The 143,354-nt window shown below is 46.3% G+C and overlaps 6 protein-coding genes across 9 annotated transcripts in view; 3 read left to right on the top strand and 3 right to left on the bottom strand.

The window, feature by feature from the left end:
• Window positions 1-13,299, bottom strand: part of LOC125719051 (catenin beta-1-like) — a 14,105-nt gene extending 806 nt beyond the window's left edge. The window contains exons 1-15 of the mRNA XM_048993487.1: window positions 13,071-13,299; window positions 5,607-5,657; window positions 5,293-5,514; window positions 4,894-5,147; window positions 4,571-4,809; window positions 3,963-4,164; window positions 3,711-3,855; window positions 3,390-3,493; window positions 2,879-3,217; window positions 2,629-2,787; window positions 1,245-1,364; window positions 1,020-1,170; window positions 812-933; window positions 654-714; window positions 159-382 (exon numbers count right to left, since the gene is read on the bottom strand). Of these exons, the coding sequence (XP_048849444.1) occupies window positions 177-382; window positions 654-714; window positions 812-933; window positions 1,020-1,170; window positions 1,245-1,364; window positions 2,629-2,787; window positions 2,879-3,217; window positions 3,390-3,493; window positions 3,711-3,855; window positions 3,963-4,164; window positions 4,571-4,809; window positions 4,894-5,147; window positions 5,293-5,514; window positions 5,607-5,619 (2,337 nt within the window). The 5' untranslated portion in view covers window positions 5,620-5,657; window positions 13,071-13,299 and the 3' untranslated portion in view covers window positions 159-176. The remainder of the gene's footprint in view (window positions 1-158; window positions 383-653; window positions 715-811; window positions 934-1,019; window positions 1,171-1,244; window positions 1,365-2,628; window positions 2,788-2,878; window positions 3,218-3,389; window positions 3,494-3,710; window positions 3,856-3,962; window positions 4,165-4,570; window positions 4,810-4,893; window positions 5,148-5,292; window positions 5,515-5,606; window positions 5,658-13,070) is intronic.
• Window positions 13,300-57,355: 44,056 nt separating this feature from the next.
• cmtm7 (CKLF-like MARVEL transmembrane domain containing 7) lies at window positions 57,356-75,872 on the top strand. Of its 2 annotated transcripts, XM_048993491.1 has the most exons (6): window positions 57,356-57,802; window positions 60,332-60,505; window positions 63,085-63,261; window positions 69,998-70,096; window positions 71,821-71,902; window positions 74,126-75,872. In XM_048993491.1, exons 1-6 carry the CDS (start codon window positions 57,668-57,670, stop codon window positions 74,137-74,139), a joined length of 681 nt encoding a protein of 226 aa, XP_048849448.1. In that variant the 5' UTR covers window positions 57,356-57,667; the 3' UTR covers window positions 74,140-75,872. The 2 variants fall into 2 exon arrangements, with proteins under 2 accessions (XP_048849448.1, XP_048849447.1); XM_048993490.1 differs by lacking the exons at window positions 57,356-57,802; window positions 60,332-60,505 and adding an exon at window positions 62,225-62,486.
• LOC125719054 (CKLF-like MARVEL transmembrane domain-containing protein 6) lies at window positions 75,708-85,576 on the bottom strand. Its single transcript, XM_048993492.1, has 4 exons — window positions 85,235-85,576; window positions 79,039-79,215; window positions 77,644-77,742; window positions 75,708-77,525 (listed from the first exon to the last, which is right to left on the bottom strand). Exons 1-4 carry the CDS (start codon window positions 85,271-85,273, stop codon window positions 77,409-77,411), a joined length of 432 nt encoding a protein of 143 aa, XP_048849449.1. The 5' UTR covers window positions 85,274-85,576; the 3' UTR covers window positions 75,708-77,408.
• Window positions 85,577-86,579: 1,003 nt separating this feature from the next.
• Window positions 86,580-94,431, bottom strand: dync1li1 (dynein, cytoplasmic 1, light intermediate chain 1). The gene is made up of 13 exons (XM_048993489.1): window positions 94,295-94,431; window positions 94,027-94,100; window positions 93,757-93,873; window positions 93,144-93,374; window positions 91,871-92,031; window positions 90,937-91,030; window positions 90,454-90,589; window positions 90,040-90,151; window positions 89,729-89,788; window positions 88,824-88,868; window positions 88,220-88,310; window positions 87,838-87,969; window positions 86,580-87,482 (listed from the first exon to the last, which is right to left on the bottom strand). The coding sequence occupies exons 1-13, from the start codon at window positions 94,396-94,398 to the stop codon at window positions 87,364-87,366; spliced, it is 1,476 nt and encodes a 491-aa protein (XP_048849446.1). The 5' UTR covers window positions 94,399-94,431; the 3' UTR covers window positions 86,580-87,363.
• A 1,192-nt stretch (window positions 94,432-95,623) lies between these two features.
• On the top strand, window positions 95,624-123,411 carry cpne4b (copine IVb). Of its 3 annotated transcripts, XM_048994402.1 has the most exons (16): window positions 95,624-95,815; window positions 100,289-100,478; window positions 106,594-106,773; window positions 107,280-107,351; window positions 107,591-107,665; window positions 108,514-108,597; window positions 108,953-109,042; window positions 113,298-113,396; window positions 113,963-114,049; window positions 115,208-115,267; window positions 116,565-116,698; window positions 117,288-117,342; window positions 117,564-117,615; window positions 119,474-119,607; window positions 120,717-120,953; window positions 122,879-123,410. In XM_048994402.1, the coding sequence occupies exons 2-16, from the start codon at window positions 100,308-100,310 to the stop codon at window positions 123,008-123,010; spliced, it is 1,662 nt and encodes a 553-aa protein (XP_048850359.1). In that variant the 5' UTR covers window positions 95,624-95,815; window positions 100,289-100,307; the 3' UTR covers window positions 123,011-123,410. The 3 variants fall into 3 exon arrangements, with proteins under 3 accessions (XP_048850359.1, XP_048850360.1, XP_048850361.1); XM_048994403.1 differs by lacking the exon at window positions 108,514-108,597 and having other exon boundaries at window positions 122,879-123,411; XM_048994404.1 differs by lacking the exon at window positions 95,624-95,815 and having other exon boundaries at window positions 122,879-123,411.
• A 1,550-nt stretch (window positions 123,412-124,961) lies between these two features.
• mrpl3 (mitochondrial ribosomal protein L3) lies at window positions 124,962-132,353 on the top strand. Its single transcript, XM_048994154.1, has 10 exons — window positions 124,962-125,196; window positions 125,643-125,821; window positions 126,910-127,001; window positions 127,156-127,254; window positions 128,256-128,355; window positions 128,849-128,909; window positions 130,111-130,222; window positions 130,457-130,534; window positions 131,249-131,326; window positions 131,908-132,353. Exons 1-10 carry the CDS (start codon window positions 125,105-125,107, stop codon window positions 132,055-132,057), a joined length of 1,041 nt encoding a protein of 346 aa, XP_048850111.1. The 5' UTR covers window positions 124,962-125,104; the 3' UTR covers window positions 132,058-132,353.
• The last annotated feature ends 11,001 nt before the right edge of the window (window positions 132,354-143,354 follow it).

The raw sequence follows: 143,354 nt of genomic DNA, 5'->3' as shown, positions 1-143,354 counted from the left end.
ACATGCAGGCTGCAGAAAGCAGGTGATCAGCTGTGACATTCTTGAACAGAGGTTACCACTAAAACAAACCCAAATGTAAAGCTTGATAACTAACATCCAGTAATAAAGCCAGTTTCAAAGTACCCAACATGAGCACTTAAGGATGCTTCAACACTTACCTAAAAAGGAGTAGTTATTTACAGGTCAGTATCAAACCAGGCCAGCTGATTGCTGTCGTTTGGGGGCAGGCCATCGATCAGGTCCTGGGCGTGCCCCAGGTCGGGCAACCCGTCAACTGGGTACTCCGGCCCAGGGTGGTGGCTGCCCATGTCGTGGTCCATCATGGGGTCCATGCCCATGGTATCCTGACCGTAGCCAGAGTGGAAAGAGCGGTAGCTGGGATCTAGGGGCAAGAGAGGCGGCTCACGTCAGCACAAGGATGTGGCAAAAGCTGCAGAAACTCAGAGCAAAAATAGGAAAGCAAAAATATTCCTGCCGGCCAGTTAATTCGGTAGATAACTAGGTTTCCAGGGAAGAAGAGACAATACCCTGTTTGCATAATGCAAAAATCATATAGCAGAGTGTGAATTCTGCTTTAACAAGGCGCTGCATACAGTAGACCAGCGGGGACGATGATGCAGGTAGTAACCATAGTAACTGGACAGAGCACATACCATCCTGGCGATAGCCGAGCGGCTCTCCTTGCGCGCTGATGTCCAAGCCGAGATCCCCAGTCTGATGAAGGGAGACAGGTGATGCCATGTGATCCCTGGAAATGTTCACTTGTGGCATACAAGCTAAACAGTACGAGCACAGCAATGGAGGATCATACCTCATTCCAGGTCATGGGCTCTGTCCTGAAGAGGGAGCTGGTGAGCTCCACTGACAGACGCTTCTTGTAATCCTGGGGTTTATCCTCAGACATGCGGAACAGCACAGCGGCTGCATAAGTGGCTGTGGGCGGCGCAGAGGGCATTTAAGTTCATCGGCATTTAGTCCGAATTAAACAGAAGACGGCGCTAAAGGCTGGTGGCACCTACCTACACCCTCGTTCCTGGAGTGGAGCAGCTCCGTTAGGGGGGCGGTGGCACCCTCTGCCTCGATGGCCTCTGCCGCCTCCTTGTCCTGGGCCAGCTCACACAGCACACCGGCTGCTACCCTCTGGATGTTCTCAATGGGCGAGTACAGCAGCTGGAAGGGAGAGGGGACGTGCGCTCACACCTAACACCATAGCCACAAAGAATTAAGACCAGGTGCTCCCTTACCTGGACAAAGAGTGGAATGGTATTGAGGCCTCGGATAACAATCCGATTGTGGACATCACGGGCTAGGATGTGCAGGGCACCAGTGCAGCCCTCAACAATCTCCTCCATCCGCACACCCTCCTGTAGGGGGCAGCATTCATCAGCAACAATCTACTAGATTGCCATATCAAATCTAACTGGCCAAAAATAGATACCAGTATGACATACCAGAAGCTTAGAAAACATGTTAGATTCAGAGCAAAACTAGTAATTATGACCCTAACAACTGGAAGATTGACACTAATTCCTAATCTAGACAGGAAATGTTCAGACAAAGTACGTTTACATGCATGGCTAAGGCGGCGCTACAGGTATAGCTCAACTACGCCATTTAAATCTGACTGCTGTCCTTGTCCCAGTATACATGCATGAGGGGGGAATCGATTTATTGACCAAACTATGCCTGACTCCACTACAATAGGGGGTGATATGGCTCCTATCAGCTTGTTAGTATTGGGCTTTTTCGGTCAAGCTATTCATGTCTGAGGCATAACAACATTAATAGTAATGGATGCGTGGACAGACGAAGTGACAAGCTTTAGGTACAATCGGGTCGGAAGAACAGATACAAGGTCAGGATAGCATGAAGGATTTTGTATAATATACCATGACGGCAGAGCATTGGAATTCTCAAATACTAATGTGATTTTGTTGCGACAGATATTGGGGTATTTATGAAGTAAAAAGGACTCAAATTCCATGAACCCCTCTAGGAGTGATTTAAAGAGCCAGGACGAATATCATCATGATCGTCTGAAAACACATGTAGTGCAAATGCAAACATGCGCGACGCGCCTAGACCAGCTTGGGTCCAATTGAATGCATACATGCAGGAGTTAATTGACTCCCATTCGCATTATCTGGGTATATAGTACGATTTCACTCTAACGCAATTCGATTTTCTTAGTGTGCCGGTAAATGTGCTGAGTGACAATAGAGGGGCTGCACACCACAGAGTGTGAACATCACGGCCATGTTCAGGGTTCTCCAACCTTTAAAAAGTATTGGACACTGGTTAACTGCACTGGAGTTCTTAGCCACGCAAAGATTTAAAGTCCTCGCGCTGAAAGACTTTACAGATGCCAAAAAGGTCAAATTTGTTTGGCCGCAATATCTGGACAAGTAGCCTCCCAAGTCTAGAAATTTACATTGGCAGATTGGGATAGTCCAGTTACCGAAGTCCATTTGGCTTGAAAACACACAATGCGTTTGATCTTTGCCAGTGTGGCGACATGGTTCAGAAACACTCGCCATACTTGCATTTTAAAAAAATCGACAGGGGCGGCGTGACGAAGAGCTAGTAAGAACCTGGCATGTTAAGTGAGGAGCAAATAGGAAGCCTCACCACAAACTGCTGCTGCGTTCCACCCATGGAGGTACGTCTCTGCGTGTCCTGGTGCGCCCTCACGAGCAGCTGCACTAGGCGGGGGATTGCGCCCTGCTCCCGGAGGGGCGCGTGGTTGGCCGGGCACAGCGCCAGGTTACGGATCAGCCCCACAGTTGCCTGTGAAACACCATTGTTGAATGAACTGATCCTGAGGGCTTGACTTCCCATTCCCCCCCATGCCCCCCCCACACACAATCACAAGCTTCACCTTAATGAGCGGCCAATGGGAGGGTGGGTGAAGCAGCTTCACCACCACAGGCAGACCATAGTGCAGCCGCACTGCATTCTGGGCCATCTCTGCATCCTGGTGGCGGCTGGTGAGGTGGCGCAGGGCACAGACGGCAGGCTCCGTGATGTCCTCCCGGTCTCCGGCACGGAGCACGGTGCGCACCAGTGCCTCGATGCCCCCCACTTGACACACCATCATCTTGTTCTTGTAATTGTTGCAAGTGAGGTTGGAGAGGATGCCAGCCGCACACGTCACCACATTGATGTCGTCAGAACCCAGGAGCTGGACCAGCGTCCCCAGCAAACCCTCCATGCCCTCCTGCACCATGAAAGGGAAAGCATCCATTAAACCTGCACTGTAGTTTACTAGGGAAGGTGTTCAAACCACTTAAAGTGGAGGTTTGGCATATCGGGTGAGCTGGAGGGGAACGATGCTTAAAATTGCCTCATATTCACACGAACGGCCTGTCAGCATACTGGGGACTGCGTACCTGCTTGGTTGCAGCGTCGGACAGGTTTCTGAGGGTCCACAGGCAGTTCTGGACCAGACGCTGGCTGGGATCTGTGAGGTGCAGGCCAAGAGCCTGCATGCCACCTGTAAGAGATTGTGTCATCGTCCAGACAGGAGAACAGTGACAATGGGAGTAAGCGTAAAATAGTTCAGGAGCAGTCCAGATACTAGTTTACACTTCAGCAGACAAGCTGGACAGTGCACACTAAGCTGTTTTGTAATGTTTGTAATGTCAACAACCACATAAGCAGAACTGCCCAAGTAGGTTTAAAAATCCCAGGATCTTTAGTTTCAGACCTACCAGCCTCGACGATGGCTGGCTTGTTGCTGGAACAGACTGAAAGCACTTTGAGCACTCTGCTGGTGGTCCACAGCAGTTTCTCATAGGTGTAGGTTCGCATGATGTTGACAAGGGCCTGAGGGCCACCGCTGGCCAGGATGATGAGCTAGAGGACGACAGCACGAAGATCACCCATAAACCACACCGTTTGATGCATTACGCGTTAAGCTGACAGCACTCTGCTCTCCACGGGTGCTCTGGCGAGTCCTCTACCTTACTCTCCTGGTTCCCATATGCCAGGATCTGGAGGCAGTCGGTGGTGATGGCGAGGAACTTGACATTCGTCTTGTTGAGCAGTGCCACCATCTTCTGCAGGCCCCCAGCCAAGCGCACTGCCATTTTTGCTCCCTCTTGATGCAGCAGGAGGTTGTGAAGCGTTGTGATGGCATAGAACAGGACAGAGTCCACAGGGGACCTGAAACATACAGCATCGCTCAATGTGAGAAGCCAGCGGCTGTGGCAAGCACCGACAGCCACATACTCCATTAGAGGGTCTGAAGCGCTGCCACCTAACAGACCTAAGTGGGGGAAACTGCTAGAACTTTCTGGACAAACTATGCATCACATCCCCAGAAATCCACTTAACAATATAATCGCCCCATTTTACACCAACCTGAGAGATATGTGGCTGTCCCATCATGCCTGCAGCAAGCAATTCGCCCAAATAATTATGCTACTTTGAGGAGGTGGGCAGTCACTTTGCTTGCCTGCACAACGGAAAAGGCCGCTCCTCACACTGCAGGCTCTGATTAAAGCCGACCACCCAAGGTACTACTCCATCTACCCATGACCTTGCCACTGGCAAATGCAAAACGACTCACCCCAGCATCTTGACGAGGGCCGGGATGCCCCCAGACTTAAAGATGGCGAGCAGGCCCTCCCTGTGGTGCGACAGGTTGTGCAGGGTGCCGGCGGTGCAGCGTGCCGTCTCTACGTCTCCTGTGTTCTGCATGGTGCGCACGATGGCCGACACCATCTGGGGCGAGCGCATGATGGCGTGCCGGGAGGCCTCCTTCTTTGAGAGCTGGTGCACCATCACCGCCGCCTTGTTCACCACCACCTGTGGGCAGATTGTCATGTCAGGCAAGGAAGGCTGAGGGTACGTTTACTAGGTGGGTTTAAGGAGGTTCAATGCCGAATCTACCTGGTCCTCGTCATTCAGCAGCTTGGTGAGCTCTGGGATGGCACGGGTGGCCAGCTCGGCATCGTCCTGGTAGTTGATCAGGTTGACCACGGCATGCTTGAGCATCTGCGAGGGCTCGGCCAGCCGCTGTACGTTGGTGGGGTGAGCGCTGTCGAACTGTGTGGATGGGATTTGCATGCCCTCATCCAGGGTCTCGGGAAACATGGCCGCACGGACCCTCTGAGCCCGCGTCATGGCATACTGCCCGTCAAGGTCTAGGGAGAATAACAGCAGAGGTTCATTTTACTCACAAATCGGACAACTGAAGGATCTGCTCCTTTGCCTATACAGCAAGCCTTCATGTTAACCAAAAGCCTCCCTGGATAGTCACAGTGCCTGAAAGGCAGCAAAGGCACTCACCAGTCACCTGGTCCGGCTGGAAAGGCTGGGAGAAACCTTCCTCCCACCCATACAAAACCTGGTTGTCCACATCATCCTCCTCTGGGTTTCCCTTGCCACTCAGAGAAGGTGCTGTAGTGGTGGCCCCAGAGTGGATTCCGGAGTCCAGGTACGACTGCTGCCAGTGGTTGACAGCTGCTTTGCGGTCTGGCTCCATGGCCATGTCTAGTTCCATCAGGTCAGCTGTGGAGGCACATCAGGATGCATTAAATAACCAATACAAGTTGAGGGACTTAAAAACTGCTGTGCAGGTAAGAATTAGACTAGAATCTTACCCTGGGTGGCCATGTTGCTTTCTGAACCCTCCACCTGCACCACTGCCTAGTCTGCAAATACAGAAAATTCATTCACACACCTGCTGCATTTGCACTGTTCACTTCTACAGGTATGGGTCATTCCAGGTAATTCCTGGTTCAAAAATTCACTGCCTCGGAGCTTCTTGCCACACCAAAGGACCTGACGGTCCCTCTTGCAGTCCATTACTCCACCAATAGGCAGGTGGTTTTTTAATAAAAGTCCTGGAACCTGGTTCCGGTTTAGAAGTGCCTGTGCTGTCTCGGTCGGGAACTATTGCAGCTTCTGGCCACTTTCACGCCACAACAGGAGCTGGAACCTTTATGCTAAATAAGCACTGGAAACTCAAAAGGCTTGCAGATTAAAGTTCAAAATAATTCAAACCTACACCGCCAACAAAAAACAATTGAGGATCAATAAGTCATTTTGTTATTTGTCAGTCACTGGGAGAATCGATTGCGATCAAACAGGTCATGGCCTTTTATTTTAATGACCTGCAACATGTCGAGGATTCTTATTAAATCTGATCAGCAGGTTGATCTTTTGTTTTCCACAGAATAAAAAGAATTTAAAAAAGTAAGTGCTGGTACGTTTCACCTCCGGTAGACAAAAGTATATTGGTTAGCGATCTAATCCTCCAATGCAAAAATATAGGGACACAAGCAAACTTTTCCTTTTCTGCATAACTTCTAAGTTAGACCTAGCTGATTGGTCCTAAAAAGGGTCCTAGAACTGCCTCAGAGGAACAATTGGGAGTGGCTGTGGAGTGAAGATGACAAGCCCCTGGATCCAGAAAAGTTTCGATGGCGTGAAAGTGCCTCAGTCACATTAACCCACCCCCCCCACAACCATCAAGGCCTAATGAGCCTATTATTCAGAACAAACAGGTCTAACTTTATGCAAGACACTGCTGGCTTGTTTCAGACCAATATCCAAATGCACACTGAAGAACTGGTGTGACTGCAAAACAAAGAACAGGGTTCAGAACAAACAGAACCCCTTACATGCTAGCTTCAGAAAGCATGCTTTATGGGGATTCAGTATTTCCTTACAAGAGAATTCTGACCGCTGTCAGATAAGCTGGCACTGAGTACAGCCCAAGGTGCATAGCTACAGAAGTACGTTTCCCATATCACCTGACTGCTCCAAACATCTACTGCTAAGGGAGACGGACCACTGTGCCAAACCAAGGGTATTTGGCCTGCCAAAGTGTACTGAAGGGGAACGAGCAGCTAATTTCCCATGAGTGCTACTGGGAGTTATGGTTTTCATGATCAAAAATGACTTTGGGGTGGGAAGTTAAGCAGTTACTTCTTAAGCAACCCCCTGGGAGGTGGGAAGATTTGGCAAGGATGCCATAGAAGTGAGGCCAACCAAAGAAATTGACAAGCAGCAAGAGTAAAAATTCAAGATTCCACACACTGAAAATATGAAAATTTTAAATCTTTTGGTTTCAACTCTTTCCAATTACATACAAGCTTAAAACACGTGCAGTATTCCAGTTAAACAGCCTCCAACTCCAATGGTTGCCTGTTCAAATCCCCAAGGGCAACCTGCTGAAATACAAGGTCAACTTAGCATCTATGTGAATTACAATGAGGAAGTAGACATTTTTGACCATGCCTAAAGCTTAGTTCCATGAAGTTTATTAAAGTAAGCCATGCCACAAAAGGAAGAGGCTTGAATTCCATCAACATTTGGGTTAAAAAGCCAAAATCTACATCTTCTGCATTTTGGTATTAGATGCATTTCAACTGAAGCTACCAGTTCAGAGCAGCCCGACTCAGCCAGGCTGTGCTTTGTGGAAGGTCGTGGAGCTGCCAGACATTCCGGGGTACAATGTTATAAATGGAACGCCATCTAGGTGTTTGTAAACCCTGCTGTGAAAAGCAGTACTCAGGAACCGAACTACAGCATTTTGACTGAGACCACTGCTGTTCTGACAGATTATCCTTAGTTTCGAGAACTTGAAAGACCCTTGAAATCAGCAATAGCTGCAGCATGCTGGAGGAACAGAAAAACACGCAGCTGCTGACGATCACGATAAATAGTGGAACTTAAGCTGCTAGAAAGATGAAAGGACTGGCGATACGCAAAGTACTACAGTAAAGCTGACCCAGAAAGCTACATCTGGTGCTGGGGTACAGCAGCCAGCAATTTCAAACCTCAGCACACTGTAAAAGAGGAGGAAGGGTGGGGCTGTTTAAACCACACCCATAGCACTCAGATTCCACAACGGTGAAGATAGAGTACAAATGAAACCAGGAAAAGGCTATTGAAACACCACCTGTTTAGGCAGCAAAGACTGACAGCTGGTTTTGGTTGCATGGTTATTAACTGTTGCAGGAATCACTCCCTGGTACTCTGGATATATATAAAAAAAAAAAAAGAAACTGCCCAGAGCTTATTTTAGTCCAACCACAACTTGAGCACAACCCATTCATACAGATTCAGCTGAGGGCCAGAAAAATCTTGCCAATCTTGGCCACAGAGCAGGGTTATTATTGTTAACTGAAACTATAAAAAAAAATATTTTTGTAAACTGAAGACAAAAATAAAACTTAATGCCAATGATGCACCGATTGGCTGACAAAAAATATTTGGGTTTTGGCTTAATCAATGCTGACAAGTAATTGCCCATTCTAAATATGGCTAATCTTATGAGCCAATCTTTTGTCCAAAGCCAGGCAAGACAAATAGCACATTACAAACATGTCAATAGGTATAAATGCAGCTACGCTGAGCATGGAAAGTCCTCCCAGTTTACAAGTGCACTACTTATTAGTGTTTGCCGGTTTGTTGTCATAAGAAGCCTGCTACAGTACAACAAAAAGAGCAACGTGAAACAATTTCAGCCTGCATAACATTCGTTGCATTGCCAATACATCTCCCTTTGTCAATTACCCATCTCAGCTGCATGTAATTTGCTGGCTAGTTCTTGGGCTACACTTAAACCTGGGTTTTCACCAAGTGAGCTACCTATCTTCATATACCCTTCATATAGACTGCTAAAAATATTGTACTCATGTTACACAGTACGCACACAATCCATAGACGGGTCGGCTATGCTACCAAGTAGTAAGTGCAACATGGCCGATGCACTGGTACCAAAAAGATCCTATTTTGACTGCGGAAATGGTTTGTATCTGCGAAATGGACTGCTGGCATACCAAACACAGAATATCAGTCGCAGCATCTCCCACACATTCTGAAGTAAACAAAAGCAAATATTTTAGACACAAAATGAATTAAGATTTAGAATTTATCCATTACTTCGGCATGCATTATAAACTTTCAGTTCTAAAGTGTGCAGTAATTGACCAATGTGATAAATGTTCACTTACAGAAAACTTATGAAACTTTAGCACTTTCCATTACCGTTTAATAGCACATAGCTAGCATAATGATTTGCTTTTCTTTACCATTAATAAGTGGAATACATTTCACCTCTTCAGTTGGAAGCATAGTTGTCCAAAATGCCTTGACATGCATATAAAGATTTTTGCAATTCTATGGGTGTCAACTTTGAAGAGTTTGGGGAAGGGCCTTTATACACACACACACACACAGATTAAAGACTGGCTTTCAAATGAAAATGGACACCAGGAAACACTGGGTCCAGGACACCTTCTCACTGACCCTTTTCTGATCCCAAGCTTCTCACTTATACATCGCTTTTATATGTTTATCAGGTTAATAATCACATCAAAAGCAACCATAGTGCAGACATTACCAGGGACGTGTCACTAATGAGTCCAGGTCCAACCCAGTCTGCTCCCCAGCAAATTATAATAGTTCATCCTCACCTTTACTATGGCACAATCACAGTGACAAAATTAAGCTTCAGCTAAGGTCACAGCTGGGAAAGCTTAGTTTAAGAGAAATACCTTACACCACAGTAAGAATGCACGCTCAGTCAGTAAAGATGCCTGGAAAAGGCTGAGGACAAAACAGCTCGTGTTCATTTCAGATGTAAAATTTTAGCGCTGTGGCAATGCTTTCTTACAGCGTTCAACATTTACAGTACTTAGTCGCGAGTCGGGCCCCGCCTTACACTCATCTAGCAAAAAAACAGGTATGTATTATATGGATAATGCTGCAGTCCCAACTAGTTACTGGGTACAAAAGCTTTGGGAAGTCATCTCCCCATCAACAGAGACCAAATACCAGCGATCATAACTTTGTTTAAACTGTAAACATGTCCTTTATATTACCCTGACTTGGATGGATGTTAAGGAATGAGTAAGGCTGCCAGTAAATGAACTGCAGCTGGGGCTCCCAAGTCTCTAAGATGGGATCACAAGTCTCTAAAATGCACATTTGCTAAACAGAACAGTCAGTCATTGTCTTAACAAAACAGAATAAAAATTTGGAAGATTCGAAGTTAAATAAGACATATGCAAATCAATTTTAAAAATTCAATTTTAAACAAGCTCAATTACCAGTTTAAGTACTGTATTTAAGTGAACATGGCAATTAAGAAAATGTACACGTTTCATTCCCAGAAGCACGGGTCATACTGTTCACAGTATGAATCAGATCATGTAAACATTTAGAACACACCAGTGCATTCATAAGCTTAGAGCATGACAGCATCCAAAAAGCAGCATAACACTTAAGAGCTCAAACAGTGCAAGTTAGCAGTTGAGGTGGAACCACAGGTACATGTGACTAATAATTAAATATCTCTGCAAGTAGTTTAATATCAGATTTTACTGCTCAAAACCCTGCACATCCATGACAGCAGGCATGCAACATCCCTAAGAAAGCATAGGAGAGGGCTATTCAAATCACGGTCCAAGCATTACTGATTTTTCCAACCTTCCTTTATCCATGAGCTGGGTGCGAAGCCTCTGTGCCCATCAGAAATCAGTAATTAAACTGCCTAGGAGAACTGAAAACAAGGCCTGTGCTGTACAAGAAATGAGCCCAGAGCGGGGTGTCCAGCATAAATCCACAACATGTAGTTTATTACAACAGTTATAATGCCTCTAACCTAACATGACAATGGCATGCATTATAAAACGGAAAAAAGAAAAAAGCTTTGATACCAGGAATTAAACAGCATTATACTAAGCACAGCTAGAGAAAAGTACAGAGCGATCAAAACATCTGAGAACCAAACCATCTCAACCACAGTAGACTTGACACATATCCATGGCATGCAAAACAGATTAAGGAATTCATACTTCCACCATCTTGAGTTTAGCATGTACAAGCCATGTCAGAACAGCAAATTCTGTTCTCACCGAGTTCAAAAACAGTCTGCACATAACCTTTACTACCTTGGATTAAAACTTAAAGCCAAAACCACTGCTGAAAAGCAGCCAAATAGTCACTGTAGACTCTTTGTGAAGCACCTCCGCACTAAAATGGACGCAACACTGCACACGCATACTACCTTCCCCGGGCTGGGAAAATGAATGCCAAAAACATTAAGTCATACTGTTGTACAATTTACACACCACACCACATTTCATGATCAGAAAAATGACAGATTCCCTGAACTAGCTCCCTCTCACCTGCTGTCCTTATAGTAAATCTATACTAAAACTACACAAGCCATTAAGCCCCTAGTTTTAGGAATCAACCAAATATAGTTCCCATAACCAGTACTATTACCTCAGGCAGAGTCGTAAAACCACAATGCAGCAAAAGTGGCTATCAGAGCCACGGTTCTAAAAAAACCACCGCGGGCAGGGACTGGATCAGTCACAGTAGGCTATACATTTCCAGACACCCGGCTGCACCTCCCTCTTACACATGGAAGTAATCTGGTAAGTGGAGCTTCAAAGGAAGACTAACCCCCTCCACAAACCACTAAAAATCGCACACAGAGCTCTTGAGTGCGTCCACTATGCGAGCACACAATCAGCACATTGATAGAAAAATCACTGCAGCATATAAGTATTTGCATCAGGCGAAGGACAGATTAACGGGGAGGCAAATTAGTGAAATGAACAGGCCATTCCCAAAAATTCAACCCCCTGAAGATTTGCAGGCCAAAGCCTCATGGCTGAATTCCACTTAAAAGTGGACTTAAAAGTGAAAAACACCTTTTGAAAAAGTACCTATTTTAACTAAAGTAAGATACACCAAGACATTCCAGTGGCCATTTAAAAAAAACTGATGACCAGTATTGCCACAAACACAACTTTTGCCCCTTCTACAGGGGAAATCCACAGCAATTACAGCTGGCTCTCTTGTTGTGTCTGTGGAATTAAAGGGGCAAAAAATTTCAGCAGGTCACACCTACACATTACTGAATACGCCCAGCACCGGCGACGCTGAAGGGCAGGATACTCCCAAGATGCGTATCCTAGGGTCACTGAAATGCCCAGCCACGCCACAAACGTATAACGCTGCGTTATAAACACTGAAACCATGTTTCGGCCAAATTTTCTATTCTGGCAATTAAGCATCGTGTCAAGCATTAAGATACAGTCAGGTTGTCGAAATAAACCTATTCGTTAAAGTTTCACCCCTGACTGGCCCACAGTAGAAGAAAAAACATTGTGGGGAGGGTATTTCCAGAGCAGACCAACTAACACCCCACTCACTCCCCAGAAAAACTAACCAGGGCTTCAGCTGAGATCAAAGCCGTCCCCACCCCCACAGCCCCAGCCCGATCCCGCAGTTTCAGCTTTCAAAGCACAGATCCACCAAAAGCGCCGCAAACACTCGTATTTCAGTCCGGGCTCCTCCTCGCCTTCTTTCCCAAACACACACCGGCCCCGAGGCCCGTCTTTGTTTGGGGCGAAACCGACGGTGAGCTCGCTTAGCTCGGGACAACCAAAACGTCGTCTGAACACACCGTCCGGGAGGGGACAGACTGGGTCGCAGTGTAATAGCTCGACCCGATCCAACAAGTTTGGCGAAGTGCACAAATACACAAGTTAACTCGCTGTGTGTGTGTGTGTGTGTGTGTGTGTGTGTGTGTGTGTGTGTGTGTGTGTGTGTGTGATGGGGGGGGGGGGGGGGGAGCAGCACGGAAACCCGAACACTAACTGAACACCGAAAGCACATTTAGTTTGCGGTAAATGTCCGGCCATTACCGGAGTATTAACCAGACATTTCAGCTCTTACGCCAGTCCCCGGGACTAAAGGTGAAGTAACCAAAAAACTTCACCTCGACGATGCCACAGAAGACTAGTTAGTGGAACGTCCTCAAAGTCAAAGTAAGCCTGGTCGGGGAAAGGCGGGCGGCTCCGCGTGTTTAGATCGACGAACTCCTTAATAGATCACTCTCAGCACGGATATACTCATTTTATTCACAAAAGACAACACCTATGCAAAAAGTTAAGGCGAAAACTAGCACAATTTTCAAGAAAATTAGTCCCCGCGGCAGGCAAGCTCGCGAGTTGCTACGCCAAAAATACCGGAGGTAATTTCAAGCAGTTAACTTTAAGCAAAAACGGTACAACGGAGCGGCTATCGGAGCCTACCTGACCGTTAAATCGGCGTATCCGTCCTCTTCCCTTTGGTGGCCTACAAGCGGCGGTCAGTGATCACGACAGAGTCTCGGGAAGCGCCGCGTAAGACGCTAAGCTAGGCTAAGCTAACGGAAGAAGCGTCCCCGAAAGGCACGAACGGAGCCGCAGCAGCTCGCTCGTGCACACGAGTATTCGACAGCTCCGCCACACAGGAAACGGGCTCTCAAAATGGCGCCGGCGAGAGAGAGCTCTTATACCAAGTATGCGGGAGCGTATCCTTCCGCGGCCGACGAAAAGGGGAGGAGTGGGAGGGGGCAAATGTTGACTGAGATTATGAGAGGAAAAAATATATCATGTTTTTATTAAAATGACTACAAACAATCGTAAGGTGCAGTACGAACGTTCATTCGTGTATGGTGCATAAATGGCAAAGGCGGGGAAAAGGGATCATGGTGCAGCAGTTAAAGTGCATTGTACGCGCAGGGATATGCTGAGACATTGGGGGTGGCCTTCCTTTGGTCAGAAACGTACAGTGTGTGAGACGGATGCTGGGTCCGTGGATAGCGCTCGGAGTTGGGGGATATTTCACTGTATCCCAAAACCGGAATCATGAAATATTGCACAAATGAGCACTTACTAGAAAACTTTGGCATCTGATTTTGAAAATGATTTCAATGGTTTCACCAATCAAATAGTGAAGTTTCACGTGCTGCCTGCCTCGTTGCATTCTTAGTCGTTTAACCTTCAAGAGTCTTGACATTTTGAACTTTATTTTATTATCATATACTGAAAAATTCATGTAGGTAGGACAATGCTTATTTTAAAATTAGTATTACATTGGGAGTTTTTCTATAACCATTATTGGGATTTCACGAATATGATTTAATTTGATATGATTTGAGAAAATTCCATATGCATTCAAAATTTTATTTAAATGAGTTATAGAAGCTAAATAATTCATTACGAATTAGGGTGACCTTTGGAAAGAGACACTGTCGACATAATCTAATTTCCAATTTTAAAAATTACCTGCCGAACGAATGCTTGTTGTAAACAGTGACGTGTCCACGAAATCCCTACAGCCACTGAAGAAAAATACCTGTGTGTGTATGCATGTATACATAATTTTAAGAAGTATATCCCCACTCCACTCTAAACGTTAACTTGGAATATAAATTAGTATCTTTATGTCCACAATAAATCTGAAATCTCTGTATGATAATGGTTGAGAATTTGCCACGGTTTCTGTTGTCTGATTAACCCACATATAACTGATAATGAAATATTTTTCTTTACAGCGTTAACTTTGAGTACCAATAATAATAATAATAATAATAATAATAATAATAATAATAATAATAATAATAATAATGGCACCAAATGCAAAGCAGTCTGTCTGAATTAATAGCATTAGAATATAAAGTTTAGGCAAAAATAGTCTGTGAAATATCATCCCTTTTATGAATTACATGCTAAACAACGTTTTTAGCAGGTACATTTTGCTATTTAAAACATCTTTACTGATATGATATATATATATATATATATATATATATATATATATATATATATATATACACACACACACACACACACACACCTTTACTCAATATAATCAAAATAATACAATTTATTTAGCCAAAAAAGTAATTCATATTTCATTATTATTTTCTTTTATTCCATTAGTCTTGGTTCTGTCTGCATTTTAGAGGATGTCCAAAGTGAAAGTCTTTGCTTAAATCTTATTTGGGTATATTATAAATGCAGCTCATTTCCCTTAAAAGGCTATAATATTTTAATAACAATTGCAGTTCTATTTCATTTTCATTCTATTTATCTGAACTATACTAAAATACTGTCCTTGACACTCATATAAGTTCTCCAAACTCCAGAAAAAAAAAAAGATTTTAAAAAAGAACTAAATAATAAAAAACAGGTGCTATTGAGTTAATTGATATTGTTTGCTACATGTTTCACAAAGCTAACAAATGGATCATTAACATATGTATGGGCTGGGGGGGGACATTGAAGATGTGGGCTACCCCTAGAGTGCTGCAGTTACCTAAGGCGATGGAGAAATGCTGGAGGGCTGTCTACCACCATGTTCTCCCAGGGAATAGAGGAGCCAGGCATCTTCTCCTTTTCGACATGAATGGCTCTTCCCGAGCAGTGTCCCCACACCTCTCTCCCATCAGAATGGTCACTAACTTATCCGACATCCGAATGTATGTTAGTGCCCCTTCACGTGTGCAAAACCCAAGGTGAGCCAGTAGGATCAGGGTTCGGATTAAAATTGGAGTAGATGCTGCCTACTGGACCTTGAATGAAGTTAATTTAAAGATTTTCACACAGTGCTAATTACTTGTCATCCACCCCTACACATGCACTAGAACTACCACGACCGCCCGTAAATATCTCACTCACTTTTTTTGCGTGCGCTTATACGTGTGACCGTTTTTACAACGGTCCCTAACAGTGCCCATCATCGTTCCCAGTCTCCTCGTTAGCTGCCAAAATAGGAAAAGTCATAGTACTTTCTCGTGGGTTTCTGACTTGCAGAGGCTGAAGATGTTTGCTTAAAACTCTCTGAGGATTTTGCTTTATTTTATTTTTAGGTACAGAATTTATTCATTATATTGTCTTGATTGTTTAGCACTACACCGAAAGTATACTTCTTGCATGTAAAAGTACTTGGTGATAATTAAATGATTCAGATTCTGGTGATTTAAGGACAGCCCATGAATTCAGAAAGATTAAAATCAGACAGTGGGATCTGAAGGAATGTGTCACATGAGGCCAAGGTAGCAACGTCTCAAGAAGGTCTTCTGCGTGCTTATTCAGAAATAGCAGATATTACGGTTCCAATTCCTCACTGATTTTTGTCACCTGTTCCCATAAGGATCTGTTCATCCAGAACATTTTCAATAATGGAAACCGTATATTTTGGAAAAAGAGCAACATGCTATTTAACTTGACGTCCAAAACCTCATATTTCTTTATGGGAGATCACAGCGTTTTTGGGATGCTCATCCCTACCTGAGAAGCAGACGAGGGAATGAGGGGACGTCCGGCTCAATGCAAATATGCACGCTGCTGCAGCGCTATGTCGCGCGGCGGCAAATTGGCTGGCAGCATGAAGGGGGTCTTTTGAGCGAGGTTCATTCGCGAGACAGGAAGTGCTGCCTCTCAGCCTCAAGAACAAATACCCCATTGTCTACGCGGCAGATGTCGACCCGCGAGTCCGCATTCAGGAGCCGTGTACCGGCACCGGAGCCTCTGGCAGGGGGGTGGACATCTACACAGCTACCATCGAAAACGGCGGCGACAGCAATCCGCCGCGTTAATCTGGATTGCTGCGGATACGGATGCGGGTTTTTCCGGCTGTTGCCACGGAGAATGTTATGTGTGAGCCGGGAGATGTAACTGGGTGATGAAGGATAACGGCTGAGAGTTTTATAATTCATGAACCCCCCCCCCCCCCCAAAAAAAAAAAAAAACAAATAATAATAATAAAACCACCCCCGACCACCACCACCATTTTCTGAGTTAATTCAAACACAGATGTAAATGGAAACTTCCCTTTCATCAAGAGGAACTAGGATATGAAAGGTTGGCCTTAGAACCAGGCGGGAGGACTGGACCAGGGTTCCCTTAACGGGACCGCGACCCTGCTGGATTTAGCTGAATGAGGCCGGGCTGATGAGGGGTATATATTTCCCTTTCTTTGCTTTAAAAAAGAAGGGCACCATCAGTTGCACTTGTGTGCTTGTGTTCCCTGACCTCGCTGGGTCAAAGGTCACAACAGCACATCCTGGTGATGTCAGAAGCCGGTGACCGCAACCTGGCCTCCAAAGGGAATCCCACCAAAATGGGGATTCCGCTTTCTTCCGCGCCCCGGACGCAAGCGGGGCGGCAGGGACCATCAGTGAGGGAAGCGGAACAGATTCTCCACCACCACCACAGTGAGATCTGACCCAGCTCCATCTTAAAATGATGCAATATTCACCAAATGTAAGCACAACAAAAGAACAAGACTAAAAGATCGAATAAAACTCTTTAAACGCATATAACGGAAATATGTAACACCTTTGACAGAAATTCAGTTGTTACTAGAAAAAAAATCATTGTATAATAAATGCAAAAAAGACCTAAGTATCAATCAGAACATACCGAACAACAGTGAAAGGCCTATAAAACTGCATCATTTACTCATTTCATTTATCTGGCAAAATAAAGTTATTTTAGCAAAAATGACAGACCGATGATATCTTTATGATCATCGACAAAGCTAAGCTTACGGGTCTTTATTTCTCAATAATGTTAGGCAATGTAGAAAATCTCAGGTAATTTTGGAAAAAAGAAATAACGATACTAAATTAATGCGATGTCCTGTAAAAAAACGATGCGATTTGCTTCGTTTATTAGATTTTCTCGTGATGATCGTCATCAGTGTAACAGGCTTATGCTTTTGTATTTTTTTCAGCCCTGTGCAGTAGCCTGTTTCTTTGTCAAAGTGCTGCGAAATTTAAAACGTACAGCAAAATTAAACGGACGCTTTAAATGGTAATAACGAATTTATTAGTTTACTATTAATGTTAATTTTATTGCGCAACTCAGTAAGCTGAACAAAACATCATCTATATATTTACATTGATTTCGGTGATTGGTATCTCCAATTCCAAGTCGACGTCTGTTATGCATTGAGCGTTTTCACAGGTTTTGTTGCTTCTTTCTATCCGCGGTGTCTGAAAGTAAGTGTAAAAAGAGAAGGGAAATCATAGTAATGTTCTGTTTATGACAACTAGCGGGGAAGTACAGGTTTCATCGCGGAGTCGTTTTGGGGCTCGACGGAACTGGCAGGAGAATAGAGGGATGCTCGGGATGACGCTGAGTAATGAGAATTTGCCCGGCCATGCTGACAGACTCACACTGCGAGTGCGGCTGGGCGGCTCTGCCGTGAAAAGGTGCCGTGCTGGTTTGATAATCTGCGCTGACACGGCGCCGCTTGAGCCGCCCGCCGCCTTTAACCCGACGGAGGCGCCTCCGCCGCGCCTAGAACTGCCCTCTGCCGCACCCCATTAGGGCACCACTTTGCACTGTCAAAAAATCGCACGCAGCTCACTTATTCATTTCTAGAAAAATGTTTATTTAGTCGGGTCTGAATTTAGTATTTTATTTTTACAATGCACATGAAATATGACAAGTAGAGAAGATGACATCGCTATTACTGATACTTCAGTTTCTATCCTAAGAAAATTTGTTTTATGTGAAGGCAATGCTCAAACTTAGAACAATGTTTATTTTAAACATTTAAACATTTTGGTGTGATATATAATTTTTTTAAACCCGTTTCTTTGCAGCAGACGGGATTATTTTATTTTACAAAAGTGTATAAATGCAGATTGATAACAAAATAAAATTTTAACGGTGTGATAAATAAATTGTCAGATTATGAATGTACGAATCCTAGATTTCAGAAGTTGCGAAATTATATAACGTTGTTAGAAATTGCCTGAAATTTATACAGGTATTAGCAAACACAGAACGTAAGCAAATATATCACACCGGGCGTACAGAAGAGCGATAACATTTTTTAATTACATAACTATATTATGTTTCAGATTAGAGAAATGCACTAATTTATGACAATTTGATTCAAAGCTGCTAAAAGAGTGAAAATATGTCCACCTGACGCTTCATAAATAAGAAGTTTGGAAATAAAGCACAGGGTCAGAAATACTGTTCAGCCGGCATCGAGTCGGATAACTGCGCCGGTGTCGAACATCACGACAACCGGACACGTTTAATTACAATAATTCGATTTCAACCATGCTATTTTAATCTCGAAAATTATGGAATGATATTAATTAGTTTAGATGAGACGAATAAAGACATCTATTTAAGGTTTGCAATGCGTGACTATAATAAATCAAAATACAATGATTATTATTATTATTATTATTATTATTATATCAGATATCGGTTTCATTATAAGTTGTTGGTTCTCTATTGGGGGGTACGTCAGTTATTTGAGGACTTAATTAAAAAAATCTATTTAAAAACAAATGTTAAATATCCAAAAGAGGTATATGTATTGTGTCACAGTAATGTAAATTACAGAATCTTGAATGTAAAGTAAATGAAATTGTTGCGACTGACGTCAGCAATATCGCTTAAATGCGTACCTGCTGCAGTTTCATGCGTGATTCTTACATATGATGAATGCAGGTACAGCAATCAAGGAGAGGCCATGTTTACATTAGGTGGAATTACAGGATCAGGTAAAATTATCCAAATTCTCTAAAAGCCACGTAAAGCGTAGAACAATTAAAACAATCAAATCAAAGCAGAGGTATAATTACAGTAGACATCGGTGCTGTTTATACATTTTTTTGTATCAAAACATTTGTATAAAAATGGAGCTTATTATTTAAAATTGATCTCTATGCTATTCATTAAAATATGATTTAGGAATCAATACCTAAAGAAACATCCTTTAATTAAAAAAAAAATTGCCACAGAAGTATGTGGAGTAAATATTTAAAAACTGATTCTAGAATGAGCCAATATGTGTTTCATTATTTTCATGGTAATAGTATCGTGCGAATACAGCCCTGTGTCCACATAGGGAAATGTTTAAGCTTTGGAAGTTATTCCGGGTTTTTATTTCACAAACAAGCAAATGTATATAGTAAATTGTGTATGAAATGAAATTGTTAGCTTTTAATTATAACATTTAAGGTACTAATATTATGTCGGAAAACAGGTTTATTAGTATATATTTTTTATTTTTGCTCAAATAATAATAATAATAAAGGGACAAGCCATTTAAACAAACATGTTTTTGAATCTTTCATTTTGTGTGGCCAGTTGTCGTAATCCGTTTAACAGACAGAGAGGGACGTTTTCCTGATATATGTGACACTCTGTCCAAAGCCTTGTTAGTCATTCATGCGGTGTAATCACCTACTAATTATACAAAGTCTGTTTTTATTAAACACACGGCATTACTATACTGAACATACATAATTACTAAACTAATGTAAAATAACTTAAATTAATTAAAAGGTAAATTCGATATTTAATCAATATGTAACAAATTTTAGCTAATATTGTCACAAGATATGAAATAATAATAATTACAATAATAATAACAATAATAATCTAATTACGTGATACAAAGAAAAAAGTTTAGTTACCTGCTAAATTATTATCAAAACAATTAAGAGCAAAACCACAATCTTATTAAAAATAATTTTCATGTGAGTAATGTTTTGGACGCCTTTGTAGTAGGCTATGACAAAGAGTAGAACAAGGTGATTATCACGATGACAGGATTGGCTGCTTTCCATCACATATTCAGTGAATATTTCCCCGGATCGGTTAAAGGTGTAATTCTATTGGAGCAGGATTTGGTTCCAGAGGATTGTGGGACTGCAGATGGGGACTGCGGCAGAATGCTTCCCATGAACACAATGAAGATTCACACTCATTTATAACCGGGGTGTTTGAAGCGTGCTGCCACTCTGTTTTAAATCAGGAACCTGCTCAAAGCATTCTCCTGCAGGATTTAACCCCCACGCATTTCCTTTCCTTCGCTGAAAAAATGTTGAAAATTTAAAAGTATGTCTATTGATTGAGTCATTTGAGCAGACCGAGGGAGACAGACCCTTGAAATGACACATTTGTGATATTTTCTGGGAAGTCCAGGCCTTGAGGCGGCTCTAAGCAGGACAGGAACAACCAGGTCCTGCCTGACAGACGACACATAGGTTTTCCAGCTTCTGCATTAGCCGGCAACCGCAGGGAAACATGGGAATGGGACGAGGGTACGTCTCTGTGCCAACGTGCTCTAAAGCAAAGGTCCAATCCCCCCCCCCCACAAACAGCGTTTAAAAATATCAGGTCTAGAATGAGATTTAGAGAAATTCTGTTTAAAAATATCACGTCTGGAGAGGGATTTATGGGGGGAAAAGTGCCAAAAAAAGGCAGGATAAAAACAGTAAATGAGAAGTTTTATGCTTTTAGACAGAGTAAAATGCGAGTTATAAAGCACGGCCAGGGAGAATATAATCACATCATGCAAGGTCCACTGTACCCATTTAGGCGAGATGCGAGAGACGAGCTCTTTCAGACATCCCCGCTGAGCCGAGTGAAAACCATGAACAAATGAAAGACAGAACTCATCTGTGTTTATATTTTTCACACAATGGAAAACCAACTCTTTGTGTGCCTTTTCCTTTTATTATGGCACCCCCCCACCCCCCCATACAGCCCCCTCCCACTCCTCAGTACTCTCCCCTCGTCAGCACAGCTACAAATAATTCATGTGTTCTGGGTGGCGACTGTGGTTTTCAGGAATCCTAGAAACTCCTGTTCTTCGGTGTGCTTCTCTCCTGTTTATACGCAGCATGGGAAAGTCACCGTTTCCTGTTTGCTCCTGACTTCCTGGCCTGGGGGGAGGCGCCACGACTGTGTAGGCACCTGCACAACCTAATGAATGACCTGGTGCCTCAAGCCTCCTGCCAGTGTCCCTCCCAAAGGAGGGTGACTATATGGACAGACCCAGAGCCCACAGCAATATGACCTTTCAACTTCAAAGGTGAACTTTTGTTTGTGTCTGCTGTCTGAGCCCTGACCAGGAGGGGGTGCTCTGACAGATACCGTTCCAAGGGGCCAACAACAGAAATGACAAATCTGGAGGGGGGGGGGGGGTTTCGGTGGCCTTGGTGGGGAAAAGGAGCTTCTCATGTGCCATCAATATATATGGGGTGCCACCCCCATTGTCAATGAGCAGCATTGCCTCCCTGTTCACCTCACATTTCGCCTTGGATGCACTGGGTGACGCACCTCGTGTTCACATTCGTCGCAAGAAAAAAATAACAATAAAGAAATCAGTGTCTTGCAGGACATGCGCCTCTCCCCATAATCTCAAAAAAATAATAAAGAATCAGTGTGTTGCATGAAATGCGTCTCTCCCCATAATACACAAAATAGTAAAGAATCAGTGTGTTGCAGGAAATGCATATCTTCCCATAATCTCAAAAAAAAAAAAAGAATCAGTGTGTTGCAGGAAATGCGTCTCTCCCCATAATCTCATTGCATGCCTGCCAGTGTTTCCCCTTTGTGTTCACGGGTTCAATGCAGTACCCCCCCACCACCCCCCTGTACCCCAAAGTCTCTTCACAAACATCTCTAAACAATGCTGATACCTGGGGCCAGGCCCTCAAATCCTGTTATTCCATACAGAATACTCTGGAAGATTCCACGTTTGAGCCGTATGCATGCACGAGTGTCCGAGCTGCGTGTTTTGTGTCCGGTTCTGGTGCAGACCGCCACAGGCAGACCACAAACCATGCTCCATGCCGCACAGATCCACCTCGCCTGCGTGTTTCCTTCTAAAGCTTTCAGGGTGTTGCAGAACAAATCTGCCAAGCAGCACGTCTCACAGGCGCAGAGCATCTGTCTCCGTACACCTGCCCTGAGCAGGGGGTCTGACTACTATCACATAATATAAACACATCGGTGTCGCTTATTCCCCGTAAGAGAAACCTTACCAGAAGGAGCAGCTTGCCCTACATACACACACCTGAACTATATAACCAGTTCTAGCAAGAAACCCCAATTCACCTACAAGTATGAGATGTTTTTAAGCTCTAAGAACACCATCGAAGCTGGGTTTCTGTCACAATGACCAAGCAATGTCCTCGAATATTCCACAATTAATTTCTAAATAGTCACTTAACCACACAGAAGCTGTACACTTTCATATTCACCTGCAGGAGTTTTGAGTACAAACCTCACAATACAATTTTCAAATGATCAATTTCAACTTTAAGGTCTTTTTAGTGGTTAAATAGCCTACATATATACATGTTTTCTGTTTAATAATGACATTTTATCATAGTAATTCCCAAAGAGAGGTCAATCAATGAGCAACAACAAATTGTAAAAGAAATACATGGTCGCTTTGCACTTTTCAACTATAAGAGGTAGCATATCTTCTTGCGGTCTTTAATCAATTTTTCACTTGATTCGTTTGGTATTTTACCGTAACATACAAATTATTTAACACTATTTGACGACACGACAGGTACGGCGAGAGACGAAAACAGCCATTAGGACGGAAAGGACGCGCTTATAAACCAAGGGAGCTGCTCTCACCTCTCTGCGGAGGGGGTCCAGGCGAGGAGGCGGCCGGCCAGCCGGGGGGCGTGACGCGTCTGAGCGTCGCTCCGGCATCGCGACTTGCCGGCGGGTCTGCGGGGAAAGTCTGCCGGAGACCGAAGCAAGACGGGACGGTATGGGTAGGGGGATAGCAGGGGCAGATGCGTCCCTGTGCGTTTCGGGGGCTGCGCCCCGATACTTTAAGCCGCCGCTTTCTTCGCCTTTATTAGGCGACAATCTGCTGGGGCCGCAGGACGCGGCGAGCTGGACATCAGTCTCAGCAGGACCCATTAGACATGCTTTGGTGGCCAGGATGAAAAGAGTTCAAGGGCTCCAAATAAAACTGGGGGGGATAAAGAAAACAAAACCCGGCCCTTTTCTTCACAGTCCAACCCCCCCCGGTCCAGGATTATCCATTTCATAATCTGCGTTTTTAAAACTTCTCCGCACGTTTTATTTTCTGACGACGGTTTGCAGTGAAAAGCGCAGTGGGTCTCAATCTATGTTTGGGGGAACCGGGGAAAACCTCTACAAGCCCCCCCCCACCTCCCCCCCAAAAGCGAAAAAAAAAACTTTGAAATTCTTTTTAAACACCAGAATCTCTTGAGACCCAGGATAAGGACTTTGTTATTAATTTTACAGGTGCAGTCAAATGTGGCCTCCCTGAGGACTGACCGCGTGCCATAGACTGGACATAAACATGGTCAAATGTGGCCTCCCTGAGGACTGACCGCGTGCCATAGACTGGACATAAACATGGTCAAATGTGGCCTCCCTGAGGACTGACCGCGTGCCATAGACTGGACATAAACATGGTCAAATGTGGCCTCCCTGAGGACTGACCACGTGCCATAGACTGAACATAAACATGGTCAAATGTGGCTTCCGTGAAGACTGACCACGTACCATAGACTGAACATAAACATGGTCAAATGTGGCCTCCCTGAGGACTGACCGCGTGCCATAGACTGGACATAAACATGGTCAAATGTGGCGACCGTGAGGACTGACCGTGTGCCATAGACTGGACATAAACATGGTCAAATGTGGCCTCCCGGAGGACTGACCGCGTGCCATAGACTGGACATAAACATGGTCAAATGTGGTGACCGTGAGGACTGACCGCGTGCCATAGACTGGACATAAACATGGTCAAATGTGGCTTCCGTGAAGACTGACCACGTGCCATAGACTGAACATAAACATGGTCAAATGTGGCCTCCTTGAGGACTGACCACGTGCCATAGACTGGACATAAACATGGTCAAATGTGGCGACCGTGAGGACTGACCGCGTGCCATAGACTGGACATAAACATGGTCAAATGTGGCCTCCCTGAGGACTGACCGCGTGCCATAGACTGGACATAAACATGGTCAAATGTGGCCTCCCGGAGGACTGACCGCGTGCCATAGACTGGACATAAACATGGTCAAATGTGGCCTCCTGGAGGACTGACCGCGTGCCATAGACTGGACATAAACATGGTCAAATGTGGCCTCCCGGAGGACTGACCGCGTGCCATAGACTGGACATAAACATGGTCAAATGTGGTGACCGTGAGGACTGACCGCGTGCCATAGACTGGACATAAACATGGTCAAATGTGGCCTCCCTGAGGACTGACCGTGTGCCATAGACTGGACATAAACATGGTCAAATGTGGCCTCCCTGAGGTCTGACCGTGTGCCATAGACTGGACATAGACATGGTCAAATGTGGCCTCCCTGAGGACTGACCGTGTGCCATAGACTGAACATAAACATGGTCAAATGTGGCCTCCCTGAGGACTGACCGTGTGCCATAGACTAGACATAAACATGGTCAAATGTGGCCTCCCTGAGGACTGACCGTGTGCCATAGACTGGACATAAACATGGTCAAATGTGGCCTCCCTGAGGACTGACCGTGTGCCATAGACTGGACATAAACATGGTCAAATGTGGCCTCCCTGAGGACTGACCGTGTGCCATAGACTGGACATAGACATGGTCAAATGTGGCCTCCCTGAGGACTGACCGTGTGCCATAGACTGGACATAGACATGGTCAAATATGGCCTCCCTGAGGTCTGACCGTGTGCCATAGACTGGACATAGACATGGTCAAATGTGGCCTCCCTGAGGTCTGACCGTGTGCCATAGACTGGACATAGACATGGTCAAATGTGGCCTCCCTGAGGACTGACCGTGTGCCATAGACTGGACATAGACATGGTCAAATGTGGCCTCCCTGAGGACTGACCGTGTGCCATAGACTGGACATAGACATGGTCAAATGTGGCCTCCCTGAGGACTGACCGTGTGCCATAGACTGGACATAGACATGGTCAAATGTGGCCTCCCTGAGGACTGACCGCGTGCCATAGACTGGACATAGACATGGTCAAATGTGGCCTCCCTGAGGACTGACCGCGTGCCATAGACTGGACATAAACATGGTCAAATGTGGCCTCCCTGAGGACTGACCGCGTGCCATAGACTGGACATAAACATGGTCAAATGTGGCCTCCCTGAGGACTGACCGCGTGCCATAGACTGAACATAAACATGCTCAAATGTGGCCTCCCGGAGGACTGACCGCGTGCCATAGACTGAACATAGACATGGTCAAATGTGGCCTCCCTGAGGACTGAACGCGTGCCATAGACTGAACATAGACATGGTCAAATGTGGCCTCCCTGAGGACTGAACGCGTGCTGTGGGCTGGTCCTGAAGAGTCCCTGAGCTCAAATATTATTCTCATTAACAGGCATTTAAGCAGGACTGGATTACTTATGTTATTACTAATGATAATAATATTATTATTTATAGTCATTTTCTCTTCAACTGAACTGAATGCTAATCACCTGCAGGACAGAATCGCCACGTACTTCCATGCTACTTATAATCGTTCCTGGCAGCTTTGCCAGCCGTGAAGGCCAGAGTAAATGAAATTTCTTTAATCTCGAATGAGAACACGTCTGGCAGAAGCATCCGAAAACACGGTCGGCCTCTTCAGGATTTTCATTTTTGACGGCTGCCTGCCGTCTGCACTCAGTGAGAATCAGCCATATTCCCACATATGAACTCAGAGGCCACCATGTTTGTTTGGGGAAGCTATGTGGGTTAGCGGAGCCGTAGAAGGTCCATGTGTGTTTAAGTGTTTGACAGTCCAGCCTCTGTATGTTCAGATCCTCCAAAACGCAGAGTATGCAGTGACCCGCAGGTCAGCTGTGGTTTGACCTGAAACACACGCTGGAGCAAACGATCATACACTGACTAACCTAAGAGGCAGGAGTTCAATCCACAATTCTCCACTATCTTCAAAATGGCTGCCGGATTGTTCTTGTACATTTTCCCCGAAACCCCTTTTGTTGAGTCTAATGAATTTTAACGAAGGCATGTTTTAATCCTTCAATGTGCCACTTTTTCAGCTTCTGGAATCCTCCGTGAGGATCGTCGGCTGTTCTGAAGCCCCTTGGACAGACGTGACCAGGCGTGGGTGCTAATTAAAGTAACTCGCCGAGCTTTAATTGGCTGGAAGATGCATGAGATGCGACTGCGGGTCGTACCGAATGCTATCGCATCTATAACTCTGCCATGGTGCCACCGTTGCCTTGCCGCCGTCACCCGTCCTCCCGCGTTCCGTGCCATTGATCCCGTCTCCGATACCAGCAGGAAAACAAACTCAGAGGCCAGATAAAGCGGAGTGCCCCCCATCCTTTCATCTCCTGCAAATTAAAGTTGGGATTTGGCCCTTATCTTCTCGCCTTGGCGTTTTGTCTCCCCGCCCTCGTCAAGGCCTTGGGCCGGCTGTGGGAGGGTGGGGGGGGGGGGGGGGGGGGCAGGGCTGGTGACATTTCGCTGAAGGTCTGTGCTGGGGCATCCTGCTGTGAGAACCGTGAGCACAAAGCCGGGCCGCTGAGCAAGACCTTCAGGAGTGGGGATAAGATAACAGCCCCCCCCCCCCCACCCAAAACCCCACCCCCACCCAGAAACACACACCCAGGGACAGGAACAGGCGCATATAAAACAAGCAGAGGCTCAAATACAGCATAAATTCACACACATACATACAATACCAGAGGCACACACAGGTCTTCCCTCCAGTTCTATACTTGACTACGCACAATAAACACACAGTAAACATAGTCTGTTCTTCCTCCTCCTCCTCCTCCTCCTCCCACTTCCCCTCCTGCGTCTCCTCGAGGCTTCTGCGTGCCTTTCTTATCCACCTCTCGCCTTTGCTGTTGCGGCCCTTTCTGAGAGCGGCCTCAATTTTCCTCAGCCGCCTTCAGAGGCCGGCGCCCATTATTCTTGTCTGCACTCGCCCGCCCGCCGAGCACCTCCTTCCTGAGCGCGCACGCTTCCCCGCCGCCACCCCGCTGGAGCAGACTCCCACCGACCGCGCCGCTGCCGTCGGGGGGTAACTCGCCAAGCTCGCAGCGTGCTGCGGGTTTGCAGGAGAGAAGAGGCAGCACGGCGGGAAAATTCAGCCCGTCCGTCTGCCCGCCGCAAGAGTTGCAGCCTCGGGAGCATCGGCTCGCATGCTGCGTGTTCTCCCACTTTTACTCGCTGGGGGAGAGATGAGATTCTCAGGAAATGTCAGAGAACGTTTACGGGAACAGAAGCCTAAACAGTAAACAGGCCAAAAATAGTGTATATTTGTGACAAAACACAGAGCTAATGAACATGCGACAGAAACTGATTTCATTAGTCTAGCTGATTAGAGGAAGCAAACACTGAGATTATTCAGAGACTCTATAGAAGCAACCTATAGGGGGGTGTTTTGCTGGAAAATGAAAGGGTGTCGTCACGGGTAACGGGGCAGCATGGCCTGGCTGGGAGCCGCAGGTCAGTGCGTCACAGGCAGGACCGGTGCCCGGTGCGGAGGCGGTTCGAGGGGATATCATGTCACGCCGAAGCCGGCAGCATGCGGCCATATTAAGCAGCAGCACGGGTGCTTTTCGGGGATTATGCTATTTCCAGGAAGGCTCTCCGGGACTGCAGGCGGCAACCCATCCTGCAGCTTGCTGGAGGCAGGGAAGGAGCCCCAGCGATGTAAACAAACCAATTAACCGAATCCTCTCTCGCCCCGGACGGGAAAATGAGCCGAAATGAAAACGCTCTCTGTCTTCTGCAAGGCTGTCAAAGTGCCTAAAAGCAGATAATTGAGAGCATTGGGGAAAACAGGAGAGGGAGACAGCTAAGTGGAAAGCGCTCGGCTTGGCAGGCACACCGGTGACGCGTAGGGGACAGGAGGGCCCCTCGTCTAGGGGCCACAGTGCACTTCTTAAAAACAGCAGCAGTAATGAAGACATCGATTCTTATCTCTCGGACGTATTTTGTGCAAATCAGTAAAATGAGCTCGTGAGTCCTGTACTTTTGCTGACAAGTAGTTCTGCCGAATTTCATTTTTCCTCGGTATGTGTTGAGGTTATACTCCAATTCGGGACTGAAATAAATGATTCATTCAACCATGTCTTGGAGTAACCAAGGAACATGAGCCAAGAATTCAAGGAAACAGCCAGAAGGTCCTTTCTGATAGTCTTAGGGCTTGATAAGCATACACAGCCCTATTCTTCTGTCAACAAAGTAAAAATTCTGTAACGGAAAAAAACAGAGCATATTAGAAATAAGTTAATGTTCAATATATAAATGTCAGCTAGTCAGGGTCTGCGCAGACAGGCAAGTGAAGCAATCACAAAGGCCTGCGTCACCAACTGCTTTAATCAATACCGATATACCGCTGACTTAATCAATAACGCTCTAAATCTGCTTTATAGCTCACACAGCATTCTGGGATTGCGGTGGCCGGCCCACAGGGGGGGTAAGAAATTCAAGGTTACGGGTGGTGAGGCCGCTGGATCGCGTTACGCTTCTGCCACGTCTCCAAAATGGCTCTTTTAGCCGCGTTACAGGAAGTGACACGATCCTCTGTTCTTCGGAGGCCCTTGCCTCTTAATTTACGCTGTTGTCAGTAAATGGTAATTAGGAGCCTTTTCAAAATGCCTTAATTAAAGGTAAGTGGCAGGGTTACCGGTCATATAGCACATGTCCATGGCTAGGAACGGAGGATGTGGGGTGTGTGTGTGTGAGCGGGTATACCTATACTTATGGGAACACAATGTCCCCATAACGTGATAAATATCTGTTTTTTTTCCTTTATGGGGACTGGTTTCCTGGTCCCCATAAGGGAAAACTCTATTTTATAAAAATCAGTGACTGCTATGAAAAAACTAAAAATGCAAAAACTCTTGTATTTTGCTTGGTTACTTATAGTTATGGTTAGGGCAGGGTGGGGGTTAAGGTTGTCACAGTTAGCGTTAGCATTTTTCCCATAGAAGTGAATGAGCGGGCCCCATAAGGATAGGTATACCCTACATGTGTGTGTGTGTGTGTGTGAGAACCTGCATAATAAAGTCTCAATTATTTTGTTTAAATAAAACAGTTCATTAAATTATGTATATGTGTACATATACTGGATAAGGGATTATGGATGGATATATAATATCATATATCTAGATATAAAAAGAATTAAAAATAAATGATGCCATTATAAAGGCCCATAGTTATAAGCAATTAAAAGAAATTCATACTTAACTAGCGGTACCAGTTATTAACATGTTTTTCCGCTTGCTGATCTGTGACCCCAAGCAGTATTAAAATCTCATTCTTTGTTTTTATGAATATTTAATTCTGCATTAGCATTGTTAAAGTCACTACCAGTCCCGCTTTGCTGATTTGTTTATTTTCAAACTTATTATAAAACATACTCATAAAGCCTTGGCTCAAACAAAGGGGATTACAGTCAGTCTTGTAATTCTTTCCTTATTCCTTCTTATTTTGATTCCACAAATACCTAATGTAGTGTTAGGCCCTGCTAAGCCTGGAGACCAGGTAGCCCATCTCTCCTAATCTCGTCTTGCTAGTGCCGCTGATCATGCTTCCAACAGAATTAACCTCCTGTGTTTGTCTCACATTTTCTTGTACCTTTTACTTTAATGGAGAACATCTATGGATCGTCCCGCATTTAACATTTAACCGTAATGTGTGGTTATGCGTCTGTGATTCGAACCCTTCCTGAGATTCAGCAGTGGTGCTGAAATACAGAAAGCAGACAGCAGAGTGACGTGGCACCCAAAGCCAGCCAGAGGCTATGATCACGTGCCAACAGACGGCGTTCCGATGATCTCTCCGATTCACCATCTTTCTTAATTTCACTAATTAAACTGACAGTACTGAACCCAGCCTGCTGCTCCAGGTGCAGACCGACTTTGTGTTGAAAAATAACCCAAAACTCCACACAGAGTGCGAGCATCGATAAATCAGGAACGCCAACACATGCTAAAAGTTCCTAATATCCAGCATCCTCTGCCTTGGCCCTGGTTCCCAGAGAAACAATCGCACTCCAAACCACCTGAGCCGGTTCTGTCACCTGGGTAGTGGTCGCCACATGGACAATGAATTCTCCAGCTCAGCTTCATGAATCCAATTAATCAATTAGCCGGTAATTGCATGAGCGTCATTAAATACTGTATGCTGGCATGTAACAGGAGGTCATTTAAAGAAGCGGCGAGCAAACATTACATCATAATTTCTGCGCTTGTGAGAAAAAACATCTTAAAATCACACATAAAACAGTGAGTGAATTTACAACAGCATGTGAAATGCTGGAATTTTTTTTTCAATTTTTACTGTTCAATTCTTCCAAATTTTTCTTTCTGGAATCAGGAAAAGGATGTAAGGAATAAAGAAATTTCCTTAAAATTTCTTTCCCTTTTTTTATTTAATTTTTTTTAAAGTATGCTCATTTTTAAATGCATGATTAACACATTTAAATTTAAACATACAGCATTGTATAATTTTGATATTTTTATTAATTTAGTCTTGCAGAATGATTTCCATTTTTTTTCCATAATATTGCAACACCCACTATTATAACATACGAAACAAGGCTAAATATTATTTGATAATCGTTATGTTTTAAAGTGGGAAACAATGATATAAGTATATATTTGTACACAAATTATTTAGTTCCCATTGTGTGACTATCATTGCTAAACATGTTAAAGATTTTAAGGCACTGTAATACAAAATATAATATCAAAAGTAAGCAAAATATCACAGGGATGATATCATATTGTTATATATTTTCTAAAAAAATGAGGAAAAATTGCTCAAAATATATGACCAGAGACCCCATTGTTGTCACTGTTGAATTATTAACAATGTAACATAAAAATACGATGAAGCTTTACAGCAATTCAGGTCTTATTACAAAATGATACTTATTCCACATGTAACATTTTAAAAAATATCATAAGATAATAAACTCCTTGGCTGTATTTAGTTACGTATGTAATTATGATTTGATGTTTATTTATTTATATTTGATTTTACATTATTCGGTATTGATTAGTCTAGTTTAAATGTGGCGTGATAAAGTTAATGAATACAGTCATAATAATAAAAGAAATCACTGGAGTATAATTTTTAAAAGCAATGCTTTGCGAAATAAAATCTTGCATCCTTTGGTAGTGATAATTTGAAAATTCTACTAGAGGAAAATATATATATTTTAAAGACCCTTAAACAGACAAAGACAAAGAGCTACAAAAATATTCAAGTGTATGCACACACACACACACACACACACACACACACACACACACACACACACACACACACACACACACACAGAGCTTTGTAATTATATCATCGTGGGGACTCACCTTTCGTTTCTTTGGGAAAAACTCTAATCTAAAATGACAACCATAAGTAATCAAACTAAATATGAGTCTTTTTGCAGTTTTAGTGTTTTTGACTGCATTCACAGATTTTTCTGCGGACCTGAAAAATGGTCCCCACAACGTCAAATAAGAGGTTTTTGTTACATTGTGGGGGACATTTGGTCCCTACAATGTAATATAAACATAATACACACACACACATTTGTTTACTCATCACTGTGGGTGTTTTCTAGTAGCTCTCAATTTATTAGAGCAAAACTCAAAAACATGCATGATAAATATCACAAACAAATCCTTTCTGTACTCTCACTGTCAGGCCCAAACATATATGGTCTTCATATATATATATGAATTAAGTGCTTATTAAAGCATGAAGAAATATTGTGGTCGTTATACTATCGATTGTGTTAATTTTAAAAGTGACTCGTACTGGCGTTTGGAGAGTCAGCCGTGGGCAATGTGTGAATGATCGCCATGCTGTGAGGCTTACGGCTGGGCAGCATTGCGCCTGTGCTTCCCCAGGAGGTCTGTGAGTCTGCTTACCCCCACGGAAGGAGACAGCGTCCTACCAGGTGGACGGGTTTCACCGTCACAGGCCCTCATCTGTTTCATCCATCTTTCGATAAAACTGGATATTGGTCTCAATCAGATCTTTTTTTGGTTGTGATTCATCAGCCCATCGAGTTTCCATCATCTCGCACATTTCACAGTCAGTGAGAAGAACACGGAGTTACTTTTGGGGGAAGATGGGGGGCTTTACCCCACCCTAACATTATTATGCCTTATAACAATATTATGTTCGGTGGTAAAACCGTTGTGACCGCATCACAGTTGTGCGACGGCTCACATTTCACGTTCAGAGAGGGGAGTGTGGACCCCGTAAGGTAACGGTCCCCGCCCACGCACCGCATCGAAATCCGGCGCGCGCTCATCGCTCTCGACGGCGACACGCTGCGGAATGCAACGGCGCCTTCTCTCGTTAATCTGATCATGGCACCGAGGCTGACAGATTTTTGACCTTTACACTCAAAATGCAAAGCAAATCAGGCAAAATCAACATACCGAGGCATGCTAGCCAGCCGCTTTTAATGATGTCATTTTAGAATTATGACATTATAATGATGAATCCTGGTTGCTATTGGCGACACAAAGCTGGACGATCAGTGCCATGGGGGCGTAAACAGCCACGCTTCCGTGGTAAACACCTGCCTGTTCTGTTTCCGGTTCGCTCTGGAAGCTTCCTCCAAGTGCCTTTCCCGCTCAGACGCTGCGCCGATCCCATGCCGAGGTCTGGACCGCAAACACGGCAACCACGAGAACCCAAGAAGGTAGAGGCTATGGGTTGCAGGTCCACAAGTTCCAGGTTTCGCAGATAGCAGGCTGTGAGATCCGGTCTAAGGACAAATTGTATTCTGCAGTCAGTCACCCGGCTGAGGAAGGTTCTCCATTTTCCCCTTGTCGGAACCCAGGACGGGACATGGGGCTTTGGGCACGGACCTTCAGGGGTTCTGTTCAACTGCCTCGGATATCTGTGATATCTGTGAGGGCAAAACGCTAAAGAAGCCTCTTTTCTTTCAGAAAGCGTGCAGACTCGGAGCCCCCCGACTGCTCACAGTATGTGGTGGGAACAGGGGATGAGACTCACCGGTTTTGGAAATAGAGGGAAGAAGCACAAAAGCCATAAATCCGTGAGAATGAAGCTCACGCTCATCCAGCATCGTTCCTATTAAAGTGCAGACGGACAAATTAATTCAAATAATTATTTGACAGCTGTGTAACGCATTTTTATACATATTTGTACAGAGGTATATTAGTGTGTACAACACCAACATACGCTCAAAATGTCAGTGTCTTAAATATAAAGAGTTTCAGTACATTTTCTTTTCATTTTAAAGAACAATGCATCAATTTATAAATACAGTTAATGGAATTTTGAAATTATTCATTGCAATTATATCACATTTCCATACATCATTATTATTATCTTATTATTACTATTATTATCATTATGAGAATAATTGTGAGAATAATAATGTAATTATTTATGTGAAATACACAATTATTATTATTATTATTATTATTCAGCCATGTAACATTTTTGTTGACATTATGCATTTTGAAAATAATAAATACAAACGACTCACTGAACGAATACATACTTTGTGCAAACATACTAGTAGTTTGTACCTTGATGTATTTACATAAATCAGAAGATTGGTCTAGATGTGTGTCTTTTTAAAACGAACATGTTTATGAGCATTTGTAAGGGCACAGCTTGCGTCTGAGACCAGTAAATAGCGTGAGATTGGGTGGTGGCTGCCAGGGCAGCGGCTGGGGGGGCGCCGGCTGGGGGGGGCGACGGCGGGCCCCGGAGAGCGCTGCATCCCTCCAGCTTCGAATTGCACCGCCTCGTGATTACCATGTCGTAAAAGACAAAAACCAACAAGCGGGCCTGACATTTGGGCGTCGACAAAGCCGTGCGCGGTGCAGAGCGGCCGTAAACCAATAAGCCCATAATGCAGTTTGTGTCGGCAGCGTAATGTTATGCAAATGACACTTTGCGGCACAGGGCGGCTCCATTACCAGGGGGATTAGGCAAATGCTGCTGTTCGGGGGCTCCTTGAAAACCAGCCCTCAGCCCGCAGCCTTAATCCGGTGATCAGTTTTTGTCTGCCAGAGAGTTCTTTCTCCTGTCAGTCCGTGTCACAGGGCTGCGAGGTTCAGTCGCTATACTCGCAGGCCTGAAAGCAGCGGGCCGCTCTCCCGCCATTCTCTCCTGCTCCCCGCTCCCCCCACCCCCTTTCTGTTCCACGGTGTGCCCAGATTACTGCGCTAACCTGCTATGTACCTCCCTCTTTGTTTACCCCGTTGTACCTTTACAGAAAGCCTGCGTTCATACACTTTTGGAATCGATTTGCGAGGCTTTCGGAAAGAGCGTTAATCTTTGATCTGTTTTGCACCCATAATCAGCTATCACCCCCCCATCCCCCCCGTGTCGCCCCATTCTGCGAACATCTGTTCTTCCATGTTGGCTGCTTTTATCGTTCCCTGTTTTCGCCGGGCACATCGAGCACACGCAAAGCCGAGATTATTTATCGCAGTCAACCCGTGAGGATGGCTGGTTCGTCTCCGATGTGACCCAATGATCTGAATCTGAAACAAAAAACAAATAAATGAAGACCTTCTTCAAGTGTCTCAAACTGTTGCAGGGTATTAAACCCAGGTGGAGAGGCTACTACGGATATACTGAACGTGGAATGTGAAAATGGAGGCTGCGTGGAGGAACCTTCCACAAACACGTTCACAGGCATGAATGTCTCGTCTGTGTAAGACTCTCTAAATACAGCTCGTGGCACCTGTGACCCCCCATGAAAATTTGCGTGTGGCCGGATTATTATTAATTTCTCAAACTTCACAGACTCCAAAAGATTTTATATTATCGCTCTGATTGATGCACTTGCCTGGCCTGTATCTTTTTCCAAAAAGGCGCAGAATTTTATCAGAAGCAAACTGAATAAGCCATCCGTGTTTCTGCCCCACGTGACGCGCCCCCCCCCAGCTGCAGACTGACTCGTCACCTAATCTGCCCCGGTTTATCCCCCGTCCCGGTGTTACGCCACACCCCCGCCGCCCTCCTGCGGTTAGGATTATACCGGCCCGCCCAGACCTCCCGCCGAAACCCCCGGCAGCTGACGAATCGGAAGCCGCCGCTGTCGCCGCCCGCGATCCTCGCGGCTGACATCTTGCGGCTGCATTTTTAAACCCGGCCGACATCTGCTTCCCGGCCTACTCCTTATTATTTAATCGTCCCGTCGCGATGCTGCCTTCTGATTCCGGAACCCTAATTATATATGCAAATTAAAGACGGCTGAAGAAAATGTAGCGCGGAATGAAATGGCAGCGGTACATATGGCAGGGGGACGAGCAGCCGAGCACAGAGAATCTGTGCAGCAATGGCGCCGGTGGGCTGCCCCGCTTCTACCCTCAAGCTGCCGGCGATCGCAGGGTGACCAGTCAGGGGAAGCGGCACTGGCAGAGAAAACAGGTTTATTTCCTCATGTCAGTGGCAAGAGTCCTGCTATGGTGTCAGGAAACGACACATTTAGTCAGCAGGCTGTCGAGACATGTTTTCCTGTGGGCTGGAAAAATACGCAGTGAGAAAAATAAATTGAAACACCCCCCCGCCCCCCATGTGTTTTCATTTCTTACATCCTTTTTTTTTACCGGTATCTGGCAGGTACAAATGCAGCTGGTAACTAACCTGTCGTCCCCCCCCCCCCCCCCCCCCCCCTCCCTAACTGACCCACGGCACTGATGCCACGGGGGAACCTCAGGTCCAGGCGTTTCTGCTAAACCCCAACGTTCTCAGGCGCCCGGTGCATCTTCCCTTTTGGAGCCAGAACGGAGGGGCGAATGCCCCATGTGCTGACCCCCCCCCGCCCCCCCCCCATACCCTGTGCACCACCACTGCATCACCGCTCACACCCCACACTGGGGCAGGCAGGGGGCCACAAAACGACACTGCATAGGGGGGGGCTGAGAAGGATAATTATGAGTGTGAATTAGAAATGTGCCTTAAGCAGGTTACTTGAGTCCAATTGGCTTTGCGACACGAAGAAACCGCTTTGGAATGTTCACCCCCCCTTACCTGCAAAGTTGTCGCTGTCAGAGGCGAGCTGAGCGAACAAAGACCGGGAAATAAATAAAGGCGGAAAGACGGTGTGACTTTTTATGAGCGGTATTGAATTTGCCCATCGTCACAGCTGCCTCTTTTGCCCATGCTGAATTAGTCTGTACCTGGGAGTAATTGACTGCCCCCCCCCCCCCCAGGATGGAGATGGAGCTCATCTTTTGATGGTGGGGGGCGCTCTGGGGAGGGGGGGGGACATCCTCGCAGGTGAAATAAAAGCTTACAGGAAGCTGGGAAGAAATGCCCTTGGATGGAGGCATCTCAGGGGAGGCTGGTGAGTAGCCTTCGGGGTCCCTCAGGCTTACCGTGGACACAGAAGATCGGGTGATTGCTCCATTGGCGGAGGGGGGTGGGGGGCTGTAGTGAAGTAAACAAGGACAGGCTGTGGCAGGGAGTGTGTGTGGACGGAGATTTTCTGAAAAATCAGCACTATATCCATCCAACTGGACGCGGCTTGTTCAGTGAGTTGTTTGGCAATAAATATCTGCCTGTCAGCTGCTCTTAAGGCCAGAAGGCTGGGTGGGAAATCGTGGGTGGGGGGGAGGCGGAACCTTGTGGTTATTGACAAGGCCTCTCGCTTTCAGCCACTGAGCAACAGTGAAAAGCATCGCCTCGGCTTGTTCCTTAATGTCACTATTAAATTTTTACATCCCCGTGAGTGAGCGAATCACAGAGAGAGATAGAGGACAAGGACACGTGGAAAAAGAGAGGGAGGGAGAAGGGGGTGGGGGGGGTACGGTAGGGGTCTATATCGACCCTGATGGCTGCTCACCGAATGAGGGGTCACCCGTGCATTGGTTCCAGGAACATCCACAGCAACCCGGAGAATGGCTCACCTCCTCCGTGAGGGATAAACGGGGAAGGACTAGATCCCGCTGGGGGGCTGGAAGGGCTGTGAAGCATGTGACTGTGAGCGAGGACAGCAAGCAGAGCTGATGTAAGCTCTCTGTAAGGGACCCAAACCGAAATCCTGCAGTGTGACAGAGCCCCCTGCACCGTGTGACACTCCATCAGCCGTGAGCTGTTAGGACCTCAGTCCCTTCCCCAGCTTGGTCGCTATGCTTTTTTTTCCCTCAACTAATTGAAACCTGGAGAAATGATTGTTGACTTCCGTTGTGATTCAATCAAGACTGTGTGTGACGTCGTGTGTACTCAGATTACGAGGATTTCGAGGTATTCCGAGAATTATCCGTCGCAGAGCAGGAGACATGTCTACAGCATGGGGAAATCCTCTCTGATCTGAGCTGCAAGTTACGGGATTATGATATTTATTCACTGCTGTGCACGCAGACTGGATACAGGTAAACTATGCTGCCCCGAAAAGGCGAATCACAATCGCGAGCTTAAAATCTCATGTTGGTTTTTTTTTTTTTTTGGAGGGAACCTTTCAAAGACTGGAGACCCTTCACATTTCAAAGGAAACGTGAACATCTGAAGAGTCCTGGCAGGAGCCACCTGCCAAAGGGGACTGACACCCCACCCTGTCGTTTCAGTGGGATCAATCCAGTGAGGGGGAGGTGATGCTACGCTGGGGGGGCCAGGGACCCCGTGTACTGGGGGGGGGGCAGTGCAATGAGGCATGTGGGGGGTAGATGATTCAGAGCAAACAGCAATCACAGCCCCCACCGATGCAGCACGCATGGTATTCTCATTGTTTAGGACAGGGTTTCCCAGCCCAGTCCCCAGGGACCCACACACGCATTTTTGCTTCCAAAAATGTAGACTGTCTGACAGGGAGCCTGGATGGAACAAAAACTTATAAAGTACAATGAACAAATTCAGTTTCAATTTATATAGCGCCTTTCACAACAGAGTTGGCCTAAGGTGCTTGACAAGAGTGTGCGGCAATCCACTGCTACATTATTTATACAGAAATGCTCACATATGAAACACCAGGATCTCCATTCAGTACTGGCTATACAGCTACACAACTCATTTGGTCAACTAGTGACAAAGACAAACACAGGGTCCTCCATGAAGCACCAACCATGACTCTAGTAGAAGATCCAACACAGTGAGGCTTCAGATCTTGTCAGGAGTATATCCATCTGTGCATCCGTCCATCCATCTGTGCATCCATCTGTGCATCCATCCATCCATCCATCTGTGTATCCATCCATCCATACATCCATCCGTGTATCCATCCATCTGTGTATCCATCCATCCATCCATCCATCCATACATCCATCCATTCATCCATGTATCCATCCATCCATCTGTGTATCCATCCATCCATCCATCCATCCATACATACATCCATCCATCCATGTATCCATCCATCCATCCATTTTCTGAAACCGATTGTCGTACTCAGGATACTCCTGGAGGAGTATGTATGATTTTCAAATTAAATTGTAATCCGTAGATTGAGGTTTAATCCCTTCTATAACAGGAAACATGTCCTGCCAGTTAGTTCCAATTCACTAGGCATCAAATTGAGCAGTAACACATACAGCAGTTACACACCCCAAGAAGTCCCAACTAGGACCAAACGAAGTAACAAACTCCTGCGACTCATGACGCTTAATGTGTGGCTTTTTGTGAGGGCATGGGGTGGACGGTGAACGTGCTGTTGATGTAACGCGCCAGCCGGACGTTGCTTCGAGGCTCCGCTTTCTGGAACATTATGCTGTTGGCTCAGCTGATTAAAAGGAAGGCGGGAGGGATGAAGCGAAGATTGTAACGCAAGCGTGTCAGAGGGCCGATGGCGAGTGGCGTGACCTCGGAGCAGGACATGTGATCTGGAGGGAGTGAGTCACCTCAGAAGGTCCTGCTGTGCCAATGTGACGTTCACCTGAGGCGAGGCAGAGAAGCGGCTCCGCCGGGGGGGTCGGGAGGAGTAAGAGGCCCCCTGGCAGTGGTGGTATCTCCCCGCTCCTCCTCACAGTTCTGCAGGAAAATATTTTCAGTCTCCAAGACTAACAGTTTTCTTTGGGGGGGGGGGGGGGGGTTTCACCATAACGCTTCATGTGTGCTGAAGTCTGACTCACACATAAACACACGCATATGAACTTTGTTACATTCCTGCATCGAGCAAGCAGAAGGATTTAGCAGTCTCTTAACTTAAAGTTGTAAAATCTGTAATTTTTTTACGCTGTTCTGAGTTAAAATGATTTCCTGTTTGGGATTGAAGAAATATCTATATATTAATAAATTTACTAAATGGAATGTGGTTACCTATAGTTGGTATATGCATGGTCAAAAAAGGCATTTACCAGGAGAAAATTAACTACAAAACTACTATTAGCATTTTTCTCATTATGTAAGATTTTATATTGTCATCTGGACGGTACATGATTTTTTTTCAGTCCAGGACTAATTAAACACTGTGAGAGTTTAATGACCACAGCGCAAACAATTATTGCTCCAAGACAGGAAAAGAAAAAAGAAAACACTGGCTGAAAATAACCGACTTCAAAGGAACGGATGAATTTATAAAGCAGGCATGTTGGGGACCTTCACACCAATCCCATAATGCACTGCATGACATGCCTGCGATGTCATGCTGTGGACCGTCAGGTTACACCAGTGCGGTGACGTGCAGGCGTAGCTGGACCGGTGTGCAGCCCCAGTGAAGCTGATGGACACCTCTCCCACACCGTGAGACCGAGATCTGGCCTCGTCTGCTCCGGAGGGGATCCTGCTGCCGGAAGAACACCCGTCTGATCCAGCCGAGCGACAACTTAGCGGGAATGAGGTTCGCTGTATCCTCTGTGCTCATTCCCGTGTTCGCATGCCTGTAACACGCAGTGGGCGGCGCACACGTGTGTGTCTGCGTGTCTCCTTGCTGGCCTGTGTTTACACTGCCCACTGATTTCTAAAATCTCCCCGGCCTTCTGATCCAAACTCTCTAATTGTGATTTGGCTCTGCTCTGACCTTTAACTGTCTTCCTATTACGATTCGCTCTCGCTATCCCCAAGTGCCAGTCGTTAAACCCACTAGTTCTGCTCTTGGGACTCAGACCTCTTTCGTTGCATGTTTTGTGATCAGTCACAAAGATAATAACAAAAAAAAAAGGCACCCAATTACCGGGAAGTTCTTGAGATGAGCTGTTGTGGGAATGAGCTTAACGGCAGCCAGCCACAGACTTCAGAGCTAAGTCAGAGAGAGTCAAAATAATTTTTTGCCATCATGTAAACTCTGCTAATTAGATGCCACCGCTTACCGCGCGTTCGCATGTTCCCCGCATGCGCATGTGAGCCACGGGTCTCGTGTCCCATCGGTCACCTGATGAGACACAGCGGGGGCAATGTGTGTGCGGAGCAGACGGCTCTCCTCTGATTGGCTGCTTGCCCGTGGCGTCATCATGCAGGTGAATCAGAAATGAGTGCTTTGTGATTGGCTGGGTTGCTCTGAAACCGACGCCGTTAAGTAAGATCCAATGAGACCATTCATTACCTCATGGTCCCATCTCTGTCTGTGTGTGTATGAGTGTGTGTGTGTGAGCATGTATGTCTATGTATGTATTTGTGTGTGTGTGTGTGTGTGGGCGTTTATGTGTGTGTGTGTGTATGTGTGTGCGTGTCTGTGAGTGTATATTTGTGTCTGTATATGTATTTGTGTGTGTCTGTGTGTGTGTGTGTGTGTCTGTGAGTGTATATTTGTGTCTGTCTGTGTGTGTGTGTGTGAGTGTATATTTGTGTCTGTATATGTATTTGTGTGTGTCTGTGTGTGTGTGTGTCTGTGAGTGTATATTTGTGTCTGTGTGTGTGTTTGTGTGTGTCTGTCTGTCTCTGTGTGTGTGTGCAGCTTCACTCATACCCCGATCTTCTGGCCTGCTGTGCGTTCAGGACCCGATTTGGTTCCTCTAAACGGTTCCCCGCTGTCCCCCGACAAAGCACGACCCCCCCGCCTCCCTCGCTCGCCTGCTGTGCAGCTGGCTCGCCGGCCTACCCAGATGCAGCTCATCGATTGGCTGGCCCGGCTTGCCCCCCCCCCCCCGCCCCCCAACTCACCATCCGCGCACAGCGGGAGAGAAGATCGCGAACACACACTTTCCTCCAACCCCTCGACTGAAACCCCCCCAGCCACTACAAACACCCAGATACAAACACATCCCTAACAACCGCATGCTCCCGCCCCCTTACCAAAATCCCCCACACCCCTCAGATCCCCCACACCCCTCAGATCCCCCGCACCCTGCAGCATCCCAGAATAACTCCTCTCCCACGTCCGCTCTCCCTGGTCACTCCACCGAAATCTGCCATTTCTCATCTTTCCATAGAAACCTCTACACCATCCGGCCCTCCCCTCGTCATAATCCCTCCATGCCCCCATCCAACCCCCCCCCCCCCCCCACTCCCCAAGAACAATCACCATCGAACCTTAAAAATAATGGGCCGGTGTATTTATGGCAGATGGCGGGAGAAATGGGGGCCCGCACAAGAATAGACCAACCGCCTCAGTTACGGTTTCATTCCCGGACAAATTACACGGTGTTTGATCAACCTTCCTGAAACTGGGAAATCGATCACCCCCCCCCCCCGCCGGTCGATCCCCCCCGCCCCGATGTGCGCTGCGGTCAACATCAGCAAGGCCGTGCCCCATAGCTGGCGAGCCTCATGCACGTCCGCCTCAAAGCGTCGCTTTTGCGTTTTGCTTTGCGTGTTTTTTACCGAGTTGTGCCGCGGGGTCCTGCGCCATGCGTGCATCACAACACGCACAAAGGCTCTGCGTCACGCTTACACACACGCGTGCCGTTAAGATCCACCGGCGTTCGGTTTCACCGAAAAACCGGATATTTACACGCTGCCGTGGCGTGCCGTTACAATTCGCCGATAAAATGGCGAATCCGCGTGTCTCTGTCTCATTGCGACGCAGACGGAGGAGTCCCCACTGCCGCCGCTGCTGCTCTTTACGCAGCCCGGCCTGATATTTTCCTCTCCCACTCAGGATATATTCTCTCCGTGCATCGGGGCAAAAAAAAAAAATCATTAGCATTTTTTTCCAGGCGTATCAAAGGGAGGCTCCTGCTGGCCGCTGAATTGGAGGATCCCAACAGTGGCATGAATTTTTCAGGAGCTTACTCGCTCTCTCACTCGCTCGCCCGCACGCTACCCTCGCTCCCCCTCCCTCTCTCCCCCCTCCCTCTTTCCATGTCAGGTTGATTCAGACATGGAGCCTCTGCTGAATGTCTTCCAGCGACCGACGGGTCCTCTGTCCTCTTCCCACTCCAGCTACCGGCACCCCCCCCCCCAAACATCATACACCTCAACAAGATACCGACCAAAAGGTCCATCACACAAAACCACCCAGGGCCGGATCGGCAGACCGGGATCCTATACAATCCAGGAACATCCTTCTGACCATGGGGGGGGGGGGGTATCGATATGAGGCCGTGTGCTATGAGGGGGGAACACGCCTTTGTTCAGACAATGAGCATCATTTCGCCCATACGGGACGATCTACGTGACTCTAAGTACGGTGTGGTGTGGACAGACCTCACTCAGCCTGCGGTCTGTGCTACAACAATGTCACATGAACTGCTAACGAGGTTCACAATTATTATAATACAGCTATGATGTCAGTACAGTACAGGGTGACATAACGGCACTTATGTATCACAGCAACTACGACTACATAGCTATCACAAGGAGGGCAATTTTACCAACAGCAGAGTAATAATAAAGAAAGAAATGATTTCTGGGTTTTGGTACCGTCCCAGAGAAGTGGATTTAACGTGATTATCTGCACGGGAAGAAGGGAGACAAAGCGCGGGAAAGGAATTCATTAATTTTGTCACCGGGGGGCGAGAAAAGTAAAAGTGCTTTTAATTTGCATAATGAATCCCGTTCCTGTCGTGGCGGAGAAGTAGCGGAGGGAGGGGGATCTTATCCGGACCGCCGGCCCGTCACCAGCGCGGTTGGAATCGGGAAGCTGCTCTGATCCAAACCTTTCATTCCCCTCGTTATCTCATGTCGCAGTAAATGCGCCTGAGCTGTTACAAAATGATTCACCCTGATCTGGAACAGAAGGGAAAACGTGCTGGAAATAAGGGCATATGAATATACATACTATTATTTAGATATTAAATGTAATATTATGTGCAATAGAGTGCTCTGCTCGTTCTGACCCAAAGGACACAATTAGCCCCCGTGTTAGCGACCTGCCGCTAACTCCAACCAGCAGAGAAAAAACCCCCCCAAGACCAAAGCGTGACCCTAACATTCTCCGCAGTCCAAACTTTTTTTGTTTGAAACACCCTTCCCCTCCCTGTCTTTCACCAATTATTATGCCATTATTCTGTTTTGTTCTGGCCATTCTCAAAAAAAGAGCAAACGGACCCTTTCCTTGAACAGTGCCACCTGCCAGTAAGATGGCAGAGGCGAGTCACATGATCAAAGTGGCTGTCAAATAGGTCTCGACACGCCGAGTCTCAGCCCAGGATCGGCAGCCATTGTTATTGTGGGGCAGGCATGGAGCGGTCTGTAGCCCATGGCAACAGATAGCTCCCTCCTACACGTCTGCTCTGTTAGATCTGGCTACTTCATGCTCTCTGTCATCCACTTGCTTCTTGCTTGTGTGCCTGAAAAGTCATGTGATCAGCGGGAAGAAGAGCCTTCAGTCACGTGATCAGCAGCTGGGAGAGCCTCCAATCTAGTGATCAGCAGCTAGGAGAGCCTCCAATCATGTGATCAGCAGCTAGGAGAGGCTCTAATTATGTGACCAGCAGTTAGGAGAACCTCCATCATGTGATCAGCAGCTGGGAGAGCCTCCAAGCAAGTGATCAGCAGTTAGGAGAGCCTCCAATCGTGTGATCAGGAGCTGGGAGAGCCTCCAATCAAGTGATCAGCTGCTGGGAGAGCCTCCAATCAAGTGATCAACTGCTGGGAGAGCCTCCAGTCATGTGATCAGCTGCTGGGAGAGCCTCCAATCATGTCACATAACCAGTGATGCCTGTTGAGCTCTGACACTCATGGACGAGGCCACAAATGAGTTAAATCAGCTCTGCAAGCATTCCCTATATACAATCAGACACCAAGGTCAAAATGAGAGGAGGCTAATTGATGAACATTGGGGCCATGTTTGTGGAACTCACCGGAATCACCTTGTGGCCATAATCCTCACAGTAGGTGTACACGGTGCCGGGAATGATAAACGGATAAAAGCTGGTGGCAGGGAAAATTACTGAGGTTGGATTTGGCTGTGGATCACACCAGAGTAGGAGTGGAGGAGACTGTTCACATCAGAAGTTAGGGTTAGGTTGGGGGCCGCTGTGGAAGGTTCTGAAGGCAACTGCCTGCTGACCACTCTATGAACTGACTGCTCCAACCCCATGACTCCGTCTGGACTAACGACATTAAGGACATGCACTCTGTCTCAGTGGATAACGCGTGGCTTCATGTTCTTTATAACATTTGATGGGGTACTGCTTGCTTGGGATTGGTTAGCACACAGGCTGGGCCTATGGGATTGGTCTGCACACAGGCTGGGTTTATGGGATTGGTCAGCAAACAGACTGGGTCTATGGGATTGGTCAGCACACAAGACGAACGTCACAACGATCCTAAGGGAAGGTATAATTGGCAGCTTACACACAGTTTTTTAACAGTAAATCAATTTGTCAGTAAATAAATGATAACCCTTTATACAGCTGGACATGTTGCTGAATAATTTATAAGAATAATGCTGTTGCAAAACTTAAGTGTTATTTTTCCGCATGCTGACGTGTCCCTGCTTAAAAGATATTCAATATATTTATCTAGCTTTTAAAATACTGTTTTATCAATTGATAATAGATAATGGCAGGCTATTATTTAAGTGGGAGTCAGAGCAGGGTCAAAGGGTCGAAAGGTCAAACAGCCAAGGTGAGACAGAGAATGACCGCAGTGAAAGATAAAGCCTTGGCGTGCATGAGTGATCGTAGAGTCACACGAATCATTATCTGTCCTTAATAATAAGAGACACCCAGGTATTTCACACACAAACTCTGGGTGTTTTGTAAACAAAAAAACTGGCTAGATGGCATCTTCCCATGACAGGGTGGAAGGAACGGGCATGTTTTAGGACTGTTTCTTTACCGATTCATCTGGAAAAGACCCGAAATATCCGTTAGGGGTGTCTTGTTTTTAATCCAGCACTAAGCCCCTGCAGGCCTGCCGGCAAATACATCCAGATTCATAATGGTGGCCAACCTCCATTAATCTCAAAGCCAGATTAGGGCCGAATCAGGCTTGTTAATTGGAACATACCTCTTTAATCAGAAAGATGACATGCACGGCACAATCATACCGAGGAAGACGGACGGGATCAGAGAATACCTGATATTGTATTTTACACGTGTGAATGCAGAGGTGTCCGAAGCATTTTGAATGCGGAGGGGACACACTGGCATTAAACTAATATTTTATGTTAAATGTGGGGGTGTGCAAACGAATAATTATGAAATTTGAGATGGGCATGTCCCCCTCAAATTCATGCGTGAATGAAGGCAGTACTGCGTACACACACACAATCACACACATACACACACAATCACACACATACACAATCACACACATACACACACACCAACACACACAATCACACACATACACACACCAACACACACAATCACACATGCACACAGACACGCACAGGTGTGTGTGCGTTTGTTTATATCTATGTATATGTGCTGCATATGTGTGTATATGCTGAGTGTGTGTGTGTGTTTCAAGTGTATGTGACAATAACACTTGAAAATATGTGTATAGAGATAATTGCCGGGAGTGATTCAGACTATGCTCTTCTTCACCTACCATCCTTTTATAACACCCTGTGTGATGCTGGTTATGACTTGGTGAGACTCCTGGACCCCTGAACCCCTATTACGAGTCATGGTGAGATCCGTGGGGGGGGGGCATGGACTCCATCCTCAGTATGGTGTGACATGGCCAGTCAGATTTCATCAAGATGAAACGTAAACCAATAGTCACATGGTAATCATCAAACCGCAAACCAATCTTAGCCTCAGCTTAGGAGCAGATCTCTCCCCCCCCCACCCCCCCCCCGGTGTGTACCCACGTCACCAAATGTGTCTGGTCTGTCACTTCAGATTACAGGAGGGATCAAAGGCTGGAATATATTCCAGGCCGACTCCGTATCGATTAAATAATTTCACAAATGATGGGATTCATTGTTCTTGTGCAGTTGCGAGTTTTCCATCAACGGCTGGACATCAGCACAAATGCAGGCGGTGGGGAGGGGGGGGGGGCATGAGTGTCTTTCATTAATTCTGCAGTAAATAGATTTGGAGGGTCGTACGTGCCGTGCCAAGCTTCTGTCCGTTCGGTGGGGAGACGTCTGAATTTGCTCCACGTCCTGCATCTTCTTCCCTGACGTTAACTAGTCTTGGTGGCCCTTTGTCGCGTACAAACAGTATATGAGGCGCGTTTCGGTTTAGCCTGTGTGGACGGACACTTGTGTTTTCACATATTTTATGTTTTATGTTGCCTTTTTTATTGTGAACCCATTTGGCAAAATCGTAGAAACACCTGCAATACATCTGCACAATTTTCCAGCCCAGCTCAGATGTTCAAAGGTATAACATCTGGATCCTTCCTTCCGGGTGCTTACACCTTGACCTGCATCGCCCACAAGTCAATTAATTTTAAACAGGAGTGCTATTTAAATAGAGAATGTGAAACACCACCACACACCAGCGGGCAAAATTGTGGGCCAATTTTTAAAAACTGCAGAACTTTATTCCAGTTCCTTATTTAATCTCCCAGTGCATGATATTAACATTCTTTGATTGTATATAAACATTACCGCCAATACTCACGTAGTCATTTTTAACACATAATGCCAAAAATGCTAGATGCTTCCATGGTTTTGGCCTCTGAAACATTTTATTTTAAATAGACAATGTCACTTGTAAAGTGGGGGTATCTTCTGTCATTGCAGTTTTATAGGGGATGCACATACTCACATGGCATAAATGTTCACAACGCAAATTATTTAAACTAATGCTAATTCCAAATGAAGTGAAAAATAAAACTTTAAAAGTTATCTGCCAATTACCTTCATTGCAGATCTTTGGAGCACAAGAGGAGACCAAAGGACACCCATGCAACATGGACAGAACATGCAAACCCACCCCACACAGAGCACAGGTGGGATTCAAACCCCCAGTCCTGAAGGTGCGAGTTATCACTGCTACTCAACACGACACCTAGTGGTCAGATTCATTTAAATGTTGCTGCAACAGTTATTTGCATTCACAGCTCAGATTGCTGAAGGCTCGAGTATGGATCACAGATCTACCTATTTATTACATAATAAAATGAATCTGATGCATCGCAGTCCACAGGTACACCGCAGGGCATTCTGGGAGCTGTGGGAGGCCGTAACGCACAGTTGGGGGAGGTTTGCAAGCTTTAATTGGAAATGTTTCTGTGGTATCTCCTCGGTGCTCCACCTGAACCTCTGCGTGTTGGGACCAGCATACCAAACACTGGGGGAGTTTTTCTCCTAAACGCAGTGAGCTGCAGATAAGCGGTGGGGGGAGTTAAGGTCTCCGTGGTCGCGTTATCGTCGTTTCCTGCAGCCCAGTGCTGGCCATCTCAACGTGGAACTGCCCCCCCCCCCACCACCACCACCACCACACAGAGTGTCACAGAACGTGACCAGGGGGAACTGAGCATTAACATTTAATCCCCAGCATTTGAGTTCCGTTAAAGAGTTTGCCCTTTATCAGCCCCAAGCCTCGTCTCCATCGCAAGAGTCCGTCTGGCACTCCTAGCCGCCCCCCCCCCCCCCCGGTGTCTTTCTCTGTGTGATGGCGACCCACAGCCGCCTCCCGGACTCTGTTGATTGGCTCTGATAAGGCAGTGTTCAGCAAGACCAGGAGAAAAAGCCCATCGCGATGGAAACAGAGGCGAAATTCGGAGCGCAATTTGCAAACTAATTCCCAGGCCGTAGCGTAATTTCTGCCGCCACTCGCCGACTAAATGTCATTCTAATAGACGGACCGAATCCATCAGACCTTGATTGCTTCTGCTGCTCTTCTTTCCTGAGAGAGAAATGTCAAGTGAAAGTGCCTGCGAATATTAGCCAGGAAATGAGAGCTCATCCGCCTCCTCCCCCCGCACTGGGAATCACATAATGCTTTATCGACCAGGGGGACGGGTGCCAGCCCCGAAGTGAGGGAGAGAGACACCTGTCCCGGTCCATCTAGTCCCGCTGGCTCAGATTCAATCTCGGCACTGTTTGTATTTGGGGAGCGATACTGCGCCGTGGGAAAGTACCTGGGCGCTCACTATCGATCTCAACAGAACATCGGTTTCTAGCTTCAGCTGTGTGGGTAGCTCATCTTCTCCATGCCCAGAGTAACAGTTTCCACCTGGCGAGGATGGCCGCCTTATTTAAAGTACCCACCTCCCCCGGCTGCGACGAGCCCCACTGCGGTTCATGTCCTTGGTATTCCTTCATCATCATGTGGTTTCTCACAAACGCCTATCAGGTTCGCGAGTCTTGTTGTAAAAGTTTGCTGCCTGTGTAGTGAGGACGGAATTCACGCTTGGGATGTCTTGTACACTGTTCCTGGAGTCTGAACTGTTAATGGCATCAAATACCATCTAGAGAGCATATTCCCTCAGGACTGCAGGTGGCGTTGTGCAAAACCCTGAAGCACACAGCCAAGAAGGGATTCTTATATTCTTCTTATTATTATTATTATTATTATTATCATTAACTGGCTGCTACTTTACATCAGCCTTTCATACGGTTGTGTTTCAGCATCAGTCACTCGTTTGCACTCGGCTGCCTGGTTTTGCCGTAATTCCACCGGAGAGTGATGGCGGCACGGGTGTGAACAGGTCACTGCCGTGCAGAGCACATAAGATCAGAGTCACTGAGACTCCAGACAGACCATGCATCCCCTCCCCCCATTTGCATAATCCACAGCTTTGGGGGGGGGGGAGATTCATTGGAGCTCCCACCATGAACCTGTGCTTAGGAAAATCTCGTCCATCCCCCAAACGCAACTCCTTCAGCCGCCATTCTGCTTGCTCTACATTCATCCACAGACAATTTAATGTGCTTAGAGGTGGTTTTTGCCAGTCTTGACCGCTGCAGATTTTCATAACTTAGGACTGTTTAAAATTACTCCCATTTTGAAAAAGCAGTCTACTGTCGATCATCTGTCATTAGCTGTATAAATCTGTCTTCCAACCTCTTATCCAGTACTGGGTCATGATGAGTCTGCAACCTATTCCAGGAAGCCAAGGGTAGGGCACACCCTGGGGGGGGGGGGTTTCCAGTTCCTCACAGGGGATGTGCACACAGTCACCACAATTGTGGGAAGAAATCAGAGACCAGGAGGAAACTCATATAGCACGAGGAGAACTATTATTTCTCATTTATGCTTCCTTTACGTACGAAAATAAATACGTCCGTTTCAAATGACGTAACTGTCACTGCCCACACACTTCCACGTGTCCTGTAGTTTGGCATGGACGTTAAGCAACACATCCACTAGAAGGCAGGACAGTCAGTAGTTTCCTAGAGCAACTAAAATTGCACGGTGGAGGAGGATGCAAAAATGTACTTGCTAAGAAAGAAGCTAAAGTAGAGAGAGTGTTGGAGACAGCTGATCATGGACTTGCAGGCTCATATCGGTGTTTTAGATTTCGCACCAAATTGTACAGAACCCACAAAGTCCTGAAAAATTATCTTTTTTAAGAGGATATTTTTTGCACACCATGTATCACCTTCAGCAAACAATAACTCATCTTTCATGCAAAATATAATTTTGTTGAGGGCAGTGTGCAGCCTCCAATATGCACTACATGGACAAAACTACTGGGACACACCTCGTAGTCATTGAATTCAGGCGTTTCATTCAGACCAATCGCCACAAGTGAACGAAATCAAGCACCCGACCATGCAGTCAGGTTTACAAACATTTGTGAAAGAATGGGTCATTCTGACCAGCTCAGTGAATTCAAGTGTGGTGCAGTCATACGATGATGCAGACATCACTCTTATAAGTCAGTTCGTAAAATTTCTTCTCTGCTAGATATTCCATGGGCATCTGTAAGTGGTATGAATGCAAAGTGGGAGTGTTTAGGAACAATATGAACTCAGTCACGAAATGACTGACCGCAGAGAGTAACGCACATACTTGAAATGCATGTGTCTTATTTAGTTTTAGAGCTATTAGCCTATTGATTGCGTGGAAATACATAGCAGCAATCTGAAAACCCCGGGGATGTGCAATGTCCCCCACAGTCCACTGCTTAAAGTACTAGATCTCTCTGTCTTATGTTGTTTTAGAATGATAAGAGCAGTTATCACACCCATTGTGCTATGAATGGACACTCAAGGAACCTGAGTGCAAGTGAATGTGCTCATGTGATTAAATACCATCTGGCTTGCTTTTTTAAAAAATTACAGCCGGAAAACTTAATATCGAATACGAGGCAATCTTTATCACAGTGTAACAAGAATGTCTTTGTAACATTCCGTTATTGAAGTATAGCGCTCGATCCCTTGAGTATGTAGTGAGCGCGATACAATTTCTCGTGCTCATAATAATATATGGTGCACACAGCATAATTATCTTGATAAACACTTAAAGTGTTTCACTTGAACTACTGGCCACGCTGCCCCATGATTTCTGGTGGTACTGATTTCTGGTGGTACTGGTCCACTTTGTCTGTACAAGTAAGCTTTCAGAAAACATGCACAGATAGGGACTAAATGAAGGCAGAATATGGATGGAAGGTTCCGTTTGTATCCATATTTAACACTGAGCATAAGTGAGACCTTAAGGCCACATGCTGGCAGGATTCAGACGTACAACCCTGAAGGGGTGAAGCCACACTGCGCCTCCACCTCTCTGGATCTTCACCACCTTCAATGTCTGGCTTTGGAGGACACCTTCTCACCCTCTCAGCTCCAGACCCACACTTTAGGACAGGGGTCTGTCACTCACGGTCGCTGGTACTCACAGGTCCCTTTAGTGAGGCCCCTCACCTGAGATCCTACAGCGAAATATCCATCTTCATCAACAGGGGAGGTTATAAGTCAACGCGTCTGTTTGACCCATCTCTCTTTATTTCCACTGTAAGGTCAAATTCCCCATCCATCCATCTCCAAACCGCTCACATCAGGCAGAGTCCAGGTAATTCAGGTCCAAAGAGTAAAAGTCCAGACCGGGATTTTGTTTCAACCAACCAAAGAATCACAGTCGCAGAGTATTCAACTGTTTGGTTGAAACAGAATCCCGATCTGGACTTTTACTCTCTGGACCTGAATTAGCAAACTCTGCATTGGGCCTGGTCCTGTCCTTTCTCCATGGCCCACCTTCTGCTGAAAATCTGTAGAGTTACTAGCTGGGCCGAACCGACCAGGTCGTAGCCGTGACACAAATGAGCCAGGACCAGTCAGCACATTCCACATCCCTAATGAGCACTTTTTGCACGGGCCACATCCCCTTCATCATGGATCACATCCCTATATTGTGAGGCACCGAAATCTGAGGCTTTAGGGAGGACTAAGAGCAGAGTTTCAAACATTTGTGTTCAGTAAATGGGCCGAGATCACAGAAGGTGTCGGGAAACGCTGCCAGGAAACGCTGCTATGATTTTACCGGGTCTCATCCAGCAGTCATTACAGTCACTGTTAACCAGGTTTAGGTGATGGGTTAGTTAGTGCCATTTAGTGTCAAACAGCTTGCTGCAAGCCTTTAATAGCTGACAGCTACAATTTCCAGCAGCGGAGGTTGGGAGTATATCTTTCGCCTCACAATTTCACACTGACTTAGCGCGTCTATTTTTCAAACAAATCTCGACACACAGACAATTCATCATGAGGTGAATTTAGCTGATTCACCTCGAGAGCCGTTTAAAGGGTTTTCCTCTCCTACGTGCGTCTGGGATCCTCCGTGTCTGTGCGTGAGAGAGTGTTGCATGCATGAAGCTGACATAGCACTCAGGAGAAGTTTGTATCTGGCCAACAAGCAGGGTGAGGAATGGGGGAGGACATACTTCTGGGGGGCACTGTTACTACACCTGCCGACATCTGTCCTTTTACCTGAATGGGTTTAGCACCCCAGGCTGTTCTACAGAGTTCCTCCTCAAACCTCCAGGGAAACATGTGCCAGGTCTGTTTTTCCGACAATGGATAGACAAGTGATGCTCCACGTTCACATTCGCAGGGTACATTAAAGACTGTAACCAGCTGAAAAGCAAGGAACAGAATTCACTGTCATCCCATTTACTGTCCACACTGGGAATCACATTCAATCTTTTCACAAGCTTGGCTTTTGTGTTTCTCTGGCACATCGATTCCTTGTGGAAACATTACAGTAAATCACGGTAAACCTGGGTATAGAACCAAGCCAGTCCATTAATGGGGGCGGGGGGGGGGGGGGGCAGGGGGTGGATCACCAGCTCAGCTCACCACCTCACCCCATATCACCAGCGTCCAAATTTCTTATGACCCCCCCCCCTACCCCCCGCCCATAATTGAACCAATGCTGGGGATTTACATCTGAAAGAAGCCATTGCATTTTGATTTGACCGCTTGCCCGAGACACAATGAGGTCATTCAGTGTTTCCATAGCTGATTTGAAAACACTGGTCTCCATCTTACTGAATAAATCATCCGGACTTGGGTTGTTTTTAAACTCAATGTGCAAAAAATTGTATTCTTCAGATGATAAGGGATCAGACTTTAGTCTTTGTGCTCTGGAACTGAGCGAATCTTTTGAAATGTCATCTTAAAATGCCATTTAAAGCAGGTGAACATAGATTTAATCGTTTTTGAGAGAATGTGTGTAACTTGCGTATACAGCCTTTCAGTCAGTGGTGTCAATGTTTAAACCCTTCAGAAAAACCCGGCTTTTCTGATGGCAAGGTGACCCACAGGAGTCAGCACCTGTGGGGGGGGGGGGGGGGGGGGGGATGCAGAAAGTTTGACACCCTCGGGAACTAAGGACTCAGAAAACAAGCTTCGCTGTCTAGTGTAAATGAGCTGATGTGAGAGGCTAGGAGAGCCAGGGAGGGTGAGGATGAGGAAGAGGCTGGCGAGAGGAAGAGCTTCACCTCAGGGCTTCGGCCTGCTGCTTGCCGTGGCCATCACCGAAGCAAACTGGCATCTCCTTCTTGCCGGACACCGCTCCAGTTCCGATGATCCGAATGCCAGTGTGAGAGAGCAGCTCCCTTCACGTGGCAAAGAACGCAGACTTACTTGGCTTCCGGGTCATTCCGCCACAGCTTATCCTGTCTGTGCCCCGCTCTGTTCCGCCGGGCAGATGGCGTACGAGCAGCGGGAGCGACGCCACACACTGCGAGGAGGCGAGGTGGACCAGCGGGGGGACCCGGGAGCACAGGGACACACAGGGGTGATGGTGGGGACAGAGGCACATCTGCGGCTGAGCATTATGGAGGCGGGAATGAAAACAGGAATGCAAACATGCACACACAGACACACTCATACGCAGGTGCACCCAGCTCTGAAAGGAAGGGAAAAAAATACCACACACACTGCAGATTGGGACACCCAAGGACACAGTGCGGGAATGAGCACAAACACACACACCTGTGATTAAATGGGATGACACACACACTGCACCTGTGGCCGGGTAGCAGGCCCAGAACACCCCACCTGTGACGCCCCCCAAACACACACATACACACACAGAACCAGTGACCCTGCCCCCTCCTTCCCAGAAAGAGACACACACAAAACCTACGAGCACGAGTATAGAAACGGAACGTGCGCTTTACATTTCCCATCTTACTCTCCTTAAGACATACACAAAAATAAAAAAACGGAGAATGAATCTGGGAATCTGAGTGCAAGACCAGCCATCCATCAGAATTTTTCAGGGGATTGGAGACCTTGCTCAAGGGCCTAACACAGATGCGCCAAGCATGGGATTCAAGCCAACAACCTTCCGCTCACGGGCACAGAGGTCTAACCCACAGAGCCACACACCTCCATTAAACAGCCCCCACACACCTGTCCCTGGCAACTAAATTTCCATGCGGCTGCCTTAGGCAGGCGGCGTAACCCTCAATCCGTAACAGAAACAAGAGACTCGGGCTTGGATGTGAAAGCGGAACATGCGTTTTAACCATCGTTAAACCATTAATCACCTCGCGACCCCGCCTGCAATTAACTGTAAATCACTTTGATACAGTCTGCCTGCCCAGTCAGGCCCTTAATCAGGGTGTAAAATCGCAGATGAAAATTTACTCTCTATAAGCCAGTCTAAACAAAAAGAATGAAAGATTTGCGGCTCAGTGGACGCTAATTATGGTGTTTCTGTCGCTGTAATTAATTGTCGCCTCTTTGTAAACTCTCGGCACTTCACGCGTGCACTTAATGGCCTGAAAAGTGGGATTCGGAATGTGATTAATCCACAGATTTCCTTAGGTAAGAGCAATATCTGCGCAGATTTTCCAGATCTGCGCAGGATGATTTTAGAGGTTTGAGAGAAAAGGTTTATTGAAAGCGGAGTGCTTCAGTGTCGGAGCATAGGATGGACCAGCATCTCATCCAGGATGGACCAGCATCTCATCCAGGATGGACCAGCATCTCATCCAGGATGCACCCCAGCCTGGTGCCTCATTTTTTGGCCATGGCTCAGTGATGGAGGATTTCAGATCTTAATCCATACAGAGTCTCTCACATCAGCTAACGCATCATCTGGACACAGTTATCGATTCAGCTGCCATTCCTTCATCTTCGTGATCATTATTTAGCTTTTAGTAAGTAAAAGGCACCAGTCATTACCCCACACTGCATTTCACGCTGAGGTGTTCAGGACGACACTTTGCTATAGTCTTTTAGTATTTGCCATTTTTAAATGAAACGTCAAACCTGTTTCATTCACCCGATTTATGTTTTATTTTTAAGTTGCACATCATTTTAGGAATTCAACCGTTGGACATTATTTAATTACTGAAATAGAAACATCAGTAATCACCCTGAAGTTTTCAGGCAGTGGCCCGGATGTCCACGTCAGTGCTGGCCGGGATCGATGTACAGCTTCAGTCCACTGTTGAGTGGCAGTGGATGGATAACGCAGGGCAGCCGTCAGACAGTAAACCGTAGCGAAGCTGATTCCTAGATTTCGTTCATAAATAAACACAGCAGGGTTGGAAACGCGAAGTGACAAAGTGAAGGAGAGAGAAAAAGGCCCCCACAGAAGTTTCATAAGGATCCTACTTAGTCTGAGGCTAAGGGTACAGATCCTGCTTCAAATCCCAAGAGGGCTCTGCGGTTGGACCAATGAGTGGGGTACTGAACCGTTCCAGTAAAACACCCAGCCATACGTTCATAACTGTGACTTGGTAAACGAAGATAAAAGAGTCATATTGTCAGTCATTCCAATGGGATACGCCTGCATCTCCCACACCGTGTCCAGGCCCCCGAGTCTCAGGTTCTCAGTGTGTGGTCACCTGCAGTTGTATATGGGACAATTATGGGTCACACTGGAACATCAGCGAGCAGGCGACCCAACCAAACTATGTCTGCAAACTGGTTAAGTCTGGCTAACCACAGTACAAACCACATCCTACCCAGCCCACTTTCGTTCACAGTGACTTTTTGGCACGCTTTAGGTCACTAGGTGACCCACATTACTGCCACCTAGTAGCTCATGGGTAAATCCCTTCACACCATTTCCTGTCTGTCAATTACTTTCACTTTCATAACAAAATCCAGTAGTCTCAACTATCACCGATGGCGATATTCTGTGTGCACGCACACAGTTGTGCACAGTTTAAAATGCAGCCTTTTGCTTGAGTTTCCACTACCAGAGTCCTCAGACTTGACAGACGTGTGTCTCTACTGCCCCCTAATGGTACTTGACAGACGTGTGTCTCTACTGCCCCCTAATGGTAACTTTTTGAATAACAGATATGGTACAGGTACGGCATCTGCACTGTTACATCTTATTACCGCGCTCAATAAAAAGCGGTAATAGAAAAAAATACAGAATAATAATTACTTAAATGCTGGAGGGGTGGAACTCGCATAACGCCAGTTTTTTCCGTTTGTCTTGATGAGGAAGTAAAGTAATGACTCTGTCGCCTTCTGTCACAAGTGGAAAGTTTCCTTTGAACAAATGTATCCGTCCTCGAGAATAAACGTGTTATGATTCGTATCTGGATCTTGAAGGGAATGTAAAGTATTTCTGAAGATAAACCTCAAAAATCTAAAATTTCAACGTATCAAATTTAACACGTCAAAATCCCCAATAAAATGAAAAGAGGAGCCTGCTAATTCTGCAGTATCTAACTCTGGCACCATCTAATCAGTTAATCAAGATACACATACAGTACAACGTACCGTGAAATGCTTGGCTGTCCAGCTTCTACACTGTGAAACAGGAGGCATAAATTCATCAAACATTAAGCAATCGACAGTAAACGGCAACCACAAATATCCATAAACAGTGTGCAATTTGCCTTAAAGTGACAACGCAGTGCAAAAGTCAAATCAATAAATAAGGCAGTATGTGCATACGTAAGCGGTACCGTGGGAGTACATCTTTAATATGTGACACAACGGCTCGGAAGGTGCTAAGTAAAGCTGCAGTCAAACAATAAAATCCCTCCCCTTTTGCCTTGCTAACACATTACCGCCTAGGTCAACTGTCTCTTGTTTAAAATGGCACAGTACAAATACAAGAAACTATGAAACTGAAAACTGACCCCCCCCCCCCGTCCCCCTGTCCCATTCTCCTGTCTGTGTGTTTTCCCAGAATAAAGAATGCATATCCTACATCTGCCCCCTTAATTTCCCACTGGTCAGCGGATGACCGTTTTCAGTTTGGGAGTCTTAAGGAGGATTGCGTACCAAAACCCAGCATAGGATTAAAAACAAAACCGAGTGCGTAATTTTGAGAGAAATTGTTAGAAAGACGGAAAGAAGAATAGCATACAATAGAATGTTTACGAATGACTGTTTCTGCTCTTTAAAACGTGGATATTTTTTGCTCAGTGACTGAGGGGCGAATTACTCGGATCAGAAATCGGGATCGCCTGTTACAGCGTTTCTTTTAATTGTTGAAGGGGCGTCATGAGCGACAGCACCAGGTCCAGCCGTGTCATGAGCCCCCCGAGCCCGGAGCCCGGAAACGTGCGGGGCTCAGCGCAGCTCTACGACTGGCGCTTCACCCGCACCGCGCCGGGGCGCCTCACTGTCGCCGAAATTGTAAGTCCGACTTTCCACTGAACTTTCAGTTACTTTTCATTGCTTGCGGTGTCACGTATTTAAGTTCATTAAAATTTGTGTTTTGCGAATGTATTCGATATTGCCTATAACGGGAATTCCTGGATTGTGGTACTGTAAACTTGTCAGTATGGTAGGAGTATTGGAAATAAAACGGATTTGGATATTTCAACAATAAGATAAGGCAGACCTGGGATGTGATTATTTCTTATTACAGCAGATGGAAACTGAAAATGGACAGTGGTTAGGACTGCGTTGGTAATCAATTCCCGGGAAGGAATTTGATTTTGAAATATGCATGGGCGGAGATCTGAACGTGGACGGCAGAGACATGTACCTACCAATATTGCGGGAGCAGAGAAATACCTATATATTTTAGATCTCCCTAACAAAATGTCGCCCTGGGTACCCCCACCCCTGACATTATATAACTTTATAATTTTATTCAAGGACCCCTGTAAAGTGTTGGGCCCCCTTAATCGGTCCAACCATACCCTTCTGACGCGTCTGTGTGGGAGTATCTTGTGTGTTTAAGGTGGGGGGGAGCTGATTTGGGCCCGACCGATTCTGAAACTAGGTTTCAGGTTCTAAGGTTGGTTAGTAATAAGCATCAACCATTAGCCACCATTATGTTCTCCCTGGCTGTTAGGGTGCCAAATATTTATCCGATTATTTAGTTGCTCTGAAAATCATAATTGTGGGAAGATCATCTCCACAATATTTTTAAATATATGGCAGTCAGCAATATATATAAACCAAAGTGCGTGACTCATGTAAGGAGCAATGAGCTCAGAACCCAGGTGCTTCTGCAGTAATGGGCCTTAGCAGTTCCTGTTGGCTACACGCTACTTAGCTACAGAGTTAATCATGTTTTGTTACCTTCAACGTAGCTATAAGCCTCAGAGATAACCAGCTCGCAAATACATACTTATGGAACTACATCATCCAGCAGTAACTGGCATCCATATTCTGAAGGTTACATTATCTTCTACGGGTTCCATCTTCACACTATTGTCCTAAGGATTCATTCTCTGTATGATATGTGATTTCATATTCAATGTAATATTCCGTAATATAAATTCCTCTGCTATAAAACAAACTAATAATTGAAAAGGTGTCCCAATGTAAAGTTAAAGTGCTGGCTGCTGTGATCACTTCGGTTTTGGCACAAGCCTAACAGAAACCACCTCACATATCTTCGCCCTGAGGCTCAGCAGGTTTCCTCTGACTCACGTTACAGGACGGAGATTCACAGTTCATCTTCCTGTTTCCTTGTTGGGCCGACAGAAATAGGAGAAGGAAACTGATGTTTTGCATTTAAAAAAAAAAATGTGTTTCCAGGACAAGATACCATCAAGCGCAATAACGCACCAACGTTATTTTTACACATGGGAGTTGCTTGTAGTCTTCAGTGCTGTACCACCTTCATTCAGGTGTAACTTCCCTCCGCCTAGGTATTCTCAGGTTGATAGTGTGAATTGTTTGCTTTTTTTATTAGTAAAAGAGATCTTTCACCCAACGGGAGACCAGACCAACTTTGCGCTTTGCAAAAACAGATCAAGAAGTAAACGTTTCCTGTGAGACCAGCAGCCGGGAATCGAAGTCTGCCAGAGGTGGCAATTTCAGGTCCAGAAAGTAAAAACCTCTTTAAGGGAAAGTCAGCAATTGGCCTTTACGTCACACCAGTGTCATACGGAGGGGTGTCATACGGAGGGGTGTCATACGGAGGGGTGTCATACGGAGGGGTGTCTTACACTTTTCCACTTTCACGGTAAAATAGCCAGTAAACTGTAGCCATTAGATTAGCCCATCCATCCATCCATTCTCTGCTCTGCTCATCCGGGTCCGGGTCATGAGGGTGGCAGTCTGAGCATGCCCAGGTCTGCCCTGGGGAGGGGTCATCTCCTCCTGGTTGGACAAGCAGATAAGCTAGCACTGCAAACTTCCCCTGCAGTGCCATGCATGATTGCAGTTCAAGACTCTCAAACACTCAGAGACAGACTTGAATCTGCAGAGGCGTAGCTCACAGGAAGCCAAAGCTCTCAGACATCCTGCCAGTTACACCCAGTGGCCTCACGCAGAGGTTCCCCTCCTCCATTTTCTGGCACCATCTGTGATTTGTAAACGTTGCACATTGTTAGATGATAAAGATGTTTCTTAATGTCATGCCCTTCTCTCTCAAGCTTGGAGACATAGAGTGGACCACAAGATGTTTTGAAGGGGCTGGGGGGTGTTTGTGACTTTAAAAAGTCCACGTTAAAAGTAAAAACAGCTTGCTTGGGGTGGCCCAGGCCCAGCCCCTAAGATCTGAGACAAGGAAAGTCTCACTAGGAAGATGCGAACTTGGCACGGCAGCCGAAAATGGGAATGCTACCACTCGGCAGAGCACAGCAATCCCACCCACTCTGAATTTTGAACCCTCACCATTTTGCAGTTGCAGACAAGATCTGACTGCAGCTGCACGAATGTAAACTGGGGTGTCTGTATGCTGTGCTCCTTCACTTTCACCAGGTTTTTGGCCTTCTGGTGTGGATGCTGATCGCGGGCACGGATTACTCCAGTGTCCCAGCACTTGGCTGGCTGATGTTTATAGCGGTGGTCTGCTGGCTGCTGACCGTATTCTTCTTTATCGTGTACCTGACCTCGGCCTACTCCAGGATCCCTCTGCTGCCCTGGAGGACTGTGGTATGTAGAAGGTTCCCTTGTCTTCGGCCAGGTACAAAGTGGTTTTAAAGATCGATTTGCTAGGGAGAAAAATATCCACGGTCTTCAACAAAAGTTCCTCTCAGATGAATGAATGAGAGGTCAGGATGTTTAGTGCCTTCATGTCTGTCTGCTCCTCTCTCCTTCTCACAGGCACTGTTGTTTAACGGCAGTTGCGCCGTACTCTACTTGGTGGCCAGCATCCTGGACGCAACATCGCTCCATCGGGCCACCAGAGGGCAGCACACCTTCCACTGCTGGGCAGCCTCCACTGTAATGTACCCTGAAAAACAGGGATTTCCGGATTTCGGGGCTTGTGTATCGAGGGACAGCAACAGAAGTAACATGAGGCTTTGAGAAGCTTGTGGTGACTGAGATTCAAATCCCTGTCTAATTTAACCCATCCAGGGATCCAGTGAAATACCCAGTGCAAAGTGGGCTGAACCAGTCAGCTAAGATGAATGTTGTACCTACCAGGCACTAATTAACATGGATGCTATAGATTATTAATCCCTGCAGGGAAATTAAGGGGTAAACACCAAGCCTGGCAATTGCAAAAAACACACAGTGCACTTGCCGGATGAAAGTCGCACAGATTTAGGAGGGATTAAGGGAGATCCCAGAACACCTGACTCGTGCAATTAGGGGCCCTAAATACTTTACAGGTGTGTTGGGAACTGGGATAACACAAATATGTGGATCCGTCCAGTATGCCCTGAGGACTGGTCTAGGAACGCTGGAGTAAGGTGGTTAAAGTGTAGATATAAGAGGTCATTACCAGGTTATGCCGCAGAGTGTTATGTGGATGATAGATATTATGCTGATATTGGTGTGGATTTATGGTTGTAAAACTGCTGGATTTTCTACTGTCTTGGGGAGAATCGCAGTACAAAGACTGAGGCTCACATCACCAGTCTATGTGTCTCCACTCCCAGACCAGGTCACCTCTGATCAAACTATCTCCACCTTTTAATGATGTGCCTAAAAAACATGGTCAGACGAAATACCGCTTCCTAAATGTGGCCTCCACTGACTCTTCTTCTCAGGGGTTTGCGGTCTTGGTGACTGTCTGCTATGCTACTCATGCACTCATCAGCTTTAGCGCGTGGAAATCAGGAAATCACGAACGTGAGCAAGCCTGAAGGTCTCGGGACGCCTGACCTCCCTGCACCCGAAGTTACACTTGGACAGTGCTGTGGCTGAGGAGCAAACAGTCAATCACAGCCAACAGCCATTAGTGCTTCAGACAGCTAAGCATCTATGCAAAGCGTTAGACTTTCTTGCAAGATGTTTGCAAGTATGTTACAATGGAATTACAACTAAGTGAAGACATCTGAAAGATTTTGTTTATTGTGTGCTGAGAATAATAAACATTACAAAGAAATGAAAATTATAATAAAGCATTTTTTAAACAAGATAATAGATATTGAGTTTTATGTTAAATGTTGTTTTGTAATCATCATGTTAGTTATTTAACATTTAATTCAAATAGAAATTCAGATGAAACACTGATACATCCAAATATTTTGCACATGGGCAAATCTGATATATATTTCTGGACTTGGTGGTCTGGTTCAGAGAGATAATTTCATACATTAGTTGTTGATGTCTCGGTTAAAAAGTTGCCAGTCTGGCTCACGAAGGAGTCCCGCTATTGGTACTTAAGTTAAATCCTCTGCAATGCAAATGCGGTAAGTGATGTGCAACTTTGCGGTGTTTTGCAGCGGCCAGTCAGCTATTTCCTGACATTTTCGTCGAAAGACAGCCACGCCTCATCCTCTTCTCCAGAGTCCATTTTCCGTGTGCTTTTGCGACCCATCGCTGTGTTTTATTTTAATGCGGCATGTCTCACACCGTAATCAAGACCACCACCACTACTACTACGACGAGTACTTACGCCGGAATGAATGTAAATACAGGCTACACTAGATCCTACAGGGGAATGCTGGAGATCGGCCAAGTGGTAAGAGGAACTGTTTCCAGCGGCCGTCTTTTTCAGCACGATACTTTACGGTGCCAGAAATCCACTCTTATTTAAATCTCCATTCGAAGTCATTAGCTTAACAAAGCATTGAAATAAACGCCTTCCAGTGCCACATGCTTCTTTTTCAGTACAAACCGAAAGTTTCCACTCCCACAGATTAGGAAACAGTACGTGCATTGAAATAGCGGATCACCACGCGATCCACCTTAGCCTCCGAGATGCGATCACACACCTTTGGGTGCGTGTCATATCAGTTCTACGATTTAACGTTGCTAATAGTGTAAGAAATGCTAATAAACGTTTAATAAAGATGGGATTACCCCCACGGTAGCTCCTTCAGAGGAGTCCCACTGGGCTCTTCCATCTAGACGAATTAAACTTGGCAAACTTTAGTAAAAGCTGCATTTTTGCTATCCTCCTTTTAAATTTGTTAGGAACTGAAGTTGTAGTGTTTAGTGTGTGTGTGTGTGTGTGTGTGTGGTGGGGGTGAGGTACCTTAACTCTTCCCATGCCGGACAGAACAGCAGCCGTAGCTGTTGCACGCACACTGATCACCCCTTTCTCTCCACCTCTGCAGCTATCCCTGCTCATCGCCTTCCTCTGTGTCTACTGTGAGTTACGGTGGTATGGTCCCTCGGGCTTCCTGTACTTTCAAGTCGTCACATTGTGGTTCCACATCGCCTTTCTTATCTTCCTGATCATGCACGTCTTCGACCTTCAAACTAAAATGCCGTGCATTAATTGGACGATCACGGTACGTGGATAACCGGTCTGTTTCATCTGTTGTCTTATCGCTTTTTTTTGTATGGGAGGCCAGACCATTAATAATCTTACCCAAACAAAACACCACACGTTGCACACCAGTGCAGTGCTGGCCAGTGCAGTGCTGTCCAGTTGAAAAATGGAAGTAGCGTGGGGGACCTTGTGTAATGTTCCCTTTACACGAAATGCAGCCTATTCCAAAAATAATATAGTATTATACTAATACTTAGGTATTAATTGACCACAAACTAAGTCTTAGTTACATACTGATCTCATGTTATTTCATCGTTAATGAATCATGACGCATGTTTTATCAGTTGCTATGTTTGTTACTATATCTGCTAATTTTGTAAACGGTTGTGAAATACTGAAGGAACTACTAAGGAACAAATAATGAATAACACAAGTTAATGAATTGTGTCGCATCTTATATCTGAAGTAGGAACTTTATTTGTTGATGATTTTATTGTGATTTATACTTCAGCAGTAACTAGCCTATTACTATTTGTGCCCTGTCAAGTGAAGTTTTACCAATAATTCTGCCAATAACCCTAGCCCCTATAATGCACAGGGTGCCACACCATCTGTAAGCAAAATTGGGCTGATAAAGATATTTTAATGAACACGCGACAGGATGTACCACAAAAATAGAACTTTAATGGATTCTGCATGGCCGGAGCCCACGTCAAACTCGTATAAGTACCTCAATCACTGATAGTTAATGTTCACCAATCTGATTCCTCCCCAGTGAATATAGGGTCATACCGAACCCGCCACTTCTCCTTTAGCCAACTCTGCAGGTACCCCCATTCCCGCTATCTCTGAAGTCCCCAGAGATTGTCTGAAAACGTGGGGAGGACTGCCCTGTAACAATACCCCTGGACACCCCGAGTCCTCCAACCGTTTATTTATTGTTTATTGTTTAGTTATTTCTGGTTTCCTCTTCGTAAATTCTTTCCTGTAACAGGACTGTGCCATTGGACAGCACACGTGACCTGACTTGATCACTCAGTGTGCAATTGGGTAACGCTCCACCCGACTCAATGGCACAACTTTGTTTTTCGCTACACCTTAAGGCGGGTTCATACTACACTTTTCTGATCGCGGTTTCATGTGCTTGTGGGCTGCGGACGGCCGTGCTTGTGTTCGTACATCTTACTGTGGATGCGGATGGTCGCGGTCACTGCATGCTTACAGCAGTAGTATTCCACTTCACCAGCAGAGGGCAGATGTACTGCGACAAACACAAATACAAGCAGTGTAGTGAAACGGGTAAACCTTTTATGAACAGTTTTAAAGTAAATAGTCTAGGCTTGGCCGCTACTATGGTAATATGGCATATTGAAGTACAGACGCTCCTCTACTTGCGTACGAGTTACGTTCCGAATGGCCGTTCGGAACTTGAAATGTTCATAAGTCGTTATTCAACGTCATTTTATCGGTATACGCAAGTACTAAGAACTAGGATGCTGGGAGTACGCACGCTACGCTGCTGCGTGGCGGGAATAGCGGAACTGGACGCAGAAAAAAGTGATGTTGTGGACAGGAAACGGGAGCCCAACGAACACAATTTGGACTTACGAACTTTCAGACATACGAATGAAGAGGACTGTAAGTTGAAAGTTCATAGATCGTCTGTAGTAGTGGAGCACCTGTATACTGAAATCCTTATGACAAAATTAGGCCCCCCACTCCCCGCTCAGCAAAGTTTATCACACAAGATTTAAAAATGCTATAATAGTGATGCTTTTCAAAATACCATATAACAAACCCCATCGTAATGTCTGGAAGGTGTGAAAAATGCTTCTGTGAATCGCCATCTTATCGTGCTGGAGGGGCTTGTGTGCCTCCATCATCCTAGGAGCTGTGTTGTCAGGGGCATTTGCTCCTGGTGGGGTCTCCCAAGGCAAATTGGTCCTGGGTGAGAGACCAGACTAAGTACGATTTGAAAACGAGCATGAGAAATGAAATATGTTACCCTGCCCGGACTGGGGAGACCAGGACCTCACTGGGGCCAGGCCTGGGGCAGGAGCCCGAAGAAGTAACATGGGTCCCCCCTCCTGTGGACCGACCGCCTGCAGGGGGAGCCATGGGGGTCAAGTGCAATGGAGATCGGGGGGCAGTTGAAAGCAGGAGCCTCAGCGGACCGATTGCCGGCTACCAAAAGTGGCGTTAGGTACATGGAATGTAACCTCTGGTGGGAAGGGAGCCTGGGCTGGTGTAGAGAGATACCGACTAGATATAGTCGGGCTCTCCTCGACGCACGGGTCGGACTCTGGACCCAAACTCCTGGAGAGGGGCTGGACTCTGTTCCACTCTGAAGTTGCCCGTGGTGAGAGGCAGGGGTGGGGCTACTTGTAGCCTCCCAGTTCGGTGCCTGTTATTGGAGTTTACCCCGGTGGATGAGAGGGTCGCCTCCCTTTGACTTTGTGTCGGGGGACGGACTCTGATGGTTGTCTGTGCGTATGTGACGAAATCCAGCTCAGAGTATTGACCTTCTTGGAGACTTTGGAGGGGGGGCTGGAAGGTGCCCTGTCTGGGGACTCCATTTTTCTGCTGGGGGACTTTAATGCTCATGTGGGTAATGACAATGTAACCTGGAAGGGTGTGATTGGGAGGAATGGCCTGGCCAATCGGAATCCGAGCGGTGATCTTCTGTTGGTTTTCTGTGCTAATCACAGTTTGGCTCTAACAATCGGCAAGTTTGAGCATGAGGGTGTTCATAAGTGCACCTGGCACTAGAGGGCGCAGTTCGATGATCGATTTTGTAATCGTCCATATGTTTTGGACACTCGGGTGAAGAGAGGAGCTGAGCTGTCATCCGATCACCATCGGATGACCTGGGAATGCCGTGGTATTCCCCCGGAGAAGCTGGAGGGGGTGGCTGGTGAGAGGGAGGTCTGGACATTCCTAGTCACTGACGTGCAAGGTTTCTGCCAGATATAAATATCTTAACTGTCTGCAGCTAAATCCATCTAAGGCTGCATTTAAAGACCGAATGCGCTACAAGGCTGTCCCATTTTGAAGGCTCCTTCAAATGCGGCTTAGAAATGCATCCTTTTGCCGCTCTGTGAAGAATGCACCCGAAGGTAAAGTGGGCGTGTTCCGGCTAGGCCATGGGGGCAGCGCTTCATGATGCAAGGGTGAGGGCGGGAACAGCTGGTCACACAAATAGGAAGTTATCTGTCGACCAAACGATCCCATTTGACAACACTTCTTCTACCTTTGAAGCATTCTGCTCCTGAATTTGGATACAGCCAAGGTGTTTCTCAAGATGCGTACTTGACTGTTCTCCTGTTCCCATGTATCCATTTTGTGTCATCTTCCATTGCCGAAGACTAGTTCCAGTACTCAAGAACAGAATGACAGAGGTCAGCAAAAATCTCTGAATGTCGGTCTTGCATCATCCCGAATATCACGGATGCATCCAATGAAATGTATTTTCTAGGCATGAGAGGCAAGTCTCCGGCTATTGGCCAATGGGTGACGAACGTGACATCATCTTGAAGAAGTCGCTCCGTCCATTATTTGTATGGAAAACAATATATGTGATTTAATCATTGGACATTAGTTTAGAAAAATAACCAAAATTAGGGCCCATACTGATATAAAAGTATAGGATGCTTTAAAAAAAAAAAAAAAAAAATACATGATGCCACGATGTCTGTCGGCCCTCTGTATTCATTTTGAATACTAAATTTGTTAGCATTTGCATGTCGTAGATTAGGTCAATATACTAACACGATGTCACGGTGGAGTTTGTCATGACAGCCGTCCTGTTTGAAAGGGCATTTTATACACTTTTAGAAAAGTGTAAAAATAAGAACAAGTAAAAGTTCTTATTTGGTGGCATAAACATGACAACAGGTATTTCCACAATAGCCTGAACACAGACTGATATCTTTAATCCCTTCAAATTAAAATCCTGAATGCTACTGCAACTTCCCAAACACAAACGGTATAAAGTTAATAATAATGTTTGACCGGTTCAGGAAATAAATAAAACAATAAAACATCACGTGTTCAGCAGCCCAAAGTTGGGTATATTGTGGCTAATCCATGATCTCTTCGATATAAAATTCTGCATGTCACTACAACTTCCCAAACACAAACAATGAAAAATACTAGTACTGTGTTGCACGCGAGATACCCAGCACTTGACTCATCATGGTTAACTGCCCATTTCAAATATTTTTATTACATTATACAAACACGATCACAGCTGTCGTTATATGGCGGTATATTAAAGACAAATCATTCAGTGGTCGTACCACCCAGTGTTATTACGGAGAGTGCAAAATGTATGTTTGCAAGTGTCTATCACACGATTGTCTACAAAGATATACAATGATCAATAAACACCAGCTGTTGGAAGATTATATCACTGGAGTATAAAGATTGCTTCAACTTCTCAGATATAGCGATAAAATTGTTGCACCTGGAGTCGAATGATAGCATTTGGCCACGCCAAATGAGATCAATCCCATAATTCACTGCGCCCCAAGTTTGTACTTTGGAGTTAGTAAGACCAGTCTTTCCAATACCACAAGCATGACCTGTATGTGCTTGGTATTGTACTGTACTGCTGTTTTTTTCCATGACAGTGTCACGCATGTAAAGGCAGTGTCTCGTAACGCAGTGTGGCTTTGCGTGGTAGCCTGTGGTGGCACTGAAATGTCACAGAAGATGTACTTGTTCAAAACAAGCCAACATTCAGTCACTGAAATGTCACGCTCACTTACCGATTTTGGTCAGACTTACATAAATTATACATAAGCATTGTTTTGAATTGTACATCAATACAGCAATATGATCAAATGCACATTATTATGCTATGTGTTCATGGGGGTTCTGTTCTTAATTATGCTACTAATTCCACCTTTAATTAATAACAAAATGATTAAAAAGTTATGCCAAAGGATTACTATTCCCCAACAAAAAAAAGTGTCTGGCCCAGATCTTGGCTGAATGTACCATGTTCTCTGGTCCGGATCCGGCAAAGGGATCCAGATCGTTGTTTTTTGCACAACAGGCCAAATGGCATGGATTCCCTTTCCAGCTCCGACCCAGCTGTGTGTCAGAACTGGGCCAGATTTAGCACATGATGTCACCTCTGGTTTAACTCCCTGGCTGGATCCGATACCTTTCCGTGTAACGTCCAGTTTGATACGAATTGTACTTTACCGACACTCAAGTCAAGTCATGTTTGTTTACGGAGCACTTTTTCACAACAGGAGTTGAACTCAAAGTGCTGTACAGACGATAAGCCAATAAAAACAACTGCAAAAGACAAAACAATGTAACAAGGAATTTAAAAGACAAGAAAAGAAACAACTAAAAGTTGAGAAACGATAAGATGCTTAAAAACTGTGGCAATTGGTAATCAAACAAACTCTCAGACTGAATTAGGTGTGTTTCTAGACGGGATTTGAAAACAGGCAGTGAAGGTGCCACTCTAACATTCAGGGGTTTAGCTATTCCACAGTCTAGGGCCCAGGACAGAAGAGGCCCGGTCAGCTCTCCATTTTAACTTAGACTTTCTGGCGATCAGTAAAAATCAGCAGACCTGAGAGATCAAGCTGGGGTATAAGGAGTATTCAGGTCAGTAAGGTGGGAGGGGGGCAAGTCCTCTAATAGCTGTAAAGGTGAACAGGAGATCCTTGTAGTTCATCCCAAACTGTACAGGAAGTGGGGGGTGGGGGATGCGAGTCCAGGGGGGCACAGTACTGTACAGGACTACGATTGTCAGCACAGTCACAGGTTTGTAGTGACTATGCAACATCGTCCTCTCCATCGCGAAGGCGGCTAGATCCTGTTGGTGAATCGCAATGCCAATAACTATACAATGTAACTTTATTCTTTGGGTCAAGTTTCCATTTAATAACGATATTATATATCGTTATTAAATGCATGTTAGGGATAAATCCGTATGATCTCCTTGCCACGTCACCCCTATGCCCCTGACCCCTCATTTTCAGTTATTTTTTCTCCCCTCTTGCACCGTGACCTGTAGCTTACTCAGCCCACACTGCCATCTAGTGCCAACCACCACCACTGTAGCAAAATACCGAATGGCTCCCACAAAGTTCGTCACTCTTAAAAAAAAAATAAATAAATAAAAGGTTCAAAGACGGAAATGATCACTTATCATTATATATTTTCTTAGTTTGAACCTGTTTTTATTATTTATTTTTTTAAGGTTGACATTGGAATTGTTGACTCATAGCCGTGCTGACAATTGTAGTCCTGTCACAGGTGTTTATAATTATACACACAGCGTCTTAGTAAATGCTGTGATCGACGCACCTCTGTGATTAACTGCACATGCAACATATTTTTCACATTTTAATGACCCCTTTAAAATGACCTTTAGACCAAGATGGAAAACTAACCTTTTCAATGTGACTTCCTGAGCTAACATGTATATACCAATAGGGGAAGCGTCTTTGGAAGCCGTTCGGTGGTACTACTTTGGCATAATGTTTTGTTATTATTTAATGGTAGAAATCATGTTCACATTTTCCCACGTTATATTAAGATTGACAGAGCCTGATAAATATGACAAGACAAAGTGATAATTATGAACATCAAGCATCATTGCTGTACTAATATATGTTTTAAACCATGCTTATGTGTAATTTTATGTATGTCTAAGTGAAATCAATGTGAAAGCTTGACGGTAGGTCCAGTACTGAACCATGTTTCCTTATGACGTTTTCTTTTCTTAGGAGTTTCTGCACTACGTGTTGGGCTTCTTCCTCGTCTTCATCGCCTCCATAGTGGTAGGCGTGCAGAGTCACGGGTACTCGTCTTTCGTCGCTGGTTCAGTGAGTCCATTTCCCTCATTTTGTGAATTTTGTTTGCCATGCTAATTTTGACAAGTACGCAAAAGACCGTGTACAGCTCACAGTTCCGGGGGGGGGGTGAATACCGAGAACTAGGAGCCGCGTTGGCCTGGTGGTTTCTCATGCTGAATAAATAAAAAGTACATATTTTTAGGGTGACTAAATAATCCATGTCAGGGAGATACTTTGAGCTACTTCTGGTTCCTGTGCTTGACTAAATAGTTCACGTCTTCTTGTGCTCTGACTGGTTTGTTTCCTTGATTGAAAGTCTGTTTCACATTAACATTAGTGACGCGTGCACGATTACAGGAGACTGGCCAATCAGCACACAGCAAGAACTGTGCTACAGTGAAATCCAGGTCCATTCTAAAGGTGTCATAGAATGAACATCTGACTTTGCCTTGGCGTAGCTGAAAAAGGAGAGTTTCACAGATGGAAATGATATACTGTGAATCTCGAACACTGTTGTGATGCCAGGGATATGTTTCACAGAAGCTCCAGATTACATAGTTGGAACCATTCAGTTGCTAGCAACTTTACTTTTGGGAAAACGTGCCCCAGTTTAGCAGGGGAGTAGTAAACAGCATTACGCAGTTTGTGACACTGTCATTGACAATCATTACAATTCATTAAAAACCACGCATCTGCAATCTGCTCGGCTTGCTGTTTGGAGTTCTTATTTAAATACACAAGACGAAGGTAGCGCCTTAAGATCATTTGTTGTGTGAGAGCAAAAATAATTCCAGTGTTCTCGTCACAATGCTGAAAACGAAGTCATTTCACGTATGTTGTGCTTGGGCTGATATGGAGCCATTTCAGTTACGTGCAGCAAATTGTTCAAGGAAGCATAAAATGAGAAAATTCACCACTCGGAAGCCTTCATTTGCCATTACATTGCATTACTGTAAACCAGCCAATCAGAGGAGAGCTCATGGACATATTAATGAGCTCACCGAACCAAGTTCACATACCTTCTAAATAGACACCAGAGAACAATTTTGGGAAGAAAAAAAAATACATTCTTTGCCACCTCTAACTGAAATGGTTGTTTACTAACCCTAACCCTAGCTCAAAGTGTCTTCCCTTACATGGATTATCTGATCATCCTGTTAATAATATCACAGTGTACACAAGGATGTCACCTGCTGCCATCCTCCTACTTTTTTTTTTAAGGAACCACAGTCAGCTGAGCAAGACACTTATTCCCAGAACTGATAAGACCACAGAAAAGATTGAACTTCAGCCTAACTATAAAAGCTACGGTCATGTGATGGAAAGTCAAACAGAATATAAATTGCGAAACATATAATTTAAAAATCCAGTTTGCGTACCAGTTTATTCAAGATGTATACCCAAGAAGATGAAAAACTGGTAGCTCCATATTAATATGTAAGGTGGTGAACATAGGGGGGTTACTGTCTCTTTACCTTGTGCTTCCTGTAAAACATCAAAATTCCCCTCACCCCCAGAAGGAATGCTGTTCTCCTATCTCCAGATTAAAAATACGCAGTAGTGTAATTATACGGAGACAGTAGAGTCCTAGAGGTAGTATGTATGTAGTTAATGGTCTTTTTCCTGGACCAAAGGACCTGGCAATATCCTGCCATAGAATTTGTCTCTCTCATCCGCCATCTTTATTTCCTTTTGTTTATGCCAAATGGCCTCTGGAGTCACCCAAGACGAAACTGTCCTCCTGTTTTCCGCAGGTTTTTGGATTTATCGCTGCCTTCTTGCTTGTGCTCAGCCTATGGCTGTCCTACCGGGTCACATTTGGCCGTCAGCAAATGAGTGAGTCTCGAGATCCTGTTTATGCATGCACCCTGTTGCCTGGCAACGCCGACTTCATCTGAGGAAGCTGTTTGTTTCATTTGAAATGATGTGACACTGAATTTCCTGTAACACTGACATGTTTTTGAGTAATGAACTAGTGAAGAGAAACATAGATGAATGGTTTAGTTATGAAAGAACATCGTGCACATTCAGACACTGATGTTTTGAAAAATTAGTAATACTAATTATTGTAATTTATATCTGAAACTATATCTGCTTCATATCGCCTTGACACATTATCATATCATCCACTGTCTAGAGCAGAATATATTTGTAAAAAACTGTAATGGCCGGGTACAACTGCGTGCATAGACAGATAGATAATCTTTATAGCATTAAGAAGTAACATACACAATATGCACACACAGTACACACATCGCCCGTATCCATGGTTATCCATAGTGCATTTCAGAGGGATTAGCAGCTTGAAGAAATGTTTTTAGCAACGTATCTCTTTTCTAATGTGTTTTTGAGGGTGTAGCAACATGCTTTGTTAAATAATCCACACAGCCTGGAGAGTGGAGTTGTTTTGAAACCTGGTGGTTCTGGTTTGGATACTTTGGTACCTCCTGTACCTTAATTGAAAGGTGTTTCCCCTCTGAACCTTATAATATGATATGGCTTCAGATCTTTAATAGCAAGCTCAAAAGTGTGCATCCCCTTTGATAAACCCTGTAGGTCAGTGGTTCTCAAAATGGGTCCTCGGGCCCCACTGCCCTGTTTGTTTTCCTGCTATCCCTGCCCCACACGCAAGTCCCAGCTGTCTTTCAGCTTCTGATTGACTGAACGCACCTGATCCAGGTAATCAGCAGTGTGCAGGGCAGGGGTAGCTGGAAAACAAGCAGGGCAGTGGGGCCCGAGGACCGACTTTGAGAACCACTACTGTAGGTGTTTAATTATGTAAAAATAGGTGTCTGATCTTGGAAATACATTGTCTGCTCTTAGTACTTGGTGAGTGACACCAGGTGTGTTCAGCTCGGTTTGCTTGTCATATTTGCATGTGGGTGGATCTCCAGGAATAGCCTCAAACAGTTTGCTCAGAGTGGCGAAAACAGTGGTATGAGGAAGGCAGCTGTCAGAAGACCTCAAACTGAAACTGAGAGAATCTCATGAAACCAGACTGAGAGAGGGGAAAACAATCAAAGTCTTTAGACATGCCAGTATCAACTATGATGACCATAATCCACAAATGGAAGAAATGTGGACGTACTAAGATTCTACCAACGAGTTGAAGATCAAGAAAAGTAACTGAAAGAGCTACTGGGAGATTTGCTTGAGAGCTACAGTACGTAAGAAGTGATAAGGGTCCTTAACGGCAAATAAAAAAGTTCATATCTCAAGAGTCAAGCAGGAGTCTAGAATGTTTAGGAGAAAAATACACAACAAACCGAATAAATTTTGGAACAAGATTATGTGGTTTTATTTGGTTATAATTCACACCGGTACGTGTGGCGAGAAATAAACTCTGCCTATGACAGGAGGAACGCCATTCGCGCTCGCTGATGTTTTGGGGGTGTATGCCTGCATCAGACACTGGTGCTTTGCATTAAGCGGAAGGAAAAATTCAACAGATTTTAGGGTAAAGCCTCCTACTATCAGTCAGAAAGCTAGGAATAAAGAGGCAGTGTATCGTAGAAGACAATGATCCAATGCACAAAGCGAAGTCAATGTAGGAACGGTTCAAAAAGAATAAGGTGACAGTGTCCCAAGGCCCCTCCCCCCAGTCTCCAGGCTTGAATATAAAACCCGTGGATAGATCAATCTCATACACTTGGAACAAATGTGCCAGAAAAAATGGGTTAAAATTACTCCTGAGTGGATATAAAAGCTACTCAGAAGTTACACAAAGAGGTTGGAGGAGGTTATGAAGGCTTAGGGAAGTCATACAAAGCATTAGAGAACATTTCATAAAAGAGGATGCAAACTTTTGCACTGATATTATTTTCATTATTTCTTTTTATATACTCTTTGACCATTTGTGTGACTTTTGATGTTGCAGGAACATTCGTAAAAGCTGACCATGCATTAAATATTGTGTTAATTGAAATGCATTTTTCGTTTTACTCCTTATGTCTTTTCAAAGTAAGGGGATGCAAAATTTTGCACTCAACTGTAACTCACTCACTTGACTCTCTGGTTTGATGTAATACATTTAGAGATTGCTTTAAATATCTTTTGCAGCTGTAGGTGTGTAGTCCAGCTGGGTCGTTTCCACCAAGGGTGATGCGATACCATCCTGCCCAGCAGCTTTGAGCCTCAGAAGATGATGTGCAGATCAGTTCTTCTGTCCACAGCACCTGATGCAGTATCGCAAGCACAATCTATGAGTGTTATTTGTTGTTTCTGGAGAAAGTCTACATTTCAGTTGCCCTCGTCATGATTTTCTCACGAAGCACCTTTGATTTACTTCACAGTGTGTCTGAAATTACTATGCAAATTTGATCGTTTTAAATATCTTTTGAGCACCTTGATCAAGTTGGCCAATGACTATACATGCTGAGCGAATACTTTTAGATGATGAAAGTTGCTTTAGGCTCTTCAGATGAACTGTAAAAACAAAAAAAGCAGGAAATGGCTGTCTGGTAGTATAATGCAGCCCATGTCTGAATGGGTAGGATTTTGAAACTGTATGCAAAATGTATGTAAACAGAAATACAATTTAAATATCTTTTCACAGCCTAGGAACAAGACCACCTTTCTTCTCAATAAACTTATTCCGTCTTTCATCCGTAGAACTTGCATGGTATGTGAATTTGGTTTCTGGGGTTACAGCCAGGGCTGCCCGTTGAAAGGCATCTCTCCCACCTCTGACATACTCTTGTATTGTTTGTCTTGTATTGATTCCAACTCTCGTTAATACCGGATTTCACTGGTGCCGACATGTTCTTGATGGGATTCTGGTTGGATGCTAAGTCTTCAGCTTTCTTTGCTGGGAACCCTTTTCCAGCTAGGAGGTCTGCAGGACTTGGAGAAGCCTGTGAAGGGGCATGGTCTTGCGGAAGGATGCAGTCCTTCTTAAAAGCTCGGCTTTGGCACATCTGCGCAGATCTTGATCCCAGCACCTCCCTGCTGCTCTCTCAGTCTTGCAGGAGCTTCCCGATCACACAAGTCCCGCCCTTTGCCCCCCCCCCCCCCCCCATCTGGCCCATCCTGCCTCACCCTTCATTCCTCAGTAATAATCACCTGACTAAAGTCAGTCAGTTTTAAGCCTTTTCTGCCCACTTACTCCATTTCTGAATGTGTGCTCGACAGAGGGGTGGCCTGCTAATCGACCAGCGATCTAAGGTTTCTGCATCCCCTGTCACGTTCTACACCCGACACACCTGCCTTGATGAAGATTTCTGAGCTCCATAAGGGATATTTAATTAGAATATGCTTCAGTTTACATTCTTCCCGGGCACTACTGCTCTTGTCTGTTCCCTGCTTTTTTCCGCAGTCCGTGGTCTCTTTATAATGTCTTTGAAATTTCTGGTCTTTTACCAACGCACAATACCTAGACCATTTTCCGATTCTCCCTGGCTGACAGGTCCCCATTTTGATTTGTAAATACAAAAATATTCACAGTTCTTCTTCCTGTCTGGTGTTATTCTTTAGGCTGCATAATAACATCTGACAGCGGTTTTCTCATTGGTTGTTGTTAACTGCAACTTAGAGGCCGCACAATGTTGTATAACAGGTAGAAACATGAACATTTTGTCTTATCTGTCCTTAAGGTATTTAAAAGTATTACACTTGCATAATCATTTCAGACCCACAAAGTGCCTTTGTTTGTTTACTATAAACTTTATTTTTATTTGCTTCAGCACAGATTTTTATATTTTATAGTAAGACATTTTCAGATATTAAAGAAAAAGAAAAAACGGTTTTACACTTTGACTGTATTTATGAATTGTATCTTCTCATTAAAACATTTATTATGTATCATTAATATTTGGTTCCCTGTCTTGACAGTATATCAAATCCATGAATGTTAGTAACAAAAAAAGGATTATGCACCAGTAGGGCTTATGGTTACCATGACAGACCCTCCCACAGACAATTTCCAACATTCCGGTTAAAATGTTGGCCTAACTGTGTAAGATTTCTGTTTTCTATGAAACATCTAGAAGTGCTTCACAGTGTCTAGAAGTGCTTCACAGGGTGCATCTGCCAAAACGATTACTCTACAGTGAAGATTCCCCATTGCCTGGGATGCACTTAACTGGGGCTCAAGCATGCATTCACCTTTAAAAGCAATACTTGTGGCAATCAGTTATTGTAATGGTGCAAATGCGTGCATATTTTATGTACGTATTTCATATGCTAATTCATAATTCATTTGCGGTATAAAGGTTAAAATGCAGAGTAATTTCTTGTCATAAAACATGTATGCATTTGCGCTGTTGATGCGCTGTTGATTGCCATACATATCACTTTTAAAGGCGAATGCATACTTGAGTATCAGTTACGTCAGTCCCTGTCATTGCATTCCTTTACATAGTAAAATGTGTGTTAGAAACTGTACAGACATGTTTTTAACCTTACATCCTGAAGGGGCGTGTGCTTGTGTGTAGTGATGACAGGTTCTGCAAGGTGCTAGTCTGTCACAAGGTACACACACACACACACACACACACACTATGTGCAGCACAGTAATGCCTCTTCAGCTCTCCACAACACTCTGTGACCCATGTGACACAGAGAGAACAGGCAATACCCACAAACTGAGGCAGCATTCGAACCAAATCACCTGTAGGTAATTTGATTATGAAAAACAGTACTGTAGGTTGCACTGTGCAATGTGGGGATTAGCACCAGATTTGCCAGTGGTTGGATTTACCATAATTATGTGTTCTGTAGTGTTTCCCATGCCACAGGTAGTGACTCCAGTTGAGTTCATCACTGGGGCCCAGAGGTGGAAAGTTCAGCAGTAGAAAGTACAAATCCAGACCAAGATTTTGAACTTCCCACCAATGCTGGGGCCCTAGGCTAAGCCCTTAACCCGAGACCGAAAATATATTTATTTATACATATGTACAAAAAAACCAAAATATCATTTAAGAAGGAAAACCATATATAACATCGGGTAATTGTATCCCTGCTTTCTCAGAAACGTGCATCCCTTAGATCAGGGGTTACCAACATGATACCCGCGGGCACCAGGATGCCCCCAAGGACCACATGAATCGCCCGCTGACCTGTTCTAAAAATAGCACAATTCACAAATCCTGGTTTAGATTTTGAACTTTCTGTACCTGAAATGTCCACCTCTGTAGGCAAAGCACCCTAACCCAGTGTTTTCCAGTCTAGCCTTCAGGGACCTGCAGATAGTCCATGTTCTCGTGAGCTGGGACAGAGCGGAAATGGTGGACTGTCTGGCACGGAGCAAAAATGTGGAACGTCTGTTGGTCCCCGAGGACCAGGTCGGGAAACACTGTACTAACCTACTGAGCCACACGCTGGCCCCTTTACATACAGTTATGCCTCATTTAAGCATAGCCTTTTCATTTTTAGTCTTAAGATCACTATATAAATTCCTGTGATCTTTGTCTTGCTGCATGATGTCAGCCAGGAAGACGAGCGACGCCAAGCCTCCGAATACCTGCAAGAGGAAAAACAACAGCTGAGGATCACAGACGCTACGATGATCACAGACATGATAATGCGGCCGAGACATGACAACAATGCAGACATGAGATACTGGATGTGAGATGCCATACCACAGCTCCCTGTTCTGCTAGAGTTCCTTCATTATCGTAGAAGAACAAAACGGTGGCCAAAAAAATAAGGATGAAGGTGCTGGTTGTGATGAAAAAATCCTGCAAATAGAAGCTTATTAGAACCAGAGTACAGTAGATTACAGCCCGTCACTGCGTTTTGGGTCAGTGTGTCTATAAAAGCTGCGCAATTCATTCTAATTGAAAGAAACGTACCAGTGTAATACATCATCATTTATTTGATGTCATAGTTTATCTTTACCTTTCTAGTATTTTCCTATATCTACAGCTTTAGCTGCCAGGACAAGACAGGATTTTTCTGTTTATGAACACTGTGAGATAATTATGGCATGTTTCCACTGGTATACAGAAACCAAGCTGTACTGTGAAAAGAGACACTAGTTACAGTACGGTTACAATACGGTTACGGTACGGTTACAGTACAGTTACAGTACAGTTACGGTACGGTTACAGTACGGTTACGGTACGGTCACAGTACGGTTACGGTACGGTCACAGTACGGTTACAGTACGGTTCAGTTTTCCAGGGTCGGCTCGGGAAAGGCCAGTGATGTAAAAACAAACAGATACATATTTACTGTTCACATGGTTTATGTCATGATTTACTATGTGCAATTATTATTATTATTATTATTGTCTCACTGTGTGGTGATTTCCACTAGTTCATCTGTGAGAATCGCTGTGTTGTGCAAGTATCAAACACTAATGGAATTAGCTTTCGCTTGCCTAAATTTGCAATAGGATTCTATTGCATTCAGTTGTTCTATAGTACTTTTTTAAGCAGGAGATTGGTATTTCCACGTCACCGGGAATGCAGTAATATATGACAATGTGTGATACTACTAATGAAGAATAATATATAGGATATATCCTTGTTTTCTTAAGATAATCCATGCGCAGAACTGGAACCTCCGTGCACTGCGACCAATCAGATGCTGGTGATGCAAACAGCTGGGGTTGGCCGTGCTTTCGGCCCTGACAGTCAGCAGGACACATACTTTATAATGCAGAAACGACTACGTTGGGAACGAGGTCGTGGAATGGCTTGGTTCTTGGTGCCCGTGGAAAAGTGTCATTAAACATCACAGTATCTTAGCTTGTGATACATTCCTGCCCCTGACTCTGTGTGTAAGGAGTCTGAGTGATCTCCCATCCTTTGGGACTGCAACTTCTGTCCACATTCTAAAAATGTGTTTAGGCTTTGGTGTGTGGGTATGTGTGTAATCTGAGATGGGTCAGAGTTGCACCCAGGGTTTCACATGCCGTTGCCCTTTATTTTAGGGTACAGGCTCATCGTCAGCTAACACTGCATGAGCAGTTATGGAAATAGAAGGATGGACTGTATTGACTGTACGGTTGAAAGCAAAGTTAAGCTCACCAGCTTTGGCCAGGAGGTGATGTTCAGGACCTTTGGGAGATCCAAGCAGAGGATTATCAGCAAAAGTAAGGGGAAGAGTACGGCTACTCCACTGGCAAACTCGAAGAAGTAAAGCGGCACGCAGGATGAGCACGTAGGCACACACTCGTCCAAAATGAAGGCTGTTAAGGACAGGAGCTGAAGAGAGAAGATGGAACATAAAATTGGTTTTGGGAGTAAAGAAATCAGCTGTGAAAGGTAGGTAGGGATTGTATCACATGACAAAAGCAAATATAAGTGAAGCATTCAGGTTTATACACACATTTGTAACATTGGTGGTGTTCGTCGTTGGTGGTCGTCAAGCCTGCCACGCGCAAGCATGACAAACCACATGAATGAATTGGTGGCAGAGCTGAACACACAGCAAGATGTTTTTAACATGCGGAAACCAATAGAAGCTTCCGGTGGGTGTTATGGCATCTAAGCGTTTCGTGGTTCACCTTTGGGCCCATTTTGTCATGACACAGCCGTATGGAAGACCTCAACAATAGACATGAAGTCTGAAAAGGAGGATGCCATCTTGGATGGATGGTCAGTGTGGGTCGCCTGGCCTCCAGCCTGTAGTACCGTTATCTGCCCAGTGTGGGGCGCTACACTACAGACATGACGCAGACCAAAAATATTTCGTAAATCTCTATGCCATTTGTCATGTGTCATTTATTTCATGTTTATTGCTTTTGTGTATGTGCTTTTTCATGTGTGCATTAGTTTTATATTGATTGTTAATGCTTTTTATCATTAGGTAGGTAGATAAGGATTAAATTCATCAATTGCCGTGCTGGAGACAGACATACTGGATGAAAGGGAAAAACCGGATATGAACATTGAAAGAGACTAAGGGTATTAAAGCATTTTTTGAGAGAGAACAGTAAGTCATAAACAGGAAGTTTTTGTGTCCACTGATGGAATTTGGGAGTTTAGGAAGTGAAAGAGGAGCTCGTGCGTACAGTGGACAGATAACGGGAATCAGACTGAAAATAAATTAAAAAAAAAAACAGGAGAAAAGTCTTTGAGGATTTGGCAGAAGGGAGATTTTAGTGTATAAGTGTCAAGAGGCAACTGGGTTCAACATCAGGGGTTTCACTCAGGAGAGGGAGTAAGTAGAGAGATATAATCATGTAGAGGTAAATGTAGAGGTAGTGACACGTAAGGGGAAGTAGGTGCAATCAGGGAGCGAACCATTGTTAAGAAATGAAAATAAAACAGGGGCTGATTGTGAGGAAATTTGTTAACTTCTATACCTGACAGGAAATGAGCCCCAGTGAGAGTGGAGCGCAGGAAAGCATGAAAATACAGCCCCCAGAAAAGACAGCAGAAATACCAGTAGAGCAACTGGGAAGGGAGCACCCCCTACTCAAAGCAAGGATAGATAAGTATGTCTACAGAGCGGAAGAATATAAAAAAGGCACTAAGTGGCCTGGTGGGGGGAGCACATGGGATGTGGCAGCGTGTCAGGAAATGGAGACTCTGATAAAGTATCATAAGGCAAATAAGAACACAGGAAGGCGTAACAAGAAAAGGAGTGAGCAACTGGAGGGTCTGAGGTTATTCAAGGGAAAGGGAAAGGCCTGGTGAAGGGAGCAGAAAGCGATAGATAAGAAGCAGGGGGGAGAGAAAGGAGTAATGGGGCAGGAGGAAGTGGAAGACCCTCCTCCTTCATACCAGGGTACGTTTCCAGTGATTGAGGGGGAGATAGAGTTGAGGGGAAGTGGAACAGATGGATGAAGCAATAGGGAACAGAAAGAAACAGCAAGTTGTTTAGATGGGTACAGGGAAGTAAGTGCCAAGATGCGGCAGGCTGTGAGGGAGTGAGCTAATAACAAGGCCAGGTATGTGGGTCTGCGAAAAAAGGGGAGTGAGATAAAGGTGGGGTACGGAGCAAGTGGTAGTGATGCAGAAGGGCTGATGCACCTGCTGGTCACCCCTAACCCTCCACCTAAAGGATGGAGTCAGTTTTGGGAGATGGAGACAGAAACAGAGAGTGAGGAAGGAGTAGAGGAGGATAATGCAGGTCATAGAACTGCGAGATGCAGGAGGGCTGTGAGACCCCTGATAGGGACACTCTGATGCTCCCACTGGTGGTAAAAGTCGCTGTTACTACCCAGGTCTAGGTCTGGGGCAAACTGCTTAATGTGCCTACCTGCCCTGATGTTATAAAGGTGAAGAAACATACCCAAACAATGCCGGTTTCACATTTTATTAGTAACAGGACGGTGCAAACATGTTGGACTAAAGCAGCTAAGTGCAAGGGCTGATTAAAGGGGCAAAAAGCGAGAGCCAAGTACAAGTCCTACTGCTCCTAAGGGAAGGGGGAGAAGCGGGCGGCGTTAAAGAAAAACGATCAAAACACCGTCTTCATGGCTTACTATCCCTAAACTAAGTATCAATGCTAAGCTACCTAAACCCTGAGAAAAGTACAGAGGGTGGCATCCGCCCTTAAGCCGATGCTTTTAAACAGGGAACGAACCTACGTCAGGATATGTAGATGCACGTAAAGTCTAACCTAACTCCGCCCCCCCTCCCCCCCAAACCAGAGAGCATCCCAACAAAGAACCGACAGGGAGGGGGGACGTCAGGCAGGAGAATGCTGACGGCATCGATCTTCTCGAGAGGCTCCCTTATAAAACGGAAAACCCCGCCCACTCATGATCTCACCGGGATGGCCAGGAATCAGGGACAATACTGCCGAAAAGGGACGAAAAAGACACACACACCACCATGCAGACCCTGGGCACGCAACACCCCCCCCCCCCCCCCTAAAAAGCTCAAAACCCTGGTTTTATAGCAAACTAGATACGAGACAATGCATCCGCAACCAGATTTTCAACACATTTCATATGGTTTATATCCAAGTTACAGTTCTGATAGATTTGAGACCAGTGCTTAATAATTGACACTTTTTATTGGTCCCCGTAGGGAAATTGTCTTTTATGGCTCCCACAACTTCTTCTTTTTTCATAGAGGAAGTTGTCTGTGAAGGGCTGCCACCCGTAGCGGCGCCCAGGGAGCTGGGGGTTAAGGGCCTTGCTCTTACAGGCTGAGGCTGGGTTTGAACCTGCGACCTTCTGATTACAGGCACACAGGCTTAGCCCACCGAGCCACACGCTGCCCCCCCTCTTGCCCCCTTTGCCTCTGATTATGATTATACGTGCGGGATAGAAAAACAAGCAGACTGTGATCAGTATATACTATAACCGGAAAATGACTAGACCCAACATCCATCCATCCATTTTCCAAACAGCTTGTCCTATTGGGTTGCGGGGGGTCCGGAGCCTATCCCGGAAGCAATGGGCACGAGGCAGGGAACAACCCAGGATGGAGGGCCAGCCCATCGCAGGGCACACTCACACACCATTCACTCACACATGGACACCTACGGGCAATTTAGCGACTCCAATTAGCCTCAGCATGTTTTTGGACTGTGGAGGGGAAACCGGAGTACCTGGAGGAAACCCCACGACGACATGGGGAGAACATGCAAACTCCACACACACGTGACCCAGGCGGAGACTCAAACCCGGGATGTGTGAGGCAACAGCGCTAACCGCTGCACCACCATGCCGCCCTAGACCCAACATACACTTCAAAATGCTGTAAAGCCCACAGCACAGCTAAAGTTTCCTTTTCAATAGCAGAATAATTTACCTGATGATGATGAAGTACCATATCGGGTCCAAACCAAGGAGATCTTCTTGTAACATACTAGCATCTACCTCCAACTTAAAAGGGAGAGAAAAATTTGGATCTACAAGCACAGGTTCAGAACTTAGTAATGCCTTAATACTATGAAATGCATGCTGACAATCACTCCTCCGAAACACAGTTTTTGGACTAAGCAACGTTGCTAGTTGCACAACTACAGTAGAAAAATTACAGCAAAAACTCCTAGAATATCCTGCCATACCCAAAAACCGTCGTAACTCACGACGTGTAGTAGGTGCTGAACATGCCGCGACAGCAGCCACCTTAGCATCTAGAGGACGAACCTGTCCGTGCCCAGCCTGTCGACCTAAGTAAGTAACAGATGCTTTTGCAAACTCACATTTAGCCAAATTAATCGTTAAGGAAGCCTCCCGTACTCGTTCAAACACTGTTTGCAGGGTGGCTAAATGTACATCACAGCCAGAGGTATAAACTATCAAAACGTCAAGGGAAGCAGAACATCCAACACCCGACAATACAAGATTAAGTAGCCGCTGAAACGTAGCGGGAGCCTTCCGAAGACCAAAAGGCAACGGTATATTGGACAAAAGTATCTGGAGTAACAAACGCAGAGAGTTCTGAGGCACGAGTAGTAAGTGGAACCTACCAAAAACCTTTCAAGAGATCTATCTTACTAATAAATTCAGCATTTCAAACATTATCAATACAACCATCCATGCGAGGTAATGGAAATGAATCAGGAACAGTAACTGCATTTAATCTACGATAGTCAGTACTGAGACAGGAAGACCCCTCAGCTTTTGGAATAAGAATGCAGAGAGAACTCTATGGGGTGGAACTAGGAATGGCCAACTCATGTTCTAGGAAGTAGTTCATCTCTTGTTTTAGAGCCTCCCATTTCTTGGCATTTTCTTGGCCTGCATCTCAGGCAAGTGACTTAAAAACGTGTCCAGCAATAACAAAACCACGGAGTTTAACAACTTAGCACCAAAACAAGGAAAACTATTTTCAACTAGTTCACTGGAATCGCAACAATGTCTTTCACTTACCACCGACGATACAGCAACAGGCAAATCGGGTTTAAGGTGTTTTAAAATAAATTAATAAATAGATTTGAGTAGACCTTTATCGAACTCATTTAGTCATATGGGTCATTTATTTTTTAATTGTTTAGTTGTAAAACTATACCATAAAGAATCTTATTTTAAATGAACTCATTATTAAGTAATTAAAAATCTGTCACATCCTGTCACGATGTATTGCATGTGTGCCAATTGCAATGTCACAGTATACATCAGGCCCCCACTCCACGCCCACGGGCGATGCAAATTCGGTTTACACCTCCCCTACATGTCAGCCTGCATGCGGCGCAAGGTGGAATACGCCCGCAGATAGGATTTGAGATCAAGCCTGTTTTTATCAGCTACATTTTTTTCCATTATCAGTATAATGATTAACTGCATAACCTGCATGGCACGGAAATCTACACTACATGCGAAAATTTGGTTACTTGAAGTGTCACAGATTGTTATCAGATATTTTTAAGACCTTTTTAAACTGCATTATATAGAGGGTTGGAATTACATGGTGGCTTTCCGGTGTGCACCACGACCTCCTAAGTCACATGCACATGCCTATGCATACATGTAAGTGCGCGACAGCTCGGTCAATAGCAAGGTTACTGCTAAAAATATTCTGCTATTACTATATTACTACTACAGGCAGTTAATACCGTCAGAAACATTTTATACAGGCACAATAACAACAACATAAGAATTACGCAATACGTTTAACAGCCTAAACGGAGCAAACAAAAAAAAACTTAATCACGAACACAGAAAATGTCTTTCTGTTTCACATACACAGCCCTTCAAGAACAACACATAGCTTGAACAAAAGACGCTGAACATTGGTAAGCTAACTTGTTTTAAACATACCGAAATAAAACGAATGTTTGCGGTTAGCAGCTTGTTTTCAGAGATGCCAGTTCACACGCGTCCGGCAAGATGCAATTTCAGACTCACGCTCATGCAAGAAAATCTTACGGCAAATCTATATTATTCCTTTATTAAGCCAAAATTACCTACATAAAAAGCACTGCGGTATTTTGCAAACCCCAGATTATTTACAAGGTGATGAAACTAAGCTATTACATGCAAATGTGGGTGCACATAGCAATGTTTATTATGCATTATGAATGCTCTCATCTATAATGCACTATAAATACCCTCATAATGCTTTATAATTGTCAATATTAGAATTAATTATGCTTTGTACTGTATTATGAAGATATGTATAGCGCATTATAGATGAGAGCTTCATGGAGTATTCATAATGTATAATAAACATGGCTATAATGTGTATTTCGAGCCACGATATTATATCCATTCATTGTCACCTCAATCTTAGACACCGGTTTGTGAGGCTAGCCTATACTGGGATAAAACCAACCTCCCACCCATAGCAAACATTATTAAATAATACATTTACTTACAGTTTCTAAGATTTTTATTACAAAATGTCTTCGTTCCATTGCAATGCTGAACTTGAAGTCGATTTAAGTGGAAGTGGAAGGAGAACTTGATCTATAGCTTCCCATCGCAATCGCAGTGCTCTCTACGGCCGGTTGCAGTTGGCTCCAGCCTGTCAAACACATTGCGGTCAATCTGATAGTCTATTTAAACTGTAAAGGCTGCTATGTCAGCCTAGTATGGGTGTCAAGTAACGCAGGTAATTCCGACGCAACATTGGGAAACGCGTCTGGCAAGTTTTAATAGTGCTGATTGAACAAGAGAGTTGCAGGGTTGCCAGCTCTGACGAATCGGGCGTGATACTCGCGCTTACGTAAGAAATTTCACGGCAAAACTATATAATTCCGTCATAACTAGGCGGAGCTATAGCCACCGCACCTATGCTCGGGCCCTCCCCTGGATCGTAGAGAACCCTCCCCTCAGCAAAAAGAGGACCCTCCCACATACTAAATACACATGAAGTTATACTTACATAATATCTCCGAAACTTTTAATAGCTAGAACACAATATTTATGTTTGAGCTATAACTTGCAACTTTGGCAAACTGGCGATCCTCTGCCCATCTTTGCTCCTGAAGAAGTAGGCCCTTCCTCGATGCTGCTATTGTACCGAATCATGATTGCAATCACCTGTTAACATCACCAGTTTCAAATCACATCATTATTTAGTTATTATGCCTCATTACTACCCCTGAATTGCCCCCGTCCCAACTTTTTTTGGAATGTGTTGCAAGCCTGAATGGCAAGAATGGATGTTTATTTACAAATCAAATGATGTTGACCAAAAAATACATGAATTATCTTGTGTTCATACTGTCTGCAATGCAATAAAATTTAAGGGACATTTGTGAATTACTGCTTTATTTTTTTATTCACATTTTCCACCCTGTCCCAACTTTTTCTGATTTGGGGTTGTACATCAAAAGCTCTGGCTTAGTTTGCAAATCCTACAGACTATTTGCAAAGTAATAAAACTGTTACATATAGCGAAATGCGTGTGCAGATTTGTCTCGAACTGAAACTCTCACTCCAGTCATCTGACCAAAGCTGGCAACCCTGCCGTTACCATATCACTTGGACTGATCATTTTCTGTCTGCATCGCCTCCAATTCCCTCACGGCATTCATCCGCAAGTTAAACGTCATTCGACAACTTACTCCATTCGTTCGTTCGGGTCTTTTAATCAAATTTATAATGCGATATACTTAGTAAATGCGGACCCCCAACCAACACGGTACCTAATTGCATCACGACAGTAAACTTCTGCATCCCGATGAAGGGGGAAATAAGAAACTAGGTCTTTAAATACAGAATAAATACAATTTTATTTTGTTTTTCTTATGGATACCAACCAGGTGAAATATCACTACAATATCTGGAAAAAAAATGGACCAATCACGTTAGAGTGAAATATAACATATATGTACATTTTTCCAACGAAGCAAAGCTCTTTCTATCCGTTTCGTTGCATCGTATGTTCAGATAATCGAGACTCCTCACGACAAACTGGACACAAAAAAAAACAACACTTATTTGTCGAGGCGATCCTGCCGTTTAACGTAGCTTTATTGCACACTTTCTTCCATATTCTAATATCTCCGTTATCACTCACTGGCCAAGGCGAAGTTTAAAAAAAACCCCTTTATAAACACACTATTTATGTCACCTTTCTTTTTATATCTCGCCTTTGGTAATTGGGACATGCATTTTCAGTGCAGCTGTCTCAAGCTAAGTGTGACCACTAAGAATTCAGTGCCCTCCATTCCTGGAATATACGGTGCCATTTAGAGCCAGGGCCTGTCGCAAGACTTGTTTTGTATCTACAAACGTTTTAACCGTTAATCTGAAGAGATACTGCTCCCTAACTCTCACTGCCAGTGTCCCCTGTCTTTCTAGATTTCATCTCCAGACACAACATCAAGAGAAACATCCAGCATGCAGGATCTGCTGCCGACGTTAGTTTGCACGGCAGAGTCGCCGACGGTGTGTCTAATAGAAGAGGGAGAAGACGAAGAAGGAAATGAAGGGGGAAGTATTTTCATGGGGGGGGGGGGGGGGGGGGGATGCACTGCTTGGCTGCCCCACCCCAACCTCAGGACTCCTCGTTTTCAGCAGGGGGCGCTGCAGCGGTGGGTGACAGCGCCTCCGCATCTGACTTGCTGGCGATTCGGTCCAGTTCAGCCTGCACATCCGTCAAGCCCAGCTTAGACCCTGCGGGACAGAAGGCCGAGGTTTGCACCGATCGGTCAGTGTGTGGAAGAGATACGCTGAGGACTATCAGGACCAGTGGTGGAGTCTAATCTGCATGGTTTGGACCTGTTCTGGTGCACTAGGGTTGAAAAATCCTGGATCACATCGACCACCTCCACTGAAACACTTCTAATCACACAGGGACAAGTTCCAGAGCACTGAAGTCACATGGAGAGCTCATGACTGCCATCTATTGGTGCAGCAGCTATATACCACGGCCATCTGTTGAGAGTGAGACAGTGTGGGAGTAGTAACCCTAACCCTAACCCCAGAATTACCAATCAGCTTGTAGCATGACAGTTTTCAGATTCTGTACCTGACTTGCGGACTTGTGTGGGCGTGCCGCCCCCTCCACCCGCAGGACTGCCCCCCGGTCCAGGGGCCCCAGCTTTTTTAGTCAGCAGGCTGTTGAAAAAGTTGGCCAGGACCCCTTCGCTTGTCTGGCCACCTGCAAACCCACCAGAGCAGGGAAAGACACAGGACCAGACACGGATTTCCAATACTGCATTGTGATATACCTTACTCTAAGTTACAACTGATGTGACCGTGATTAACCTCTTTCAAAGGTACAACTGCAATGACTGTCCACATTTTCCAGCCTCGTGGTCACACATCTTGTGCCATAATTGGATAAAAGCCCCAAAATGTGTCTGGCACACCCCCTCCCTGTCACAGCGACATCCCCACCCACTCCATACCTGGCTGCATGGGCATCGCGTTGGCCACGTTCGACGCTGCGGAGCGGTTGGTCGTCCGAGGGGACCCGCTGGGGGCTCTGCCAGATGCTTCCTGTCCAGGGAGGGCGCGTACGAGAAATTTAACACAGCCTTTCCCTAAAAAGGTCCCATTTCCTTATTTTGGCTGCTTTTATGAGAGCTGAGTAGGGCATGGGGGGTGGCTGGAATATTCAGCAGGCAGGTCAGGGTGAACAGGTGGGGGGCGCACTGGATGGCATGCCAGATCATCACTAGGCAGGCGCACAGACACAGACACACACACACACATACACACAGTGGGCTGCAGGAAAAAAAACAGAACATACATAGCTGGGGGGGCAGGACTCGAACCCCCAACCCAGGAACTGTGAGCCAGCACACTACCCCTTACGATTACTGTCATCGTTGCGGGTGGTGTTATTCTCAACTGATCGCTTTCCCATGGTGCACAGAGCTGCACTTCCATTGGTTAATCACAGCAATATGACCTCCCCGTGCCCCCTTGCCATTGGGTAGCTCAGTTCCCAATCTGGCGGCAGTCAGGCTGGATTCTGCAATGGGCATGCAGGTAGATCGCAATACTGACCGCAGGCCGTCCAGCCGCCACCGTGGGCTGCTTCGCAATCAGAGCCTGCAAGACGGACAGAATGGACAGGAAGTGAGGCTGGGAGGAGCTAAAGCTAGCAGGCCGACGTGGCAGAGCTCGGGGAAGAGCAGCGCAAACCGTCGCCGTTCCCTCCTACAACAGCTGGCCCACCGCAAGGAATTTCTAAGAAGCTGTCTTTGATACAAAGCGGTCGTTATACTGGCAAAACCAAGAATACACCTGCCAATGACCCTCGCCAGCTGCCCACTGCCTGCACCGACAGATTCGCCAAAAGGGTGTCGCATGGCAGACCTGCATGCTTTGCTCTGGGATTTCCCACTTAAGGCTGATTTATGCATCTCTGTAGAATAACATGCACCTCCCCAGAAAACGTAACTGCACGTTGTGGTGACGCAGGTCGCTTGATAGCATCATAATTCCTCCTACGCAAATGTTTTGCTTTTGTTTCTTTCCAGCTGGGGGGGGGGAGAGAGATATTGAGATAAGTTGTTTTTAGCTCTTCGCTACACTGCTGTTTTTGCCACAATACAAGAGCGGCACTATGTCAGAAAATTTCAGATATCGGCGTATGATTTTTTTGCGATAAATATTGTGATATTTATTGTGAGACAAAAAAAGGAGTTCAAAATAAATCAATTTCTCACAGATTCGTCTGTTACTGATTTAAACAGCAAGGATGAATGTATAAATCAGTCTTTAGGCTCAGCTGCTCCTCAGTCCTCCTCGGAGACACTTACTGCCTGCTATCTGTCACTCGTCAGCTACTCAGCCTAGCAGCTCTTGTCCCTGATGGCAGTTAAGCTGTAAGTAATGTACTATCTGCCTCGCTTCTACGTCAGACAGGACAAAAAGCTTCTGCTAAATAAAATAATTATTTTCAATACCTGCAGCTTCATCAGAAACACCTGGTCATCTTCCGCTAAAATCTCCTTCTCATGCACGAACTATAAAACAAAGAAAACAGATTTCTTCAGCTGGTTAGTACCCTGTAATTTTTCACATACATTTGATTGCTTAGATGATGCAAAAGCAGCATATAATGTTTACCCATTTATTCAGTTAGATCATATACTGACATGATTCAGGTTAAGAGGCCTATTCAATGGTTTAACAGCAGGGTCCAGGTTCCTGGGATGCAGACCAGGATGCCTCTGGGTCGGGAAGACACTCCGTGTTGGACCATTAGTGCTCTAACCTTTCTCACGGGCGGCTTCACAATCACGTCCTCGAAGCTGTCTTCTGCTTTTATCGTCTGGAAGTTTTCGTGCAGGATTGCAATTTTTTTTTCGTTGTCCCATCCTGCTGGGCTGAGAGAGAAGGGAACTGGCTATCAACCTGGCAAACACACGCACAAGCAGGGATGTGTGACACATCCCACCTGCAATCTGCTATTTTACAGTGATTCATTACCACTGTAGTACTGAATACTGCAATATGATGGTTCCCAAGTACAAAACAAACTACAGCATATATGGTAATTTTAGGTGGAAAACATTTTTAAATCAAGAGGTGATTAACTAATTCAGATATTCGCAGAAAAATCCGGAAACATGGCAAACAGGATGTGAACAGGGCAGTTCTGTAAAACAGGAAGTGACACAGAACTCACACAAAGACTGCATCCTTTTCCACGACATGAGCTGGAACACTAAAGGGAAACCCATAGAGTCTGTGGACGAGGTACTTATACAGCACGTCCAGGTTCTTGTTGTCCTTCACTGAAGTGTACACCAAGGCGGCGCCGTCTGGGAGCCGCTTGTCAAGGAGAGTACTGTCTGGGCTGATATGGGGGGGCTATTGTTGACTGTGCGTCTTTGAGCCCCCTCCCAACAAGTAACAACATAAGCGATCAACTGGTACACAGGTACTGAACTGATATACGATCTTAGCATATCTCAAGCAAAAGAATGCTCAAGCTACATTTTCCTCTTTGTTCGCTTAGTCGTCCCGAGGCGTATGATTTAGTGCTGGGCGTGTGCGTCCACATGTTCAGACGCCCCGAAGGCGCGAATGCTGCATTTCACTAGAGTGTCAGTAAAGCCCAACGACTATGATGCACAATGCGGCCACCCTGAGCCCCGAGAAAGGACACATTGCAAGCAGAATCTGCGGACGTTCGACTGGATGAAGTCAAAGTGCTCGTCCCTGTAGTCGTGGTCCTTCTCCAGCGTGCTGACGGCGTCACACTGTGAAGACGGGAAACACATTCAGACAGGAAATCTAGTACAGCCAGAGGTGGACATTTCAGGTCCAGAAAGTAAAAATAATCCAGACCGGGATTTTGTTTCAACCAACCAGCTGCGCATAAAGAGTCACAGTCATATAAGGCTAAAGTGGTTGGTTGAAACAAAATCCTGGTCTGGATTTTTTACTTTCTGGATCTGAAATGTCCACCTCTGAGTATAGCCTCCAGTATGACACAATGGCACCACAGTCCCCTGGAAGTTACACACACTGTGTGGCCCAGGTGTGTTTAAAAGGTGTCAGCAGATGGGCAGAAAAATCTGAGTGTGCAGCAGGCTTGGGGCTCAGTGTGAGTGTGTGTGAGCACATGTCAGTATATATGTGCATGTGTATGAGTGTGTGTGAGTATATGCGAGTGAGCATGAAAGTGTGAGTATGCACATGTGAATGTGTGTGCGCATACGAGTATAACTGAGCGCACATGACTTATGTGCACGTGAGTACATGTCAGAGCGTGTGAATATAAGTGAGTGAGTATGAGTACGTGTGACTGCATGTGTGTATATGCGAGTACAAGTGACTGAGTGTGAGTATGTGCAAGTGCATGATGGTATATGTGAGTGTATGAGTATATGTGACTGACATATCATGTCAATCCTTATGAGTGCTTGGGTACATCTGTGCAAGTTGTGTGTGCATGGGTGTGAGTACGTGTAAGTGTGTGTGAGTACGTGTAAGTGTGTGTGAGTACGTATAGGTGTGTGTGAGTACAAGTAAGCCCTTGTGAGTGTGTGTAAGTACGTAAGAATGCATGTTGTGTGGGTGTGATTCGGCCTCCTCACCTTCGCACACACCACCACCACCGGAACACCAAGGTTGTGCGTCAGTGTTCTCTCACCCAGGGGCAAAACTACACTCTCCTCGTCGGCGTCTGGCAGCAGGAGCGTCTTCCTCTGAGGGGAACCGCTCCCTGGCTCAGTGTACTCCTGAAAGTGCCGCACCACTGTGTGCACGGGGAGGGGGAGGGGGGGGTCAGTATTAACCGTTAAAATAAACTATTAGAATAATACACCGATGGGCCAAAACGCGGAGATCTATCTCATGAAAAGAGTGTGAGCCAAGGTCTGGGATATATCGGATGGTAAGCTAACATTTGGCAATCGTAGTCGAAATGGTGGATGGCAAAGAAACGAGGCAGGAATGAAGACCTGAAGTATTTGGTGCTTTTGACAGGGGTCAGGGTCACGTTGGCGCTCTGACAGGCCTGCAGCCCCGTAGCCTCATACGCTGCAGAGCTCGATGCCCTGTGTGTCGTGGTAAAATACCCCAGTCACCATCGTCAAAAAACAATCTGCCACACACGATAGCCTTCGTTCACATGCTGTATCGTCGGCCGTTCACGGTGTGTCCCTCCTGAGGCCCCTCCCACCACGGCTGACCCCGCCCCCCCCCCCCCCCCCACCCCCCCCGCCTGCCAGATGCTCTGACCCAGTCGCCAGAACACTATGATTTGGCCCTTTGCCAAAGTCACCCAGATCTTTATCTCTGGCCATTTCTTCTGCATTCAGCATGTCCACTACAAGTATGGAATGTCAGCTTACTGTCTCACACCTCGACATGCACCATTCTTACGAGATCACTGTTCACTCCACGTGCTGATGGTCTTAATGTTTTGGCTCATCGGTGTATAATTTAATTATTATAGTTATGCTGTTCATAGTGTAGCCTTGCCTTGTGCCCTCTGCTTCCTCGAATTTGTACTGGACAAGCAGTTATCGATTATATGAAGCAGAACAACAATAATAATAATAATAATAATAATCATAATAATAACAACATTGCAGAGGAGTAAATTTTCCTCTCTGACAATAAAAAATGGCTGACGTAAGTGTCATGAGTCACAAAACTCAGTATAAGTCAATTTTCTTTCCTTTGTAGATGTTAACTACAGTTTTCCCGCTGTTATCCAGGAAGACGTCGACTTCAGAGAGGAGAGAACCTTGTTCCTCAGTCCTATTCTGTTGCATTGGACCATCCCAGCTATGTGAAGCAGACTCCCGTGCTTCGCCAGCCTAACGGACCAGGTGAGTGGACAGCAGGTGGCCCTTGACGTACTTTTCTGTTCCATGTCCCTCATGTCCTCCGGGGGCACCCTCAGCCTGTCGATGTGCTCGCGCACCACGCCAGCCCACTTCTGCAGCGAGTCCAGGGCGCCCCACGGCCGGGACATGTCCACCACCAGCAGAACGATGGTGTCCGTCAGGTTGTCCTGGGATACTGCAAACTTCTGGAGGCCCTTGTGGTACAGGTCGCCGTCCAACACCCATGCGTTACACCTGGTATCGTCTGCAGGGGGAGCCAGAAACGCATTTTTTTATTATTCAAAGCAAAGGAATGCCTATGTAAACAACGAGGGAATTAATCGTTAGCAAATTGCCCAAATAGCAAATAAGGCCTTTCGACTGAAATATAGAAGTCAAACATATACATATTTATATCTAGATAAAGCAACACAGTAATTTTAAAAAAGCACAGTAAATGAGATAAATGAGAATGGTTGTTCACTAGTGCAAATGCGGACTGGGAATCAGGCGTGGTGACTAACGACTTGTGAAAGCTTCTGGGTCACAGTTCACTTTGACCCACTGCCAGTGCCACTGCCTAATGTCACCCGGTCACTGTAGCCATGACTTTGCAATCCCAGGCTGCAACGCGTACATATACGTACCATCAATGTCGTCGTCGTGAACACTGAAATAAAGGTATTCCAGTCCCCTCCCTTTCAGATACTCCTCTACTCCTTGGAGTTTGGCGACCAATGTAGTTTTACCCGCCCCAACCTCGCCTGCAATCCAAAAAAACGGGAGGACGGAGATAATGTGTGTTTTAAATAAATAAACGCAAAAAGCAATTAAGCCGCAACTGCGCCGATATAACCATTTATTATTATGAATGCGGGGAGGCATGAGCGCTCGGCCGCGTCCTCATGCAGACGCACCCAAGACGAGGACGTTCTTCCCGGACGGCAGCTTGGAGCGGGAATGCATAGACACCTCGCTGAGAATCGAAGACCTGCGCATAAATAAAATAAAATAATGAATAAAATAATTTGAAAGGTATTGAGGCAAAGCGTTGACAACACCGCCTCATCCACAAACCGGACCAGCTATTAAATGCCACTATGCGTGCAATGACTGGGAAATGACACGGGTTCGGACGCATTTTAATGCATCCCGACGACATCCCCCGATCCCCTAAATAAATACCATAAATTGTGGCCATCGTCGTCGGCGCCGTTCTGCGCCCCAGGGGCGCCGCGCTCCAGGCTTGAGCCGGTGGATGCCGAGGCAGCCCTGCCCGACGCGGCCATCTTCGAAGGCTTGCGACGCCCATCCGGGGGCCCGGATGTTAACCTGCAGTCGCTGCGCGGAGAGGCGGAGCAGCCGGCGTCTCTACCAGCGAATAACAGGATAACGGCAAAAAAAAGTACAAAAGTGGAAACTTTGTGCAATGATGGACAGACCGGATACGATGAGATGGAAGTCGCCTCCCAATTGTAACAGTGCATAATACATCTTGGTTAAGCTGCATCTCTTACTAGGCTATTTAAAAAGTAGTGTCAGCACCATGGACAGGGCTCATGAAATAGGACGGTCTGCTATGTGACAGTGCAACATGCAGAGAAGTGGCACAAAGCTACGCATAACACTGACAATAAGCAGTATTTCGTCGTTTTTTTTGTCACCGCGCTATTGGTGATGCAGGGCTCTGCAAAGCTTCGCTAAGTGAGATCAGTATGAGCACAATGATCCGATATCGACCATTGGTGCCTTTCGTAATGCAGAGACTCTGCTCATAGCAAAATCTGCAGTGGTGATGCAAATAAAATTTTAATCAGTGGGGAGTCCGCTGCATTAGAGGTGCATTTAATGACGTCGAATATCCCTTGAGTATTTGGAGCAATTAATGTTTTCCTTAATATCATGGATAGAACACTAATGAAAGCGATTATTTCTGACGCGCTCACTGCCTTAGCTGTCACGAAACATAGGATCAGTGTCGGTTTATAGCAAAGTAAGTAGCTGATTACGCTGCAAGCATTTAAACTATGCCTTCCTTTTGGCAGTGCGATTAAACATGCACAGAAACAGGCAGGCAGATGTACGTAACTGTTTCAAGTTCTGGAAGAAGACTAATGCGGCTCAAGTGTCGTCGCCGTTTTATTACATGGTTACACGTAACTGGAATAAAATTGCATACGTTTTTACTATAATATGGCCCATTTGAATTATTAAGGAACCTTGAAATATCCTGCAGTTTCAACTAAAGTTAATACTGCGATGGTGGGGTAGTGACAGGTATCATTTGAGAGAATAGGACTCAGAAACGACGGCAGCCCGCTTCTCTGTAACACCGTCTAACAGTGACTTACACACTGCGCACCATTAACGCCCGAGCAGGTGAGGGAGGACCGCCGCTGCAATAACCACATTACGCCGCCAGAGTGCGCTGTCACCGCGCTGCTCTGAGCGTCCCGTCTTTCCTTTTCGGCGATAAAAGCGCTTAAAAAGTCCACTGAAGCGGTGATACTTGTGCCTTTTCCCCCTCTTCATCTGAGAGAAGGAGCTGCGGAATAGCTCCCTTCATATTTATGAGGACTAAGGATGGGTTCAGTCACTCTGCACAGAGCATTTGCCCTCTGAAGCCGAGTTTGACAAAACTGCAATCAGAAAATAAAGAAGTTTTTAGCACTCTTACCTGGGAATATCTCTTTGCGTTCTCAAAAGGTGAGTTTTTTAACGCGTCCTGCTGACAGATGGTCTGTATATCGGGACTTTGCTTTGGCAGAAAACTTCGTTTATAGATTTGAGTTGAGGATGGGACCGAATCGTTCTTTGGACTGATGGCGACAGATCGGAATCATAATGACGAAAAATGTAAAACAAATACATTATTGTGTTTATGTATCGATAAAATAATGTGATTAGCAATATCCTAATTATCCATTATCCCGTCTTAGTTTTTATAAACGTATTTGCTACGTTTCAGTCTGCATTGAATGCATATTGCTGTAGGCTGCAGCATATAATCCATTTTTTTACGGAATATGAAAAATAACGCAGCAAAGCTTCTCAGATACAGCATAAAATCCAGTAAGTTGTAGTAAAGAAAATCCACCCCAGCGTCGCAGTTGCACTAACCTAAATTTTGTACTTCCTAAAATACCAACGCTTTGCGGTAGTGTAGCTCTCCAGTAGACTATTGATTACTCCCAATATAAACTGGAAGCACAGAAAATGAATAACTCGAACGTGTTCTCGATACTAAATAACCACTGTAAATACTGATGTCAGCGCAGGAATTAAACATTATGATGTGTGATGTGAGAAAGCATGGATGAAGTTTGGTCCGAATGCCTCAACTCAGTATTTAATTAAAATGCAGCAAAGTAAACAACCGCTTTTAAGTAATTTGATCTTTTCTCATAGTGTCCCGAAGGACTCGCGGTTAGCGAGTTATACTTCTACCTTCGGTGATTGTGGTGTGTTTCATGGGAGGGACGCACTCAGCACACACATACACACACACACGGTCGTACAGTTTAGACGTACAGTTTTTGCAAGAACTGCAGTGTCTGGGGCGAGGTGTAAAGCTACTGGGGGGAGAAAAAAAAACAGAATATGAACCATCGCGCATAATAAATGGAAAACACGTACGCAGAAGAATGCGCGAATGAATTGCAGAACGGAAGGGAAAATGTGAGAAATAACTGAACGGGGGGCAAACAAAGCCCCTCATTCACAGAGTGCCGTATCGACCACGCGGGCGCTTAAATAATATTCTATATGTGAAATTTGCCAATTATGATCTTCACGATTTAGCGGATATGTTCCGAGTAACCATGCAGTCAATAACCTTCAAACAATAAGCTGCATTTTGCTTTCATAACAAAGATTAAAACTAATATGCAATTTGTGTGCTTAAGTTTTCAGATAATGCAAATCCATGCATGTTACCTGCCCTGGATGAAAAGTGCTGCCATAGCTACACTTGAAGCGTACACTGATATCAACTCTTGGTGCCGAATTACCTTACAGACGTTGCCCTCACATTTAGATTATCCGTCATAACCTCTCGTTTTACCTCTAAATGACCTTTACTACTCCCCTATTTTGCGATAGACCGACAGCAGCGTCCCCTTGTATGTACATTATGTTTTGTCCTCTTTAGCTGCATCCACAATAGTTTCCTTCCTATCAGTTACCCAGATAGTTTCGAAAGTAATTTGTCTTTTTTTCTCAGGAGTAACGTGCGATAATGTGCTTTTTACTGTCGGCACGCCGTTGTAAGCTGCCACTGTGCTCATCGTGCCGAAGTGAGTAATTGCATTCATATTCTAGAGACAGCCCTGGAAATGAAAGTATCTCAGATTACCTGAGATTGCTCTGGCTTCCACCATGACTGACCCATACTTTAACACAATCACTGTCTTTTAAATTCTTGGTTCAGCTGCATATTAAAATGGTAGTTTTCCTTTATTTTACAGCCCCTTGCTGAATTTGCCTAGTGAAAATATGCCAATTAGGATAAGATGTTGTGGTGATGTTGTTCCATCCTCCATGGGATGCATTACTCTGGGCGTGATAAGCAATTTTCATTCAGACTGCAAGTTTCTTGAAATGCCAAAGTACTAGAAGGATTTTGCTTGCTGTATCTCCATCCAGCTTCTAATCTTCTGTTTCCCAGTGCAGTATTTGGGGACCCAGAGACAGTCCATATTTTTGCTACCAGGAACTGGGAGGGAGCAAAAATGGTGGGCTGCCTGGCATAGAGAAAAAAAACAATAATTAATAAATTAATAAATGAGAATAACATAGACCAGTGTTGGGTGGGGGGTCCAGACAGCCTCAGGGAAGAAGCTTTTCCAGACTCTGGTGGAACTGGTGGGATGCTGGAGGATTTCTGGGTACAGCTTTGCAGGAAGGTGCCCTGAGTGGAAGGGAGGGCGCTTGCGGCGCCGAATGCGCTACCCGCTGCAGGCTTTTACGATGCGAGGCATCGCAGTTCCCAAAGCAGACAGTGATGCAGCTGGTCAGGACGCTCGCTGCGCTGCCCCGGGGGAGCGGGTAGTGCTGAGTTTCTCTTTCTTGTCGGACTCATGAAACTTTCAGATTAAAGCTCAAAAAAACTGAATAGCGATAAATTTACGCTACTGTGACCCTCACTAGCTGAAGCAGATTGAAGTCGGATGGATGGGATAGGTCCTTAATACAGTCAGCTTCACCTGGAGAAGCATATTGAAGATGGATGGATCAATGGATCAATGGATCGATGGATGGCATAGGTCTTTACTACCGTGTCCAACACCAAGAAAAGTGGATTGACAATGGATGGATGGGATAAGTCCTTACTAATGTGCCCCTCACCAGGAGAAGTGGATTGAAGATGGATGGATGGATGGGATAGATCCTTACTGGTGTGACCTTCAACAGGAAAAGAAGCTAATGTCCCAAAATGATCATGCATTCCATCAATATATCCTTGAACAGTTTCATGCAAATCAATCCTAAAACCAAAATGGTGCCTTACTAAGCAAATTATTTAACATGTGACACCTGCAGCTGCGACTGTGCCATAATGGAGCTAAGCTGGAAGACTGACTAAGACGTTCATCTGTCCTGTTAGGTTGAGCAGTCAGGCATCATGCCAAATCAACACGGCAGAAGGGGGTGGGCAGGGATAAGAACGGGAATGGGGGTGTACCTGATGACCGAAAGGATGGAGTCTGACAAGCAGTGATCATGTTGTCTACCTCTCAAACCATGCATTTGCACAGGCTGCCCTCTGTTGGTCACAAATAGTTATTACAATAGGAGGGCCGGAGGGGGGGGGGAGTGACGGCTATGGCCCCAAAGTGATTTTGTGAGTGACACCCCAGGAACAACAAACATGCCCCTGCTGATAAGTCTGTGAACGGCATAACGCAGGAGAGGACTCCAATTACAGGGATTTCGAATAGATTTAATTAGATCAGCGCCGATACAAAGCAAATTAAAAAGTAAACAAAAGTGAAAATTCAACATCTCCCTTGAGGGTTTCCTGAAGAACCAAATCCTGAGATGTATAAGGCTTTCGTTTAATCTCTGTAAATTTTCCATCCATCTGTTTTCTTTATCTGCTTGTCCTACGTAGGGACATGGGAGTCTGGAGCCAATCCCAGAAGCTAGGGGTACAGGGCAGGGCAGGGCAGGGCACTCACATCACATCACATCACATCACATCACATCACATCACATCACACACACACACACACACACACAGGTTTGTAATTATATCTTCGTGGGGACTCTTCATTTCTATGGGGAGAAATCTAACCCCAACAATAGCAACCTTAACCCCCACCCAGCCCTCACCTCAAACCACAAGTAATCAAACAAAATACAAGACTTTTTAGATTTTTGATTGTAGTCACAGATTTTTCTAAAGCTGAGTATCACCTTTTGGGGACCAAAAAATGATCCCCACAATATCAGACATGCAATCCCCACATAGCCATGCTAGAGACTCGAACCCAGGCCACTACTTCACTGTGCTGCTCCTCTTTGTAAATAATTTTACCTTTATTGTTCTTTCTGGATAAAACATTGCGGGACTCATACATGTATGTGTACTGTGGGCACCTACCTGCATTTAAATACTTTTTGTGACAATATCTTTGTTTATTTAAGACCCGCGAGCCATTGACATTAAGTAATGATGTTTGGAGGAGTCTTTCCACAACTGGTGTGCAGTTATTCCTAGGAGACAAACAGCAGAGAGGGAGAGAGAGAAAAGAAGCGTGATATGGGGGAGGTGGGAGAGCAGGAGAGGACTTGCTGGCGTGCCATCGCTAATGACTACAGGATGCACGCTTACAGTGAAGCCCATCAAATGCAGTTTCTATTAGCAAACGCATTCCATCTTGGAAATTAAATCAAGTTCTGAATGTCAGAGGAAGGGGGAGAGTGTAGCTTAAATGACCCTTAACGATGTTATTCAAACTTATTTACATGAATGAATAAATAATATGAACAATAAGACATTAATGATGATTTAGTAATGCCATTACGGATTCTATGGTACTGCCCCCAAGTGCTGAGAGAGAGAGAGAGCGTAATATGGTAAGTGTCTGCAATCTGCCTGCTCATTCTAAGGATTGTTGACGAAAGCGTTTTCACACTGCATGCCCTGGTGTCCCCCCCCCCCCCCCTCCCCAACAGCACAATTATTACACGGAAGATGAGCAACATCTATGAGTCAGCAGCCAACACCCTGGGCATCGTCAACAGCCCATGCCTGACCAAGGTGGAGCTGCGAGTGGCCTGTAAGGGAATCTCCGACCGGGACGCCCTGTCCAAGCCTGACCCCTGTGTGGTTCTCAAGATGCAGTCACACGGCCAGTGGTTTGAGGTAGCCTTCCCTCTCTCCTCCGTCAACTCTAGAAATGTTTGGTCACACTATTGTGTATTACTATACTACATAAATACTTCTACATACATACTGTACACCATGCTGTAGTACTTAATGTTAACCATATAAGGAATCGTATATTGTACCTTTATATTTAACATATGCCATTGCATGCTGTACCATGTGATTATATGCTATGCTACATTACTCTATGCTATGCAGACAGGGTTGTCAACTTTGGTCAGCTTGCTGGAGTGAGATTTTCAATTCAAGACGATTCTGCATACACATGCATACAAATTTACATGTATGTAACAGTTTTACTACCTAGAAAATAGTCTGTAGGGTTTGCGAACTACCCCAGTGCTTCTGATGTAGGTAATTTTAGCTTTATAATGGAATAATATAGATTTGCGTTATGATTTCTTGCGTGAGCGTCTGACAGCTGGAGTCAGATAAGCGAGAGCTGTAACCTTGTGCAGCTGGGTAGTTCGGTCTGGGGTGCTATGGATGCTTGGGCAGTACTTCAGTAATCCCATATACTGTGATATTTTTGTTCAAAAATACCATACCCCCCCCCCCCCCCCCCACCAACAAATTTTATCGGGAAAAACTGGAATAGAGATTCTTTTTAAAATACTGTCAAAATATTGTGTAGCGTGGAATAATGTCTGTGTCACGGCGCGAGAAATGAAGGACTCAAGGGCAGGTGTCAGGAGAACAAAGGGGGGGGCGGGGGGGGGGGCGGGTTATTAAACCAAAATACGAGCAGGGAAACAAATAAGAGGGATGCATAAGAGACAGGCGTGGCTTGTTAGGGTGATGACAGGGAGGAGACAGGCAGGAATATCACGGTCTGGATGGTATGTCTTAAAAATTAGGGCACTTTTTCAGTGCATCAGTCTACTTTTTGTGTCGGTTTTCCATTGGCGTAAAAACCAGTATCGGCCCCGAATGACAGCACAGCACAAGGTGGGGCATTTTGTATTGAATTTGAAAAATGGCTGTAGTATGTTATAGGACTGGACAACGTGTGATATTAATACCAACATCGCATGCTATGCACATGCAACTCTCAGTCAGCTAGTTGAGATTAGGCTGTTTTATACCTTTGTGTGGGCATTATAGCATGGGGGGGGTTACATTTTTAATCTGTCAAATGAAAAAAAGCTTAACAAGCTTTGCAGTTTATTGAATATTCATTTTTAAGATTATCTAGAAAATGTTTAAAAATCAGTTTAAAGTTGACCTCCGCTGCTTTTGCATGCGCGCTGCATGCGTTCTCCGAGATGATCATAATAATTTTCATCCTTGCTGTTTAAATCACTCCTAGATGGGTTCGTGAAAAATTAACTTATTTCAAACTCCACTGTGCTGTATAAATATCCCAATATTTATCACAACAAAATCACATCACAATATTTGAAATTATTTCCACAATTGTGCGGCCGGAGTACATTATGCAAAATACGTTTGGCTCTCTTGTCCCGCTGTCCTGATCGTTGAATCTGTCCTTCCTACCAGACTGCAGTTTACACTTGGGTCTCTTCCTGTGTCCATGCACCCATTATTGAAACATTAATAATTAATTCCTTTTTTTTCTTCATTTGTCATTGTTTTCTGAGTTTGTAACTTTTTTTCAAGAAGGCAGTTGTATTTTGTTTAGAGGCTGGCTATTCGCATGACCAGTCAACAAGGAAAGCGTTTGCAAGTCCCACCCCAAAGTACCAAAAAAGTTCCCCAGCTGGTGTGATACTTTATGTACTGGAACTATTGGTACTGGTACTCAGAAGTCAATGGAAAAGGGAAAGTACCGAAAAGCAGTGGACAAGAATCTTTAGATACCACCCAAGCCTAGTGCTGGTTTGGGGGGGGGGGGGGCAGGGGATCTTGGGGTGCTGACAATATGGCCACTGTGGGGCGGGAGGGCGTTGGCTGTAAAACTTTCTGATGGGGTGTGGCAGGGTTGCTCGCTAGGTCATCTTATTGCCACTGATTTCTGGGACATTATGCATCATTCATCAAGGAACTGCTGTCAGTTTGAAACGTGCAGGAGGGGTGGAATTAGCTGTGCTACATCATGCTACACTGAGCTGTGCTACATCATGCTACACTGAGCTGTGCTACATCATGCTACACTGAGCTGTGCTACATCATGCTACACTGAGCTGTGCTACATCATGCTACACTGAGCTGTGCTACATCATGCTACACTGAGCTGTGCTATGCTATGCTACACTGAAATGTGCTACGCCGTGCTACACTGAGCTGTACTACATCATGCTACACTTAGCTATGCTCTGCCAGGTCTAGGGTGACCAGATAATCCATGTCAGTGAGGACATTTTGAGCTACTTCAGATTTTACAAACTGCCTTAAAACCGAAAGGCTCCTGTGCTTGACTTAATCGCTCAGTTGTCATTGTTCTCTGACTGGTTTGTTTCCTTAATCGTAAGATTCATCCAGCTGTTTCACATTAAAATTAGTGACACATGCGTGATTATAGGAGACTGAATCATCAAACAGCAAGAACTCAGTGCTTAAGTGAAATCTAGGTGCTTTTAATTTAAATGATATTTTGCAAATCCTGTCCTAGTTCAAAATTTCCTCCCTGACATGCTACACTGAGTTCTGCTACGCCAGGCTACACCGAGCTGTGCCATGCTATGCTAAGGGGGGACCCTTCCTTACAAGCCAGAGGGTATGCTGTTGTTCACTGAATTAATCTTCCTCTGACCTTCGGCCCCTTTCCTGCCTCCTGATCTCTCTCGCCCCAAACCTGCTTCTTGTAATGCATCACACCACATTACCACTTTCTCATCTGCTCACATAGACTGATGGGGAAAGAGACCAGCAAACAAACTCCATCATAGAATAGGGGTGGCAGGTCGTGTGAGTGATGGTCTACCAGGGGCGGGGCAGTCATGGGTGGGGCGCTCCCCCCGGGGGCTGCCATTCCTCTCTGGCCTGCACACAGTGCACAGTGGGCCCGGCTTGCCTTAGTTGACCCAATAATAACCTTCCCCCAATCTACCTCCCTTTCCCCCCTACCACTCCTCTCTCCCATATCTACCTCCCAATGTTTTGCTTTCATCTTCCCCAACAGACAAGCAGATGCAAACAGTCATGTGCTCATGCCCTCCATTAAGGGGAAAGTTTATCTGGCAACCTCAACAGGCACTCATACTTACCGTATGATATCGCCTAATAGCTCTGTCATTGTATTCTTTTTTGTTATTTTATATCTCTCTTCTGTCCTATCTTTCCTTTCCGATTATTAGACATTACCCTGCAGTCTTTAATAAAATAAAATAAAAAAAAACTACCAAAAAAAAATCGTTCCTGTTTCGCGTTATCTGCTGCTTACAATAATCCAGTTGCTGACTATTTCAAACAGTAAATGCCGGCCTGCGTTTTTAAAAAGATTTGTTGCAGATATTGTCACTGGCTGGCTGGAGCACGTCCCGGAGAGGAGGAGGCAGGGGTCACCCGGGACAGGATGTCAGTCTATCACAGGGCAGACACACACTCTGTGTGCAGTTATTAACTTTTATACTTCTATATTTATGCTTCAGCTATGTTGCTTAATGGTGGAGCCCATGTGACTGTGTGGTGGGGTCCTATTTTCGCCTGTGACTGTACTGCAGGTCCTTGTACTCTCTGCTCTGATTTTTAGTCCCTCTTCTGTGTAAGTGAGGGACTTGGGCTGAAGACAGAGCTCATCTCCAGTGATGTTTCAAGGCAGAATGCGGAGCCCCAGTCCCCGGCAGGCCTGCTGTGAACGCCGCTCCCGTCATCTTTCAGCTAAAAGGGCGTGTTTTGGGTTCGTGTGCTTGCCGTCAGGCAGATGTTCTGCAGACCAAAAAGCTTTTTGTGTGCCTCATAGAATGGGCTGCCCGGGGCACACAAGCAGCAGCTGGAGGAGGGAGCCGGAAATTCCGCTTGAGTTAATCCCCCCCCCAGACACACAATAAAAGGTTAATGCATTCTAGCTGCTCTTTATCTCCACGAGAGGTCTTCATCGACAGATCGGCAGCCGCGGCTAATGAGCCATCCACTCCGGGTCCTGTGGACTGGGCTCAGGTAACAGGGAACCCTGCCCATACAGTGGAGGTCCCTTCCCTGCCCTACAGGAGGCCCAAACGGCAACCTTCTCCCCTAACCAGATGAGCTGGAGCGCAGGGTGTGAGCAGAGCTCCCTCTCACTTCACCATCTCGGCCCACCACACCGTCCACCTGTCTTTCCAGAAGCTTCCTTCCAATGTCGTTCCGAGGGCAAAAAATAGAGGAGCTGAGGGCAGATATTAAAAGCATAGCTGGTGAGAGTGAAGGCACGCCATCCCTATCCGGAGTGCAGTGAGAGGCAGCCCCACTGTGCTGTTCTCCTCCATCAAAAACCTCCCAGGAGGCTGTTTAAAGCTTGGGGGGGGGGGGATGATCAGAATGGCCTCTGTGCCCCCCCCCCTCACCCCCGATAAGGGCAGAGGGCATCACACTGTCTCCGAGATACAAAAATTGCTGTCAGAAGAAGGGAAAAACATATTTTCCCAGAGTTCCTCCATCACTGTATAAATATGTTGCTGCAGATGAAAGTGTCTGTCTCTCTCAGACCAGAGGGTTAGCAGCCTCGCTAATTAATACAGAAATATCCCACTCTCACTCTGCCCCGATAATGCAGGGAATCCGCAATGTGAAACGTCTATAATGAATGTCATTATGCGTTCAAATCCTGCAGAGACGTTCCCGCTGTGAAGTTGTTTAAAAAAAAGATTAAATATCTAAAAAAGAATACCGCCACTGCTAAAATTTATGCATATGATGCAACGTTTAATCCTGTGTTCCAGCCTAATTTTTCTTTTCTCTTTTTGCATGCCGTTATTATTCGGGTCGATTTTGACGTGAGCTTTTCACGTGCGTGCGTGCGTACACGTGTGCAGATGTGCACGGTTACCGTTGTACACGTGACTGCGCACATGTGCATGAGCGAACTAACCCAGGCGGCAGAATCGCACTTTGGATGCAGCCTTTCTGCAGCCTCCTTAAAGAGTGTCGACTGGGAAAACGAGGTCAGTTCTATATTTACTACTCAGGACTGAGCCATCTGCAAAGTCAGAACACAGAAAACATGTCCATCAGAACTCCAGCAGTGGGCGACGTTGGTCACATTCTCATTGGCTAATGTTCGATTCTATCCCAACTTTCCCGTCAAGGTCATGAAGAAAGGAAAGTAATCCTGCTAAATCCAGTTCTAATATCAAAACACACCATCCCACTGTCCTTTGTGGTTTGGTATGAGATTACACAGGATCTACAAAAGTATTCCATGTTTGATGTTGTTTAGGGGATGATAGTGGTTTTGAAGGGTAGAATAATTGTTTGGGAGCTAAAATTAAAGTTTTTAACCGATGATTGAGGGGAGGTAGGCGAAGTGGTGGCTCTGAGGCTAGGGTTCTGTGCCAGCAACTGGAAGGTTGCTGGTTCAAATCCTGGGAATGGCTGGAGTGATTCTACTCTGTTGGGCCCTTAACCTGCATTTGCTTGGTCCTGGGTATGACATTAATCTACATCCAGCCCTATAAGGAGCTCCTCCAACTTACAGGGAAGGATTGACACTCCAGCCACTGGAAAAAAACCCCTCAAACTGGTCCATTTGGAATAGTGTGGTGCTGAGGTATCACCGGCCACATGGCTGCACTCAGGTTCTCATCCCTGAGGTGGTTTGTTGTCTGGTGGGTGTGGCAACGCGCTGTAATCAGCCCCTTACTTCCTTGTGGAGTTCATATCAGTGAGGTTTCATGGTATCTTCAGAAGCTGTCGGTCCAGCCGAGCTGGTGTATGGATCCGAATGATTGCTCTTCTGCTGAGGGAAAACATAGTACACCCCCACCCCCTCAAAGAAGGAAGTGCCTTGTCAGTGTTTCCTGGTATTAATTCCTTATTTTTCACTACGAAATATCTCATATGCTCCAAAATATCGAATATCTTATGTCTGCTCAAAGCTATATTTACTGGATGTGTCCACGGTGATGACCCTGCATGGCGGTGATCCCAGGATTCCCCCTAGGATGATCCCTCGAGGCCGGCCTGATGATCCCTTGGGTTCGCCCTCTTCCAGGTGGACCGGACAGAGGTGATCCGCAGCAGCATAAACCCGGTGTTCTCCAAGGTCTTCACGGTGGACTACTACTTCGAGGAGGTTCAGAGGCTGCGTTATGAGCTGCATGACATCAGCAACAGTCACAATGGTCTGAAGGAGGCCGACTTCCTGGGGGCCATGGAGTGCACTCTGGGTCAGGTGGGGGCGCTGCTAGGTTTCCATGGAAGCAGGAAACTTGGTACCAAAGGAGGCAACAGTTTACTCATTGTTGAAGCTGCGGATCTTGTGAATGACATCACAAATGAATAATTACATAAGCATTTCAAGTCTATTACTGCTTTAATGTCTAACAGACATATTGCAAACACTGTTTTGCTTATGTGCTTATTTTCTGTATATCCCAAACACCATTTGCGTAAAGATGAATTATGCCTCATATTTGTATTATACCAGCAGTTTTCAGGCCCAATAATATTAATCATATAGCAGTGGGATTTTCACAGTGTTTGTCATTCTGACTTCCATAAATGGCTAATGCTGGGTTTGTAGGAGGTAAATCAGGCACTTTAGGACTGACCAGAGAACAGGTTCAATGCAGGTGTCTGGAATTAGGGTTAGGGGCATTACCGTCTGTCAGTGTTGAAGAGGTTTGTGGACGTTTAACAAGAGCTACCTCCTGACAGTCCCTTCCTCTCTCCGGGCAGATCGTGTCCCAGAGGAAGCTCACGAAAGCCTTGCTAAAGCAGGGGAACACTGCAGGGAAGTCCTCCATCACTGTAAGCCGCATGCTGCATCCTCTGTCAGTGAAAACAAAAATGAAATGTTGATTGGAGTTGATTTTGTTGTTTATTTTCTGTCCGGTTTGTGATGCTGTTTTGAATCTTCGTGTCCCTTGCATCCACCGTCACGCTCGCTGTCCGTCTGCCATTTTTATAGCCCTGACCAACCGTCAGAGGTAGACAGGAGGACAGACTGTGCCTGGCGACCATTTATAAACGCGGGTGATCTCTCCTAGGTGACCGCAGAGGAGTTATCTGGCAATGACGACTACGTCGAGCTTGGTTTCAGTGCAAGAAAACTGGATGACAAGGTAGCCCTTGGAAGGCCTAGAATAATAATGTCTGTCAAATCTCTGGCCTTGACTGATTTAGTTTAACGTTTCTCTTACATGATCATTTCTGTTTAGCATAATGAAATGAAGAAACTGTATTATGTAGAAGGCTGTTGCTGTGCTTGCTTAATTTAACACTGAGTAGAGGTGATGGAGGTAACCCGCACATCATGGGTAAAAAACCTCTCTCTCTCACACACACACACACACACACTTGCACAGACATACACATCGCAGAGACCGGACTCAAAGCCCCAAACCCTGGAGGTGTGAGGTGAAACTGAGCCATTGTGTTATTCTGAAATTGAACTGTTCCAGCAAAATACTGATACAAGTATGCATTACAGAGTCTGTGAATTTATCTAACCAAACTTAAGCTACGGAAAAGACCCCTTTGATGCTGTCACGATTGAGAAACTGAATTTGGAACAGCAGGGTAATCAAAAATCCGCAGGAAGTTGAATGAACCTGTCATGTGACAGAATGTACGGATTTCTCATTCGAAATCCAGCGTGTCCATAGCAACGACACCGTAGCAGCTGCGCAGTGTGAGTGATCACGTCAAGCTGAATCAACATGTGAATCAGAATCGGTGACTGATTTATGGCCATATTAATTAAGCCAGTCAACTTAGGAAAGTTTGATATTTTCACACTCGTTAGCTCGTCTGGTTCAGCGGATGCCCCAGAGAGGTGATTTCCCATCAGTAGCTAAGGATCATCTCAGTAAATGTTACTGTCTACCCAGAAAGAGGCACGTGAGCTGCTGTCCCTCCAAACCAGGTTGGTTATGGGAGGAAGGAACTCATCTCCAGCTTGTTTCTACAGGACTTCTTCAGCAAATCGGATCCATTTTTAGAAATATTCAGGATAAATGATGACTCCACTGCCTCCCTGGTCCACAGGACTGAGGTACATCATTATCCAGTAATGCCCAAAACCTGTTTCTTTCAGTACTACTTCCTCTCTACTTCCTCTCTACTTTCATTCTGTTTCATTCAGTTCTGTTTCCTCTCTACCTCCTCTCCATTTTCACTCTACTTCCACCCTATTTCCAGTCTATGTCCTCTATTCCTGTGTTTCATTTGGGCATTTAGCAACGGGGTTGGGGTTCTTGCCTTTGGGGGGGGGGGGGATCATGTGTCTGGTCGGATAGATGTATTTAAATCCTCATAGGCCTGTCACATCTTACCGCTGTGGTATTTTTCATGCCTGTATGCAAAGCTGGCTGATTTCATTGGGAACTGCGGTGTTTTTCTCTTCACAGACCGTCATGAACAACCTCAGCCCAGTCTGGAAAACGTTCAAAGTCTCATTTAACACTCTGTGCAGTGGAAACCACGACCGCGAGCTGAAGGTAGGATGAGAGCCTACAGTGTGACTGCAGAGCAGTTACAGATTATTACACAGTGATGCATGTGAGGGTATTTTGGGTTCCTATGTTAAATTTCAGATGTGGTAATGACAGTGTAATAATGCATCAAGTCTTGAGCTTAAACACAAGTACAGACATCAAGCAGGAGCTCAGTGTGATGTGATCAGATAGACAACCCCCTCTGCGCGCCTCCTTGTTGTGTTGGAGATGCGCTGTAATGCAGCTCCAAGTATTTCTGCCGCTAAATGGAAAGTTCCAGAAAAGCCCATAGGCTGACGTGACAAGACACCAGACACGTATATATCCTGGCTCTTGACGGCTTTTCAGCGTGAACAAGAGATGGAGACCCTGACAAGAGTCATGCTCAGTATCAGATAGAGAGTCCTGCACATGCCCAGAAGGGCTGATGCTCAGGCACTTTCAGTTACATGGATTCATTTATAACTGATTCCTTCTCTTTATAGGTGCAATGATAGAGTCAAGTAAATTAGTAGAATGCGAAATGGTCAAGTGTTTGCAAAGAGCTTCGCAAGAGCTTGCTTCTAAAAATTCTCTTCAATAAATAAACAGGATTATTGAAAGTCACAAGATTTGGGAGACGGAATGGGGTGCCGCCCGGATCTGTAAGCAGCCACCTGCGGCTTTCGATTTGGCACAAAAGGATGTTTTTCTCGAGATAAGCTTTGCGATTTTGGGGGGTGGGGGAGCTCAGCGCACCTCTCAAAACGGCGGGACGCTAAGCTGTGCTCCATAGTGGCTGGACCCGACACGCTTCCTGAAGAGGCCGGCAGGAGCCTTAGACTCGGTATAATTACCCAGCATGCCCCGTTCCACCACACAGTCCTCCACTGACAAGCATAGAATAGAGAAGACAGCTGGAACCAAAGTAAGAGGAGTCGCTGACATGGGGAGTGAGGGTGGAGTAAGGAGGAAGCAGCGGGTGGGGGTTTGGTGGGGGCACAGATTTCCAGTTTAGCCACATATCCGTTCCGTGATGTCACTTACTCTTATGCCTGAGCCATGCGTCAGATGATGTGATTTCTCACTTATCAGACAGAAGTGAACTGCTGTAGCCCGGTGTCCAGTGAGACCTGCCAGCGGGTTGTTAGTTTTAGCATTGAATTGGACTCGCAGGTCAGAACATAGTGAGGAGATAAATGTGATACAATACTGCCGCTGTCCGCGGAGCCAGGGAATGGAATACAGCTGTCTGGCGCAAGGCACCTGCAGGAGGTGCTGTGCAGATAGGAGTTTTCCACATCATACACCCCAGTGCCCCAACTTGATGCGATATCCTTGTTTCCTTAGTCGTGGACCAGGCCTGTTTAATGAGGCTCGTTAGCACTCATTTGAAGGCACATGGCGAGTGAACGAAGTCAGCATTCCTGTGACGAATATCACAGGATCCTCCTGTCAATCAGCAGTGCCCAGTTCATTTCTGGGGTGCTGTGTTATTGGAATGAATTATGTATATTTTACACTGCCCACTGGGTCTCAAACTTTCCGTTTGTCAGGAAGGAGAGAGAACTCGATGATAGGTGAGTGGGGTTCGGATCCAAGTCGTGGTTCTGAGGAGCTTGTCCTCTGGGAGTTGATCCCCAACAGGTTCTGTTAGCGATAGGTTCGGAGCCTATGTCCACTAAGCTTTGGCTCATTGTCATGATGGGCCAGGCCTGAAGTTCTCACCTTCCTCTGCTAGCTGCTGATAAGCGCCACACCTGTATCTGTCAGATTGCTAAACAGGTCTGATGTTTCTCCAAATGGATCTGGCCAAGACGCATCAACCGAGCCACAAATCATCAGGCACCTGCTGAATTTCTGTGATTTGCCAGGAAGATTAAAAATACCCAATTTTATTTCTGTCAAACAGAATACACATCATTCTAATTTGTTGGGCAAACATGTCCTGAACGGCAGTGAAAATAAGCCAGTTGGAATACTTCCATTGATTTTATATATTCATTCTTGGTCTCAGCTCTGTTGAACAATAACGGCCTATTTTGATATCGGTGGGAGACTCACAGGCTGCATGTAGATGATTTATCTAGTGTCTGAGATGGTCAGTGCCCCAGAGAAAGCGTAAGGAATAAACGAGTCCTTCCAGAAGCGCAGCGTCAGCGACATCTCTCTGGCAGGGGGCGCCGTGTCTTCGAATGCGACTCGGTGCGGCTGGTGTAATTAGTGCAGATATTACCATGGATACCTTTAAAGCAAGCGACAGCGATTCGCTGCATTTCCTCTCCAGCTGCGAGACGCGGCCTTGTCCTTTTGGTCTCAGCAATCTTGTCTAAAAGCTTTTCTACCGCCTGAATGCAACCAAAGGTGTCATTAGCATCTGCTTCCTTTAGCACAGGGTTGGGCTTTGGGGGACCAAACCACAGCACGGGGCAGCCTGACACACGTGGTGGAAGGTGCCAGGAATTGCCTGGAACTTTTTGGGTCTGCAGGGGCACTGTAAGGGGTGGGGGTGTTGCAATGATTCCAAGGACAGTCATTCAAATAGCTATTTGAAGAATATATTATGTACTATTTACAAAAAAATATATATTTATTTTTTTTTTATTTGCTTTTTTGTATCTTTGACAAAAAGAAACAAGTTACATATCTGTACATCCCATCTGTTTTCGCCGGTTTAGTTCAGCCCTGTCTTCTCCAATATCAGCTAGCCAGCCTATGTTCGAAGAAGTCAGTGCAAAGTTAAAATCTGGTTATCAGAGAATGAAGGCTGCAAAAATTTGAAAGACAGACGCGAGGGCCACTAGTGTTTATCTGCCTTTGTTAACTGTATGATTATGGTGGGAGGGCGGAACGCTCCGTTAACAAACGTCACATCTGCTCCAGATTCCATTTTACCAGTTACCCTCCGCAGGCATGGTTATCCAAAACCATAACTATCCACATCTGCAGTTATTCAGGTTACCTGCTCTCTCGGTCTGGATTTTCCTTGGTTTGTTTGCTGTTTTTTGGTTTCCTGTTCATTTCTGTTTGCGATAGTTCTGTTCTGTTAGTTCCAGCTGTGACCGCTCTCTGACCGCTCTCTGACCGCTCTCTGACCGCTCTCTGACCGCTCTCTGGATTTTGCTCAGCCTGCTGGATTCGATTCTATGCACATGGGTTTCGCCGTCCCTATAGAGGCACAGATGATGACCTGATATATGAACACGGGCCTCGAATGTCACATGGTCTTGACTGGCAGCACCCCCACCCCCGAGTGCCGTCAGAGCCAGCTCTGCTAATATCTAACTAATTACTTGACAGTTTCGTTAAAATATAAAAGTCAGATAAGTAATAAGAGTCTCCGCTTATTTGGCTATTAAATAAATGAGTATGATTACAGTCAGTGGCTTTAATCTAAACACTGAATCATTAACTCCTAAGCTGATTGGGAAATGCTGCTATCTTTTTGTCAAAAAAGGAATTTCTTCTTTGTTCTGTTATAATTGGTCCCGAGGCAATAGATTTATTGCATCATCATGACCATCCGAGCTAACAGACAGCTTACTGCAGGGCGGTGCTTCTCCACTCGGTCCTGCAGCATTCTGGCATGTTAACTGGACGCACCCGCTGCCCCATATTCACCCTCTTACCATCAGTGTTGGCGGCACCGAGATACGGGTGACGATCTGATAGACAAAGACCATGAACACATTGCTGTCTCTTCCCGCTGTCTGCATGCCTGGGAAAACACACAGATGTACAAAACGTAAGTGCAGTCCTTAAACGAAACATAACAGAGAAAACTGTCGCAGGAAATACCCTTTACTTTGCATTACTATTTCGCCTATATGACTGTCATTATCGAGCACAACAGGGAAGCATGGATTTTATGACACAAGCCGGGTGAAATAACTATACCAAAGTCTGCAAAGTGCAAGGAATAATATTTGGTATAAATATTTGGCAAAGTGGTATAATATTTGTGTTTGCCCTGTAACTGAAAAGCCACGTTTCATCACCATATTAATATTTGAATATGTTTCAGATGCAGATAACACCCCCCACCCCCCCCCCCCCCCCTCCCATACTAGCATCATACAATCACGCAGCAGCTGACCCTCATGCCATCTTTCTCAGGGCCCTCTCCCTCCCCCTCTGTCTCTCTCTCAGCTGCTGCAGACCTGAACTTCATTTCACTCTCCACAGATTCCTATTATTTCCCACTGGATTGAGGGTTGGGGACATATTTTTCACTGTATCTTTTGTGCCCCCCCCCCCCCCCCATAAATCTGTCTCTCAGTGTACTGTATGGGACTGGGACTCCAACGGAAAGCATGACTTCATTGGGGAATTCCAGACGACTTTCAAAGAGATAAGAGGAGCACTGGATGGACGGCAGGTGAGGCGCGAGACACATGAGTGTGTGTGTGTGTGTGGGGGGGGGGGCATGTATAGGTGTGGAGAGGGTATGGGGTGTTTGTGTGTGAAAGGGGTATGGGCTGTGTGTGTGTGTGTGGAGAGGGTATGGGGTGTGTGTGTGAATATGTGGGTATGTGAGTAAGTGTGCTTGGGGGGGAGCGTATGGATAGTAGCCCCTCCCCATTACTTCGTTCACTGCAGCTGTTAGTTCCACTTTTCACTAAGTAACCGGTTCAGTACCATTTCACTCTGTCTTCAGTTTGCACCATTAGCAGTCAGATCTGTGTAGCTGCTGGGTACCAGGACGGTATTTGGTTGGTACTCCTCCCATGGGCAAAGGGCCATTCTGTCACAGTGTTACTGGCAAGGGAATGAGATCCATCAACAGGAAGCAGCGTGGAAAACAACAGCAACTCCAGCCACCACCACCCCCCCCCTCCACCCCCTGCCCATTTCTGGCGACATCTGGGTTTTAATGGTTCTGAGACCTCCCAGTCCTCATCTGGTGTGTCAATGGGCTGTCTCTCTCTCTCCGCTATGTATCAGATCCAGTGGGAGTGTATAAATCCAAAATATCAGGTCAAGAAGAAGAATTACAGGAACTCTGGTGTCGTTATCCTCAACCAGTGCAAGGTAGGGCCTCTTCTTATTTGCAGTCAACGCCCAAACATCTTACCAGTCTTCACCATCTATTGGCGAGAACAAAACAGGTTCTGTGAGATTTTCCCACGGATGCCATAACTGCGGCTTATCCCAAATAAGATTACAATATAAAAAATGTTGGATACTGGTGTTGTCATTAACAGATGATTCCTAAAAGTCAAACCTTGTCTCCCTGTGTGCAGGATCTCTTCTCTTTGGTGTGCTTAATTTCCACAACTAGCGCAACTTTCCAGAAGTTTGTTCATGGGCCATCTCAGACCATTGTCACACAGTAGGGCCCACAGAAAGTAGAGAGAGTCTAATTGATAAAGGCCTTCAGTACTTGAAGGTTCATGAATAATGTAATAGTACACGCTTAATGCATTAATTAATCAGTAACTAAGTGTTAGTTGTGTACTGATCCCATGTTCATTCATCATTAATAAATCATGATAGTTTATGTATTTCATGGGGAAACCTATATCAGTTCATGATTTGTTCTTGAGTAGTTAATGAGTTAAGTATTTTTTTGCCCTTGAGTGAAGTCTTACCATTATTAACTAATTACTTAACTGTTAACTAATATAGTATCTGAATGGAACACATGTACTGTTACGATTGATTAATGATGAACAAACATTGGTTCAGTAAAAAACTAACACTTAGTTACTGGGTAATTAATGCATTAACTAAGCAACTACATTTTTCATGTCCCTTCAAGTAAAGTAATCTTAGGTCCAGGGCTTGTTTTCCGTGCTACAAAAACTTATCGTCTGAGGTGGAAGGTTTAGGTCCGGAAAGGTGAAATCCATACCGAGGTTTTGTTTCGGCCAATCAGGTGAGTTTCTCTATGAATGTGACTCTGGTTGAGTCTGCAGCCACTCAGCCGGTTGGTTGAAACGAAATCTTGGTCTGGATTTATACTTTCTGAACCGGAACTTTCTACCTCTGCTTACTGAGTAGATAAAAGTTAACTGTTGTGCTCCAAGAGCCTTTGTGCAACATTCTTTGTGATGGACCTTCAATGAGCTCTTTAGATGGATTGTCAGACAGGTTCTGCCATGTAGCATCATGGATGCCTTAGCTGCTCCCAGATGGTACATCCACTCAGAAACACAGACTCGGCCAGTGATTGGTTGCTTCTTGCAGATCATCAAGATGCACTCCTTCCTCGATTACATCATGGGCGGCTGTCAGATCCAGTTTACGGTGAGTTACGTGAGTCGGCGCAACAGAGAACATGGCAGCCGGCCTGTTGGAGCTTTGCTGGTGTTACGCTGATTGTCGCGCTTCAGCTATAGGAGACAGCAGATTGACAACAATTTTATTCGGCATTTATGTGGTGAAAATTATGAAAGTTAAAAATACTCTGGAAAAGACTTACAGCATTCAGCATGGATCGCGCAGAAGAATCGCCCGTGTCAAAGCGTTTCTATTCAGACCTGATCCTGTCATCGCTGGGACATTCAGCTTTATCTTTAGCATTAGCTTCTGCGATGAACAATGTAGCTGGGCTCATTAATTCAGGGCTTTTATTTGATCCTGGAGTGATATACTGCCACTGACCACAGGGTCATTTACATTTACAGAGGGAAAGATATTAGCTCTGCTGCGGGCAGGAAGTTTGAGGATAAATTTTGTATAATATGTAGCTACTGCACCCTTTTCACCAGGAACCAGATAACCTTCACAGATCGGCCAGAAACACAGCACACATATGTTCCATTTTACATTCACAACAATAAGATAGGGTTGATTTTATTGGTCGCAGCATTAATGTAATAGTTTGCAGCGGAAAATTCTTGCGTACAGAACAGCAAGGTACTTGCAAGGTAGTGCAGACAAACAAACATAGTGTGAACAAGTACAGACAGACAGATAGACTAGATAGATAGACAGACAGACAGATAGATAGATAGACAGACAGACAGATAGATAGACAGACAGACAGACAGATAGATAGACAGACAGACAGACAGACAGACAGACAGACAGACACATACATAGATACTTTTTTGTCCCCATAGAGAAATTTTACTTGCACGCTCCAAAGTTGGACCTGCCAAAACATAAGTAAACACACCACTCTCTATATGCAAAATATATCAAAGAAGTGAAAAACAAACAAACAAATTAAAACTAGATACATAAGAACATACCCTTTACTTCCTTTCTTATTTAGGACTCCAAATACTGATAGATAAAGGAACAAAAGAGTTCTTAAAACATTCTTAAAATGTTTAGTGCAAATATATATTTTTTAAAGTACAGAGTACGCAAGCAGAATATAATCATAGAGATTAATAAATATGAAGAATGAAGCTGCTTTTATAGTCTGTGACTTACGCAAGAATGACTGCGAAGCAGAAGGCCTAGATATGGAAACATCTCCTCCGTGAGAACATGCCCATGAGGGCTCTCCATGGTAATATCCCAGTAACGTGCAAGTAAACCAGCGGTAAATAATTTGCAAAAGTAGTAAGTGGAGTACCATCCTCCTTCCCAGGTAGCCATCGATTTCACGGCCTCTAATGGGGACCCTCGAAACAGCTGCTCTCTGCACTACATCCACCCATACCAGCCCAACGAGTATCTAAAGGCCCTGGTCGCCGTCGGCGAGATCTGCCAGGACTATGACAGGTGAGTATCCCCAAAGCCTCCACCGGCACCCATCAGCAGGAATGCTGGGAATGCTGTGACAGCGTGTGGAAAGGAAAGCATCCCGAGCCTGTGGGCTTGCGGCATTTTGGCCAGAAGCCCTGCCTGTCCGTTTTATTCAGCTCTGCTAACACCATTCATTTCAAACTTTAGAGTCCTGTGACCTCGCTGCCAGTTACAGTCATTCCATCAGACATTGTAAAATATATAGTGGGACAAAACTATTAATAGCAGGTAATACCTAGCAGCAGCATGAGCAATCAGGTCGAGGATCTGGACTGGATTCTGCAAGCCAATAAAGACAAGCCTCAGATCTTTCAAAAGTGGGTAGATTTTGCCTCTCTTGATGGCCTTCCTCCCGGTACGGGGGGGGGGGGGGGGGGGGGGCAGGCGTGAACAGGACCACCTGAATAATCTTAGTGAAAGTGACCTGGGGGTGGCGAGGATGCTGACGGCAGAGGAGGCTGTGAATGGCACTTGATTGCGGATGGCTGAATCACGCTGATTTCAGGCCTTGCCCCACACAGCTTCTGCCCCCTGATTCGCGTTCATCTTCCTCTCTTCCTCATAGTGACAAAATGTTCCCCGCCTTTGGGTTTGGAGCGCAGATACCACCTGACTTCAAGGTATCACCTTCTGCTCTTACACCGCCGGTTTCCCCAGCGATTCCAGCACATGCCATATGGTATACTTATGCGATGCCCCGCACATTTCCAGCAGATTCCTCAGTCATAGTGACTTTCAGAGAAACCAGCATCGAGCTGATATTTCCCCCCAGAGTCCCCCCACATAGTCTCTGTGACCTTACATGCCAGCGTGACCAAGACGTCCTTTTCTTATCTCCCAGGTCTCCCACGATTTTGCCATCAACTTCGACGAAGACAACCCGGAATGTGCCGGTAAGCATTACTGACACTCATGCTTCACCGCCTACGTTTCACGCTTTCGAGCTGAAATGCTGCCATTCTGCATAAGACCCAGACAGACGTGTCCCTCATGCAAAATACCGTGTATATATATCAGTGCATATACCTGTATATATAATCTCTGGTTAGCAATGGTTAGCAAGCCTCTTAACCCAGCTGGTTAGCCCACCTAGACCTAAGCATCGTGACATACTTTAATCACAGAGACATTAACTAAGGTTAACTTGAAACTGCAGCCAAAGAGTAGCTAGTGAGGAGTTTCACTTACTTGGCTGCACCTAGCTACACGTCGTCCACTAGATCTAAAATGATGCAGCCGATCGGAGGCTGTGTTTGGCAGAAATAAAATAGTTCCTGCAGCAAATCGCTCACTGCAAGGTCCTTGGATTATCTTGAGTGCTGGGTTACGATTTCTGGTAAGATACACTACTGTTGAATTTGTCAAATGTGTTCATTTTGCTGCCTTAATCACCACAGAAAGAATGCGGTTGAGAAGACTGACATTTCTATGGCCGATATCTGCAAAAACTACGCAACTCTCATCACAACAATCGACATGGTCAAACAGCCCTACAGCATGTCTATGTCATGCTGCACCTCGTGTTATCGGCCACCCCCTCCCCCTCTCATCTGCAAGCACAGATGTTTCAGGACCCTTCCTCTGTGAACACCCCCCCAGTATCTATTTTTGATGATGTTCCGCAGCAGCAGTTCACAGCGGCCCAAAGCTGCTCCCTCTCCTATTTTAAATGCGGGGTGTCACTCCACCCGCCCCCCCCCAGGCCAGAATCTGTGATCTCAGACAGCTTGTGGAGTTAAAACCGCTGCAGCTCTTGCACTCTTACACTTAGCACTCCGCGCTCACGGCGTGTGCAAATATTCATTTATAATTAGCATTCTTACGTGCCAGCAGGGGGGGGGCTTCTCGCACCAGCTGAACTCAAAAAGGGGCGGAGGCCAAATGCTGACGAGCTGGCACGCTTTTATTTTAATGATCAGAGCCTAACCAATCAGAATATCAAAAGAGATGGTGTTAACTCCTGAGTGGCTGATGGAATCCAGAAATAGCAGATGGATAAAAGACATGGGGTACCTCCCGATCTCACTCTTGGAAGCATAACGAGGGCATGCCGCATTCTCGATTGTGATTGGAGGTACAGCTTCCCCAAGAGCCAATCAGCCCCCTGCCTGTTCTGAGTGGATTCCTGGCATCCCTCTGATTTCACGCCGCTAAAGGGCGAGATCCCTCGGGAGCCCCTGGGCCCTGATTTGCCAGGACACGAGCACCCAGCTGCTGCTCTGACCCTTAAACTTCATGCATAACTGCAACCTGCACAGACGTGCGTGGCCTTTATACCCAGAAAGAATTAAGGATTAACACCCAAAAGCGGCAGGAGAATCAACAAAGGATACGAGAGCTCTGTGCTGCTACAAGTCAAACTAAAATGTAAAACATAGTTGGTTCAGATGACACGGAAATGAGTAATAATGCTGAGTATATAGTGTGGTTTGCTGGGAGAATACAGACGAACGTCAGTTTCCTTGGGATAAACCAGTGTTTCCCCAACCTGTCCCCACTGAACAGATAAACATTTTTGTTTTATCCCAGAACACCTGACCCAAGCAATCAAGAGCTTCAAATACCTGACAAGTGTGCTGGGATCTGGGATAAATGTGTTTCCGTCCAGTGTGCCCCGAGGAAACACTGGGCTAGACGTGGTCCATTCTTAGTTCCAGTATATGTCCTCCGCATGACCAGTGGTCCTCCTCTGGGCTTCGCGGTGAGTCTGACCTGGTAGGAGCTTCTCACCTACATGGGCGTCTGTCACAGGCATACAGGGTGTCGTGGAGGCCTATCAGAACTGCCTGCCCAAGATCCAGCTGTACGGCCCCACCAACATCGCCCCCATCATCCAGAAGGTGGCCAGCTCCGCCTCCGAGGAGATGCACACCAAGGAGGCTATGGTGAGGACCCAGGACGAGCTGGGGGCCCCAGGGCTGAAATGGCTGAGGGGGGGCTCTAAGTGGGCTATTGAGGTATTGTTTCTGAAAGAAAAATGTGAGGGAATTAAATGGTGCATCAATAACATGCTAATCAAAATACGGGGTGGCATTAGTAAAACTCACCGATCAGGGGTGCGTTTCCCAAAAGCAAGTTCGAACTATCCAAGTACAGCGTAAGTGTTTCCCGAAACCATATTCAGGGTGGGGGCGGGAGTGCTTTCTGTAAAATTTGCTTATGGGGGGAGGGGGGTATTGCGGTACAGATTGGTCGGCCAAATTTAAGAAGTTTAACCGTTCCTAGGATAGCCTATACCGTACCCCACCCCTAAGGCTAAGGTTAGCCTAAAACTCTTGAGTACATTCATTTAATTGTGTTCTTTCCACATCTGTTCACAATTTGTCTAAAACTTTAACGAGATCAAAGGTGTTGGAGATGTGATGTTAGTCTTGAATCTTCGCGCCGTTTTCCTCTTCTGTTAGGCTACTTTGTGTTGGCTCACTTAGCAGTAAATCCAAAATCCAGTGTGAAAAGAAAGTTGTGTCTCAGAGTAGGAAGAGCAGGGACTGGGGGCGACTTTGTCTGTCCCGAAACCTGTCGCTAAAAATGCAAATAACAGATATGTTATAATTTAAACGATCATGTTATTTTATATCCATAAATGTAATTTCTGGAAATTCTGTGTTCATGAGGCCCCTAGTTTTCAAGAAGGAGTCCGGCTGTTGTACCCTTAACTAAGATACATCAGCTTCATGGGTTTCAGAAAAAGGGGCTTTCGGAGGGTTGCCATGGAGATAAGAAAATTGCTGAATCTGAATAGCTTCACGGGTGATACGATAGGACAGGGCTTTATGATTCCACTTTGAAGTATGAATGAAGAAAAAAAAATGACTTTTTAAAAACTGCTGAAGTAGATATAGTCCAGTTTGTGGTGAGGGGGCCTGAAGCCCATCCTCGGCAGATCTGGCACGAGGTAGGAGACACCCCCTATAGCTATAATAGATACACATGAGAGATGAAGTAATTATCTGAGTGTCAGTGGCACCTGCTGTTCCCGACCGCGCCTCTACAGGAGTATTTCATCCTGCTCATCCTGACCGACGGCGTCATCACTGACATGGCGGACACGCGGGAGGCCATCGTGCACGCCTCCCACCTGCCCATGTCGGTCATCATCGTGGGCGTGGGCAACGCCGACTTCAGCGACATGCAGATGCTGGACGGCGATGACGGCATCCTGCGCTCGCCCAAGGGGGAGCCCGTGCTCAGGGACATCGTGCAGTTCGTGCCCTTCCGCAACTTCAAGCACGTGAGTCTGAAGGGCGTGCCACGTGTCATGTGATGACCTCTCTCTCGTGGTCTCATGTCATGTGATGACCTCTCGCTCGTGGTCCAATGTCATGTGATGACCTCTCTCTCGTGGTCCCATGTCATGTGATGACCTCTCTCTCGTTGTCCCACGTCATGTGATGACCTCTCTCTCGTGGTCCCACGTCATGTGATGACCTCTCGCTCGTGGTCCCACGTCATGTGATGACCTCTCTCATGGTCCCACGTCATGTGATGACCTCTCTCTCGTGGTCCCACGTCATGTGATGACCTCTCTCTCGTGGTCCCACGTCATGTGATGACCTCTCTCTCATGGTCCCACATCATGTGATGACCTCTCATGGTCCCACGTCATGTGATGACCTCTCGCTCGTGGTCCCACGTCATGTGATGACCTCTCTCATGGTCCCACATCATGTGATGACCTCTCTCTCGTGGTCCCACGCCTTTTGATGACCTCTCGCTCGTGGTCCGACGTCATGTGATGACCTCTCTCGTGTTCCCACGTCATGTGATGACCTCTCTCTCGTGGTCCAATGTTATGTGATGACCTCTCTCTCATTGTCCAATGTCATGTGATGACCTCTCTCTCATGGTCCAATGTCATGTGATGACCTCCCGCTCGTGGTCCCACGTGTCATGTGATGACCTCTCTCTCGTGGTCCCACGTGTCATGTGATGACCTTTCTCATGACTACACTCATGCCAAGTTCTGCGATTGGGATTCGCCCCATAGGTGGCAGGAGGTGCCCCCTTTTCTAAGCTCACTTAGTGTATAAACTACCCACATGCCCTGACTGAGGTCTACACAGCATGACAGGGTACTGGCTCCTAGTCATGTAAGTGATGAATTCATGTAAGCACTGGACTTTCTGTCTATTTCAACACACCATTTCTTGTTTCCCTTCACAAACAGATACCGTTGCAGAGTTTGAAAAGATCCCAATAAATATATTTCAATAAAAGCCCATTTTTTCTACTTATATAGCTGTCTTGCTGACATAACCATAAGGAATCAGGGGCAGACTAGGCTGTGTGGTCAGTCATAGATGCATCTTCAGGGAGCTTTGGTCAGTGACTTATTACTGTTAAGGAGGTTCTTTACACCTCAGTCAGATTTACTGGATGATATTCAATACTGGGGGTTTGGATTGGCAATTAGAGTCATACGCAAATCAAACAGCATGACTAATGAAGAAATAAGAGATAATTAAATGAAGGCAACAGGCAAATAGCACTTGAAACATAAATTTAGTTTAGCAGATCAGCAGCAGGGAGCTGATGAACTCCGCGGTCAGGGGGTAGTAACACTGCACCCAGAAGAAAATATTTTATTGTGTGTTTTTTTCCGGATTTAAAAACGGATGCTTTATTCCCCATCCACACAAGAACATTAATAATTGAAACTGGCAAGGCATCGCGGCAGCAGCTGAAGCCTCTGCCAAATGTCATTTTCAGCGGGAAATTCCGGCGACGAGATAGTTTGTCACGGTGATATGTCTGTAAAACGTTTAAACTGTCCATTCTGGGTTTATTCTCATAAATTCACCACTGGGTTTGTGGCGGATTGGCATATCTGAGAAGAAGTGCCCGCATGTTTTTGAATTAGTCCATTGGGATTTATAGGTGAAAAAACATACATTTAAAAAGAGATAAGGCATACACTTAGCATAAATTACAGCCTGAGGTAAGGGCTTCGTTGAGCAGCTGAATATTTTGATCCAGTCCCTTCACGTGTATAAGGGGCGTCAGATAATACAGTTTGTCAGCCAGTGCTGATGTTTTATACCCGGGTGCTTTGCGTCAAGCCGGAAGAATTACCATTTTGGCATCTTGTTCATTATAATAAAACATTAAAGCGCCATAACACATCGAACCAATTTTTGTCTGCTCTCATCCCCCCAGGCGTCTCCCGCAGCTTTGGCTAAGAGCGTCTTAGCCGAGGTCCCCAACCAGGTGGTGGACTATTACAACGGCAAGGGAATCAAGCCGAAGTGTCTCTCCGATTATGAACCTTCCAAGACGTTCAGCCCCTAAACTCCACCGCACACGTCTGCATAGTTCAGAAATAGCACGTTTTTGTGATTTTTATCTAAACGGATTTTGCATGTGCTAACCCTCACTACCGTAACACTACTGTACTCCTTAAGAAGTTTGTACATAGATATAATAATAATTAAATTAAAAAGACTTATTTACATAAAAGCATGCTGAAAACATATTTGTTGGAAAACGTGTCATGTTTGTTTTGGGTTTTTTTACCGGTTTTTTGAGATTTTGCTAAATTTCTTAATATTCTTAATGCATTTTGAACCAATGCGTAGTTACATATATGTATTATAGTTATCTAATCTGGATTAATTATTTCTTTCTTTGGCTAAAACGGACACACGGGCTGTATTTTGCATGTTATAATAAAAGAGAAGCCTTTTGCACAGCCTGTGATATCTTGTTCCTGCCTCAGCAGACACTGTACATTTGAGGGGGATTATATGTAGCATATTCAAGACAACTTCAGTTTGAAGTTTTACACGTCCGCGGACCCTATAATGACGCTCGTCGGGGATGTATGAGCTTCACAACCTTCTGGGTGTTCTACACTTAGCTAATAATGATAATTTTAAAACTATAAATTCCGCACTTTTTATGAATTTGACTTGCTGGTGTTAGCGGTGCCGGTTTTAGGCTTATAATTACCTTACCCGTAAGGCTGGCGGGAGACCTTGAGCTCAGAATAAGCTTGTATAAATAAGCTTGTTTTCTATATATACTGCTGTGCCTCTGTGTTATGGATTTATGTGGGAAAATATTATGGCGAGAAGAATACTCAATCAAAAGCAAACACGCACACCAGCATTTCCTTGACAAAAGGGCTTAAATGTAAGTCGGGGGGGAGGGGGGTGGAGGTTGCCATGTGTTACAATTGCTCTGATATAAATGGAGAAAAATATGATCTTATAAACGCGGTCGCTGCAATTCCGCCGATGATCCAAGCCGAACCCACGACGAAATAATTAAATACAGAAAAGCTGTCGGTAATTAAAAAGCATTACTTTGGAACTACTCCGTGAAAACCGCTGCATTATTACCGTGAAGTTTAACTGCTGCTGACTGCAATCCAATTTTCATTCTGCCCTAAAGTAATTGTCATTACTTTACTCCATTTTATGTATTACGTTGTATGCGTTGTCTTGCTTACCATGTCAATATTACATATCGCATTTTGTTAAAATTATTAGAAATGCATGAATGATAGGATAATATATTATTATACAAAGACTTTAGGTAGGTATTTAAACAGCATAATAAGCACATGGTTGACAAATAACATGCTATGAAGCATTTGGAAATGTAATTAATCTTTTATTTGGGCCTATTAATAAAAAACGATAAAATATTACGACCAAAAAGGTCATCTTTCATCATATGGGATCACTTTCTTAAGTTTTTCTATGTTTGCTTAAAATACAAGAAATAAAAAAGCAACATGAATCAAAATATGCGTGGACATGTCTGAGGAGAAAAAAATCTGCAAAAACATCACTTTTCTATTCGGTCGAGAAGTCGCAGAAATCTGCAAAGCGTAAATAATATTCATAAAGACAACCTCACATAGCACGACAAAGTACCTCAGTAGTATGCGTGTTTCCCATAAATCGTAAGCCTAGATCTCAACAGCACAATTGTTTTCTTAGTCTTAAAACAGCAAAGGTATCAGTTATCAGTTTGATTACAGAAGCTGTAACACTCCCAAACTGGTATATATTTTCTTGCATTTAAATAAGACTATTCCAAATATCTTTTATTCAAAATTAACTGAATCGATGATCTTCAGTCTTCAAAAATCTCCGACTATAACATCTTAAAACAGTTTTCTTGTACTTGTTGAATTGCGGTACAATTCATAAGCAGGCGCATTTATTAACCGTGTTTTCACAGTCCGATAAGACGGAATGGACCATATTTTCGGGGAAAACGGGGGAAGCATTTGACGGACGGACCCGGAAGTGCTCAGGGTGACATTTCACTAGCCGGAGCACCGCATGAGCATGTTTCAGATGCTATTCAGGATAGACGGGATCTACGTTGGGTGACATTTATTCATATATCTTTTAAGTTCACGCACCCATAATGACGACTTTTTGTTGCAAGTTTCTGAGACTACCAGATTCACTACTGAAGGGATCTAATATTTTCTATCGGTCCATAATAACACCAGAAAGGTATGGAGTTAGCGAGTTAGCTAGCTGTTTTTCCATGATAATATTTTATAAGTAATCCTGCAGGGATTACAGATATCTACAGTGTTGCATAAATTCGTTAAGCATATTTTCTTGTTTTCTTCCTGGATTGTTTGTAAACAGTACTAGTTAGATATCCAACTTTACGTCTATTTGTAGATTAGCTTAAATAAATTGAAAGGTAGCTAGCTACTGATATTTAAAGGTGTCGAATCTGCCCCTCCTCGTCAGAAAAACCAAATAAGGTGGCTTTTTAAATGAAAACGATAAACTTCGAATAAAATAAAAGGATACGGAACTCTAATTCGTGAATCCAGAAGGCACATAACTTAAGTGTTATCATTCGTCAAGGTACGATACAGCCAGGTGAGCGCTTCTTCTGTAATAACACCTGGATGTTGTTTCGTATCCCGGATTCCCTCTCGTAGTTCGCTGGGTCTGCAGTTTGTACGGACCCTCAGAAGTGCCACTTGGTGGGATGAGCATCTGTCGAAGGAGAACACGGAGTTTATGAGGAAGGATGTTGCTGAGGAGTATGACAGCCTGACAGCCAGCAGGCTGTACCCACTCAAAGACGACCCATGGCCCAGGCACAAGTGGGAGCCAGGTGAGCCGTCAGGAGCTCGCAGACTGTACCTATGTCCTGTACCTATAGCACTAGTTTCTCATTGTCAGATATACCGTTAAGTGAGGCATTAAAATTGTGTTGTAAAGTGCATCCTTTACCCATGATAACCTTGCTGATTTTTTTCTGATCTATTTAAAACAAAAAAGTAAAGGTTTGAAGGTTGAAGATTCTATTTTTTTGTCAGTTAATAATATAATTAAATAATATCTGTGAGATATTAATAACAACGGCACTGGTAAGTATCAGAGGCAAATAACACTCAGTCACCAGAATAACTGTATCCTAAAAATGGGTGATAAATGAAGAGTGAGTGTGCAGATTGTCAGCAGGGCTTGTATCTTTAATTTGCAGTGATTTAGATTTAGATTTAGATTCAACTTTATTGTCATTACACATGTGTAAATACAGGGCAATGAAATACAGTTTAGCATCTAATCGGAAGTGCGGAGAGTAGCAAATGCAATATGTACAATATGTACAGTTAAGAGAGTATATACAGAGGTGGGAATAGTTATGTACAGATTATGTACAAATAAGTGAGCAGATAAGGGCAGTGTAAATGATGGGGATAAATTAACGATGCATTAATAATATACCGATAAATTAATAATAATAATAATAATAAGTTCGGTAGGTATATAGATACTCTATATTGCTGTACAGAAGGACAAATATACAGATGTACTATGAACAAGTAAAGAGATGTGCCACGTAAATCCAGATGTACAGATGTGTAGTGAAAAAGATCTACTAAGTGTAGAGGGTTAACTGTGAGTGTGGATGGGGAGGTTCAGTGGGGACTGAAGTCAGTAGGGCGACAGCTGTGGGGAAGAAGCCGTTGCTACACCTGCTGGTTTTAGTCTGAAGGTTCCTGTAGCGCCTTCTAGAGGGGAGGAGCTGGTAGAGAACGTTAGCAGGATGAGAGGAGTCCCTAAGAATGCTGTGTGCCCATTGTAGACACATCTTCTTGTGGTTTTAACGCGGTTCTGTAGCAGATCTGACTTTTATCTCAGTCTATGATGTTTGCCCCCCGCCGGTGATTTGTATTTGCCCCCCTCGTGCCCCAGGAAGCCGCCGGGTAGGACTGGTGGCGCTGAAGCTGGGGATGATGCCAGTGTGGACCAAGCAGGGGGAGCGGCATCCGGTCACCTTGCTGCAGGTGGGTTGTCCGCTGGAGCCAATCAGAGTCCATGACGGAAGCCAAGGGAGGGGAGGGGTTAGGGTGCAGACTCTACACATAGAGAGCTGGGGGCCACATATAACATGTTACTCTATTTTAACGGTCAGTGAGGATTTGTCATGTGACCTCACAGGTACAGGACTGTCATGTGGTGCGCTACCTCTCCAGAGAAGAACATAACGGGAAGAGTGCAGCCCTCATAGTAGGAGCCAGAAACGTGTCTCCATTTTACGTGAGTGTGTGTTGATTTTCTGACGGGGGGCATTCTGTTGGACTGTAAGTTCACAGTGTTGAAGCTTTGCACAGTGCAGCAGTTTATAGCTCATAGTGGGGGGTAGCTGATTTGTGGCTTTTCACAGCGAAGGTGACCCACCCCCCACCCCACCCCAAACCTGACTGCATCACATTTCTGACACGGCAGTGTGTTCATTCCCCAAACGCCGCCTTGTGCCATGTCGTAATTGCAGATGTGAGCCGGGCTGGGGGAGGCGGCTGTAGAGCGATGGCAGTTTCCAGAAAAGCCCTGAAGGCCTGCGTGTATCGGGGGCCTTGGTGTGACACGTCCCCCCCGTTACCCGCATGTTTGAGGGTCTGACTGGCTTCAGTGCCTCCCAGAGTGTCTCATGGCCAATGCTGGTGGCTCCCGGGCTTTTCGCTCAGACAGATGGCGTGATGGATGCCCTCGTGGCCGTCCAGCCCCTGTGAGGGCTTGTCATCGTCACAGTTATTGCCTGGGGTGGGGGGGGGTCTCATCACTTCCTTCTTGTCAGCACCAGTGGCTTCTGGGTAATTACTCCGCACCAGCGGTCCCTCAGTGGACCCGCCCCTACCTTAGATGTGACCCCCCCCCCCTCAGCAAAGTGCCCTAATAGGTGACTTTAACCATCAGCTACTTCGAAAGATGCTATTTAATGGGAGGGGTCGCAGTCCTCCTCAAATTAATTAATCACATCTGTGTTCTGGGGCATTAGGTGTGTTTGGGAGGGGGGGGGCACTGGTTTTATTCCTGTGGTTTAGGTAAAACGCCTTGCTGGTATATAGCTGCTCTCTGGCACGCGTTCAGGACCTGGGGGAGCGAGTGTGACGCTAGCTGGCTAGTGGCTGGGTTTTAAATAGCGGCCGCTGTCCCTCAGCGGCACGGTGTCCCTGTGTCAGCAGATCGCAGTGGCCGTGTGAACGCAGCACCCCCCCTCCCCACCCCCGACTATAACAGAGGCCTTTCTCTTACCACAGAGGACAGAGAAGCAGATGGCGATGTTTCGGAGTGTCGGCCTGCCCCCAAAGCAGAAACTCACGGTGTTCAGCGTCACAGACAATGCCATCGTCAAGCCAGGTGACCTTGCAGGGCTCCTCCCCTCCCCCAACTCGCAGTGCAGAAATCAGGGGCCGAACCGGTGGCTTGCAGGGGCCCGGCGTCCCCGACGCAGCCTAGATCTCTCAGACGTGTATATCTCTGATGCCATCCACGTTTCTTTAGGTGCTTCTGAGCAAGTGAGGTCAGGAGAGGGTTGCCATATAAAAATAAATAGGATGGACCGGCTGAATTTAGCCACCGAGCAAAGCTTAGCAAGGATTGGAGGAGGAAGCCACAGATTGTAGGTTTATTTGAGCGTCTCGTGAGAAAGGGGTTTCAGTTTCGACAGCTTATTGTCATGATCAAGACGGGGGGGGAAATAAATTACTGTATCTTGTCAATTACTGTATCTCAATTACTGAGCCATTTGCTTGGATGACGAGTGGGTTCCTCCCATCCTTTGCACTGGCCTCCGACATCAGGATAGTCCCTGTGTTTCCTCTTACGTGCCCGTTTTGTCCTCCGCTTGCAGGCACTCCGCTCCATGCCGCCCACTTCAGGCCAGGACAGTATGTCGACATCACAGCCAAAACGTGAGCATGGGCACTTTCTTTAGATCGTCCACCAGGGCGCCGCTCTTGTTGTCCTGCAGGTCTGTGGTATAGTCCTTAGTAACTGCTGCCTGTTTGCTGTAATCTGGTTGTGTAGCTTTTGTTTTATTATTTTACCTGCCATCTTGAATACAATTCTAGCTGCTGTTGTACTGTTCCATGTATTGCCTCCTTGGTTCAGCAAAATGCTTTTTTAAATTTTTTTTTTGGGAGGGGGTGCAGGGTGTTTAATGAAGTCTTCAGTACACCAGACAGATTTCTGTTTTCTAACGATCAGGTTGCAATTTCCGTCACATCTTGACATCTAATTACCGATTTCCCTCATTAAGATGCAGATCAACTTGTTCTTAGATCTTCTGGAGCAGCTGTTGAATTCAAATACCTTGCTGCTTGGACGATAATTATTTTCTACCCCAATTAGCAGCGTGACGCGTGGCACGTGTGCACATAGGGCTCATTAACCCAGACGAGAGGCAGGCTGTGTGGCCCCGTTATCCGCATCCGCTTGGGACCTTTTAGGAAATAAGTCCGTGTTTGTTCCGTGTTCCTGCTCCACGGCTGCTTCAGACGGGCAGATGTGGTGAATGATGTGCCTGCAGGTCTGTCAGAGACACGGCGAGCCTCTCATCGCCGGCCTGGCTCACACCCTGCTCCTTTTCTCTCCGCCGGCCTGGCTCACACCCTGCTCCTTTTCTCTCCGTCCCCTTTGTCTGTCTGTCTTTGACTTTCTAGGGGCTGTCTTGCGCCCCCCCTGTCTGCTTCAGCGGCAGAGACACCCCCGGGGGCTTTCCTGTCATCTCTCTCCTTTATTTTCCTGTCCCTAAAGACAGCTGAGGGGAAAATGCACTCGTTCCCAGAAGACTGGTTTTATCTCGCCCTCAGCTTTGTCCCCCATCCTTATAGAGAAGCCCGTCCTTCCTGTTAATCCCAGGGATCTGTTCCTGGTTTGTTGTGGTGATCCCATTTTTCGCTCTCGCCTTGATCCCTTCTAATGATGCACTGTCCTACCAGATGACCCCCGTGGTCCGGCCTGGGCGGTCACATGGTTACGCCGTGTCTTCTGGGAGCATTCCGGAGGCATCCTCGGTTGTGACGGCAGCTCGCTGGGCTTTACGTCGGCACGTGGGGGTGATCCTCATTCTGGTGTCGGTCTCGTCACCATGGCGATTCTCCTCCCTTCCAGAATCGGCAAAGGCTTCCAGGGGGTGATGAAGAGGTGGGGCTTCGGGGGGCAGCCCGCATCACACGGACAGACAAAGACGCACCGGAGGCCAGGCGCCTCAGGGCCGGGTGGGGTGAGTTTCTAGGGGGGCGGGACATCTTACTGCTTCCTGTCGGATCGTTCGATCACGAAGCTTCATCAACTTTTTACCTCTCTGTCACACTCCCTAAGCTCCCCCTGTTGGTACTAGAAGTCTCGTTAAAGAATTCAGGGCGTGCACAAACGTGACCTTACCAAGCTTTGATCTAACTCGACTCCCCCCACCTGCACCCGTGTGACATCCCTCTGCTTTCTAACCCCCCCACAGGATCCGGCTAAAGTCTTCAAAGGCAAGAAGATGCCCGGGCAAATGGGGAATGTCTACAGAACTTCCTTCGGCTTAAAGGTGAGTCCCTCTGCACGACCCTCGTGCTGGAAAGGCAGAGGATGGCGTAGTTATGCAGTGAAATGGATAACAGTGTTCTGATCCGAGTTTAACTTCCTTATTATAACCTGTCTCTTTAAAAGTAGGGATGCTCTGATCAGGGATTTTTGAGCTAATCACCGATTGCCGATCACTGGGAATCTGTATCGGCCCATACCAGTCACCCTATTGCTGATCACAGTTCAAAAAACATTGACGTGCGCATTAACTTTTGTAGTAAGAGTCTCATTAATTGTGTAGCTTTATTTATATTTATAGCAATAAGAGTAACTGTTATCAGCACTAGAGAAATATTATGAGGAAGCATCATAAATTGACAAATGTTTACTTATTGGAAGGCAACATACGCAACATGTCTTAGCTTTCTGTGGAAGTTGAATGTGCTGAACATTATGTTTCAAAACAAAAGTAAACATGAGAAACAATTTCACTATTTGACTATATAAGGCAAAAAAAAAATTCCAATTTCCCCATTGGTTAAAATGTGCCATGCCCCACCTACCTTGGGGCTTCGCAAAGCATTGGCTTTCATTTTGGTTGAATATCAATTGGCAAGATGGTTAGAGCCGTTGATGTCGTGCTCTGACCCCTGATAGGACGGGCACAAAGTGATTGGCTTTTTGGGTTCATAGCCTGCGTCTGTGGAGCACTTATGAGGCGGCACTTTCTGTCCAGGTGTGGCGAGTCAACACCAAGTACAACATCCTCTACGTGCACGGCTCTGTTCCCGGACACCGCAGCTGCTTGGTGAAGGTAACGCCCACGTCCGACCAGCCGGCTAACACCTCGCTCCGCCCTCCCCCTCCTGTTCGCTCTCTCTTTAGTAGCCATTTTGCATGAGGGAGGTGCCCTGTGGTGGGATATGCTAATTGAACACCCGTGATTGGGTGAGGTAGCCCCTTTGGCCTGACTGTCCGGCTTTCTAAGGTTCCTAAGCAGCTGATTGGTCAGTTGTTCCTCTTCCTGGGTTATGTCGAAGATGAAAGCTGGTGTGCGTTAATGGCCGGTCGCCCACTCCTTATAGGAGACAGAGCTCCAGGATTAGCAGGTCCTGATGTTTCTTCCTGAAATGAAGTTCTGTTGGTTGTTATTAAAGGACAGGGGGTTTCCTCATATGCAAATCAGGCTGCTGTCTGCTCGTCACTGGCAGCCTGGCCTTTGTAGCCACAGTGATTCCCAGATCAGTTTTACTGGCTTCAGCTTATGTCCAGCGGCGATTGGTGGGAAGCAAACCTGCAGCTTTACGAACTTCAAGCTGCTTCCAGTTGCCTGGTGATTTACAAAACCTGAATAATAAAGCCTTATGGTGATGTTCTGCACACCGTCCCCTGCAGGTGAGGGACACCAACCTGCCCACCCGGCTGGAGAACAATCAGAATCCACCGTTCCCCACCTTCTTCTCCGAGGATGAAGAGCAGCTTCCGGAAGACCTCTACGATGACGATATCTTCCAGTTTGACGAGGAGTCCATTAAACTGGCATAAGGGGAGGGCGGGTGGGGGTGGGCAGCTGCCCTTGTCATCACCATGGCGACCAGTCCGTGATGAGAGACACTGGGGAACACGCCAAATACAGGATGTCTGAGTGGACCCACAATTCTCTAAGCTGGAAGCCGCCACTTAACATGGACTCGAGAAGCAGAATTCCCCTTTTTCAGCGCATTTGTGCCTGTCACAGCTTATCTGTACACCTGGTGTCTTCATTCCTGCTCGTAACTGATCATCCAGTATGTTGAGGTTCTGTCAGTTCTGTTTTATCTGTGATAAAAGTCAAACATGGAGATTTTTACCTGTGATCATTTACAGTGCGTACATAAATTCAGGCTGTAACCAGCGTCAGTTCTCAGTGAAATGGTTCATTTCGCAACCAGTGTTGCCCTTCTGTCTCAGCAGGTGAGTGGGACAGGCATGATGTTACGTGGTCTAGACCCTTCCTTGAAGACGGTGCGGTGGTCTGGGTCTCCTAGTGGAAATGAAGTATGTCACGATGAGGCGAGCTGGAACTGTGCTATTCTGCTTCTCCCACCGGAGCCCCAGCCTGGTTTCTGATCAGGCACCAAACTGGGCTCCTTCTCAGGATCTTCTCACTGGTCCTGTGGGCATTATTCCTGGGCTGGGGGAGGGGGGCCGGGCTCAAGATCCATTTTATCAGTAAATCGCCCTGGCTAAAATGGCAAGATGATGAATTACTTGTCAGCTCATCTTTGCTAGTGTCAGTGTGGCTGCCGCCTTAAATGGATAACAAACCAACTGCTTAGTGCTCTGCTATTCGTCCCGACCATTTGAGTAGCTCTGACCTCAGATCTGCTCTCTTGTAGTAAACTGATGCCCAAAGGAAGGTTTCTGAATGAAAAGGGGGCACGTGGGGAATCAGGAAACAGCAACATGTCTGATCTGTCCTCCTCTTTAATTTCACTTTCATTCTGCACGTGCCTCTTGGTTGATTCTGCTCTGTCTGAGGTCACGGGGTTTAAGTCTGTGTTATTCTGATCCACTCTAATAGACCTTTGGGGCCTGAAATCCGCCCCAGGGGACAAACTCTCACAGGGCTGTGTTGAGGTGACCCCTTGGGGGGCAGAGACCGACCCCCTCCCCCTCACCAGCTTTCAGAATGGGTGACCTTTATCTTCTCACTCCAAATAAAATGTTGCATCAATTTTGCATGAGGTGTGGCTCGACGTCTAATGAGCCTGCAATCAGAAAGTGAAGCCAGTCACCCCTCCCCTTCCTCCGCCTCTCCCCCAGGAGCCCCAGCCTGATTTCTGATCAGGCACCAAACTGGGCTCCCTCTCAGGACCCCAAACTCTGGTCCTCTACGCTAGACTTGGCAGCATAACTCGCATGTTTTACCTGCCTTTCCAGTCGCTGGGAAGAATCATCGTGATTGATTTACTGAAACGTCTCGAGATAAAATCTCCCCTCATCCAGCATCGTTTTTAACAAATCGATGTAGTGAGGTATTACTACACCTTCATGTAAGGTGCCTTGGGGCGACTCTCTTGTGAAAGGCGCTATACGAAAAGTTTATTAAATTTAACACTGGAAAAATGAGCATGTATTTCTCTAGTGCTCCAGGGATGGTGCCTCAGTGCTGTTACCTGAACTCTATGAAACCTCAAGCAATAAGACTGAAAAGATGGAGTCGTCCTCAGCCAAGCTTCTACTTAAAGCAGTCAGCACCATGTGGGACTGAGGAGGTTCAGCTTTGGCTTATGAATACCGCCCACGAGGCACTCTGCACGTCTGCCTGTGTGGGTTATGTGTATATTATCATGTGAGGACCAAACGTCCGCACAGTGTGATAAAGAACCTGTTGTTTGGACGTTGTGGAAACCTTTTTGGTCCCCACAAGGGAAAACTCGGTTTTATAAAAATCTATGACTGCAATCAAGAAATGAAATTGCCAAAATTCTTGTTTTTTACTCGTTTACTTACGGTTAGGGGTGGGTCGGTGGTGTCATAGTTGGGATTAGGGTTATGCCCTTAGAAATGGACGGCCCCCACAAAGACATGAATACAAATCTCTGTCTATGTCTGAGTGTGTTTTTTTTTCGGGAAGGGAGATGTGGTCTTGGTATCCGTTGCATCACATGAAAGCCTGCAAGCACATTAGGGACTGAAACAATGCTATTGTGTGACTGACGCCATCATCTGGATCCTTTATGGATTAACTAATACATCTCTGCTTTAACGATGGGATTAGGACTCTGGCATGAAAAATCATTTAGTATGTGACCCTTTGATACGCTAAATACGGTAATGGTTCCACCATCACGCTGCATTTATTCCCAGATCTGTGGAAATCGCTGTTCGTGCCTCTGGCCCAGGTTGGGCTGGATCAGCTCAATCGATTGGGGCATCAGCACCCCCGCCTCCCGCCTCCCGCCTCACACTGTCCTGTCCGGCCATGTCTGCTCGACAGGTGATTACAGCAGCGCCGTGCATGTGACCCGCAAGGGAGGTCGAGCGTCTAATCGCGGCTGTCACCACGAGGCTGTCACCATGGCAGCCAGGCAGGCAGTTTCCCCAGACAACCCCACGCCCCCCCGGGCCTCTGCACGGATTAGCCTATAGTCCAGTCCTGCATTTCCGGTACGGTCTTGCCGCGCAGTCTGTGGTACACAGAGGTGCCAGTGGGCTGAATGCCACCGTGGGGCTGTAGTGAGTTCTGGAGCCCCGGACCGTCTGCTTGTCCCATACGCTGCTCGCCAAGGTCCCTCACCAAGTGACGCCTCTGGGGATCATTTTCAGCTCTCATGTCTGATTTTCGGGGCGGTCGCCACTTGGAGAGATTTTCTCGACAGGCACTGAATGTCAGAGAGGGCAAAAAGTGTGTTGCATGCATGGGGACGTCTTTGCAGGCGAGATCCTCAAAGGTAAACTGCTTAAAGCACTGACCACTCACACCTGCCGCTTAATCAAAGTCCTGTTACACAGCTGTATTGTGTGGTTTTGAGGGGGGGGCACTTTCATCAGGTCTAGAACTTCAATGGAATGGAAAATAGCCCTGGCCACTGCTTAATCCTCCCCCGTGGGCAGTGTGACGTCGATCCACATTCAGCCGGGCCATAGTGGACTCCAGGGGGATTGTTACCGGAGCCGCTAATCGGCGAGTAACCCTTAGAGTCGCGGACAATGCGGACGTGATACATCAGACCCAACAACGGAGCATTTCGGCGTCCTTGGAAAGCGGGGGGCTTTGCAGCAACATGGCCATCGTAATACCATGGTAACCTGCTAACCCGTAATAATAATTATTCCCAGCTATGTCCCTTTCTGCATGCCGGCGCTGTTGATGGAAGGTCGCTGGTTCAAATCCCAGAGCTGGCGCTGCGGTTTTACCTTTGGGCCCTTGAGCAAGACCCTTAACGCCCAATTGCTCCAGAGATTGACTGACCCTGCTCTCCCAAATGTACACTGCTTTGGGTAAATTCCGCAAAATAAATAAAAGTAAATATTTCAGCGGTGCCCATTAGAACTACCCCACTGGCTTTAGTGGTTTGTCACCGACTGTGGTCTGTGTCGGGGGGGCCATCGCGGATGAGACCGCTCTGGAAACCACTTCCCTAAGTCCTCCCCCCGCCCTCTTGCTGGGCAGGTCATTGGTCCGGGGGCCATCCTGTAATGGTCCTTTGAGTGTGAGGGGAGTCGTACTGTAACAAGGATCAGCACCTCACAGATCGCCCCCTCCAGACCGAATGGGGGTCATAGAACATCTGCCTTCCTTATGGAAATCGGATCCTTCTTCTGCCAGTAACTGTTAAAAAAGCATTTTCTTTAATTATAATATTTGGTGGTGGAACCACACATTAAATAGATAAAAAATAGCTCTGGGACTGCTGTCGATCTCAGAGGATCCTATCTTGTACCCTGTGTATCCTAGGATAGGGCCCGGGCTTGCTATACAGCAATGATGGATGGATGGATGGGTGTTGAACTGCTGAATGCTCAACATGATATTGTGTAGATAAACGTTCCAGACCCACTCTTTGAAAATGCAGCAGAATTTCACGAAATCGGCATGGAAGCTGTCAGGAACCTTGACTCCTGCGCTGTGCTTCCATTTCCAGATTCCCTGCCTCATGGGTCAGTTCCAGCGTCGACGCGCATCACTCAGCACAGTCGCCCTCTTATCGATGACGCTCTGCCACGGAAAATCACGCCCTGCTCCCTGACAGATTCTCGTACACTTTTATTAGGCGTCGTGTCAGTGAGCAAATAAACCATCAGTTTTCCTGAAACATATCGGAAACCCAGGAACTTTTATGACATTCAAATATGATAAAAACTTTCTCTCTGCCCCCAAAGCAGCATATAGCCTCTGACACACCGCATGCCTCAGCCCAAGTACTGACCTGGGGGCGGCATTAATATTCTCTAGCTATACAATATAACTAGAGGCAATGTGTTTTATGAACTCTTCATATTTGGGGGGGTTGTGTTTTTCTTGATCCCTCCACACCTTCACACCTTCTTTAGGACCCGAGTTTGTTCATCATTGCTGGCTTGTGTAACAATGAGTTACCCCCCTAGCCCCCGTCCCCCGCCCCGAGCCAAAAAAACACAAAACGTCATCTACTCTTTGAGAGCCTTTATAACCTATTATGTATTTTTAGGGAAGATCCAATCGTGGTGCTATCTGTGGAATGAATTCCCTACGGAAAAGAGAGGAAATAGCTATCACAGGGTCCTGAGGCCTGTGTGGGGGGAGGTGGGGGGGGGGGGCAGCGGTGCGGACCAGCGGCCTTCCGAAGCTCTCGCTCCCCTTCATTGCGTCGACCCTTTGATCCTCGCTGGAGTCGCACACGTGTGCCTTCGAAGAGCCCCCCCAAGCGTGACCCCGTTCCGTTACATGCCCCTCCCGCTCGACTCCTTATTGTAGCCCCCGCGAGCGACGGCTGATTTGCACGGTTCGCCACGCCGCCGTCTCTGTCTCCGGCGAGACTGTGGCATGGGTACGTCTGCGGGTTAAACGGCAGGGCAGTGAGGTGTGCGCCGGCTATCCAGAAGGTGTTTGTTCGCTTCCCTCGTCCTTTTCCACCTTCTGCGAGGCACTCGTGCCTGACTGGCTTTGGCCCGGCGTTCTGGGAGACGGAGACGGAGCCGGTGGTTTGGCTCTGAGACCCCTGGATCTGATGGGACCGCTTCAGCTTCAGTACTGTGCTCACTGCTAACAGAATGTTCAAGCTACAAGCGGGCCCCTTCCTCCCTCTATGCACTGTTACTTGGGGCTAGTGGCTTTGTAAAGGGAGAGCAGGGGGGGGGAGTTACGATGATTACATACGATGACCAAAAAAATGTGGAATATTATTGCATTGGCCTGAGCTTGGGGCCCAGTATGATATGCTTTCATGGGGCCCAAAATCTGCTCGGGCCATAAATGGGTGCCGTTTGCTGTATGCTTACATAAAGCCTGTATGAAGCTCACCTGTTGTGGGATGTGTGCCACAGTATCTGTTTAAAATCACTGACACTGAGCTCAGCCTGTCACGCGTGAGTCAGGCCATAGTCCTGCCCATCCTCTGTGGTAGTCCTACCCCATCCCCTTTCACTGAGATTGCCCACGTCCAACTTCCCACCTTTAAAAACCGGAAGTGTGAAGATGACATTTTGTTCAACCGTCACAGAAGTGGAATACGATCTAATGTGACAGCCAACAGATGGTGAGAGAGAGGGTATAATTAACCTTTACTCTTATCCTATGGATAATAAGCATCGGATGAAATGCGTAAAGCCTAATTAGGCTGAATACACATGATTAAGTAGCCTGAGAGCCTATGGGTGCAGTGTACAAAGCAGTTAGGCTTAATCTGTGAACCTGATTCAAACTGGTATTGGAGAATTTGGGGAGACAGAGAAAAACATGAAAATAATATAAGGGGGCACGAGGGCGCCTCCTGCTGCATGGCTTTTGTAACTGGTTAATCTTCTCCGCCCTGTCAAAGTCAAGCCCATCTTATGTCTGGCAAATGGCTTCAAAATCCAAGATACTGATTAAAAACAATCAAGCCATTAAGTCAATAGCAGGAAGTGGATTAGAGTGACCTGCGTGACAGTGAACTAGAATCTCAGTAGGATTAGCAGCTTTATGTTGCCCATCCCCGCCAACCCCCAAAGCACCGGGGGAGGGGGGGGGGGGGGCGTCACTAGAACTTCAAAAAGACTCTCACACTGTGAGTTTTGAAGTAAAACATTGTTTTACACTTTTTCTGTTCCGTTTCCACTTTGTTCAAGAGACATGATTATCAAGCAACCAAAAAGTAGGAAAGCAATGCTTAGACTGCACGTTAATCTGCAACATGCTGAGAAATGCGATTATTAGGGTGGGGGATTTGGGGGGGTGGAATTAAGCGAGGCAATCAGAACCTTGCAATCAGATCTGTTTATGCTCCCGGTTTCAGACGACGGCGAAGTGAGAGATGCGGTGGATCAGAGACGTTGGGGGGGGGGGGGGGGTGTCACGATCCGGAAATACTGGAGACGGCGATCGTGCGGGAAACAGGCAAGGGAAACCAGGTACGGGGAATAACGGGGTTTTATTGGAGTAACGGGGACTAGGGAGCATTGGACAGGGACTAACAAACATCCACAATGACGGACAAGGGTAACAGGCAAGACCAGGACTTAAAACAGGACAAGACTAAGCAAAGTAATCAGACAAGGCTGGAGACAATCAGGGACGCACACGCGGGTAATCAGGGGGCGTGGCACACACGAGGAGCCGACGAGCCGGGTCATGACAGAACCCCCCCCCAAAGGCGCGCTTCACCGGGCGCGCCAGGGAGGAGGCGACGAACGGGACACAGGAACCGGGACCGAGAAAAGAACAAAACTAACGAGAGACCGGAAACAGGACAGAGGCACAAAACATAGCGAGAGACAGAACGTAAGACACGACTCGACACAGGACCGGGAAAGCGGAGAGACAGACCAGGAAGGGAGAGACAGGAGGGACAGGCGGGACACTAGGAGCGGGAGTGCAAGGAGGGAACATCGGGAAACGAGGAGCAGGAAAGGGCGGAACAGACGGGCGAGTAACAAAAGCAGACGGGGCAAAGACATGAGGTACGAAGGCAGAGGCATAGGGCGAGAAGGAGGGGGTACCAAGGGGAGCCCGAGGGAGCCCCAGCGGGCGACGGGAGGCAGCCGGAGGGGCCGCAGGCGGCCGGGAGGCCGGAGCCGGAGGGGACCCCGGAGGGGCCGAGGAGACAGGGCGAGGGACCCGCGGAGGGGCCAGGGAGGGAGCAGGAGGGAGCACCGGGGAAGGGGACGAGGGAGTAGGAAGGGGCCAGGGCGAAGGCCCGGAGGAGGGGGGAGCCGCAGCAGGCGGCGACGTCCGGGAAAGGGCCGGAGGTAAGGGCCCCGCAGGCGACCGAGGAGCCGCCGTCGGGGAACCCCCAGGCGACCGACCAGGACCCAGAGAGGGGAGCGAGGCAGGGCGACGAGGCACCGGAGAGGGACCTGCAGGCGACAGCCGACGCGGAGGGCCAGGACCCGCAGGCGCCAACCGAGCCCCAGCGCAGGCGAGGGAGGGCGAGCCAGGGGGCAGGGCGGGCGGGACCCCAGCCCTGCGTCTGTGTCCCCTTCCCCTGCGGGACACAGACAAGCCGACCCTGGTTCGGGGTCGATCTCGCCGGGGCGAGGGACTAGGGGTTACGAGTTCTGTCCCCGAGGGGTCCCATTCCAGCTCCTCCACCTCCGAAGAGGGAGGAGCCAAGATGGAGTTGTCCAGGACCACCTCGGGGACTAGGACAGGGACTGGAGCTGCTGCAGGCGGAGGGGGCGCCTCTGGAGCTGCTGCAGGCGGAGGGGGCGCCTCTGGAGCTGCTGCAGGCGGAGGGGGCGCCTCTGGAGCTGCTGCAGGCGGAGGGGGCGCCTCTGGAGCTGCTGCAGGCGGAGGGGGCGCCTCTGGAGCTGCTGCAGGCGGAGGGGGCGCCTCTGGAGCTGCTGCAGGCGGAGGGGGCGCCTCTGGAGCTGCTGCAGGCGGAGGGGGCGCCTCTGGAGCTGCTGCATGCCGCCGGGGCGCCGGGACAGGAACACGGTCAGGCCGCGGGGGGGGCGCCTGCCCGGGAACTGGAGCGCGGTCAGGAACTGGAGCGCGGTCAGGAACTGGAGCGCGGTCAGGAACTGGAGCGCGGTCAGGAACTGGAGCGCGGTCAGGAACTGGAGCGCGGTCAGGAACTGGAGCTGGCTGCAGTGGGGGCGCCGGCCCGGGAGCTGCAGCAGGCGGCTGCAGAGGGGGCGCCTGCCCTGGAGCTGCAGGTGGCTGCAGTGGGGGCACCTGCCCTGGAGCTGCAGCAGGTGGCTGCAGTGGGGGCGCCTGCCCGGGAGCTGCAGCAGGCGGCTGCAGAGGGGGTGCCTCTGCAGGAACTGGAGCACGGTCAGGAACTGGAGCGCGGTCAGGAACTGGAGCGCGGTCAGGAACTGGAGGTGGCTGCAGTGGGGGCGCCGGCCCGGGAGCTGCAGCAGGCGGCTGCAGAGGGGGCGCCTGCCCTGGAGCTGCAGGTGGCTGCAGTGGGGGCACCTGCCCTGGAGTTGCAGCAGGTGGCTGCAGTGGGGGCGCCTGCCCGGGAGCTGCAGCAGGCGGCTGCAGAGGGGGTGCCTCTGCAGGAACTGGAGCACGGTCAGGAACTGGAGGTGGCTGCAGTGGGGGCGCCGGCCCGGGAGCTGCAGCAGGCGGCTGCAGAGGGGGCGCCTGCCCTGGAGCTGCAGGTGGCTGCAGTGGGGGCACCTGCCCTGGAGCTGCAGGTGGCTGCAGAGGGGGCACCTGCCCTGGAGCTGCAGCAGGTGGCTGCAGAGGGGGCACCTGCCCTGGAGCTGCAGCAGGTGGCTGCAGAGGGGGCACCTGCCCTGGAGCTGCAGCAGGTGGCTGCAGTGGGGGCGCCTGCCCGGGAGCTGCAGCAGGCGGCTGCAGAGGGGGCGCCTGCCCGGGAGCTGCAGCAGGCGGCTGCAGAGGGGGTGCCTCTGCAGGAACTGGAGCACGGTCAGGAACTGGAGGCAGTGGGGGCGCCTGCCCTGGAGCTGCAGGCTGCTGCAGTGGGGGCGCCTGCCCTGGAGCTGCAGGCGGAGGGGGCGCTTCCGGAGCTCTCCGGAGCTTGATCAGCCTCCGGAGGTCTTCAGCCATCCTCTCCAGATCTGAATACGGGGATTCTGGAGTGAAAGAGGCGAAATCCTGCCCTAGTTGCACTGCGAGCTTTTCCCCCTCCGGAGGGCCCTGTGGGGCCGGTTCTCCCATCACCCTCCAATACAGTCCTTGGAGGGTGAAGTACCTGTCAGCGAGGATCATGGGTGGCGGCGGCAGCGAAGACGGCTGCGCAGGCGGCGGCGGCCGCACGGGAACGGGGTCCGCCGGCAATGGCGGCCGCACGGGAGCGGTGTCCGCCGGCAATGGAGGCCGCACGGGAGCGGTGTCCGCCGGCAATGGCGGCCGCACGGGAGCGGGGTCCGCCGGCAATGACGGAGGGAGGTCCTCCGTACGGGCGATCGCCGTTCTCCTCCGTCTCCCTCGCAGGCGCCTGGCGGTTGCGGGAGGCGGCGCGATGTCCGTAAAAACGGACGGTGGAAAAAAGGCTTCTGGCTCCGGGTAGTGGAAGGGCTCCTCGTCCTCGTCCTCACTTGAGAGCCAGTACTTCCACGCAGGATCGGGGACGCGTGTGGTCGGCCCTCGGGCTGGAGGTAGGGCAGGTACCTCCCTCTCGTCCTCCGCCGGAAGCCAAAGCCTGGAGAGCGAGCAGGCGCCGAGAGAGATCGGCTCTTGAGGGAGCCTCTTCCTCTCTCTCCGCTTCTTCTTTGGGTCCGTCATTCTGTCACGATCCGGAAATACTGGAGACGGCGATCGTGCGGGAAACAGGCAAGGGAAACCAGGTACGGGGAATAACGGGGTTTTATTGGAGTAACGGGGACTAGGGAGCATTGGACAGGGACTAACAAACATCCACAATGACGGACAAGGGTAACAGGCAAGACCAGGACTTAAAACAGGACAAGACTAAGCAAAGTAATCAGACAAGGCTGGAGACAATCAGGGACGCACACGCGGGTAATCAGGGGGCGTGGCACACACGAGGAGCCGACGAGCCGGGTCATGACAGGGGGGGGGGGGGCCCACGTGCTGCACCACCGGCCCACATGTCAAACGGGCGACTCGCAATTTACCTGCGGTACGTCCACTTTTGATCACAGGTTCAATGGTATTCAGATGAACGTCAGCTTTTATTTCTCTGTGTAGGGGCAGCAGACTCGTCCGTTAGTGGCAAGAGTACAAGGGAAGTGTTTCATCCTAAAAACGGACGCAGCAGGTCACAAGGGCTTTCAAAAGGCTGCTTGCGTTTAGGATCAGGTGGAAATTTAATACTGTCTTTTTCAAATCCTCTGTATCTAAATCCTCAAGACTGGCCTGCTAGTTCTTATCCCAGCTGGTACATCTAACAGGGTTCTACTGGTGAAACATCATGATCTGCGGAACTTTCTCACTTTTGTGTCTTGGGTTTTTTTTTTTTTTGCGGGGGGGGATTGAGTGGGGGGCCATCTCTGCACACTTTGTCAGCGTCTGAGATTAGCTGTCAGAATTCATTACTTGCAGAAACAAATTTTCCCACTTCGTTAAATATATCTTTTCCCACAGCATATTTTAAGGTGTCGTTTTAAACATGTGACATTTCACATGTGTTTTCCCCTCGTTTACTTTGAAACGCATCTTGTCCTGGGACTATAAGTGTGTGCTTCATTTTCAGAGGGAACACGAAGCCCTGTTTCAGACCATCGTAGTAACTGCTGCGCCTCTGGGCAGCAAAGTGGATCGATGACTATGCTGTGAAGGTTCCCCCTCGAGAGGCAGCAGGTTAGCACAGACCTGGGTGTCAGGGAATGAGATGCCCATTGAAATGTGTAACGCTTGGCTTGGAATCGCACGCCGACTTGTATGACCAGAGATGGAGATGGGCTAACGTGCTCCAGATAGGCCCTCTTATGAGTCCGTCCTTTGGGCAAAGCTGACCACTGAGGGCAAGGGGTGGATTTTACCTTTGGTGCAGAAAGCCGTGAACCTGACCAAACCCGGTCGAAACGCTAAATATTAATCACATCAGCACAACTCGATGCAATCAGTGCGTATATTTAGCCGTTAATGCGATAGCTTTTAAGCCAGTGATTTACTGCCTAATGGGTGAGTGGGTGAGTTTTTCAGGTGGACCGAGTTTAAATTTGCATTTCGTTATGTATTTATGTAGTAGGCTGTTTACCAGCGGTGCCCTTCCAGTCTGCGGGAGAGCAAGAAATTGTCA

This window comes from Brienomyrus brachyistius, chromosome 23 (genome assembly GCF_023856365.1).
Source record: "Brienomyrus brachyistius isolate T26 chromosome 23, BBRACH_0.4, whole genome shotgun sequence".
NCBI lineage: Eukaryota > Metazoa > Chordata > Actinopteri > Osteoglossiformes > Mormyridae > Brienomyrus > Brienomyrus brachyistius.
The sequence above is the reverse complement of the archived record's forward strand: the minus strand, read 5'-3'. Positions and strand labels throughout refer to the sequence as shown.

Excerpts from the sequence above, each read along its gene's own strand:
- cpne4b (XM_048994404.1), top strand. The coding sequence starts at position 100,308 with ATGAGCAACATCTATGAGTCAGCAGCCAACACCCTGGGCATCGTCAAC. Across the intron at positions 100,479-106,593 it reads CACACGGCCAGTGGTTTGAG|GTGGACCGGACAGAGGTGAT; the intron begins GTAGCCTTCCCT and ends GCCCTCTTCCAG. Across the intron at positions 116,699-117,287 it reads ATCTGCCAGGACTATGACAG|TGACAAAATGTTCCCCGCCT; the intron begins GTGAGTATCCCC and ends TCTTCCTCATAG.
- cmtm7 (XM_048993491.1), top strand. The coding sequence starts at position 57,668 with ATGAGCGACAGCACCAGGTCCAGCCGTGTCATGAGCCCCCCGAGCCCG. Across the intron at positions 57,803-60,331 it reads GCCTCACTGTCGCCGAAATT|GTTTTTGGCCTTCTGGTGTG; the intron begins GTAAGTCCGACT and ends CACTTTCACCAG. Across the intron at positions 63,262-69,997 it reads GCATTAATTGGACGATCACG|GAGTTTCTGCACTACGTGTT; the intron begins GTACGTGGATAA and ends TTCTTTTCTTAG.
- mrpl3 (XM_048994154.1), top strand. The coding sequence starts at position 125,105 with ATGACGACTTTTTGTTGCAAGTTTCTGAGACTACCAGATTCACTACTG. Across the intron at positions 125,197-125,642 it reads TCCATAATAACACCAGAAAG|TTCGCTGGGTCTGCAGTTTG; the intron begins GTATGGAGTTAG and ends TCCCTCTCGTAG. Across the intron at positions 127,002-127,155 it reads ATCCGGTCACCTTGCTGCAG|GTACAGGACTGTCATGTGGT; the intron begins GTGGGTTGTCCG and ends GTGACCTCACAG.
- dync1li1 (XM_048993489.1), bottom strand. The coding sequence starts at position 94,398 with ATGGCCGCGTCGGGCAGGGCTGCCTCGGCATCCACCGGCTCAAGCCTG. Across the intron at positions 93,874-94,026 it reads GAAGAACGTCCTCGTCTTGG|GCGAGGTTGGGGCGGGTAAA; the intron begins GTGCGTCTGCAT and ends TTTGGATTGCAG. Across the intron at positions 90,590-90,936 it reads CCGCAGATTCTGCTTGCAAT|ACGGCGCCGCCTTGGTGTAC; the intron begins GTGTCCTTTCTC and ends AGCGGCTCCCAG.
- LOC125719054 (XM_048993492.1), bottom strand. The coding sequence starts at position 85,273 with ATGGAACGAAGACATTTTGTAATAAAAATCTTAGAAACT. Across the intron at positions 79,216-85,234 it reads TAATAAAAATCTTAGAAACT|CTCCTGTCCTTAACAGCCTT; the intron begins GTAAGTAAATGT and ends TTCTCTCTTCAG. Across the intron at positions 77,526-77,643 it reads TAGCAGAACAGGGAGCTGTG|GTATTCGGAGGCTTGGCGTC; the intron begins GTATGGCATCTC and ends TTCCTCTTGCAG.